This window comes from Talpa europaea (assembly GCF_964194135.1).
Source record: "Talpa europaea genome assembly, chromosome: 10".
Classification (NCBI taxonomy): domain Eukaryota; kingdom Metazoa; phylum Chordata; class Mammalia; order Eulipotyphla; family Talpidae; genus Talpa; species Talpa europaea.
In genome coordinates this window covers 65387294-65509189 of record NC_140077.1, presented here as the reverse complement: position 1 = coordinate 65509189, position 121896 = coordinate 65387294, and the positions used below count along the sequence as shown (strand labels likewise).

Here is a 121896-nt window from a genome sequence, read left to right as displayed (position 1 = left end):
TCAGAGCTGGGTGCTGTTGGAGTCACTAAATCTTAAGGTACACAATGGAAGTGGTCTTGCCAGGATCAGCTCCAAGCAAATTAAGCAAATAAATTGTACAAGTAAGTGACAGGTAGCCCTATGTGGCCTCATTCGGTGACACCTGAGGGGTGGGGCACTTAGGAAACAGTCACCTGGAGTACAGGGCTTCTTTGGAGCACTGGAGAACCATGTCATGCACGCGGTGATGAGTGAGAAGTGCAAAAGGAGACAAGGCTGCAGCAAAGTTAAACTGGTTGGTTCTGGGCATCAGGCAGAGCAAGAGTGGATATTTGAGACAAGGAATCCAGAGAGGTTTGTGTTACCACCCTCAGAACTTTAGGCTGTGGATCTCAGAAAGGAGAGGAAGGGCTTTCAGCAGGGACATAGTAAGAGTCCACAAAATATAAAGCATCACAGCTTCAGTCACTCTAGGTTCCTCAGGCCAGCAAGCAAAGGAGCTACCATGCGGGCCAGGATCTCATGTGATGTTCCACGGGGATCCTGTGTGATCTGTCACTGTACATGAGGCATGATACTCAGAGCTCAGACTGAGCAGGATCTGTATAAATCTTTTTTGCAAAAAATAACCCAGCTATTAACATTTTTTCAGGTAATTGTATACAGAAGAAAGAGGAAAATCCAAATAACTTTAGATTATTTGGATTCAGTCTCCATGTCAACATTGATCCCTGGGACCCAAAGTGTCATCAGAGATTCCCTATTGGGCAATAGATGGAGTGTTAACCCATTTCCACGTCACAGTGGCTCCACGGGTTCTGGATCATTTGGTCAAGCAGGCCACTCAGACCTGCAGAAGCACTAACTGCATCCAGGAGAGGGGGAGCTATAAAAGGTGAAGGAGGAGGGAGTGGATGCCACCTAGTTAGTTATATTTTTGCCTTTGAACTGCCCAAGGCCACATTCTCCCACTGGCCTTTCTCTCCAGGTACATCTGCCAACAGGAGCCTTGGGGGTCTGAACACAGTAAACCAAACGAGAGATGCAAGCAGGCTTGAGCCTCACCCAAAGGCTCTTGGCTGCCAGCCTTTGTGTGCTGGTATCTCCGAGTTTACCCCTCACTGGGGGAGGCTGTGTATCGAGACCTCACTCAAGATAGCCCCACACCCTTGGGCTAGAAGTAACCAGCTTCCCCCTTCGATCTTCCCAGGCTGCTCTCCTCCTCTCTCCTGTCTCCCTCAGGCACATGCTTGACCAAAAACGCCTTCCTCTTCCCGGCCACGGATCGGTTCTCCATCACCTGATGTTGCCTTTTGTTGGGTGTCCTGTAAGTAGACTATCACAGTATGTAGCCTCTTTAGACTGTCTTCTTTCACTAAGCAATAGGTCTCTGAGATTCGTGGTGACCCTGGTGTGGTGGGCCATGGCGTGGTCACTAGCTGATGGGCATATGAGTTGTAGCCAAGCTTTGACAATGAGGAAAAGAGATTCTCCAAACATTCCCAGAGAGCGTTTTGTAGGAACAGAAGTTTTCCTCTCTTCCTTTCTTCATTCTGTCCCAGGAGTGAATTGCTGGTTCATGTAGCGGATATAGATTTAACTTTGTAAGTAGATTTCTTTATACTTACAATGTCCCTGTTAATCTCAGTTCTTTCCTCTGTACTTTTAGACAGCCAGAAGAAGCCAGGCAGGAGCCTGGCTATCCTCTAGGCAACTCTCATTCATTTGCTGCATTTCTTAGTTCCCATTTCCTTTTCCATTGCCAGGTGACAATGTTGCTAAGTTTCTCACCATTCCATAACAAGGGTCTCCTTTCCTCTAGCTGTCAAAAACACTTTCCTCTACATCCTCATTATTAGTCTCAGCAGGGTCCTGCCAGCTCTCACTCACTGCCGAGTCCCAAAGCCCAGGCCACACGCTTTAGGACATGTATCAGCAGAAACTGTGTTCCAGTACCAAAACCCATCTATCTTGTGCAGCTCAAATCCCAGCAAATTCAGGGCTGTGAAAGCATCCACTGACATCTATTACTGTTACTGCCCACCGTTCTCTTTTGGATCATGCAGGTGCAACTGATGGTAGCTGGGGTGGAAATCACTGGAAGACTTCCTCACCCACTGGTGGTAGCTGGCTGGCTGTAACACTTCCACATGTCCTCTTCTGCAGCTGGAGACTCACAACATGGTGACTGCTTGTGAAGAGCAAGCATTCCAAGGTAAGAGAGGGAGAGGGGGTGAGGCAGTGTTACTGAACACTTGTGCTGCATTCTATCAGTCATTAAGCCAGTCCATGTTCAAGGAGAAGGGGATTACACTCCACCTCTTTAAGAGGAGAATGTCAAAGAATTTGCTGTCGTGTTTGTAAGCACCTCAGTGAGCCACTTATCAATGTGGACTGCTGAAGAGATGGGGTATATGCAGAGATGGATAGAGGCGAGATGATGTATTGTTATTTACCAAGATAGTTGGTTATGTGACCTATTTATCAAGGTGGGGAATCCAGGCAAGGAACAGATTTTGAGAGCTTGAGTTTGTTCTGGGCATGGTTGCAAGATGTTTATTGGTGATGGAAATGAAAACATAGAGCGGGCACTCAGGAGATGCTAGCCTGCAGCAGAGAGAGGTCAGGCCAGAATACCGACTTATCATAGAGATGGTGTCTGAAGCTTCAAAGCTGGAGGAGGTCACCAAGGGTGAGAATGGGGAAAGATGAAAGAGTGACCAGGGCTGGGAGGAGGTGGACACAGCCTTCCTGACCACTAACTCTATGCCACCCACCTCCTGCCCCAAGTGAAACTCTGGCTTTGATGGGTAGTCAAACTTCATGGTGAGCATGTGGTCTGTGAGGTGAGGGAAGTTGGCTGGGAGAGATTTTCAAGGCCATCCAAAGAGACACATGCGAAGAGATGGGAGGTCTGGGGCAATGGCAGCCATCCTGCCACCACAAGGCAGGCTGGGACTACAGATTAACAAATCCTGGTGCCCTATCTGGGGGACTCTTGTGACTAATGTTGAGTCAGCAAGCTCTGTGACTTGAAGTACAAGGCATCCAGTACCAGAGTGGAGTGAGCAAAGAAACCTGCAGAGCTGCTGAGGTGAGAAATGGGTACTGATATGTGTTGTCCTGTGAGAGCACATGCTGCCATGGAGCACCCCCTCCCTGTCCAAAGGGGCTCTAAGCAGCTCACACATAGTAACTAAGCCCTAAGAGCCTCTCTTGAGATAGGTGGCTATTGTTATGCCATTTATAGATTGGGCAATGAGGCACAGACTGGTGCAGGAGCCTATGGAAGGTCCCACAGACCAAAAGTAAGAGCAGGGGTATAAGCGAGTGTGGGTGTTCTGTGCTGTGAGTGACACTGTATCTTTTCAAAGAAGAGGATCCTGGCCAGCCATCCAATGCTGTGTAATTGAGGAAGAAATAACTTCCTGGAAAGGCGCAAAGTGCACGTCACCTGCAGAGCTGGGCAAAATAACCCTGAAGGACAGTGTGGACGGTTTGACTGGCCAGGACTGAATGAGGAAGCAGAGAGCTCACTGAGTTAGCTCTTAAAAGGCAAGGCTGTGAGATGTTTAAAGGCAGGAGGACTAGCTCTTGGTGAGCACTTAGTGATTTCTTGGATGGGAAAGTTCCTCCAGCGCAGGAGAGGAGTACAGCGCAGTGGAGTTGTGGGTTTGGGGATGAGCAGAGGTAGCTTCCCTGCTCGGCCCCCACTTCTTCCAGGGGCTGAGAGAGATCTTTGAACTGGTGGGAGGTTTGGAGCCAGAGTACTATGTGGGATCACGGATTTGCTAGTGGCATTGGGCTCCATGTGAAGTTTGACGCCAGGAGCTTGGGGCCAGGAGACTGCCGTTTGAGGATTGTTCCAGATTTGCTCATCCACTTTGCCCCCCACCTCAAAGGGGGCGACGAGTAGCCGCGGCGGCCGCGGGAAGAGGGCCGGGTGACCGGGCTAGGAGGGGCTGCCGCTCTGGGGGCTGCCCGGGTCGGGGCGTCCTCCTGGCCGCTGCCCCACGGAATGGGAAAGACCGCCAGGCCCCAAGGGCGGCAGGGGACAGCCCTCCGCCTCTCCCCCAAGGCGTCTCCCTGCCGCGTCTGCCAGTCCTGGGAGGACAGCAGGGCCGACGCGGGGCCGAGGGCTTCCTGGGCGCCCTCCCCGCGACCTGCCAGCCCCGCGCGCCCGTGCGGAGCAGGATTTGCCGCCGCCGCAGGCGGGGATTAGCGCGCTCCGGGTCGGCGCGGCAGGATTAGCCCGCGTGGATTCGACGCGTGGACTCGGAGCCCGGCCCGGGGATTACCGCGTGCTCCCCCCGACGTATATATTCCGCCGGCTGCGGCCGGGCCGGGCCAGCCATGGCTGCGGCAGGGGGCGCGGCGAGCCGCAGGGGCCCCGGGCGGCCCTGCCCCTTCTCCATCGAGCACATCCTCTCCAGCCCGCCCGAGCGGAGTCCCCCGGCCCGCCCCGCCCGCCCGCCGCAGCCCGCCGGCCGCCAGAACCCCGCGGCTCCCGGGGAGCCCGGGAAGCCCGAGGCCGCGTCCTGCGCCTGCTGCTGCTGCTGCGGCCCCCATGCTGCGCCCCGCGGGCCCCCGGAGCCGGCCGCAGGGCTGGGTGAGTGGGCGAGGGACGCGGGCCTGGGGGACCCCGGGTCAGGGTGCTGTCGGTTGCGAAGCCAGCGCCCACCCCGTGCCTCACAGCTCCTTCGCCCCGCAGGCGCGCGGCTGCCGTGGCCGCTGAGGCTGGGCCCCGCCGCGCCTTTGCCTTTGGCGACACAGACCCGAGACTCCGGGGCGCTGCCCAGCGCTGACAGCCCCGGTCCTCAGCGGCGCACGCGGCGCCACCGCACCATCTTCAGCGAGGAGCAGCTGCAGGCGCTGGAGGCGCTCTTCGTGCAGAACCAGTACCCCGACGTGGGCACGCGCGAGCGCCTGGCCGGCCGCATTCGCCTGCGCGAGGAGCGCGTAGAGGTGGGTGTCGTGCCCACCGGGCAGCAGACTGCCAGGGCGGGCGGGCGTCCCTTCATCCTCCCATTTAAAAAAAGGCCGTGGCACAAGAGGCCTCCGGACTGCTCTAGGGCGCAGGGCCAGTTCCGAGGCGCCGGGCCAGTTCCGGGGCTCAGCGCCGGGGGGGGGGGGGGGGGGGGATCTGCACGTGCAGCGGGAATTGGAGGAGCCGCAAGGCTTGCTTTTTCTGTCCTTTGTTTCGAACTCCCCACCCCGCCCCGCCCCCGCCCTGCCCCGCCCGCCGCTAAGTGAGTTGTGCATTCACACAACTGGATTTGGGAAGCCCAGAGGCACACAAAGTCCTAGAAGGAAGAGATGCCCGAGGTGCCGCTACGCGGAGGTGGGGGAGTGGGAAAGGGTGGCTGCACCGGACGGGCAAAGGGTTCCGGTTGCACCGCCCTAGCCAAGTCTCTATCTGCAGTGGGCAAGAGAGCGGTGCCGTGCAACCCGGGCCACCTATGGGAACCCGGTGAGACTTGGGCCCCAGAGCGGGGCCTGAGCAGTTCCTCCTCCTCAGGTCTGGTTCAAGAACCGTAGGGCCAAGTGGCGACACCAGAGGCGCGCGTCAGTGTCTGCCAGGCTCCTGCATGGAGCTAAGAAGCCCCCCAAGGAGAACTGCTGATGGTCCTGGGAGCTAGTCATGGGCTGGACGGAATCCTCCGGGGCTGTCTCAGGAGAGGACAGACCAACTCAAAGGAACTGGGAGAAGACACCAGCCTCTTCCCCTCCATACTCTGCCCACACCCTTGAGCCAGAGCCCAACACCTGACCTCCTCTGCTGGAAACTGTTGGGTGTGCCCCTCCACCAGCTGCTCTACTGAAGGGGGGAACACAGAACACCAGTGTGTGCTCTCTTCCCCAATGGCAAGCAGAAAGGAGGGCCTTGGAGAATCACTGGGGAGTGAGGGGAGCCCCAGCACAAAGTAGAGCTTCCTCAACTCCCCACCACACCCCAGGACTAGAACCTCCCCTTGCCAACAAGAGGACTGAGAATTCTCTCCCTCCCAGAGCACGCTAGCTTCACCCCACCCCTCCCAAGCCCACCCCTCTTCCCTCACATAGCCCCTTGACCTGGCATCCCAAGGCAGAGTAGGTGGTGTCTGCATCCTGCGGTTGCCTCCAGCTCTCAGGTTGCACATTGGGCTTTGGGTCCCAACCTATAGAATAAGAAATTAGAAGCCCTCTTCCCAATTCCTTTATCCTGTGACCCTTGTCTTGGGGAACACAGCCCACTGAGTCCAGTCCTTGTGCCGGGGAGACATTCAGGTAGACCAGATTGCCCATAGACTGCACCCTGGAAGCCCGCAACGACCTTTTGATGCTGCCAACCTGCTTCATGGGTGGGCATCCTTTTCTTCTTCCCTTCTTTCCAGGCTGTGTTGTCCTCCCTTCTAGCAGTCTATCTCTGCCATGCAGTGGGGCAAGAGGAGATTCCATTAGATGGCCTGGGATTGGATTCCGTCTGCTCTCCTCTCCATTATCCTGGCTGCAGGGTGAAGGATAGTGTGAAAACAAGCCTTTGATTCCCAAAGTAGGCCTGGATTCAAGGACCTAATAACCCCTAATAATCACCTTCTGCCCTCTCAAAGATCCTGGAGGGAATTGCAGGGGGTAGCTGGAAGAACACATAGTCCATCCATAAACATTACATAAGCCAGGAGTGCAGTTTTCCAGCTCATAGTACACCCAGCAGGCATGGTGTCCCAGTCAGGGCTACCTTAACACTGGTGGGGCCTCCACGATAGCAGCCTTATCTCCACCCCTTCTGCCTTTCACACAGCTCCCTATATCCTGGCCTGTCCTTGGAGACTGCACAGTCCATCTGTGGAGCTCCTCTGCAGGCTGGCCCACCCTCATCTCCCTGGATTCCAGGACCCTCACAATCCCTGGCTGAGTGGCTTCTCTTCACTGGGCAGGGCAATTGTGATCAGAGCTCCACCTTCAAGTGACTGGCAGTTATGCTGCCCTACTGATATTCTCTGTTCTGTCTAGCTGCTCCTTGGCAGGCCCATCTCCACTGCTGGCCATTAACATAGGTGTTCTTCAGGTTGCGTCCTTTGTACTCCCGTCTCATCACCATTCATTCCCTGGTTTATCTCTTTCATGCTCAGACTCCAGTTCCCATCTCTCTGCACATTTGCATCTCCAACCCAGGTCTCCCCTGAGTTAGATATTTATGTCCATCTGTCCCCCTGACTATTCCACCTGGGAGCCCATGATTCCTTTAAGCCACCTCATCCACAGTAAGTTCTTCCCCGGTGCATACCTGGTACTTAAGCCCGAGGGCTGGCTCCTCCTCCCCCTCAGTTGCTATTTGCAGACCAACAGCAAGTTGATTTTTTCCTCCAAAAACTAGCCCAGAATCTATATTTTCTCCATCTTCAACTGTATCAACCTGATGAAAACTACTGTCTCTCACCTTGACCATAAAGCCTTCTCACCTGCACCCACTCTGGCTCCTCTTTAATTCATTTTCCATAGATGCCAGGGTGCAAGTCTGAACCTATCTTTCCCCCTGCCTACAGCCCTCCAAGGGATTCCCATTGCTGCTAGAGCAAAAAACAGGAATTCTCACCAAGACCCTCCAGGCTCTTCTGGCGTCACCTCACACCTCACTTGCATTCTGTGTATCTCTTGCACATGCTCTTCCCTCTGCACCTGATCAATGTCTGTTACACTTTTGGATCTGAAACCACTTCTTACCTGGGAAAACTTCCCCTGACTGCCCCCTAAGCAAGATTACCAAGTACAAACTTCTCTTGCACCTGTCAGCTGCAATTTTATGCTTTTTTTTTGTTAGATGGCCTAACTAGCATCTCTCTTCCCCATTTGACTGTCAGCAACAGGAGGGCAGGAACGATCATCAGTGAATGAAGAATTGACTGCCTTTTGTACTAAATCATTCTTTACTTATTCAAACTTATTTGACTTCGTTCACAACATCTCCTTGGGAAAAATCATTTCTGAAAAATGTGTAGACAGTTTTCTGGTCCACTTCAATGAGAATTAGCCCCATTATGGTATTCGGAGACCTAAAATTTTTAGCCAGATATTTCTTCATTGAGCCATGGTATGTTTATTTCTCTTCTTTTTTCTTTTGTTAGACAACAAGGAAAATAGTTGTCTTCGGGTTCTTTTCTTACATAAAATTTGAATAAAAACTTTGAAACACTCATATAACCATATTTTCTGAAGAGTGTGTTTTTGTTAATAGTATGGAAGCATACGTAAGTGATTGTTTGTCAGAAATTGGAATTTCGAGGCCTTTCCATTCCGTGGTGCTGGAATTTTTCAGCATTAGCCTGATGAACACGCCCCATACACCCCCGAGCACAGCGCCCCCTGGTGCCCGCAGTTCAGATACGCCTGACCAGCGCGGGGCGAAGACTACAATTCCCATAAACGGCAAGGTCATGTGGTGACGTCATATGGTCCGCGGGCGGGCCTTCGAAGCACTCAGCTTCCCCATTGGGTGGCTGTTTGAGGCGCCTGCGCAGTTGGCGCAGTCTGCCCCTCCGCCCAGGAACGTACCTCCGCCCCTCGGGTGGTCTTGGGATAGCGATGGAGACACCCGGCGCGTCCACCCGGGCGCTCTTCCTCTCTGCGGCGCCCGGGGCCCGGAGAAAGCGCGCAGCCGGGGAGGCCGCGGCAGCGACAAGCAAGCAGCAGATACTGGACGAGGAAGAGTACATCGAGGTAAGACGTAAGTGCGGATGGCAGAGACTTCCGGATCCTCCCTCTTGGCGGGTCCCTCCTCGCGGGCTGTGTTACTACTGTCCTCTGGCGGAGCTAGCGCCTCCGAGTTTCTGCCCCTGTGGCGTGGTCGGTCGGAGAGCCACTTAAGCACAGTGCCCAGGGAGGTGTCCTCGCTGGGGAGGCCCTGACATTGTCAGGAGAGAGAAGGGCTACATTCTATGTGATGTTAGGGGAGGCAAGGTTTTCTATAAAAGCTTGAGTAGGCGTTTTGACATACTGGAAGCATGGTGGCTAGGAGGATTTTCTAGAGAATGGTAACAGCTGGTGGAAAGGCCAGTGTTTGTGGTGGCGTCATGGAGTGAGTTGATGCCAAAAAACAAAGTCAGCTTTATTGAACTTGATGAGTCCCTAGGGTGGTATTTGGGGACAGCAGGAATCACAGATGGTCAGCTCAGGAGCAAGGCCTGACTGGAGGTGCAGACTTGGGAATCTCAACCAGTGGTGGGGTGACCAGTCACCCAGGAAAAGGGTTCATATTGGGAATGGAAGGTGGAATAAAGATGGCAGCTGATGTGGACTTGGGGCCAACAAAAGAGAATGAAAATGACCAGTTAGTGAGGGAAGAGAGAAGAATTTCTTGGGAGTCAGATGAGCCGTTTGTAATGTTCAGTGTTGTGGAAAAGCTACTGAGATGATCATACTTATTAAAGAGTGCCAGTAGATATGGGAGCAGAGAGAATTTGACTGGGGGGGGGGTGTAGTCAGCAGAGATCTTAGCATGTGCGTTGGTGGAATGAGAGACAGGGGTGCCCAGATGGCAGTTTGACCTTTCATTCTTCTACAGGGCCTCCAGACTGTCATCCAGAGGGACTTCTTTCCTGATGTGGAGAAGCTGCAGGCACAGAAGGAGTACCTGGAGGCTGAGGAGAATGGAGACCTAGAACGGATGCGCCAGATTGCCATCAAGTTTGGCTCTGCCTTAGGAAAAATGTCCCGCGAGCCCCCTCCACCTTGTAAGAGGACTCAGAGGGAGAGAGTGGCAGATAGAAGAATGTCTGCTGCATTGTTGCCTCAGGCTTGCTTTAATCTCTATTCCTTACTTTCCTCCAGATGTGACTCCAGCCACATTTGAAACCCCTGATGTGCACACAGGTACTGCTGTGGTGGGCAACAAGTCCAGGCCAAGGGGTAGAGGCCTAGAGGATGGTGATGGTGAGTAAGAGCCCTCTTTATGTCACCCGCTCAGGACTGCTTGGGAATCTCACTTTGTAAGGCCTTGTAAGGCCTGAAGGAATGGTCCAGAGGCAGGTCACATGTTGTCCCTGAGGAGTCTTCTAGCTTAATTGGCAACCCCCAGGATCAAAGAGTACTTAGTCTGGGAGGCAGAAGATTAGGGTCTAGCTCCTAAACATGGGGCAGTCCTTTGAGCCTTTTGTTCTCCTCTGTCAAATGAGAATCTCACCACCTCTTTTACCAGCCTGTTTACTGCCAGTATGCTTTGGGACCTCAGAGGTCTCCTTAGGATGTCTCCTTACGATGCATCAGGGCCTCTGTTTCTCTTCTGAGTTGGTCACATCCTCAAGATAACTGTAGCTTACTCTCTTCCTTCAGGTTTCTGCTCAGAGGTTATTAGTTCTGTAAACCCCTTCCTGATTTGGTGGGAAGTCTCAACACCCCATCTTCTTGCTTGTTTTGTTTTCACTCTGTAGGACATGACACTTAAGGAGGCATTTCTGCAGAGTCTTTGTCTTGTTCCTGTCTGCACACTCTGTATCTAGAATAGTGCATGGCATGTCTTGCCATTGACTCCATAGATGAACATGTAGTACAAATGTATGGATCATCTGGGGTGAATATGATACATCCTGACTATAGGGGAATCTTTCTAGAAAGGAACATTCTGAGCTCTGTTGAATGTAATGCGTCACACGCTACGGGACTTTGTCATTGTCACTGTTTTCGTCAGTAGAATGGCAGTGCAGAGAAACAAATGAGATGCTCTTCTCTACTAGGTTCTAGTCTGTGATGTGCCATGCTGACACAGATGTTTCCTGTGTGTTCACACAAACGTGATGTTTTCTGTCTCAAAACCCAACTTTTTCTGCCATTTACATAGCATGTTGCATTGTGTTTTCGGTACTTGATTCTCCATTGCACTGTGGCATTTGAATCATGAGGCAGCTTGCAGGTTGTTTTTCTTTTAAATATGCCTTACATGTCAGTATTTATGTGGTTTCTTTAAATAACTATAGTAGGTACTGCTGTCATTCACATTCACAGGTGAGGAAACCTGCGCTTCAGAAAGCAGTAACTTCTGCTGGTCTCAGGGCTGGTTGGTGGTGGAATGGCATTTGGGCCCTCAGCTTTCTGATCCTAGGTCTTGAACTTGAACCACAGTGCTTTATGCACAGTGCAGCAAGTAAAATGTGACCAAGACTATACCTAGAGTGGGAGAAAAGGTTCTCCTTTGACAGCCCTGCTGAAGTCTTAATAAGCCCACACAGTGCTTTCCTACCTCACTGGGAATACTGCTCTCAATGGTGGAGGAGCAGGGTAGCTGAGGTTGTGGCCCAAGGCCTTTTTGCCCCATCTGGAACACTCAATCTTGCACGGTCCCTGCCATTAAGACCTGGTAGCAGCTTTGGGAGGCTTAGGTGACAACTATCCACAGATACAAGAAGGGAAAGGAAACCCCAGAGAGAGAGCCCAGGATTTGGAGTCAGGCCCTATAGGAGTAGTGCAGTTTGGGTGACATAGACCTGCCATGGGCACCTGCTCCTGCTTTAATGCCATATTCACTCTTTTTTTTTTTTTAATTAAAGATTTTATTTTTATATTTATTTATTTATACAAGCATTGGGTACAGTCAGAAGCACAGGAGGGTGAGAGAATTCACCAGAGCCAGAGCGAGGGGCAGATCAGGCAGAAGGACCAAAGTACACTGCTGAGGGGAGCAGCGGGTAGCAGAGAGGTCTGCGCGCCATGTGGGACCCTCCTCCAGTGGCCAGAGAGCAGCCGGGGATCGAACTGGCGCTGCAGAGGCTGCGGGCAGCTTTGCAACCCGGCGCTCAACCGCTGTGCCACCGGGGAGGCCCTCTTTTTTTTTTTTAAAGACTTATTTATGCATACAAGAGCTGGGGTACAGGCCAGAGGTGTGGGGGCGTGAGAGGATTAACCAGAGACAGAGTGGGGAAAAGAACAGGCATACTGACTGAAATACACTGCTGAGGGGAGCAGCGAGGCAAGGCAGGAGAGGTCTGCTGCGCCATGTGGGTTTCTCCCTGGCCGGCCTGGGATCGAACTCGTGCTTCAGAGGCTATGAATTGCTTCATAGTGCATTGCTTAACCCCATGCACCACGAGGGAGGCCCCTTACCCCTCTTTTGATCTGTATTGGATCACACACTTCCCTTGGCATCCATCAACTCAGATGAGTGCCCCTAAAACCCCCTGGGAAGTTGGGGTGCTTGATTCTGTCCCCAGTCCGAGTGTGGGTTCTCACAGATAGCCCCAGGAGACGAGGTAAGGGTTCCAGCCCTGCTTGTAGGGTGGTTTGGTTTCTGGGACCAACTGACTACCAAGGGGTGTTTATGCTGTTGATGATTTTGTGAAACCCTACCTGTACCCCTAAGCAGGAGAGGCAGCAGAGGAAGAGGAGAAGGAGCCCCTACCTAACCTGGATGTCTTCCTGAGCCGGTACACGAGTGAGGACAATGCCTCCTTCCAGGAGATCATGGAGGTGGCCAAGGAGAAGAGCCGGGCCCGACACTCGTGGCTCTACCAGGCTGAAGAGGAGTTTGAGAAGGTGTCTCTGGGTGCAGGGGCATGGTCGCTCTCTATCAGGATGGGTGGGGTTCCAGGGCCAACAGTGCCTGAGGGCCTCTCTGACTCTCAATTTCCCCTTGTGATGCAGAGGCAGAAAGATAATCTCACACTCCCGTCAGCAGAGCACCAAGCTATTGAGAGCAAGCAGTCTGGTGTGGAAACCTGGAAGTACAAGGCCAAGAACTCCCTCATGTACTACCCAGAGGGTGAGTAGGCAGGAAGCATAGGTTAGAGTTATGTTTGCATCTGACCTGGGGCGGGGGAGGGGGCGGGGTGCGTGTATGTGTGTGTTCCCTTCCATCCTGAGCCTTGGGTTCTGGTCTATCTTGGGGCAGGTGGTCTAGGTATGACGTCAGTAAGGGTTACGGTCCTCTCCAGTTTCCTTTAGCTCCTGCTTTGTGGAGACTGAACTCCGTGCTTCTAAGTTCTAAGCTCCAAGCTTCTGTTCAGCATAGAGAGAGTGACTTGGGGATCAGGTGGGGCCTGCTGCCAACTCTGTTCAATTCACCAGGTGTCCCTGATGAAGAACAGCTGTTTAAGAAGCCCCGGCAGGTGGTGCATAAGAATACTCGCTTCCTCAGGGACCCCTTCAGCCAGGCCCTGAGCAGGTCCCAGCTGCAGCAGGCTGCAGCCCTCAATGCCCAGGTGAGTGGTGGGAGCTGGTTGGAGCTGACTCTGGGCAGGTATTCAATCTCTGATCTTGACTCTCACTTCTTAAATTAGCACTGTTCTTGACTTTGGTGGAGCTCAATAGTGGGACACAATTTGGAGTTCTGTGTGGCAGGATCCTGAGTCTTTTCTTGATCTATGTGAGCTCCTAATGGGGCATTTTCTTGGTCAGACACATATCTGTGGGTCCAGATCTGTGACATTTCCCTTGGGGGGCAAAGATATGAGAAGAAAGGCTTCTGGAACCCAATCCAATCTGGTCATAGCACACACCATGCACCTGGGGGGGGGGGGGGCGGGGAGGTTGTTGTGACCAAGAACAGAGATCTCTGCGCCTAGTTGCAAGACAGTGGTCACTGCATGATAGTGATTTTGGAGGGCATGGGTTTGAAGGGGGAGAGGCAGGAGGTGAAGCAACTTTCGAAGGCTCTTACAGGTACTTTGTGGGAAAGAGACTCCCCTAGTTACTGTAACCCCTTACAAGGGCCTTAAGTCAGTAGAGCCTGAAAGAAACCTTTGTGGGATGTGGCCTGGCACTTCCCTGGATGGAAGGAGGGGAAGTTTCCCTCACTTGTATGCCCATTTTCACAGATCTTCAAGGTCTTTGCAGGAGCTGGCGTTCTCCTTCTTTCTCCGGGGGACTGTCAGCCCCAGAGCCCTGGCTCTGTTTTAAGGAGGTGAAGTGTGTTCCTGTGCATTTGCCCATCAGCCAGCTGGGGAAAGAGGCTCTGTCCCTCTGACACTGTCTCTCTGCTTGTTCCAGAACAAACAGGGGAAGGTGGGCCCCGATGGCAAGGAGCTGATACCCCAGGAGTCCCCCCGAGTGGGCGGATTTGGATTTGTTGCCACCCCTTCTCCTGCACCTGGTGAGAAATATGCCCATTGGCAAGCTGGCCCCCACCGATTAGACTGTGGGGGAGGTGGGTTGATCTGTTGGCCTCAGCCATTCCTAGTGCTCCTCCAGGTCTGCCTGACACCTTGTGTGACTCGGGGACCCTGTGCAATGATGAGGCCAAAGGGGACTGTTGGCAGGCTGGACTCTCAGGCAGACTTGACCTGAAATGTGTACATGAGACCTAATCTGTTTAGTGGGGTGGTCTCCCATCATCACCCTAGCTAAACTCAGCAGGACAGACTGGGTTTGCTGGGAGCCAGGGATTTCACAGCTCTGCTGGACAATGCTGGCTGTGGTGAGTGTGCTGAGAGGTTTAGGAGTAAGCCAGGCCTGTATTCTAATTTGTAGTGAGGGCAGTTTAATATAGTTGACTGCCTGGTGGGTGTCTTTTAGTCAGGCCTTAGGGGTGCTGTAGTCCACATATACCCTTCCCTCTACTTGTCCCATCTCCTGCTGCTGGCCTGGACTGGAGCTTTGAGTCCCCATCAGTCCTGGGGTAATGTTTCCTAGTTCTGGTTCTTGCTTCCTAAATCCAGAGAACACTGTAAGAAGGAGTTCCCAGGCTCCAGCCTGGCGTCTCCTCATATGGGAGATAAATGAGACTCAGGGATGGTCTCATGGTACACACTGTGTCCCTCTTCCTCCTGTGCTCTGGTGTCCGTGCTGGTTGCTGTGCCACAGACCAAAACATTTGGAGGTGCCACAGGAGGAGCATTTGGAGGTGTCTAGGGAGGTGTGGGAGCTCTGAATGCCCCCTGGGGGTGGCATACTACCAGTGACTCAGGAGGCTCTGGCCCTGTGCTAGAGTGAGGTTCTAGCTGACCCAGCCCAGCTTCTCTGGGAGCCTCCTGACCCCATCCTGAGCTGCAGTTCTGCAGCAGCATGCTTTGGCTCGTAGTGGCCTTAAGTGTTTCTCTCTAGGAGGGCAGAGGTCCCAGGGTTTTGGAGTCCCAGGAGAGAAGAGAGGGCCGCTGCCTGCCTTGTTTGTTAGCTGGGACACACTGGGAGAATTGGCTGTGGTGCAAGGGAGGCCTTGGGGAGTGCCTCTATCTGGATCCCTCTGCTCTTTCCATCAACAGGTGTGAATGAGTCCCCACTGATGACCTGGGGAGAGGTCGAGAACACACCCTTGAGAGTGGAAGGATCGGAAACCCCCTATGTGGACAGGACACCTGGGCCAGCTTTCAAGGTGGGTCATGCCCCTCTGGCAGTGTCCAGCCCAGTGCTGGCCTGGGCATAGGAAGAGAGTGTGGGTGGGATCCTAAGTGGATGCATGGCCTCCTAGGGCACAGAGGATGACCCAACCACCGGTCAAAGCAGAGACCACCACTGGGCTGGGCCGAGCCACATGCCAGGCTGTACACCTCCTCAGGCGCTGTGTTTCTATTTGGAACCAGGCCAGTGAGGATAGGTGTGGGCTGGTCTTTCAGGGAGGGAATGTGTTTGGTGGGCTGGGCACCAAGCTCGAGAGTAAGTCAGCTCCTCTGAGTCTGGAATGCTGGAGGACAGGGCTGCTCAAAGATGAGGGGTGGTCTGCCTGAGGGCTGGAAGGAGCCCAGGACCCCAGTATTCCCTAGGATGTGGTTTTTGTCCTCAGAAATCTGTCTGCTTGCAGAGAGAGGCTTCTCATGACTAGAGAACATAATTCATCTCTAGCCCTGTGTTGTAGGGTTCCTCAGATTTGGGGTTTGCAAGACCTGGAGCAGGCAAGGGAGGCTTTTTGTGGACTGGGCAGGGCAGGGAAACTGGGTAGCAGGTGGTATGCCAAATGGGGTTGGCACAGGATAGTGTAGGTGTCCAGGCAGGCAGATAGGGCCTTGGAGAGACATTGGAAAGCAAGGTTCTTCCCTCTGCTTGAATGTTGGGGAAGTTGAGTGATTGGTTTGATTTGGCAAGGAAAGGAAGAGAGGGTTCCCAAAGGTGGGAGCACGCAGCCCTATAGCTGGGGTGCTAGATCACTGTGCCAACTGCAGAGTCAGCCAGGAGAACCTGGGAGGTAGCTGTTGCTGTTGAAGAGAAAAAAGGGTACACGATTACATCGTCTGCTTTGAAATCCCAAAGTCAGGTATGGAGTCTGGAATTATTTCAGAAGGTCTGTGGAGGGGCTGGGCCAGTCTTCTTGAACCAGTCCTTCAAACACTGGCAGTGATCAGTTGGAAATGCACAGAAACAGAGGTAACACTCCCTATAGCACACAAATTTAGGACAACTATGAATAACTTAGTAAGGAAACTGCCGACTTTCCTAAAGAGGACATCGACTGACTGGCCGTGCCTCAGGGTTTGGGCTCTGCCCTGAGGCTTCCCCACCATAGCCCCACTTCTGTGGTATCAGTAGTTCAGAGAGGAAGCACATCCACACAGAACATGCACGGGGTTTTTGGTAGCTTGGTGTTAAAATGTGTCTGGGATACAAGGATAACCTAGAGGAATGATGGAGAAAGCCTGTGCTGTCAGGTCCTATGCTCCCCACAAGGCTTAGGATGTATCAGGATGGTGCCGCTGGTCCTAGAACCTACAGGTCAGTAGGAAAAGATTCTGGACCAAATTTCAGTCCTAGTTGGCATTTAGGATGTATTAGAAATGGCAATTCAAATATTCTGAGCGGTATTTGGGAAAAAGTAAACCAGATCATCTATAAATTCCAGACATTTGGAAAAGTTAAATATAAAAACAAAACCTGGAAACAATAGTTATTACTTAATCTGAATTTTTTTTAATTTATTTTTACGTAGAACTGGGGCTAAGGCCAGAGGTGCAGGGTGTGAGCAGGGTAGGGAGCAGAGACAGGGTAGGGAGCAGAACAGGCGAATTTACTGAAAAGCACTGCTGAGGGGAGCAGCAGGCAAGATAGAAGAGGTGTGTTGCCCCATATGTGTGTTAGCTCCCTGGCCAGGAATTGAACTCAGACCATATCAGTGATAGTGCTGAGACTTAACCCCTAGGGCACCAGGGAGGCCCTACTTACCCTGATTTTGAGACAGGAAGGACTTTCTAAACACAAAAATAGAGGAAGAAATTACAAAGGATGTAGTAGCTCAGTAACAATGTGTGAAAATGATAAGTGACAGCAGAAAATGTCATAAAACTAAAACCAATAACAAATAAAAGAAATGTGTGGCGTAACTTAGCATGTCTGACACAGGTAAAGGTCTTTTAAAATGGAGAATCCGAAAGCCAAAATAAGCACCTCAAAGGAAAAACTGGCCTAGGACTCATTTCCAGTTTTTGGAAGAAATAGAGAAAGGTAATAAAGAAAGCACTTCATTTCAGTAATCAGAAAGAAACAGATTTAACAAGACCTCTCTTCCAAAAGGTTGTGTCAGACACTCCTGTCTCAGCAGTGCTGGCTTTGGGAGGAGCATGAGGACAGGCAGGCAGCTTAGGTGGGCTAGTTGGTGGCTCTCAATGACTTTCAGGGAAGGCGGGGTAGAGAGAGGAGGTGTTGCAAGTTGTGGAAGCCACAGGCAAAGGCAGGCACCCCCAGCGATAAAGTACTGCCTGGCTGGGTGAAGGCTACTCACGTGCGTTCTGCCTTTTAGATCTTGGAACCAGGCCGCAGGGAGCGACTGGGACTGAAGATGGCCAATGAGGCGGCTGCCAAGAACCGGGCCAAGAAGCAGGAAGCCCTTCGGAGAGTGACAGAGAACCTAGCTAGGTGAGATCTGGCCTGACTTGTGTATGGGGTGGGGGGGGGTTCCCTCCTTTCTCCCACTGGCCTCAACCCCATAAGTGTGGACACACAGTCTGTAGAGCAGAGTCCAGGGCAGCCCTGAGTGGTTCTGTGATGGGTCCTATGGGGGCTCTTGGATCCAGAGCATGGCACCTTTTGAGCCAGGACCCCTCTCCAGCTCCTTCAACCTCCTCCCTGAGAGCACCTTTAGGATAATCTTCCCCTTGGAGAGAGTTGGTGTCCAACTCAGCCCCAGAGCCAAGGGTGGCACCATTACCTGACCTCAAGTTCGGCCTTGCTGCTGTATGCCAGACTGCCCATGGTCAACAGCCCAGAATGACTGTTTATCTCCCATGTGTCTTGCTTTGGTGTCTGATCCTGTCTAATCCTGTTTCTCTCTCCCACCTCTTCCACCCAGCCTCACTCCCAAAGGCCTCAGCCCAGCCATGTCCCCAGCCCTGCAGCGCCTTGTCAGTAGGACGGCCAGCAAGTACACAGACCGGGCCCTAAGGGCCAGCTATACACCATCTCCAGCACACTCCGCCCATCTGAAGACCCCAGCTGGTGGGCCCCAAACCCCCACGAGCACACCAGCTCCTGGCTCTGCCACACGCACCCCCCTCAACCAGGACCCAGCCTCCATCACAGACAACTTACTACAGCTCCCTGCCCGCCGCAAAGCCTCAGACTTCTTCTAGGGCTAGGCCTGGCCTGAGCTTGTGGAAGCTTCACAGAGCCTGTGGGGCAGCTGTCACCCAGCACAGGACTCTGGCCTTCTCGGGAATCAGGCCTGGACCAAAAGTGTTGATCGTTCTAGGAACCACAGAAGAAAGATATTGTGCCACCTAGGCTGGCACAGGACACACCCACTTGGTCCTTGGGGTGTATCCCAGGGCCTTGCCGATACTGTTTTCTATTGAACCCTCCCACCTATTTCTATTTAAGTGTCATTAAAAAGCACTTGGCACAGTCTGGCAGGGCCTCTTCTCCATCCTGCTGCCTGCACAGCCCTGAGACTGCCTTCGTATTTGCATCACCATCTCAGGAATGCAGCTTCCCAGGGAGGCAGCTGCTGGAGGGTGACCCTTGGAGAGCCAGGTGGGATGGCCTTTCCTGCCGCTACCTGTATTGCTCCCTGGGCCTTGGATTCTATCTTCTCAATTGAATGCACAGCACCTCGGTTTCCCCTTTCCCTTAAGTCCTTTCTAGTCTTCTGAGAGTAGGAACATAACCCCTGGAAGTTGTGCCCTTGAGGCTCATCTGGGACTCTGGGCCCAAGTCCACAGCCTCCCCAGACCAGCCTGGCCTATGTGGTTTCCTCGTGACGAACTGCATGAGTAATACATCAGAGGCTGCACCCTCTCATCAGGTGCCTTTCCTGTGGCCTCTCCTCAGCTCCAGCTCACCTGGCTTCCAGCTCAAGTGGGGCAGGTCAGGTAGCTGTCCCTGTCCTCCCGTGGTGCCTCAGGCCCTACCTGTCTTATGCTGCTAAGTCACCCGCCTTACTCTTTTGTTTCTCCTACCAGCAAGAACCCACAATAACCTGGGCTGCAGTGTCAAAAGCAGTGAGGCTGGGTCCCACCGGGACCCATGAGTGCTGTGTGCACCACAGGCTAGCACTTGTATATAGGCCTGATGGTATAGGTGCTGACTTCCAGGATGCCCAGGACCAGCTGCTGCACACACAGGTAGAGGGTCCTGCTCTCTGGGCATAGCTGGCTCCCAAACCAGTGCTCTCAGGCCCCTAGTGGGATTGGGTTGTGCCCTCTGGGGGCTGTGCTGCTCAGGGTGGCATCTTGGAATGTCCGTAGACCAGAGTCCTCCCTGCTTTGAGCATGCCCAGCCCTTTAGGCCAAGCCCTCAGTCCTCCTATGTTGTTCTCTGTGGGCACTCTCTGTAGGCTGGTGCAGGACCTGTCACCTAGCTGGGTCTGTGTTCCTGTGAGCTGACTTGGGGCAGTCCTGAGCTATGCAACTCACCAAAGGGGCCAGAGCTGGGTCAGCAGGTGAGCTTTGACCCAGCTGGGACTACCCAGGGTCAACAAAGTGTGTCTTTGGTGCTTTTATTCCCATAGAGAAGTGTAGACTACTTGGCTCCCAAGGGAGCCCCCAGGAACTGGGGAGTTGAGGTTTGAGCGGGTGTAAGATCCAGAAGGGGATGCTCTCCAGGCAAGGGCACCTAAGACCAGGTGCTGACTGCTTCAATCACTTGACTGGCAGGTGGGGATTGCCTTGGAGGTTGACAAGTGACAACAGTGGAGGCTGCTGGGAAGGGCAAACAGGAACTGGTGGGGAGGGTGTAACTGGAAGGTCGGCTGGCATGATTGGGTGAGGTGGTACTGCTCTGCCCCCAAGGGCAGTGTACCCCGGATGTGTACCTGGCCAGCCCTGGAGTGCTAGACATGGGCAGATCAGAGCAGGTGGGCTATGGCAGCACAGCGCTGTTCTCTCTGCCCATAAGGCCTTCTCGTGAGTACCTGGCCTTGGACCCCTACACTGGAGACCCAGGTGCGCCGCAGGGAGGAAGGTGGTTGGCTGAGTCCTAGAGAAAAAGACTTCTCAAGGGGCACTCTGGATGCTTGTATACACTTTGTGGTTTATTTGGTGGTCAGTAACGTCTTTGCTACTACGAGGAAGAAAGCTAATAGAACGTAATCAAAATAGTGGTTTAATTGACGGATTTTACTTGTGCCTTGCACCTGTGCCTTCTTCAGCTCCTACCTGCCTGCTTAGTTAACGTGGGCGCTTGCTATGCACCACACCCCTGGGGCCCTCAGCACACTAAGTGCTTGCTTTCCCCACCTCGGTTCCAGGGATGTGATGGTCTTTTGCCCTGGAGGTCTCGGCCAGCCTGTCCTCCATCCTGTCCTCATTTTCGGGCACTACCAGCAGCCGGTGCTGGGTTTTGGCTCCCAGCTTGTGATCCGGCCGGTGCTCGGGCCGAGAGCCTGGCCGAGTGTCCAGTTTGCACTCAGCTCGGTACTTGCCCTCACCCTCCCTCTTGAAGGAGGCAGAAGACATGGCTTTGGGCTTGGGGGGCTGCAGCCACGAGTGGCTGAGGATCTCATCAATGTGCAGCCGCCGGTTGACATCTGGCTGCAGGATGCGGTAGATGAGGTCCTTGCACTCGCCTGTCAGGTTCTTGGAGCGGGGGAAGTCCACACGGTGCTCCTTCTGGATGCGCAGCATCTTCTTGATGTCAGAGTCGTCATAGGGCATGGAGCCACAGACCATGATGTAGAGGATCACGCCCAGGCTCCAGATGTCATACACCTTGGGCTGGTAGGGGATGCCCTGCAGCACCTCAGGGGCCGCGTAGGCTGCCGACCCACAGAAGGTCTTGCTGAGGGTGATGCGCCCACTGCCATCCCGCAGGCAGCGCTTGGAGAAGCCGAAGTCGGACAACTTGATGTTGAAGTCCTTATCAAGGAGAAGGTTCTCACACTTGAGGTCTCGGTGGACGACATCTAGATCGTGGCAGTACTTGACGGCTGAGGAGAGCTGGCGAAACATCTTGCGCGCCACATCCTCGTGCAGGGCTCCCCGGCACTTGATGAACTCCAGGAGGTCGCCCTGGACCCCAAGTTCCATGACGATGTAGATGCGCCCATCAGATGTCTCAAAGATCTCGTAGGTCTTGATGATGGAGCGGTGGTTGACAGTTGCTAGGATATCCATCTCCCGAGGAAGGAATCTCTCCACAAAGTCGGTCGGTGTTTTCTTGCGGTCGATGATCTTGACTGCCACATTGAACTTGAGGCGCTCTGAGTAGGCAGATTTGACTTTTGCGTAGGAGCCCTTGCCAAGATTGATGCCCACGATGTAACCCTTCTTCCTTAGGACTGCGGCATCATCCATGGTGCCAGGAGCGGCCGGCGCCGCTGCCCTCTACATCCCCTCCCCACGTGGGCCAGTGGGCATCGTCCTCATTTACACTGTGGGGAGCCGTCTGGCTGGGCTGGGCTGGGCCTGGACTTGGAGGGGTGGAACGCTCAGCATTGTCTCCGCGTGACTTCAGCATGTGAAGTCATAAAGCCAGGCTTCAGGGAGTGGGGACTGGGCTGGGGGGAACGGGGCCCCTACAACCCTGGAAACCAGGCTGGCCTGGCAGGAGCGCCCATACCCTGCCTACTGGAAGGAAGCTACCAGCACCCAGGAACTGTGGTAACCCTCCCTGGTCCTCCTCTTGGTGGCTTCCCTGTCACAAGTCAGGCCTTAGGGGAGGCTGCCCAACTCCAGCCAGAGTGCCAGCCCTCTGGCTGGTTCCCTCTCCTGGCGTTAGAGATTGACCCTGCACTGGTCCTTGTCCCACTAGGGCCAATTTCCTGCAGCATCTTTGGGGCGTGAAGGCAGCTGCCACTAGGGCTTTGTCCTCGGAACCCATGCTACCTAGGAGGGAGCACCCTTGGCTCGCCAGGCCAGTGGTGGTTCCAAGGCTGGTGGCGCAGAGTAGATCCAGTTTGCGGTAGAGCGCTTCTGGATGAGTGCTGCCACCGTGGCTGGGGTAAACAGACAGCCATGGACTAGGTTTCCGTCAGGGCTCAGCAGAGGGCCCTGGGGCCCAGCAGGCAGATGTGTTCTGAAGTGTTGGGACCACTCTGACGGGTGAAGTGGTGAAGTGTGTTCCAGCCAAGGAGAGGAGGTGGTGAGACAGTAGAGGGCTTGTCATGATAATGGCTGAAACCCACAGTCTGGAGGGAAGTGGAGCATAAAAGGAAGCTTTTCCTTGAGTGATGGGCAGTCATGGCAGGACCCAGGGCAGTGGGAGCCATGACTCAGGCCATTTTCAGATGATCCCTGGCAGAGTGCACAGAAGGGCTTGGAGTGAGTTTGGGGTGCCGTTGACCAAGCAAAAGGAGGCTGCACCTGTAGGGATCAGGTGGGCAGAGTGAGACAGAGCAGGATTTCGTGTGCTGGTCATCAAGTTGGAGCCTTGGTGCTGGGGTCAGGTGGAGCCTTGGTACTAGGGTCCCAGCAACACCTAGAGCATTAACTCTTAAGAGCCAGACCTGGGTGAGGAGGGGCTCCTGAATTCTATAACTGCACCTTTGTGAAGAGCAGGTGTGTGGTGGCCTGTTGGAATCCAGGGGCTAGCATGTTGTTTGCATCTCTCAAATGGTCTTGCACCTGGAAACAGCATGAAAATCCTTTTCAGGGTGCATGTATGGGTTTCTGCCGTGGAAAACCTGGCAACCTGTATGCTTGCTTACACAGTCTCGAAGCCCTGCTGTTCACTTGTCCTGTCATAAGCATCCTGCACCCACATGCTGCGACTTTGCCAGGATAGGCGTGTTGTGCACTCAGTGTTCAGGAGGAGATGAGGAAGGCTGTTTCTGTGTGGGTGATGAGAGAGGTGACCAGAATGCAGTGAGCAGCAGGGCTTCCTCAGGTGAATGAGGGGTAGGACATGCCAGGAAGGCTGGAGGTCTTGGCCAGGGCCTGGCCTCAGGACATACCTGGAAGGCCTGGGGACCTCTGTGTTTGGGGGTCCATCTGGAATACTGCAGGGAGGACAGGACAGCCAGAGTCTAGATGCAGGCAGGAGTGACTGGTGGAGCAGGGCAGGCCCACAGAATCTTCCCTTCGGCAGTCAATGCCTCCCTGAGGTGACTGCCTAGAGGAACATGCAGCTGTGGGGACAGAACTGGGGACCTTGTTAATAGCTTTAGCTCAATGCCTGTCACTTCTTTTGGCCAAAATCACCAGAACTTCAGTCCTTTTGTCCCAGAAGGGGCTGGCTGTGAGGGTTTGCAGGCCAGGATCCAGAAACATGACACCACTCTTTCTTCTGTGCCTCTGAACACCCTGTTTAGGGTTCCCCCTTCTTGTCTGCTTTCTTGGCAGATTCTATCAACCCACCCCCTTCCTTTTTTTGTGGATTCTGTTCCCAGGGCAGTGCGACCTCTTTGGTTCTTGGGGGACATCGTGGAGGAGGTAGATTGTAGCATCACACAAGTGTAGCTACTGGGTGTGGAACATGTGACTTCAACCAGACGTGCATGCAGAGGCCCAGGTTCTGCTGGTGTGTTGGGAGGAGTGCAGGGAGCATTAGATTGGATGTGGGGGCCTCCAGGGATACTGCCAACACTGCCATTTTGTGGGTTGGAGTTGTGCAGACCAGGAAGGCTACTTCCCTCTGAGGTCTTTGATTTCCTCCATAAAGTGGGCACCTGTTTATCCATTCACCCTAGGGGCATTTGCGGGCCCACTCCAGGTGCTAGGAAACACTGAATAAACTACACAGGACCCAGGGCTTCCTGTAGCCCTGAAGCTACACCAATCATTTGAATATCTACTGGGGACTGTGCCTCAAGGAACATGCAGCTGTGTGGAGAGAACTAGGGACTGGCCCTGGGGAGACTGGGAAGGCTCAGATCTGAGGAGTCAGCCACATGAGAAGATGAGGACTGCTAGAGCATATGACAGCCTGAAATGACAGTGGTGAGCGTGTGTGGGGCGAGAGGGAGCCAGGAAACCAGGAAGGTCACTTTGAGGGTCTTGATCCTAACACCCTTGGGGGTCACTGAAGGGGTCTGAGCCAGGGCCAACCACAGTGAGTTGAATAGCTCATAGGAGTGAGCCGGAACATGAGGCCACATGGGGAGGAGTTGGCATCAGTCACCTGGGCTGCAGCACCTTGCTGAGTGATTTCAGGCAGTCACCTACCCTCTCTGAGCTACCTGTTAAGCACACGCAGGTGTTCTTTCCTGGGACCCCTCCCACCCACCCATGGCTGGCTGCAATTACTCACTCCCAGGCCCACTTACCGCCCACTGTCCCAAGCTCCACACACCATGCCACCGAGATAACCAAGGGCGGGGGATTTGTGGGCCTCTCCTTGGGGCCTCCCTACTTAGCTAGGTTCTGCTCTACCCCCAGAAGAGCAAGGTGACTGTCCCAAGACCTGTTTCTCCACTGGAAAGCTTGCATGACTCCTCTGGTGTTACTCAGGGCCTCTTCTTTGCCCAGACCCTGGACACTCATGCTCACAGTGGCAGGCTACCAAGTGCCTTTAGGTGCGCCCAGAAGTCTGTGAAGGCTGTGATTTCTCATCTGAAATGGGCGAGGCCTGCAGGGTACATCCATAAGCATGATTACGGCATGTATTTCTAGGGGGTAAGGCTGAGGGAGGGTGCTGGGAGAGCAGGAGGCCAGAGCTGGAGGACCTCAAAGGCTGGTCATGGGAATCTTTCCCACAGACAGTGGGGTCCAGATTGGCCACTGTGGGAGGTCGTAGGGCAGGGACTGAAGCCTGGTGGCACTGTGTAGTATGACAGGCAGGAAAGAAGAGATGGGAGAGCATAGGTTGTGTGAAGGTGGCTGTGGGGAGAGGGAGGAGCCAGACAAGAAAGGTGGACTGGAGGTGGAGAGGGGATGGCAGGATAGGGGCACATCGTCCACTCACTTCTCCAAGAGACTGAGGGTTGGGGTCTTCCCAAGACCAAGAGACATGGGCAGGGGGAGGGTGGAATCTGAAACTCTTGTCCTCTTGGTGTGTTAAACCTGCAGGTTTACACGAGGTTGTCCAGAGTGAGTTCAGAGGGAGAAGAGAAAGGGGGCCTCAAAGCCCAGGTGAGGATTGCCTGAGAAGTGGCAGGTATAGGACCATGAGGCAAACCAGCAGGAGAGCAGTGCGGGAGAGCAGTGACGGCTGAGACCAGGCATGCGTTGTGACCTCCTCCCCGCCAGAGTCAGCTTCTCTGTTCTGGCAGGGAGTGTCACCCTTGGGAACAGACTAGGACTTGAGGGGAATGGGATGTGGTCAAGGCCACAGTGGCTGTGAGCACATGCTCAGGCTGGACTGTGGAGGGGCCATCCAGCAGAGTTCCCTGCTTTTAGGCCAGGGGAATGACCATAGGGCAGAATAACCTGGGGCACTATTGAGAACCGAGTGTTGACTAACATAGTGGGAACCCCTGGTGGACAGAGCAGAGCAAATGAGCTGCCCTTTAAGTTGGGAGTTTAAGAAAGACTGTGCAACTGGCCCATCTGCCATCTGCAGGCTTTCTCATCAGCAGCCTTGTTGGGGCTGCGGGTGCTGGGATAATGAGGGTCCAGATCTCAGCCGCCATTCAGAGGAAGCCTGCTCTCCCAATGGGAGGTACCCCCACCTCCTGCCCCTCTGCAGGCAGCCTTGGATTCTTGGATCTATCCTCTCGTCTCCACCCCTCCCCCCAAATCCCCACACACCCCCTCACCCCCACCCCCTCCGAGCACAGCTCTCATGGGCCTCTGGAAGCAACATCTTCCTCGCTTGGCTCACTGCTCTAGTCCAGGACCTGTGGTCATAGTCAGGGATGGGCATAGTGGAACACACTTTCCCAAGCAGGAGTTGTGGTGTGGGGAACTGGGAGGAGTACAGGATCCTCACCCTGGGTGAATGAGGGCAGTCAGCTGGGGCAAAGACATTCACCTTGGGGTCTGCACCAATATAGTGATTTATTGCTTCTTTAGCCATGAGGGTTATCAAGTTCGAAGGGAGGGAGAAGAAACTGACGAAAATAGCGGCTCAACCGAGACTGTCTTCTTTCTCTGGCTTGCCCCTTGGCTTCTTCAGAGCTCAGGCTGGAAGCCATGAGCTCTGCGTAATTGCCTATGGCCCCCTGGGCCACCAGAGGCTCACTAGGTGTGCTGGGTATGTGGCTGTGGAGGCTCCGGGGAGTCCCCTTCTTCTGTCTCCTTGTTCGGTGGCTGCTCTTCGACGAGACCCTTGGTCTCGGATGGCTTCGGCACTTGCATTTGCAATGGTTCCTGCTCGGGTTTTGTCTCAGGCTGTGCCTCAGTCCGTGATTCTTCCAGGGGCTCCAGTTTGGTGGCAGACTTCTTATCAGGGCCAGGCTCAGCGGGCTCAGTGCCCCGGGAACTCTCCCCCTCCTTGTTGATAACTGCAGAGGACAGGCTCCGTGCCTTGGGTTGCACCCAGCAGTGACTGAGGATCTCGTCGATGTGTAGCCGCCGATTGACGTCCGGCTGGAGCATGCGGTAGATGAGGTCCTTGCACTCACCTGTCAGGTGCTTGGAGCGGGGGAAATTGACGCGGTGCTCCTTCTGGATGCGCAGCATTTTCTTGATGTTGGAGTCATCGTAGGGCATGGAGCCACAGACCATGATGTAGAGGATCACGCCCAGGCTCCAGATGTCATACACCTTGGGCTGGTAGGGGATGCCCTGCAGCACCTCAGGGGCTGCGTAGGCTGCCGACCCACAGAAGGTCTTGCTCAATGTCAGTCGGCCGCTCTCATCTCTCAGGCAGCGCTTGGAGAAGCCGAAGTCGGACAACTTGATGTTGAAGTCCTTATCAAGGAGAAGGTTCTCACACTTGAGGTCTCGGTGGACGACATCCAGATCGTGGCAGTACTTGATGGCCGAGGATAGCTGGTGGAACTTCTTGCGAGCATCGTCTTCTTGTAGGGCTCCCCGGGTTTTGATAAACTCAAGGAGGTCGCCCTGGACCCCAAGCTCCATGACGATGTAGACCTTGCCATCAGATGTCTCAAAGATCTCATAGGTCTTGACAATGGAGCGGTGGTTTAGCATGGCCAGAATCTCAATTTCCCGGGGAAGGAATTTCTCCAAGAAGTCCGTGGGGGCTTTCTTGCGGTCTATGATCTTGACTGCCACATTGAACTTCAGGCGCTCAGAGTAAGCGGATTTGACTTTTGCGTATGAGCCCTCTCCCAAATTTATCCCCATGATGTAGCCTCGTCGCTTAAGGACAGCAGCATCATCCATGGTGCCAGGAGTGCCCAGTGCCTCTGAGGCTGCCCTCTACATCCCTGCGGGACATGGGCCAGGGACGTCCTCATTTACACTATGGACAGAGAGTCCTCTGGGCTGGCCAGGCCTGCTGTCCCTGCCTCCCAGAGGCCAAGACTCTCGGGTGGAACATTCAGCATTGTCTCCCAGGTGACTTCAGTGGGTGAAGTCATAAAGGAGGAGTGCTCTGGGGAATGGGCTCTGGCCTGAGCCACTTGGACTCAGAACGCTAGAAGGCTGGCCAGTGGGCTGGAGGCAACCAAAGGACAGAAGAGAGTGGCCTCACATTCGGCTGGGACCTGAGGTAGGAGGGGCTGTGGGGAACAGCTCAGTCTGCCATACTTCCAAGCCTAGAGCCAGGGCAGTGTGTGGAGTGGTGGTGATTACTGCAACCTGGGGCATCCTAGGAAACCTAGATGGGTGGTCGTGTTAGCCTGGGTCCCAGCAGGAAACAGAAGTTTCTCAAGTTAGGGCATCTGAGGAAGTTTTGCTAGTAAAAGTATGATAAAGGTGGGAATAGAGTATAGGGGACTTCACGGGTAATAACAAGCCACTGGAGAAAGGGGGAGCTGGCCACTGGAACCTGGGAAGTATACTGTAAAGAGGGTCACTTTGAGAAGGGCAGTCACCCCACAGGAAGAGAGTTGGGGCAAAACATTCCTGACCTCTTTTCCCTTCCTTCAGTCCTGGAAGACCTTGATGGTATCCACACAGGCATCCTGAAGCCCACAGAGCAGAGCCAAGAAGGGTAGAGGTAGGTGGATCAGGAGTAGCAAAAACTCCTGGCCTGTACTTATGGTTGAAGCCAGAGCTCTGCCTCCTCCCTGCATGGTGAGCTAGACTGTCCACCTGCCTACCCTTCTTTTTTCATCATCTGAAACTTTGCTGGACTGCTCCCACAGTGCCTCTGTGAGGGGGACAACTGGCAGGGATTTCTGCTCTTGGATGTTCCTTCCTGGGGGCCTGCCCAGCCCATAGTCCTGGCTGGGCTCCCAGGGTAGATCGGGGGTTGGGTGTCAGAAGGCTGGGTCTGGATTCTGCTCTGAGTGCCAGCAGCTGCTCCCAGGAATGCTCCCTGAGAACAGTGCAAGTGGCTAGGGCAGCATTAAACCATTGTTTCGGCCATCCATCGGAAAAAGGGAGAGATGGTCAGATCCTTTGTTTAGCACATGCACTAGGATGTGCCCTTGAGGGGACAGGAGCAGGCAAGTTTGCCTAGCCTTGTTTGACCTTGGCCATTTCCACCCAGAAAGAGGGGCACCTTTTCCTCAGATGACCCCAGGTGTCACAAGCTAGAATCCTGGGACACTCAGGAGTACTGTACCATGCCTTGAAGAGGCTTGAGAGCATTACTCCTGGGGAGTGAGATGGTGGGATTGGGAGCAGGTCAGGCTGTGATGGGTCCCGCCAACTTTGGCCCCATTCTCCCTTCTCTCTGCTCCTATCTTTACCTCCTTCCCCAGCCTCAGCATCCCTGTGCCAGGCCTTGTAGCTGGTGGTCCTTCCTCTTTCCTGCTGAGGATACCCCAACTGCTGTCTTCCCTTCTGTAATCACCCTGTTCCCAAAATATATGAGGCCAGCCCTTGGAGCGCTGTCCCAGGGGCTTTTCTTCCACACAGACATGGCTTGCTGTGGCAGTGTTCCTACCCCTTCTTCCCCCCATCGCGTATGCAGGGCCCTTCCTCCAGAGGCCTGCTTTGCTCTAGTCGCTCAAGGAGCTGGACTTCCCAGTCGGCTCTCTTTGTATACCCTTCATGTTATTTCCTCATCGGTTGGAAACATTTTCAGTTGTGTGTGCCAGTGAAGCCACACTACCTATACCTCACAGTGTCGACGCTTTTTCCTCACCCCCAAACCAACTCAAAGACAATTCGGTGCCTCCTTCCAGTTTTCCTCCCTTTAAGAAGACTACTTTAGGGCACACTCCCAGGCGGCTGACAGGACTTGTGCCTGCAGATGTGCAAGGTGTTAAGACGCTTAGTGTCCCGGGGTTCTGCTTCAACCACCACCCGCCCGGTCCCCCTCATCTCTGTGTCCCGCCCCTTTTTTCATATTTGGCCCCCCTGGGCCGCCCGCGGCCCTTTGGCTCCCAGCCTCTCCAGCCCACTACCCGGCCCCTTTCTGTGTCCGTCATCTTGGCCCCCCGCCCCTTCCGCACGCCCTCTGCCCGGCGCCCAGGGGCCGCAGGCCCTCGGCAGGCCCTCTCCCCGCCCTGGTCCCCGAGCCCCACCTCTCCGCTCGGCCAATGGCAGGCCCTTGACTCCTCCTAGCCCCGCCCCCCAGCATGGCCCGCCCCCGAGCTCCGCCTGCTACCGGCCCAGCTTTGGGCCTCGCCGGGGTCAGGCCCCGTCTCCCAGGCTCCGCCTCCCGCTCAGCCGCGGTCCTCGCGCCGCTGGGAGCGAGCAGGCCCCGCCTCCCTGCTCGGAGCTCTTTGGCCGGAGCCGGCGACGCGGGCGGGGGGCGGGGCGCGGAGCGGAGCAGGACGGCCGCCATCTTGCGCGGAGCGGGAGCCGGAGTCGGATCCTCAGGCCGCTGCTGGGGGTGCGCGCGAGCCCGCGGCCCTGCCGTAGCCCTCCCCTGCAGCCTCCCCGCTCCCGACCCCGTGCCCGGCCCCTTGGCCCTCAGCCCGGCTTGGTCCGGCCTCCCCGCGGGGTCACGAGGCCGCCCCGGGGACGATGAACGGAGGATAAATGGTGCCCAAGGCAGACAGCGGTGCCTTCCTGCTGCTCTTCCTGCTCGTGCTCACCGTCACCGAGCCGCTGCGGCCAGGTGCGCGGTGCGGTGGGCGCGGCGCGGTGGGGGCGGCGTGTGGGGGCGGGGCGGGGCAGGCGGCGTGCGGGGCGGCGGGCGCCCGGGACCTCCCTCCCTCCCGCGGCCGGCGGGGTCGAGTCCCGGGAGGGCGCCTGCCGAGGCCTGCCTGCTGACCGCCGGCCCCCGCGGGGGACCGCGCCCTGAGTTCATCTGGCTCTGAGCGCCTAGTACACCGTGGAACTTTGTTCACGAGAAAGATTGCTCTGGGTCCACGTCCGTGGACCTTTGCGGGCTTGCTTTAAGGTTGATGGAAGCGAGTGATGTGCGGGGCTCGGCCAGACTTCTGGGGCCTGGGAGTTCTGTGGCTGAGGGGTTGCGCCCCTAGGCGCCCCCTCCTAGCTGGCCCAGGGGTTGGGGCGGCTGAGTGCTGGGGGTCGAGAGGGCCGCTCGTGGAGGTGCAAGGTTTCCCTTGCTTCCGCTTCGCAGTGCCTTTATGCCAGCGTCTCGGCCCTGGAAACTCCTGGGCTGGAAGACGGTAGCCTTGTCCCTTGTTGTCACTAGTGAGGTGTCACACCTGACAAGCACTGGGCTCGGAGACTCTCCCCGCGGAGGTGGCTGGAGTCCGCAGAGCGTTGCCTGTCGGAAGCGACGCGCTCGGGCTGAGGCTGACGCCCTGCCCGGTGGCGATGTTGCTGCCCCGGAGTTTGGAAAGTGCCAGGCACAGAGGAGCACTCCTGGTATGTGACGATTAAATACTTAACCAAACTCCCCTAAGTGGGCCTGTGGTGGGGAATCAAAATCATGGCAGCCATAAGGTGTCAATATTTTTCTCTTACTTGTTTTTGGTATACTGCCTCCCTTGACCTGTAATAAGAGATTGAGATCCCCAAATACAAGGCCAGGTGCTGGCGCCCACAATGCTTTTAGCGGCCTGTGGCTTTTAAAATCAGGGAGGAGAAATGCAATTTCAGATCAAAGAAACTGTCATATATATATTATATGTTTATATATATATATAAATACATTCATCCTTACAGCAATGCAATTGAAAAGTATGATTCTTAATTTTTTTTTTTTTTAAATGGAGGAAGTGGCCCTTGAAGGCAGAAATGCCCAGGACCAACTCTTGAGTGTTCTCAGACCTGGTTGTACAAAGGCAGGCTTGGAAGAATAGCAGTGTGCCACCCTCCACAGTGCCTTCGCCAAGCTCCCACCCCAAGCCTCACTGTACCTCTTGGCTCTGTTAACTTGATGTCTGCATGGAGATCTGCCCTGTATGCGTAATGGGGAAGGCCCTGGAACCATGTTCAACCTGAAGTCTCTCCAATTGATGTTTCTCTGAATTCCCAGAGTACACCTGCTTGATGACTGCATTTGCTGTTCTGTGAGCAGTGGGGTGGCCTGGGTGGGGACGAAAGCTGGGGAAAGGGTCACCTGTCAAGGGTTACTGTATGGATTCTTAAGGACCAGAGCCAATGAATTTGTGGGTTCTGTTGATTGTTTTTTTTAGAAGACAGGTCTGCACCTGTAGAGAGGTAAGATGTCATCCTATTTGGGCTACCAGTGCCCGTTTTTGTTCATCAGAGTCTCTGAACTCTGTGGGGTGAAACTACACATCATACCTTGTTTTCTTTGGGGTGCTTCTGGTTCCAGGCCTGTAATCTGCCTGGATGATGGAGGTGACTGATGTCTCCAACTTCTTTTCCTTTGCTTGTCTGTCCACATATTCTGCCAGAAGGCCAGCAGCAAGCAATTCAGCAAGTGCTCACTGTGTGCCCATCACTGGAGATGCTCAGATGAAGTGAACAAACCCCTCCCTCTAGGAGTGCCCTTTAGGTGTGGAAGAAGAGACTTGGTGTAAATCGGTTTACTGAATGTGGAGGCCCAGGGGCAAGTGTCAGAGGTGGCCAATTGTCTGTACCTGTGAAGCACACCTCAGCTTGGGTCTGATTTGGGTGATGGCTCTGGTAGAGGGAGCAAAGTTATTTAAATTCCATAACTCCAGATCAGAACTTTATGGTGACTCTGAGTCGTATCTTGATTTGTCCTGCAATATCTGTGGCACTCCAACTGGATCCTTGATTTTGATTGGGCAGTGAGGTTGGCTCTCAATCTGGGTCAGATGGGCTTGTGTTCTTATGTGCTCGTGTGTAATCTGTGACCTTTTGGAGAGTACCAGACAGGGGTGAGTTGGCTTGGATTTATGGGGTGAGGGGGTCAGTTCAGGGAGGGAAGCTTCTGTGGTCCTCACCTGCTTTCTGTTGGATCCTTGACTTAGAAGCAGACTTGCATGTAAGGAGAGCACCATCTAGAACCCACTTGGAGAGAGGGAGGGTGGGCATCCTTTCATTTCTGCCAGGTGGAGCCCTTGAAGACAGGCCAAACCACTTTGAGCTACAAACCACTTAACTTCACCAGTTTCTTTTATTTATTTATTTATTTATTTATTTACTTAGATTGATTTTTTCTAAAACTTTTTTTTTTTTTTTTAAGATTTATTTATTTAGGGGCCTCCCCGGTGATGCAGCGGTTGAGCGCTGGGTTGTGAAGCTGCCCGCAGCCTCTGCAGCGCCGGTTCAATCCCCGGCTGCCAGGTGAGGATCCCACATGGCCGCAGACCTCTCCTGCCGCCCGCTGCTCCCCTCAGCAGTGTACTTCAGTCCTTCTACCTGTTCTGCTCCCCGCTCTGGTGAATTCTCTCACCCTCCCGCGCTTCTGACTGTACCCAGTGCTTGTATAAATAAACAAACGCATGCATCTTTTTTAAAGATTTATTTATTTATACAAGCACTGGGTACAGTCAGAAGCACGGGAGGGTGAGAGAATACACTGAGCCAGAGCGGGGAGCAGAGCAGGCAGAAGGACCGAGGTACACTGCTGAGGGGAGCAGCGGGCGGCAGGAGAGGTCTGCACACATGTGGGACCCTCGCCCTGTGGCCGGGGAGCAGCCAGGGATCGAACCGGCGCTGCAGAGGCTGTGGGCAGCTTCACAACCCAGTGCTCAACCGCTGCACCACTGGGGAGGCCCTATTTATTTATTTTTAAAGATTTATTTATTCATACAAGAATTGGGGTACAGGCCAGAGGTGTGGGGGGTGAGAGGATGCACCGAGACAGAGTGAGGAACAGAACAGGCCTATTGACTGAAATACACTGCTGAAGGGAGCAGCGGGCGAGTCTGGAGAGGTCTGCTGCGCCATGTGGGTACCTCCCTGGCCAGGGATTGAACACGCGCTGCAGTGACCGCGGATAGCCTCATAGGTTGAGTCTTAACCCCTTGTGCCACCAGGGAGGCCCCCACCAATTTCTTTTAAATGCAGCTTTTTCTTGGTTGATTGAGGATGTGTTACTTGCCATTCACTGGTATTCGTAAATTTAACTCTCAGGTGGAACCTGTGAGGTAGATACTGTTATTGGCCCTGTTTCACAGATGGAGAAACTGAAATACTCATCAAGCTAAGTGCTGAGATGAAATTTCAATCTAGAAATCCATTCTGCCCCCCATTGTGCACCCTTGGCAGGGGCTTTGCCCATTCCACTGATAGTGTCTGCTTGCTCCTTTATCTGTGCAAGGAACAGATATCGTTTGCTGATTCTGAAACTTTTTGTAGCTCCAATTCTGAAAGAAAATCATGCTGTAGTTTCAGCCACAGCTCTCTCTAGGGAGATGGGAATGCCCATCTTATTTTTTTGTTGTTGTTAAAAATTTATTTTTATTTATGCATACAACAACTTGGGTACAGGCCAGAGGGGTATGTGTGTGTTGTGGGAGGGGGTTTGAGAGGATTGACCAGAGGCATTGGGGAACAGAACAGGCAGACTGACTGAAATACACTGCTGAGGGAAGCAGCAGACAAGTCAGGAGAGGTCTGCTGTGCCATGTGGGTCACCTCCCTGGCCAGGGATTGAACTCATGCCGCAGTGGCTACAGATAGCTTCACTGTGCTGTGTCTTAACCCCTTGTGCCACCAGGGAGGCCCTGGGAATGCCCATCTTAAATTGCTGAGAAATGTTTGCTTTTTCTGAGTGAGTGCTTCCTAGGCTATGGTCCCTGACCCTTTAGAAAGTTTGGATTTGGCCAGGCTGCCTGGTAAAGTATCAGGACTGGAAGCTATCTTCCTTGTACTCTTGGGAAAACTGGCTGGATGAGACAAATGACTTGCATAAGGTCACACAGTTGGTGCACAGCATAGCTGGGATTCAAACCGATAGGCTGGCTTCTACTTCAGGGTTTGTTCTTTGCCTTTAGCAACCCCGAGGGGCCTGCTGGCTGTGCTGAACTGATAAATTTTCAGCTGACAGGTGGCCATAGTACCTTCCCTCTGGATCAATATTTGAGTTATTGAATAGGAAGAATATGGATATTTTACAAGCAGACATGGCTGAAGCTCATAGAAATAGATGGAAAGCCCTGTACCTGGGCTTGCCAAGTGCCTCCTGAGTTTGGAATTCTAACCAACATAGCCCACTACCCTGTAACACTGTATATCTAACCTTGCTAGCAGATTGGGTTTTGGGCTTAACCATTTCATTCTTTTTAGTTGGAAACTAGTGAATTCTCTCTCTCTCTCTCTCTCTCTCTCTCTCTCTCTCTCTCACACACACACACACACACACACACACACGAGATAGTGCATATATATAACATTGCAGATATAAAGAAGCCTTTGGAGGTAATTTCAAACATACAGAAAAGTTGTAAGAATAAATTGTGTGCAGAGAACACCTGCTAATACTACTATTAGTATTTAGTATTGTTAGTATTTTACCTTATTTCCATTATCCCTCCTATGTGTGTGCAGTGGAACATTGAGATGTAGGTGTACACATTTTTTTTCCTGAGTCACTGGAAAGTTGTATACCTCATGGCCTTTTACCTTTGAATAGTTGGCTCCTGGGAGATGAACAAGTGATGCCTCCCCATTGCTTGCAGTTACCCCATAACAAGCACTAACACCTGCTGTGTGCAGGCACTGTGTCACCACAGCATGGTCTTGAGGCCACAGGAAGCACTGCAGTTAAAGCTCCAGATGGCAGTTGGCAGCTTGTCGGTGCTTGTGTTTCAGTCGGTTCTGGTCTTAGGAATGAAGAAAGTGCTGTTGGCAAACACATCCACATCTTGTTGCTACTGTTAGGGTGTGCCTTTCCCACTCCTCAGGCCCAGATAGCCCTGGCCTGGAACCTTCCCTGGTCTTACCTCCTAAGCCTCCTGGGCAGTCCTGCAGCACTGAATGCACTCGGCCTTTTAGTCATGGGAGGATATGTAGTTGTTGTCTCCCCCCACCCCCTGGTTCGGGTGGTATCTTAGCTCTGTTCCTTTGTCTTTTTTGATACTTGGCATAGGAAAACACCTGGTAGTTTCTTGGCTCTAAGTGGAATGCGTCGGTCACAACATTGAGCACCTAGTAGATCACAAGACTCTGATTCAGTGTTTTCCCTTGATGGGCTGCTAGGTTGCTACCTCATCACATGGTTTTGTCTTTGGGGTGCTGTGGGAACTGGCAACAGCCCCTTCCAGCCTGTAGAACAGATTGGTAATCCCAAGAACCCAGTTTTGGGCCAACATTTAGCCAAGCAGAGTGATGCATAGGCTCACTGTATGGTTATTAAGTGATATTTATGTTTCTAGCATGTCTTGGGATGTTTTAGTCAAAGCATCTCTCATCCTTCTGCTCCAAGCTGAACTGTGTGTGCTGTCAGTGTGGACATGGCTGGCCTTAACAGAGCAATCCAGGCTGGAGGGTGACCATCCCATGGATTGTGATTGGTATGCAGTGGCCCAAAGACCTAGAATATGCTGGGGAGGAAAATCGAGGTCTGGCTTTGCTTCTTTACAGAGCTGTCTATAGGAGGAATAATTGAGTTAGATCACAGTGAGGCTAGTAGGGTGGTGAAGAACATGCCCCTCAAGCCACACTGCCTGGGATCAAATCCTGCTCTGCTATCCTCCATGTGACTTCTCTGTGTCTCAGTTTCCCCATATGTAACACAACATAATAGAGCTGATTTTGTAGAGATGTTGTGAGAATTAAATAGGTAGGTATAGTTCTAAAAATCAGCTGATATAAAACAAATATTTTTAGGGCAACTGTTAACGTTATTCATGAATGGACTTTCAAGGAGTGTGGGGACACGCCTGAAACTCAGACTGTGTGTGTGCATTTGTGTGCAGACTCTTGGGCATAGGGCATGTTTCTTGGGAGAAATCCCCACTTGAGAGGCTGCGAGCACAGTGGCTTTGGGCAGTGTCTGATAGCCAGTGCATGCTAAAGAATCTGGCCCTTCTGATGGTCAGAGAAGAGGCAGCGTGTGGCTTGCTGAGAGCCCCCAAGATAGCCGCAGCACTTTGGACAGGGGTAGGATTGTTCATACTGACATGTTTTGCTCCTTATCACGTTCATGCTATGTCCCTTGGGCCTAGTCTGGCACAGAGTGGGTACTCTGAAATCAGTTATTGAACAAATACACAAATGGCTATTTATATTTTAACATAAAGGGCAACAGCTCCCTTAGCCAGCAGACCTTGCAGCTGCCCCTGGTGGGGGAGGCATGGATGATGGCCTGTGGCTGCCTGCAATAATGCTTTTGGAGCACCTGCAGAGCCAGCTGGCCTGGACTTCACACTGGGGCAAGCTTGCTCCTGTGACTTTGAGCTGGGCATCTCACAAATATGGATCCTCGCTGAAGTTCACTAACACATCAGCCTGGGTTTGGAGGGGCTGAGGAAACCTTTGAGGTATATGGACCAGGCTCCCTCTGCTGGACTTGCCTGGCACTGAGGTGTACAAATAGGATCATATCCTGCGCAGGGATATGATCCGACCTTCCCATGGCCGCCATACTAATGCCAGCCTTGCTTGGAACTTGTGGGTGCTGATTTGCATGCCGATTTGCATTCACCTGTGGTCTTCTCTCCTCTCCTGTCTGGTGTGGCCCTCATATCAGGTAGCCTGGCCTAAACTGGAGTGCCACTGCACTCTTCTGGTCCTTCTCTTTTGGCTGGCTTCCAGATCTCTGGCAGCCAGCCATGAGCTTGTCATCTGTCTGCCCTCAGCTGTTGACTGCTCTGTGTTGGATGGGACAGAGCTAAAAGCAGAGCCCTGGTGTATGTGCTGCCTGAGTGTGCCTTCAGGTTCACCCTTTGCTCCCACCTTGTCTTTGGAGCCTTGTTTGCCGGGGGATCTGTCCTTAGCTAAATTCATCACTGTGCAGATAATTGCTTGGGGGCAATTTTAGAATGGACAGCAGTGTCCCAGGGTCAGCTGGCAGTTGTGAGTTTTCAGGATCTGCCAGTGCACTTCAGTTGATAATAGGTCTCATGATACAGAAGCATTTTGAGTGCCTCTGGCTACCTCTGATGATCCTGGGCAGGTTAGTGTGCCTGCCAAGCTTGGTAGTCTTATACTTGAGAATGGGAGAACTTGGGAGTACCTGACAGGAAAGAGGCTTATTTGGAACCAAGGCAGTCTTTTTGCAGCGCTCTCTGGTTTGTTGGCCATTCCTAGGAGGGACTTCCTCCCCTGTGTCAGTGTGAAAGATGCATGCACAGATGGTGGTGAACCATGGTGGAAGCACCGAACAATCTGGAAAAATGTTGATTTTTTTTTCCCTCCCACTTTTACAAACATACATACTTAGAATATTTTACATAAGTGAAGTTATACTCTTTATACACTTTTTTGACTTGCTGACAGCGTTTTGGAGATCTTTGTAGGTTAGTACATACAGTTTTAACTCATTCTTCTTACTTTTTTCCCCCCAAGACTTTATGAAAACTTTCCTTTGTCTTGTCTGTGGGGTCTGGTTCTGGGGGAGACCTCATCAAAAGTTTACATCACATTTGTGCACATTTGTGAGACAGATGCATGGCCATTAGGCTGGGGGAACTAACTCATAAAATATACAATTAATACTTTCACCTGGCCGTCTCAGACACTCAAGGATTTGTAGATACAGTCTAAATCTGTATCTGTAACAACTCCAGATTGGACTTCTGGTTTTCACATGAATTTATGCTTTAACTCAAATTTGTTTGTTTATCTAGATGACATAATTTCACCAAGGATAATTTAGAATTAGAGAAGCCATTTTGGAAGAACTTTGACATGAACAAAATTATTTGGTTGAGCGGTATATTAAGGGCAAATAAATGTAACCAAATCCCAGAGATCCAATGGTCTGCATTTTTTATTGGTAGGAGGAAGCCCTAACTCCAAAAAAAATTGTGATCTCAAAATGCCTTCTTTTAGTGGAAGGTAGAGGGATACCTTGATCTTGGAAAAAACATACTACTTTGGAAATATTTTCATACCTACAGAAAAGTTGCTAAAATAGAACTTTGAATTTCATCTTATAGTTGACCTGAATTCACCAATTAACATTTGACTCACCACACATCTTTCTACTTTTTTCTCTCTGTGTGTACACATATGCATGCTATTTTTTTTTTAATTTTTTTTTTAATAGAGGCATGTTTTTATTTATTTGTTTGTTTGTTTGCTTGTTTATACATGCACTGGGTACAGTCAGAAGCGCGGGAGGGTGAGAGAATTCACCAGAGCCAGAGCGGGGAGCAGAACAGGCAGAAGGACCGAAGTACACTGCTGAGGGGAGCAGCGGGCGGCAGGAGAGGTCTGCGCGCCATGTGGGACCCTCCTCCTGTGGCCAGGGAGCAGCAGGGATAGAACCGGCGCAGCAGAGGCCGCGGGCAGCTTCGCAACCCAGCGCTCAACCGCTGCACCACCGGGGAGGCCCTATTTTTTTTTTTTTTTTTTTTTTTTTTTTTTGCAGAGCTACTCAAAATTGAGTTGCTAGTCATCATGACCCTGTATTTTTAAATTCCTCAGATTATATTTCCTAAGAATAAAGCCATTCTCTTACAAACACCTTATAGTTATAAACTTTTAACAGTTTAACAGGATTATCCATATTCCCATTTTGCCAGTTGTCCCATTTACAACACATTTTTTTCCCAAGCCAGGCTCCACCCTGGGATCATATGTTACATTTAATTGTCTTGTGGGTTTGATCTCTTCAGATCTGATGTAATTTCCTCTCTTTATCTTTCATGGCATAGGCTTTTTAAGATTACAGGCTGGTCATTTTATAGAGTAATCCTCACATTGCTTCCTTGGGATCACATTCAGTTGAGTGATCCCTCAGGATGTTGGGTCTTCCTCGGTGCTCCATAAGGAGGTTTCACCCATCAGTTTATCCCAGGAATGGTGATGTTAAACTTGGCCATGTGATCACTTTTGTGGGCTGCATTTCTCTGCTGTAAAGCTGCCTTTTCACCTTAGTGGTTGGGAGGTACTTAGTAGGAGAGAGACAGCTTTGTTCAGTGGTTTTAAGCATCTTGCCTGAATTAGTGATTTTGTCTTATTCTTTTTTTTTAGTATTAGTCTACTATACAAAAGAGCTTTGTCTCCCCCTTAATATTCTGGACTCATGTATTCATTTTATTCAGTCTTTTAGAGACTGTTATTGTCATTCATGCTGATGCTTATATTGTACTTAATTTGGGCAGTGAAACCCCTTTAGGCTGGCTTCTGCATGACTATCCATTTTGAACATTCCTTAATACCAGACTCATCTTGTTTCTTTCCTCTTCCAGCCCTGGTTCCTTTTAGTGGGAGATGGTTTTAGAAACCTTGTTATTCCGGGTGTTCATTGCTGCTGGGATGCCGCTGCTGCTAGACTCTTTCGGTCTAACTGGGGCATGCATATGAGAGAGAGAGAGAGATCATACCGTTTCTTTGTTTCAGCCCAGCATCACTCCTTTCCCATTTCATGTTATTGTCTTCTTCTACAGTGAGAGCTCTGACTTCCAACATTCAGAAGTTTTACTCATTTGCCTATCCTGTCTTGCCCACAAAATAGTCTTAGAAGTGCTATGAGTGGAGTTTGATCTCTTTTCCCAGCTTTTTTGTCTTTAGACTGACTAATGGTATAACTCAGAGTACAGGGTCCAAAAGCTGCTTGGATTAATCCTCTTCATGTGTTTGCTGTATACTTAGGCTCAAAAACTGTTGATTTGAAACCAATTAATTACTCAGTAATTAATAGGAAGCTATTTATTGTGATCTCATTTTTATAACAAGTTTCTATTTTAGTGCACTGGTTGAGAAGGAAGCATTTCTTTTGCATATAGGATGTATTATTTTCTTGGGTAAATTAAAAATTCAGTTTTAGGAAGAGTATTTATAGTTTCAACATGTCAATTCTCATTACTGTATATTGCAATTTGCTTAAAATTTTTTTCCAGCTTCTGTTGTATGAAGAGAAATATATGAGTAAATTGACCACTGACCGTCAGTAAAAAGAAAGGCCAATTAGAATTTATATCCTTTTGATTTTAACATCATTAAATGCTATTAAGTTTTATTTTGTTAATAACCTTAAAATCTCTTGATGGAGTGCATTAGAAATAACTTTGTAGGGGCCTCCCTTGTGGCACAGGGGTAAAAGTTTGTCAAGCTATCGCCAGCCAGCCATGAGAAGTCCGCTGTGCCATGTGGGTTAGCTCCCTGGCAGGCCGGGGATCAAACTTATGCTGTAGTGGCTGGCGACTCCTTGATAGCGCTGTGTCTTCAACCCCTGTGTCACCAAGGAGGCCCCTAAAAAATTATTTTGTGATACTTGAATATTTTACAATGAACATCTTTTAATTCTAAGAGTCCTAAGAGATCAGGTTTCTAGTTTTGTCATTGATTGTGATTTTGGCAAATCATTCTTTTTGATTTCAGTTTCTTAAGGAAGTAAATGGAGAGCTTAGATGTCCAGGGAATTTGGGCTCAAGTTTGCTCAATAAGCTCCCAGTTCCAGCATCCGTCATCACCTTGTGCATTTCCTATGCCTGTGACCTGTTCCCTTGCTCTGATAGTCTGGGGGTGGGGAGGGAAGGAGAGTTGCAGTTGGAGGGGGATGCTTCACCTGGAGTTTGGGCACATCCTTTACTGACAGCCCTGTTTGGATGGGGATCGTGGGAGGATGAGGTAGGTGGAGGTCTTAGGATGAGACCCAGCGAGGATGATTAGCTTGCCTGGTGGCACCACTTGGCTTTTAAGTAAAAGAAACAGAAGCCAAAAAGTCAGGACTTCTGCCTTGAGCCATGTGCTCTGCCTCTTGCACGTTGCATCATGTATCCAAAATAAGAAGGAAAAGTGCATGGCTGTACAGAGGTGAATAAAGATGCACTGTCTGGTGCCCACCTGAGGAGAAGGGGACACCTTCTCACTGATCACAGTTCCTCTCTCTACCACTGTCTTGTGTGGATGTTGGTGTGTCACAGCTCTTTTTACCTGGCTGACCTGTTTAGTGTCATTCCCTGTTGACCTCATCAACCTGTAATTGCAGTCAAATGAAGAGGTATATTTTGAGAAGCTTGGGTGTTAATAATCTTACCCATCACCTCCTTGTGAGTTTTGAATCATGTGATGGATGAGTATATTAACCCTTAAGAACCATTAATAAAAGTAAGTTGTCCAAAAAAGGTATTTTAAAGGAATTTTATATAACTGAATGTAAAATAGATAATACTTGCAAGAAAAAGATAACCTTAAAAATGATTCTACTTACAATAAAACAATGTTAAAAAATTCTGTCTAGATGTTGTGTATTTCTCTTTTATGATTGTGAGATGTGATACCCTTTTTATAGAAAGCCAATATTCATATCAACCTTATTTTGCAGATGAAGAAGCGGAGCTTGGAAAACTGAGTGACTTGCCAAGGTTACATAGCTCATAGGTGGTGGAGTGTATTTGGGCAAACTAGAGCTCTCATTCTGATAGCTCTCATAACTTCAGTAGGTACTTGGTCACCCTTGGCTTCCTTACTATCTGCTCCCTCGGCCTTTTCTGTCTTCCATAGCCTGGACAGGTGCCACAGTGCTAACATCACATCACACTAAACCCCTTAACGCTGCTGTGTCCTCTGAATGCCCTTCAGGTAGCCTCACCTGGGCCACTCATTACCTGCTGCCCTGGTCCTGCCATCTGGACCTCAGTTCTTAACTGCTGCCATAGTTGTAGTCAGCACCACCCGCATGCTACATCACCCCCCATTTCTGAGCATCGTGCACTCTGCAATAGCTTAGTTAACCTTAACTATTACCTTTTTTAAAAAATTTTTTTAAATAAATTTTATTTTTATATTCCCCATACAATTGCAATCCCCTTATTTTGACCCCAATCCCTCCCCTCTCCGCCCCCTACCCCCCATAGAATGTCTCTGGTTCGTAGTTGTTTGTTGATTTTGATTTTCACTTTCTTACAGTTATTCATTTTCCTGGTCCCTTATTTAAGTTTTCTAGATTCCTGCTATGAGTGAGACCATCCGGTATTTTTCTTTTTCTTTCTGGCTTATTTCGCTGAGCATGATCCCTTCCAGCGCCATCCATGTTGCTCCAAATTGCATGTGTTTATCTTTTTTGAATGCTGAGTAATGTTCCATGGTGTATATGTACCACATCTTCTTGATCCAGTCATCTATTTTTGGGCATTTGGGTTGTTTCCAAAGCTTAGCTATTGTAAACAGTGCTGCTATAAACATAGGCGTGCAGGTGCTCTTTGGAATTGATGTTTCTGTGTCCTTTGGGTAAATACCTAGGAGTGGAATTGCTGGATCATATGGAAGCTCCATCTTTAGCAGGTTGAGGAATCTCCACACAGCTCTCCATAGTGGTTGGACCAGTTTGCACTCCCACCAACAGTGCAGGAGAGTTCCTTTTTCTCCACATCCTCGCCAACATTTGTTGTTGCTAGTTTTTTTAATATGTGCCATTCTCACTGGTGTAATATGGTATCTCATGGTAGTTTTGATTTGCATTTCCCTGATGACAAGTGATGTTGAACATTTTTTCATATGCCTGTTGGCCATTTGCATTTCCTCTTCAGAGAAGTTTCTTTTTAGCTCTTCTGCCCATTTTTTGACAGGATTATTTTCTTTGTTGTTGAGTCTCATCAGCTCTTTGCAGATTTTTTTTTTAAAGAGGCATGTATTTTTATTTATTTGTTTGTTTGTTTTTTGTTTATTTGTTTATTACATGCACTGGGTACAGTCAGAAGTGCGGGAGGGTGAGAGAATTCACCAGAGCCAGAGCGGGGAGCAGAGCAGGCAGAAGGACCGAAGTACACTGCTGAGAGGAGCAGCGGGCGGCAGGAGAGGTCTGCGCGCCATGTGGGACCCTCCTCCGGTGGCCGGGGAGCATTTGGGGATCGAACTGGCGCCGCCGCAGAGGCCGTGAGCAGCTTCGCAACCCAGCGCTCAACCGCTGCGCCACCGCTGCGCCACCGGGGAGGCCCTCTTTGCAGATTTTTTGTGATCAGTCCTTTATCATTAGTGTTGTGTGCAAAAATGTTCTCCCAGTTGATGGGGTTTCTCTTTGTTTTTGTTATTGTCTCTTTTGCTGTGCAGAAGCTCTTTAATTTGATGTAGTCCCAGCTGTTTATCTTTGCCTTCACTATCACTGCTTTGGGCGATGTGTCTGTAAAGATGTCTTTGATGTGCATGTCATGTAGTGTTTTGCCTATATTTCCTTCTATATATTTTATGGTTTCAGGTCTTATGTCTAGTTCTTTAATCCATATTGAGGTAGTGGTCAAGCTTCATTCTTTTGTATGTAGCGACCCAGTTTTCCCAGCACCATTTATTGAACAAACTTTCTTTGCTCCAATGCATAGTCTTTGCTCCTTTGTCAAAGATTAGTTGACCGTAAATCTGTGGGTTTATTTCTGGATTTTCTGTTCAATTCCATTGGTCTGTGTGTCTGTTCTTGTTCCAATACCATGCAGTTTTGATGATTATGGCTTTGTAGTATAGTTTGAAGTCTGGGCATGTGATGCCTCCATTCCCTTCTTTTTTTTTTTTTTCAGGAGAGCTTTGGCTATTCGGGGTTTTTGGTGATTCCATATGAATTTCATCAGTAATTGTTCTATTTCTTTGAAGAATGACATTGAAATTTTGATTGGAATAGCATTGAATCTGTATATTGCTTTTGGTAGGATGGCCATTTTAATAATGTTTATTCTTCCAATCCATGAGCAGGGGATGTCTTTCCATTTCTTTGTGTCTTTTTCTATTTCTTTTAACAGTGTTTTACAGTTTTCTTTGTATAGGTCCTTTACCTCTTTTTTTAGATTTATTCCCAAGTATTTGATTACTATTACCCTTTTTTTACATAGTTTTTGGTGTTTTGAATCAAAATCTTGATTTTCATTTTAAACTATGTGAAATGAAATCTTCAGACTGTAAATGTTGCCTTTCAGCATTCTTTAAAGAGGTGCATTAATGATAATGTGTGCCTTCGTGACGGAGCTTCCTGTAGGGCCTGCAAGTGGGCACTAGAGTTTGAACAGACAGATTTCTTCTGTGGGAGGAGTCAGGGGCAGATCTCCCTGCCATTGGCTTCACCTTCCCCTCAGTCTCCATTCAGGATGTCTCAGATTTACAGTCTGCTTTCCTGCAGGAGTTCTTCATTCAGTTTTAATATTATCCTATGACTTTAAAAATCCCTCCAGGTCTTGCAGGCATATGCTTGTGAGGGTAGAGACCTCATCATTTTTCCTCTAATGGGGCCAGTACTGACTCAGGATTGTTGACTGGGTCCAAAGAACAAGGTTTAGTGTTGCTGTTGTTTTGAATTTTTAGAATTGTAAAAAAAATACAAAATTCCATCTTGGCCATTTATAAGTGAATAATAGTGTTCACTCTGTGTACCTTGTTATGCAAGAGGCTGGAAATTTTTCATCTTGCAAAACTGAAACTCATTATCCAATGAGTAGAATTCCTACTTTCCTCCAGCCCCTGGCAACCACAATTCAATTTTCTGTTTCTAAGACTGACCACTTGAGATGTCTCGTATACATGGAATCATGTAGTATTTGGTGTTTTTTTTTTTTTTTTTTGTGACTGGTTTATTTCACTGAGCGTAATTTTTTTTTAAAAGATTTATTTTTTTTTATGCAAGAGCTGGGGTACAGGCCTGAGGTGCGGGAGGGTGAGAGGATTCACCAGAGACAGAGCAGGGAACAGAATAAGCAGACAACTAAAATACACTGCTGAGGAGAGCAGCGGGCGCAACAGGAGAGGTCTGCTGTGCCATGTGGGATTCTCGCACGCTGGCTGGGATCGAACCGCACTGTAGAGGCTGCTGACAGCTTCACAGCACTGCGCTCAACCCGCTGCGCCACCAGGGAGGCCCACTTAGTGTAATGTTTTATTTTTTTTTATTTTTAAAAAGATTTATTTATTTAAACAAGCACTGGTTACAGTCAGAAGCGCGGGAGGGTGAGAGAATTCACCAGAGCCAGAGCGGGGAGCAGAGCAGGCAGAAGGACTGAAGTACATTGCTGAGGGGAGCAGCGGGCAGGAGGAGAGGTCTGCGGAGGCTCCATGTGGGACCCTCGCCCGTCGGCCAGGGATCGAACCGGCGCTGCAGGTGTTGTGGACAGCTTCACAGCACGGCGTTCAACTGCCTGCACCACCCGGGGAGGCCCAACAAAATGTTTTAACGGCTCGTCATGTTGTAGCATATGACAGAACTTCCCTTTTTTTTTAGATTGAATAAATAGTCCATTGTGTGGGGCCTCCCCGGTGGCGCAGCGGTTGAGCGCTGGGTTGCGAAGCTGCCCGCAGCCTCTGCGGCGCCGGTTCGATCCCCGGCTTCTCCCCGGCCACCGGAGGAGGGTCCCACATGGCGCGCAGACCTCTCATGCCGCCCGCTGCTCCCCTCAGCAGTGTACTTCGGTCCTTCTGCCTGCTCTGCTCCCTGCTCTGGCTCTGGTGAATTCTCTCACCCTCCTGAGCTTCCGACTGTACCCAGTGCATGTATAAACAAAAAACAAACAAACAAATAAATAAATAAAAACATGCCTCTATAAAAAAAAAATAGTCCATTGTGTGACTATACCATATTTTCCTTATCCATTTATCTGTGATGGTCATTTAAGTTGCTTCCACCTCTTAGCTATTGTGAACTATGCTGCAGTGAGTATGGGTGTACATGTAACTCTTTGAGGTCCTGTTTTCATTTCTTTTGCCTATATACCCAGAAGTGGGATTGCTGGATCACTATGGTAATTCTCGTTTTTTGAGGAATCTCCAAGCTGTTTTCCATGGTGACTTTACCACTTTACAATCCCACCAATTGTGCATAAAGGTTTCATTTTTCTCCCTGTTCTTACCAACACTGGTTATTTTCTTTTTCTTTTTCCTTTTTTTTTTTTTTTTTTTTGACAGTGAACATCCTAATGGGTATGAGGTGGTATCTTGTGATTTTAATTTACATTTCCCTGATGACCGTGATGATGATCATCTTTTCATGTTCTTGTTGGTCATTCGTACATTTTCTTTGGGAAGATGTTTGTCTTCTTTATTCACTTTAAAATTGGATTATTTGGAATTTTATGGTTGATGGATTGTATTTTTGTATTTAGTTATTTGTGTATTCTAAATGCTAACCCCTTCTCAGATATTTGAAAATATTTTCCCTTTTTATAAATTGCCTTTTCACTCTTTTTTTTTTTTTAAGTTTGATATAGTCCCCTCTGTCTGTCCTTGCTTTTGTTGCCCATGCTTTTAATGTCATATCCAAGGGGTCATTGCTAAATCCTGTGGCGGGCTTCCCCAGTGGCGCAGCGGTTGAGCACTGGGCTGTGAAGCTGCCCACAGCCTCTGCAGCGCCAGTTCAATCCCCGGCCGCAGGCAAGGGTCCCACATGGCCCGCAGACCTTACCTGCTGCGCCCACTGCTCCCCTCAGCAGTGTACTTCGGTCCTTCTGCCTGTTCTGTTCCCCGCTCTGGCTCTGGTGAATTCTCTCACCCTCCCCTGCTTCTGACTGTACCCAGTGCTTGTATAAATAAATAAATAAATCTTTAAAAACAATGGTTAAAAAAAAATCCTGTGGCATGAACCTTTTTTACTTTGTTTTCTCCTAGGATTTTTTTTTTTTAAAGATTTATTTATTTATTTATGCATACAAGAGCTGGGGCACAGGCCAGAGATGCAGGGGGGGGGTGTGTGTGTGTGAGAGGATTCACCAGAGACAGAGTGGGGAACAGACAGGCAGACTGACCGAAATACACTGCTGAGGGGAGCAGGGGGCGAGTCAGGAGAGGTCTGCTGCGCCATGTGGGTTGCTCCCTGGCCGGCCGAACTCATGCTGCAGAGGCTTTGGATTGCTTCATAGTGCTGAGACTTAACCCCTTGAACCACCAGGGAGGTCCCCTTTATAGCATTTTTTCTTGCATGCCTTGTATTTTGTTGCATGTAAGCACTCTGGCATGTTTTCTGCTACAATAGTCTTTCCGTTTAAGTCTTTGATGTGTTTTGAGTTAATTTTTATAACTGATAGGAATGGTTTGAGATTCACTATTTATTGAGAGATTATAATTTCTCCATTGAATTCTTTGCACTTTGTCAGAAATCAATTGATTACACTTGTGTGTATTCTATCCCAATGATCTGTGTGTATTTACTGAGCTTTTGATCAAAGGAGTTTACAAGTTTGAAGGAGTCTAGTTTGTCAGCCTTTTCCTTTATGTTACATTTTCTGTGTTTGTACAAAATCTTGCCTACCCCCGGGTTGTGAAGATCTGTGTCCTTGCTAGACTTTGAGATCTTGTATATGATTGTGGACTTCACACAACTAGCACAGAACCTGGCCCCTATGAGACTTGAGTCTGTGTTAATTAGAAGAAGCTAATGTTTGTTTTTAGTATTTAAATATAACAATGTATTTAAGGCACTTGATACACTACCTGGCACTTGTAAAATGAACATTCAAGTCCTTGATTTTCTACAGCTATTGTTTCTCCAGATGAATTGAGTATCCCATACTGTGTAGTCATGAAAATGTGGTGTGAGGGGTGAAACTGCTGTTACATGTTGTATCCAGTTTGAGATGGCTGTTACTGTAATTCTACCCCTTCCTCTTGCCCTGGTCTTATTCCCAAATACATACGTCTCTTCCCTTCACTAATCAAAACACCCATAAAGTAGGAACTGATTGCAAGCTGCTCTGCTTTTGAAGTGTTGTTCCTTTAATTGAAATGCTTTGCAAACCTGCCTTTCCTTTCTTTCATTTTCTTCAGTCACATCTTCCCTACGGCTCCCTCCTTTTCTTCTAGGATAACTTATTTTAAGCAGGGCCTTGCCCCCCTAAGGAGAAGCAGGAGGGCTGGGCTTGGCAGCTGAGCTAGTGTCTGGTTGTAGTTTTTGAGGATAGAAGTTAGCAGGTGATGGTTTCTACATCTCCTGGATGTAGAAAATGCTTGTTATTCATGAGAAATAAACACTAAAATTTTGGGGCCTTGTCACTTTGTTCTGCTGTGGCATTCTTTAGCAACAACCTTGTGACTCCTTACCTGATTGGAAACAGTGACTGACACTGTTCCTGAGATCGGCAGCCTTACCCTGTCTGCTGGCACAGCAGAGCAGTCACCTGCTTGTCATTGCCTGGCAGGTGGGTATGGGGGTGGGATGCAAGCAGGGAGAGATGATCTCCTTTCCCATGTGGAGAGCTGACTGAGGGTGGAGATGTAGCTTACTGGTCCTTCTCCTGTTCCAGGGATGATTTGGAAATGAGGCTTGTGGTCATAGCGACTGGGGAGCTACTGGCATCTGACTGGGGTTGGGGGGCAGGACATATTTCAAAACCACAGCAGGAGTGTTTTCATTTTAACAGCATTTTGGTTCATGCCTGGCTCTATAGGTCCCTGTCAGGCAGTCCTGGTCCCTTGAGGTCTCTGCGTGGCCAGCTTCCATGAGTACACTGCTTTTTTTGGTTGTAATGGAAAATGAAAATTTTGGACCCAGACCTCTGAGAGTGGATGAGTTAGTTATATCCCAAATAAGAACGCATGAGGGACATGCTGACGGTGAATATGGGTAAAAGAGCCCAGAGCCTGGCTTCTGGTTTCCATTCTGCTGCTGCCAACTTGACGTGGGACTTGGAGCAGGTGGGTCAGCCCTTCTGTGAAGTGTGCTGACATGACTAGGTGGGTATTTCAATAAATACAAGTCTCTGGCCTGCCTTTAAATTTTATTAATATAACTTCTAGTCCTTTTTTTTTTAAAAAGATTTATTTATTTATACAAGCGCTGGGTATAGTCAGAAGCGCGGGAGGGTGAAAGAATTCACCAGAGCCAGAGCGGGGAACAGGCAGACTGACGAAATAGACTGCTGAGGGGAGCAGCGGGCACGGCAGGAGAGGTCTGTTGCACCATGTGGGACCCTCGCCAGCGGCTGGGGATCTAACCGGCACTGCAGAGGCTGTGGGCAGCTTCACAGCCCAGTGCTCAGCCGCTGCGCCACCAGGGGAGGCCTAAGTCCTTTAGTTTTCTATGAGCTGCACATGTCTCACTCTCTCTTGAACGCTTAGCCCTTGTGTATGAGAATCTTGGGACCAGCTTCTCTCCCAGCTCCTTGTAGCTTGATATCCAGATGCTAGTGTCTTTTTTGCTGCTGCCTTGATACCCGCTAGAGCACAGAGACACCCAGGCCTCCAGTTAACAGCAGCCTTATCTGGGCTTCACTGCTGAGACCTAGCGGGAGACTATGCTGTGAAAGTTCCTGGTCCCATCTCCCATTTACCCTTCCCCGTGTGGGTCCCTCTGAGGGTATCTGCCTCTTCAGAGGGCTTTAAGAATCTTCCCAGAGGATGGAATAGTGAATCTATTCAGCACCCAAGTGCTGTGTTAGTCGATTTTTCTTTTGGACCTTGTTACCACCCTGAATGTCAGGAGGGCATGGCAGGATAGGGGCGATTGTCTCCATATTCCACAGATGAAGGAATGAAGCTCTGTGAGGTTGAGTAGGTGTTAGTGTCACAGCTTCACTGCAGTCCAGGAACTAAGACCTGTTGGTTCATTTTGGGAAAGGTCTGTAGGACCTCTTTCAAAGCTGATCACCCCACCCATGGTGCAAGGTAGATTCAGGGGCAGGGAGCTTACAGGCCTGCTGGTATTGTAAAGTGACAGCCACTGGGGAAGGGCCAGAGGATCTACAGCAACATCTGAGGCAGGGGTCCTAAGAACCTGAGTTGAAGTGGGGCAAGGCTGGTGATCCTTTGCCTAATTCAAGGGCAAATGGCGCTGCGAACACTCTAGAGGAGGCAGGGCGTTTGTAATATAGTTTGGTGTGGAATACTCTCCCATGGGCTGCAGCAAATGCCTAGTGGTGTGTTTCCTTACCTCCTCGTTCTACCCTTTATGACTATTCTCTGTCTTGCTGTAGCTGGTGTTTTGAGGAAGCTCTCCTTCACTGCCAGCAGCAGCCATTCCTGGAGCTGAGTGCATCTCTTGAAGCCATGTGGTCCTGAAGTACCTTTTATTTTCTTTTCGCATTGTGTTTTGACTACGCCGAGGCCTTCTTTCCAGGGTCCAGCCCTATTCTACTTATCCAAACTGGGCCTTTTGCCTTGGTCCTTCATCTTGGTCTCTTGTGCCCATACTGAGGCCTAGTCCATGCCCCTATTTTTACCTTTTTACCTCAGGCACGGAAGCCCACTTAGCAGGGATGTCTGCCCTTTATTTCGTAGTTTAGCTGTCTATGATGTTGCTGGTGGTCACTCCCTTCTTGAAATGTCCAGAGAAGAGATGACTGACTCAACTTGATGTGATCAAGTTTTTTTGCTGGAGGTTTTTTTTAGTAGGAGTAAGGAAAAGCACTACTAGGCATTTACTATTGAAACAACTAGTTCCATGATGGCTGGAGAGGACCCAGGAGCTCACGGGATCCATTTTCTTAGAGCTGTCACAGTTACTTGGATAGCAGGGTCCAGCCAGCCCTTATTTTCAGATCCTCTGCAGCTGGATTTGAATGTGGTGCTGGATAAATGTCCATGTCCAACATTGTCTTTGTAGAGGCAGAATGAGAATCCATGGGAAAGCTGCTGGGAAGTAGCTGTCAGTGTGCTCTGAGGGGAACATTTGAGCACAGTGGTGGAGGCTGCACTGTCCGCTCGGGAAGCAGGCCCCTCCTGGTCTCTGGGTGGGCACTACAGCAGGGGGTGGAGTGCTGTGCCTGAGCATCTCAGTCCATTGATAGAGACTACCAGGGTGTGTTGTGAGCAGTGGGAGATGATGGAGTAGAATTCACTATTGCTTTTCTTTGCTGGTAAATTTTTGATTTTTCTGGGCCGTGTAACTGTGGCCACCTGTGTTTCCATGCGATCTTCCTCTATTTCTTTGTGGAGAAATCAATTCCAAACAATTTTGGCAGTATACTAAATTTCAGCAATTGAGACAGCTCAGTTTACATACTTTAAAATGAGTTCAAGGCTTGCCAACAAAGAAGAGATTAAATCTAGAAAAGAATCTGTATTGTAGGGACTTTTAAATTTATGGGGTGTGTATCCTCTTGTTACCACACATTGCCTAGTTTAAAGCAGTAGTCTGCTAGTGTGGCTGGGGTTTGGGGGTTTTCTCTTTCTCTTTCTCAGAGAACATAGTGACACTTCCAGAGGTTACTTGACTTGTGGTTGATGGCTAATGGGCTGTGTGCCTGAGATTTTTTCTCTTTTCAAAGGATTTTTTTAAATTGGTGAAATACATGTAACATAATTGGTGGTGAAAAACATGTAACATAACATTGACTACTTTAAACATGTTTAAGTGTACACTTCAGTAATGGTAAGTACATTGACAGTGTTATATAAGTACCACCACTATCCATTTCTTTCTTTTTTTTTTTTTTTAAAGTGATTATTTTTTTTATTTATACAAGCACTGGGTACAGTCAGAAGCGCGGGATGGTGAGAGAATTCACCAGAGCCAGAGCGGGGAGCAGAGCAGGCAGACTGACGAAATACACTGCTGAGGGGAGCAGCGGGCATGGCAGGAAAGGTCTGTCACACCATGTGGGATCCTTGCCGGCGGCCAGGGATCAAACCGGCGCTGCAGAGGCTGCGGGCAGCTTCACAGCCCAGTGCTCAACCACTGCACCACCAGGGGAGGCCCCCCCCCTTTTTTTAAAAAAAAAATGTGACTACATGTATCAGTGGCTCATTCCTTTATGTTGCTGAGTGGTAGCCAGTTGTTGGCTATACTGCAATTCTGGCCATTCATTGTGTTGATAGACTTTTAGGTTGTTTCCAACTTTAACTGTTACAAATAAAATTACTCTAAATAAGTCTTGGTGTGGACATGTACTTTTATTTTACTTGGGTGAAACCTCAGTGCAATGACTGGGGTGTGGTGGGTATAGAGTCAGTTTTTTTAGAAACTGTCAAATTGGTATTTTGTGGGTTTTTTTTTTAAATACTTTTTAAGTTTATTAGGTTTATTAGGAAAGGGAGAAAGAAGAAGAGATACACCTACATAGTCACTGGTGGGCAGGAGAGCTGCAGCTCCTGTTTTGCTGAAACTGTCAAGTTATTTTCTCAAGTAGTTATACCATTTTGCTTTCTCACTGGAAATGCATGAGTTTCAATTACTTCACATGCTTGTCAACAGTTGGTTTCATCATCTTTTTAATTTTAGCCATTCTAATGAGTATGTAATGCTATTTCATTATGGCTTTAATTTGCGTTTCCTTATTGACTAATGATGTTGAGCATCTTCTTACTTAATTTGCCATCTGTATACCTTCGTTGGTCAAGTGTCCATTAAAATCATTTATCCATTTGAAAAATTATGTGTTGCTTTCTAATTATTGAAATCCTAACTGTTGAAGTCCAGTTTATCAACTTTTTCTCTTATGGATTTTGTTTGTGGGGGGGGTGCTGTATGCATATACGCTTACATGTATATATGTATACACACACATATACATATGTGTGTGTAGTTATATGTATGAAATCTTTGCCCTACTCAAGGTCACAAAGATTTTCTTCTACAAGTTATATAATTTTAGGTTTTACATTTAGGTCTCTGATGTACTTTATTTTATTTTATTTTTTTTTTATAGAGGCATGCTTTATTTATTTGTTTGCTGGTCTGTTTGTTTGTTTTGTTTATACATGCACTGGGTACAGTCAGAAGCGCGGGAGGGTGAGAGAATTCACCAGAGCCAGAGCGGGGAGCAGAGCAGGCAGAAGGACCGAAGTACACTGCTGAGGGGAGCAGCGGGCGGCAGGAGAGGTCTGCGCGCCATGTGGGACCCTCCTCCGGTGGCCGGGGAGCAGCCGGGGATCGAACCGGCGCCGCAGAGGCCGCGGGCAGCTTCGCAACCCAGCGCTCAACCGCTGCGCCACCGGGGAGGCCCTCTGATGTACTTTAATTTTTAGTACAAGGAATGTATCAAAGTTCTTTTCTTATAAATGGCTGTCTAGTTGGTGCGTTTCCATCTGTGGAAGTACTGTTCTAGCGAATTGACTTTACCTTTGTCATAAATTAGTTGCCCACATGTGTAGACCTATTTTTGGACTCTAATTTGGTGCCATGGATCTAAAGAATGTCTTGACATCATGCCACACTGCCTTAAAGATTACTGTAAGTCTTGAAGTCAGGTATGTTAATCCTCCAACTTTGTTCATCCTTTTCAGAATTGCCTTGGGTATTATAAGTACTTGCATTTCCATATGAATTCTAGAGTTAGTTTGTTAACTTCCGTAAAAAGGTCTGCTGAAATATCGACTGGGATTACATTGAATCTATACTTGATCTTATCCAAAAGGCTGAGGAGCGATAACTGAATCTGTACATGAATTTGGGTAGAATTGGTATCTTAATACTGAGCTTACTGATCCATGAATATTTTGTATTTTCCAGTAGGTTTAGGTCTTTAAATTTTTTTCTCAGCAATATTCTGTAATTTTCAGGGCATAGGACTTGCACATTTGCCCTCAGATTTTTCCCAATGCACTTGCTATTTTATGGTGCTTTTATGATGGTAATTTTTAAATATTTGAACTAGAGTTTGTATATTATTTGTATTTTTTTCCTTCCTTAAATATTTGGTAAGCTTTCAGTGAAGTCATTTAGGCCTGGAATTTTCTTTGTGTAAAGATTTTTTAACTTTATAAGCTATAGGACTCTTCAAGTTACTGGATTCTTTTTGAGAGAATTTTGTGCCTTTCAAGGAATGTGTCCATTTCACTTGTCAAACTTATTGATATAAACTTGTTTATATTACTTGCTTATTATTCTCTCTTTGTCATCTATAGTAATTCTTTTTGTCATCTATAGTGATGACACCCCTCTTCTGATAGTGATATTTTGTATTCTTTAATATTATTTTTTCCCGATTAGTCTGGCTAAAGGTTTACTGTTACTGCTTTAAAAAAAAAAACAAACCAAAAAACAGAAACACCACCTTTCATTTTTATTATTTTCCTGTTTTACCAGTTTCTACTCTGGTATTTATTACTTCTTTTCTATTGCTTACTTTGGTTTAATTTGCCCTTCTTTTCTAAGCCGAGGTTATTGAGACCTTATCTGATATAGGAACTTAGTGCTATATATTTGCCTTAATTAAATTCCGTAAGTTTTTATTAATTTTAAATGCTTTCAATAATTTGCCTTTTCATTTCTTTTTTTTTTTTTGACCCATGAGTTATTTAGGTAGACGTGTGTCAGTTCCCATGCAATTGGGGGATTTTCCTCGTATCTTTCTGTTGGTTTTTAATTCATACTTTGTATGATTTGAATTAATGTAAACTTTTTGAGAATTCATTGTAAATTTACGGAGAATTACTTTGTGGCTCATATTATTATTTATTATAGTAAATGTTATGTGTGTATTTGAAAAGTATGTATTTTGCTGTTTGGGGATAGAAAAGTCTATAAATGTTGATTAAATTCAGTTAGTTGTTAGTGTTACTCAAGTTGTCTATGTCTTTGCTGATTTTTTCTGTCTGCTTGTTCTATCATTTGAGAGGGGATCGAAATTTGGCTATGATGTCAAGTTGTGTATTAGTGGTAGCAGTTTTTCCTTCATATTTTGAAGATGTGCTATAGATGCAAAACAGTATTACTATATATAAAATATATATTTTGTATATAATAATATGTAGTTTTATATATATATAGCTTATAAAAATAAACTTCACAAAGTGGTGTACATGTCTGCAGCCTGGAGATGTTCCTGAGACAATGAGGCTCACCTCTCATGTTTCATAACTAACTCTTGGGTTCGCTGTCCTTCATGTCTGATGTTCATTGTCTGGAAAACCATGGTTTTCTTACATATATACCTTTTCTGGTTGTTTTAGGTGGACAGTTAAATTTGTCCCTATAACTCTATTTTGGTCAAAAACCTTTATAAAATATACAATACAGTGAATATTTCATGAATGTTGGGTACTTTATAAAGACTTCCTTTAATCTTAGATTGTATTGCTTTACCACAGTGTGAGGTAGTAGGTGGAGACACGGTAGTGCTGAATTCAGAATTGCTTCTTTTCCCGTGGAGGATATATATCTGATCCTGGGGAAGGGTATGTGGAATTGAGGCTGTGCTTGCGTCTGACCCTACTGCACACACAGCACTCTGAAAAGGCTCTCCTGAATGTGCTGATGCTGTGACATACTTCCACTCATGGGGCTCATGGTGGTATGGGGTAGTGACTGGAGGACAGCTCAGGCGCAGCTTCCACCTCTGCCTGATTTGGTAGATTCATCTTCCTTGATAAATTAGAGTGATGATGGGCTCTAATTACTTGGGGACACAAATGGACAGGATTCAAGTATAGGAATTGTTCCTGTTTCTTTCTGAATTTAAGTATAATGATTCCAGGAGAAGGAATTCAACTGAGGGAGCAGATACAGCGGCACCACGTCTGTTTTCCTTCCTGTGTCATCAGCTCGGTGTACAAGACTCCATCCCTCACACTTCAGTGTTTTCTTTAGCTCCAAGGTGTAGGTATTTATCAGCTGTCATCTCAGTTCAGGAGTCTGCAGACTTTTTCCTGGAGACCCAGAGAGTAAATATTTTCAATTTTTAGCAGACTTTGTACTCTTTCTCGCAACCTTCTCTGGGTTGTAGTATCTTGAAAACATCCACAGACAATGCATATTTGTGGCTGTATTCCAATAAAACTTTACTGGGAAAAAACCAATGGGAAGGGCAGGATTTGGTTTGTGGGCTGTAATTTGCTGACCCCTGCCTCATTTTAAGTCCTTATTTTGCTTAGTTATATGATATTTTTGTGTGATCCTTCTATTCTAATTGTTCTCAGAAAGCATCACTAATTATACCTTGCTTAAAACAAATTTTGATACTTACTGGCTCTCTGTTATTAAGAACCACCTTACTCTCGATCCAGGGCAGCAAAGGAGCACAAAAACTGGCCAGGGATAGTGCCCAAATGTACACAATTGCAAGACTACTCAGGTTCAAAGAACAATAATAATGGGATTTATTTAACAAACCAGGCAAACACAAAGAGTCACCGAGGCCAAAAATGGCCATTTCCTTCACCCAAAGCCATGTCCAGTGTTTTAGTCCTAGTTTAAAGTCCTGAACGCAAACACTCCCAAGATGGTGTCTTCCCACCACTGAGTGCCTGGAGTACGTGGCAGCCAGACCGTAGGCTGGGATCCAACTTAGAAAGACGGCAGGAGACACAACAGGAGACTCTCATAGAGTTGCCGAGATGCCCCAGCACTGCAGCAGGCAAAGGACCCAGCAAACAGCTACACTGTTCACGTAGCCCAGCGAGGTGCCCACTTTCGGGTCTTCTCCTTCCCTGCTGGGCTGTAACAGCAACAAAACCAGAAACAGTTTCGGTTACTCAGCTCCTTGCAAAGCCTCCAAACTTTTTCTCTCTGAGTTTGGCTGCTGGAAACCTCTCCACATTCTTCAGAGGCCCACAACAGCTTTCTGGAAGATCGGCATGGTGGGGGCAGAAATCGCTGACCCCGGAATCCCTGAAGATACATGAACGCTGAAATCTTGAATGCTGAATCCCGAACACTGAATCCTGGGTGCTGTTTCTGCAGTCCCTTATATGTATTCTCAGAGTGTTCACCCCAACAGATACTTTGTTCACCTTTTCCCAGGGGCTATCTATCCTCACCTGCACTCCTCTCCAGGGGCACCACCTGTAATAGTGTGGCTTCAGCCACTGGTTACACTCTCAAAGCCTCCATCCACAATCTGACCCTTCTTGTGTTTCTGATCCAGTGATCCAGTGTCAAGGGAATTCCACACAGACTACTTGGTGTGTTCTCCTGTGTTATTTCCTTAGGCTCTGCTTTTCTAGAATGCTCGTCCCTTTACCTTATATATAACTTCTAAAACCATTGACCTGCGTGTTTTAGCATTTTGGTTGAGTGCACCTGTTGTGGCCACCTCTTTTTGCTTTTTGTCAGAAACTAAGCGTGTATGTTTGTGTGTGTGTGTGTTCCTTCTGTTTCATCTGCAGTCCAGTTCGGAGTCCTGCCCAGGGCAGAAATGTTTGGGGTGTGTGCGTGCACAAAAATCAGCGCCTTGTGTAACAGACCTCTCCTGACTCGCACACTGCTCTCCTCAGCAGTGTATTTCAGTCAGTCTGCCTGTTCTGTTCCCCACTCTGTCTCTGGTGAATCCTCTCACCAACCATACCTCTGGCCTGTACCCCAGTTCTTGTATGCATAGATAAATAAATCTTAAAAAAAAAAAAAAAAAGAAAACCTTAAAAAAAAAAAATCAGTGCCTTGGGGGTGTGTAGCATTTATAACAGCTCTTGGCAAGTCCTTCTTGGGGCATGTGTACAGGCCTGTGAGGAGGCGGGCTGCGGGCAGGCTGCCTGGCTTTCAGCCCACGCTCATGGGGCTGGGAGATGTCAATCCTGGCCACCCAAGGTCTCTGCTGCTGCTTTTGCTGCTTCCTCAACAGCCTCTTGCCCTTTGGTTCCACAGAGCTGCGGTGCAACCCTGGGCAGTTTGCCTGTCGCAGTGGCGCCATCCAGTGCATCCCCCTCCCCTGGCAGTGTGACGGCTGGGTGACTTGTGAGGATGAGAGCGACGAAGCCGACTGTCCAGGTGAGTGTGTCGGGCAGGTGGACACACATGGTCCCGGCATTTTTTTTTTCAGAGCTGCGTGACTTTCCCATGAGAAGGAGATGGTATCCACTGGTAATCTGCATCTATGTGCTGGAAGCTGATTTGTAACTGACTTTCTTCCCTCTTTCCATCTTTTTAAAAACAGATGCCCAGTACAGGTAGGTCCCAGAACTTGCATCAGGGCTATGGTAAAGCAGGAGAGGCACCTAAGATGCAACATCTGGGGACCTGCTGGCCCCCACAGTGAGCCCCCCTGAAGCGTGGTGCCATCATGCCTCTCGCCTCTGCTCTTCCCCTGGACCGGCTCTGGAGGTAGCCCTTTTGAGATCATGGGATCCTTGGCTGGGATCCTGACAAGGGACATTGAAATTGACCTTTGCTCTGCCTGCCCTCCCTGCATACCCAGTCACTAGTAATCTTCTACTCAGGGTTTTCTCTTTAAGATATGTGCTAGAGACAATGCAGATGCCACAGAAAATGTAATAAATCACTGGTTCTCCACCTGGTTTCTGACCCAGTACCCACAGGAGTTTGCATACTCTGTGGGTAATATTGACTATATTCTCAACTTGGTTTGGGGTTGTAGGTGTGTCTTGCATTTATATGCAGGCGCGCGCGTGTGTGTGTGTGTGTGTGTGTGTGTGTAAAGCCCCTAAGATAAAGGTGTGTCTTACTGCAGCATGAGGATCAGAGACCTAAACTCCTTAGGCTGATATTCAAATTTCCTTAGAGTGTGGCTTGGTTCTACTTTGCCAGCCTTACCTGTCACTGTTTCCCTTTCAGTGGTTTGACTCATGTGGACTGGTTCCTGTGCCCACCCCAGTAAAAATTTCCTAGGTGCATGCTTCCTTTATGCCTTTCTCTTTCCCTGGCAACCCCTTGATCTATTTCAGTATGGACCATCCTTCAAGGCTTGGTTTAGAAGATACCACAGAGGGTGTCTCTGGGCTCTTAAGACGGGGTTGGCTTCTGCCTGCACCTGCTCTGCCCTGTCTGCCAGTATCTAGAACTGCTGGTAATTCTTGCATTACTTGTTCCCATGTGTGTGATCTCTCCTTGCAGACTGAACTCTCAGCTACCCAAGGGCAGAAAACCTGTCCTCTTCCTCTGTGGGACCTGGCCTAGGACAGGGGTCCTTCTCAACATTCAGTAAAGTGGAGGGGGAGTGTGGTAATTCCTGTAAGCCTGGTGCTACAAAAAAGAAACCAACAAAAAACAAAACCAAAAAACAGTTCTAACCAGGAGACTTGGGTAGGGCATGAAATAAGTGACATTTGACTGTGGAACATATCTTTGAGTGAGCTCTAAATAAGAAGTAGGGGTGGTCTGGTCAGACTGTATTTGGCTGTCAGAGTGGGTATTTAGAGGGGACCTCTCTTAATTGTGCCTTGAGCCTGCCCTTTCATTGCATCATATGTGTCTCTGCCTTTGCAAATGAGAGTTTGAATGATGGAAGCTGGGTCTCCTGGAGCTCTGGGACAACTTTAAATGTGGGGGCCAACCTGGTCCTTCCTTGGGTTACAGCCCAAAAACTGAACTTCTCAGTGCTTGGAATGCAGGTGCTCTGTGTAGGTCAACCTGGGGCCACTCCCCTGGTCTGACTTGGCGCCAACCTCCTAGAGCATATTTTGGACAGTTCTGGGCTTGTTGTGAAATGGAAGCCTGCTTCCTTGCTATTCTCAGAGTGCCTTTTGGCTTAGCTTTTAAGGTTCTATGTAATAATTATCCTGTTGTAAATACTGAAAACAATGCTAGTCGCTTGCATGGTTCATCCTGCTCATCTATCTGAAGGCAGGGACTAGGCTAGATTTGGATTTCTGATCATATGGCTCAGCATAGAGGGGGTACCTCTCAGGGCTTGCATGTTGGCTTGAAGTTATTTAGGTTGCTGTATTTTTCTTCCCAGACCAAAAAAATAAAATCTATTCTTTAGGAGCCCAGAGTTCTGAATGGATGGTGTGCCCTACGCTTTGAGAAGGAGGGCATAATGGTGACAGCAGTGCAAACTCATCAAGGCCTGCCAGGCCCTATTGAACCTCTGACTCCTTATGGCTTCCCCTTGGCTCCTGGCATCATGCCTGTCTTGTGGTAGAGTGCCCTGCCTTGTTGCCATGGGATATGCAGGTTGATGGATGATTGTTCTTAAAGCTGGAATGCTGAGAAATTTAAGTATCAAAATATATAAATATATTTTTTTTCAATTCCCTGAATTAATAACTGTTGAGACTTTTTCATATTTATTTCTAGTTCATTTTAAAAGTAATTTTTAAAATTATGGATATAGTTCAAATTCTCATTAACTTTCCTCCCATCACAAAAAAAGAAGAAGAAAAATCTTTGTGTGCAGGGAGGGGCTGCAGATGTTGTTAGCTGTTAAAACACACTTTACATGTGGGAAAGACACATGTCTAGATGTGAGGAGAAATGGGAGACCCTAGCCATGCTTGGTCTGGGTTGCTTTTGAACATGGACTTCAGAACTTCTGTGGTGACTGCAGGAGATTATTTCATTGCAGTAAATGAGCATGAAAGATATGAAATCACAGAGATAAAGAAAATGGGGCAAGATTAACAGGAGACCAGTGATTTTGACATTTTTGGAAGTAGAAAATGGATGGTGTCCAAGGTATAGTCTGGGGATTCAGAACCATTCCCTGTATTTCAGAGGCTGGAGCTATAAACTCACACACATCCTGCCCCAGGCTTCTGGATATCGTTCAGTGCATAAGATCATTCCTAGAAATTTGGAAGATCTTGTCTGCTACTCCCTTCAGCAGCGTGTTTCCGTCTGTCTGCCTGTTCTGCTCCCTGCTCTGTCTCTGGTGAATCCTCTTACCCTCCCACGCCTCTGACCTGTATCCCAGTTCTTGTATAAAAATAAATAAATCTTAAAAAGAAAAAAAAAGAAATTTGGAAGGTGGGAGGAAGACAGTGGTGTAGGAGACACTGGTGTGGGTAAGTGGGCTTAGACCAAACTGAGTATTAGTCTTGGCCTCCACACCCCCCCACTGTCTAGCTATCTCAGGGTTGCAGAGCAACTGTGGTACCGGCAGCTTTTTCTGCAGTTTTTTCACTTATGGATGGTAAGAGTGGTTTTTGGACTCTTTCCTTTCCCTACAACTGCAGAAGTGAAATTGACTGGCCAGAGGTGGCTCACTTAAATTTTTTGTTCCTACTCTAAACTTCTCAGTTATTTTGAAAGTTCCTAATTCCCTGTGTAAAGCCTCTTTTTGTTTGAAATACCAAGCAATATCAAAGAATGGAATCATCTTTTATACAAATGAGAATTAACAAAAAGTAAAATCTTTAGTGGAGAAACATCTACAACTCTTGATTTATTAAAGATGAATGAATAAAGACAGGTTATTCTTGCCTAGGAAAACTCAATATGGTATAGCCTGTTCTTCCATGTTAATCTGTGGATTCGGTGTATCTTCAATCTAATCCCCCAAAGGGTTTTTTTGTTTTTGTTTTTTTCCAAAATATGACAAATCAGTTCTAAAATGTTTGAAAGGATAAAGTTTTGATATTGTTAGGGCATTTTTAAAGATAATAGGAAGTGAGCACATGCCCTGCCAGTATCAGGGCATTACGATTGGCTCAGAGAAACGCAAATTGGCCAGTGGGACAGAAGCGCTGCCAGAAACATACCTGCGGGATTTGCTGTATGGCAGAGGTGGAATTCCATATCCTTGGGCAAAGGATTGTTCAGTACATAGCGCTGTTAAATGCTGGGAGAAGAATGCAGTTGGATCCTTAGTACAAGATACAGAAAAATCAGTTTCAGGGCCTCCCCGGTGGCGCAGCGGTTGAGCACTGGGTTGCGAAGCCTCTGCGGCCTCTGCAGCGCCAGTTCGATCCCCGGCTGCTCCCCGGCCACCGGAGGAGGGTCCCGCATGGCGCGCAGACCTCTCCTGCCGCCCGCTGCTCCCCTCAGCAGTGTACTTCGGTCCTTCTTCCTGCTCTGCTCCCCGCTCTGGCTCTGGTGAATTCTCTCACCCTCCCGTGCTTCTGACTGTACCCAGTGCATGTATAAACAAACAAACAAATAAATAAATAAATAAAAATTCATGCCTCTTTAAAAAAAATAAACTATAAAAAAAAAAAAAGAAAATCAGTTTCAGATTACGTAAAGAAAGTTCCTAGGAGGCAGTATAGGGAGATTATCTTTATAACCTTGATGGAAAGGTGCTTTTATTTAAATTCACACAAAAAATGTTAACTCTAAAATAAAAATAACCAGTTTTACCAGATTAAAACTAAGACCTTTCCTTTATCAAAAGGCACCAATAAAAACCGTGAACAGACAAACTACAGAGCGGGAAAATATTTGCCACATATTTGGCCTATAAAAGATTATAATCTCCAGCATATATAAAGAGCTCCTACAAATGGACAAAAGACATAGGCATTTCACAGAAATATTAACAGGAATGGTTATTAAACTTAAAAAGATATTCAGCTTCCTTAGTATTCTAAGACTACATTGAGATGCCATTTTATAGATAATTAGGTTCTACAAAATTAAGATGCCTGACAAAGCTAGGTGTTGAAAGGATGTGGATAGTGTGGACATCCTGTCTGATGCTAGTGAGAAGGATAAATTGATACATCTAATATCTTGCATTGGTATTCTCTTGCAAAACTGAACATTCTATATTCTGTAATCCAGGATTTCCTTTTGGGAACACTTAGGGACAGCTATATAGCTCTTTTACTAATACACTTTTGCTAAATATCTTTGATGAGTGTTATTGATCAGCAACAGCACATGAATTATAGATTCATGCATCCATATGAGTGAACATTAAAAATGGAGTGTAGATGATAAAGGCAAGTTGCTAAATGTACATACACAATAAAGACAAACCAAACTAACCGATATCTTATTTACAGGTACATACATGTATGTAAATTAAAAGAAAAAATGGCAAAACAATGATACACAAAATTTGCATAGCTGATTCCTTCCAGGTGTTGAGATAGTCGCTTAACACTGGGAGAAACAAACATGTAGATTCAGCCCTACAGCTGTGATTTTGAGCTTCGAGGTAGGATACTGGTGGGTGTTCACAACTATATTTTATAATTAGGCCTTGTAGCTCACATAAGTGTTGCATATATAACCATGGGCTTCTACACATGGGCCTGCTGGAGAGAGAACAACAGGAAGTGAGCTAGTTTACCAAGCACAACCCCTAAAAAGCTTGAAGCTGCTAAATACCAAGGGTGGTTGGCACTGGCATGGAATAGGGATTTGTGGGATCTTCTTTCGCTGCCCTACTCCCGTCTTCACTGTACATAGTTGGTGACTCCTTCTAGCAGAAAAGGTTTATTTTCTAGACCTACAATATCCAGTGTAGTAACCACTAGTGTCTAATGGGTATACTGAGGACTTTAAATGTGGCTGTTTTGAACTAAGATGTGCTGCAATGTGAAGTACACTTTATTTATTTTAAAGATTTATTTATTTATTTATACAAGCACTGGGTACAGTCAGAAGCACAGGAGGGTGAGAGAATTCACCAGAGCCAGAGCGGGGAGCAGAGCAGGCAGAAGGACCGAAGTACACTGCTGAGGGGAGCAGCGGGCGGCAGGAGAGGTCTGTGCGCCATGTGGGACCCTCACCCGGCACTTGGGGATCAAACCGGCGCTGCAGAGGCTGCAGGCAGCTTCGCAACCCAGCGCTCAACCGCTGTGCCACCAGGGAGGCCCACACTTTATTTATTTTTAAAGTACACATTGACGTCAAAGGCTTATTAATGCCCCCAAATGATAAAACATCTTCATTAATGCTTCTTTGTATTAATTACATATTGAGATAGTATTTTGAATGCATCGTTTTAAATAAAATTAAAATTAATTTTATCTCACTGAAATGTGGTTTGAATTGCATTTCTGTAAGATAGCACTTGGACTTAATATCTGCAAAATGAGAGATCCTAGTCGTAACAGGAGCCCTGCAGAGACATGGGTGTGACTGGCTTTATTGAGGTCCGCTTTAGCATCCAGGCTTGATGGCCAGCCATGGTGTGAGATGTAGGCAAAGATACGTGATACACAGGGATCTAGAGCTCAGTGCACAGCCTGTGGGCCAACCCCTGGGGCTCCATTGGTGGTGGCAGCACCCAGGAAATGTCAGCCCATTCTCCCGCTGCTTTGGCAAGCATCAGGCCCCTGAAACCCACCTTAGCAGCTGAGTGCGCTGCACTCCCTCCACTGCAGGGCCGGTCACTGGCTTGAGACCGCCCAGCCTCAGCACAGGTCAGGTTTCATCACACTGGAATTGAAAATGGACCATTCAGGTTCAAGCTTGACCAGGACCAGTCAAGTTTTAGAAATTGCGCTGGAATTGTAAATGCACCGGTCAGGCTTGAAAGGCTGCTACCCTGTAGGGGATTTATTTTTTTTGTTTTTTTTTTTAATAATAAATTTTATTTTTATATTCCCCATACAATTGCAGCCCCCCCATTCTGACCCCAATCCCTCCCCTCCCGCCCCCGCCCCCCTAAAAGTGTCTCTGGTTCATAGTTTTTTGTTGATTTTGATTTTCACTTTCTTATAGTTATTCATTTTCCTGGTCCCTTATTTAAGTTTTCTAGATTCCTGCTATGAGTGAGACCATCCGGTATTTTTCTTTTTCTTTCTGGCTTATTTCGCTGAGCATGATCCCTTCCAGCGCCATCCATGTTGCTGCAAATTGCATGTGTTCATCTTTTTTTGAATGCTGAGTAATATTCCATGGTATATATGTACCACATCTTCTTGATCCAGTCATCTATTTTTGGGCATTTGGGTTGTTTCCAAAGCTTAGCTATTGTAAACAGTGCTGCTATAAACATAGGGGTGCAGGTGTTCTTTGGAATTGATGTTTCTGTGTCCTTTGGGTAAATACCTAGGAGTAGAATTGCTGGATCATATGGAAGCTCTATGTTTAGTAGGTCCAGAAATCTCCACACAGCTCTCCACAGTGGTTGGACCAGTTTGCACTCCCGCCACCTGTAGGGGATTTGACTCAGAGTTTTCAGAGGGCTTCTGACAGACTCATCTGGACCCTTTCCTGGAAAGACCTCTGTAGACCTCCCAGACTTTTGTGTCAGACCTCCAACCCTGCCTCCCACATTGCCTCCTGACTGGCACCATTGAACAATGCTTGCCATCCCTAACAGTTGTAACACTCTGGTGCCTGGTCCTCTGGGACTGATTCCTGCTGACCTGTGTCAAGCCATCTCTAAGAGCTATCCACTGCTTCTGAGCATTTGGTACCATCTCCTAGTATTGTTGCCTCCAACACTGTCCAGTCCAGCATTTGGTGCTGCCCAGCCTGGCCTCTGGATAGGTGTTGCTGGCTGCTGTGTGCCATCTTAGCAGCACCATCTGTGATTAACTCCAGCTTCCAGCATGAGTTGGATGCTAGTCCACTGCTTACTGGTGTGCCAACCTGCTCCAAGCTTTTGTCAGAGGGATGACACCATCTTTTGACCCTTCTTCACTTTTGATTTGGAATACTGTGGTCACTATCTGGGGTAGAGAGCCAGACATTTGTGGCCTTAAAAACTCCTTTTCCCCAATTTCCATCTGTTACAAAACCTGTTGTTACACCTTGAGCCTGAGTCATATCTTGCAGTTAAAAGGCCCAGTTGAGGACCCATGACCATGGCATTCCCCAGGCTTTGGACCGGCACAGCAGAGAGGACCACGGAAGTGGAAAGTAGATGAATTGAGAGAAATTTTCTATTGGGACATGCGAGGCTCTCAACCATATTTTCTACCCTATTCCCAAACACCAGCCGTGAGGTCTGTTTCTCCAGCGGGAAATTAGTTTTTCCTGATGAAATTGTTGCTTCATGGGAGAAGTAGAAGAGATATCAACATAATGAAGGGTCCCCAATTAAAAGACTAGTTCTCCCACTGATGGTCCCCCATCATGTTGCTCACCTGGAAACAGTGGCCTTGTCACTTAAGCGGTGGGGCATGCTGGCTTTGTTGGCAGAACCCCACCCAGGCTACTCCAGGCGGTGGCTACTCCAGGTGCCACCACCTGTGGGCAGCCCCTCCCCTGGCTCCCAGTGCGTGTAGCAAACAGGCCACTGCATTGCTGCTCTGAAAGGCCACAGCAGTGGCAGTAGGCATTTTCCTGCCCCTCTAGCACAAGTAGCCCCACTGGGGCTCAGCAGCTGGGCCTGCTTGGCAGCCAGCTCCAGTGTGCACTGCCTGCGGGCAGCACCGAGGTCACTCTTCCATGGGCAGTGGCAATTTCCCTGCCTCAGAGCAAACCAGTCCCTGGGCTCCAACAAAGGAGGTAATCCCCAAGTCTCTGAACCAGGAGAGTCTCTGAACTGTGGCTCCTGGTTCAGGGCTACTGGGAGGGGTGTTGGGCCCTGCTGGGGCAGGGGCAACTCCAGTGCTGCAGACTCCTTGAACCTCAGGAAGAGAGGCCCACAGTAGGCTGGGACAACATGACAGGCTCTGAACAGCAGCTTGCCCTGTAGCCACTGGAACCCATGTCCCAGCACTGCTGCAGGGCCCCCAGCACTGATGGGTACCAGCTACAGTGTGCCTCTTGATTCCACTGAGGCTGGCTCCAACTGTGGTTCCCAAGAACCCACTGACCATGAGCCTGCACTGACCTCAGTTCAGGTTGGGTCTAGGCAAGCTCTGGGGCCGGGTGAGGGGGTGGGGGGGGGTTCTCTTTTAAATCTGACACCAGGATCCTGAATGGACCAATCAGGTTCAAGTCTTTGAGTCCATTATGCAAATTGAAAATGGAGTGAGCTGATTGGTGCTTGACCAGCACTAATCAACAGGATTAAAAAGTGGTCCAGTCAGGATTGTAAGTCAGGGATCCTGAAGAGGCTAAAAATAAGGCAGTATGGAGCTTGAATTCATTCAGCAGATGTCTTCAGAAGAGGATTCAGCAGATAACCTCCACAGACTTCCAGACCGTCGCAGAACTTTGCAGAACTCCCCAGACTTCAGTAGACCTTCGTAGAGACCCAACCGCTGCACCTGCCTTCGGCCCTACCACTGACATCACTTTCAACCATTGGCCTGGACCCAGTGTCTCTTAAAAGAGCTCTTCACTGTTGGTGTGTGCCAACATTTCACGAAGAACTATAACACTGGTGTCTCTGACACTGCCTCCTGGTAACCCATACGATTGGCATCATTGACCATTGCTGATCGGCACTGTTGACCAGTGACTGGTACTGCAGACCTGTGTTGGGCTACCTCTGAAAGCTATCCACCACTTCTGATTATCCAGCTGCCTCCTGGTGCTGTTGAGTCTGGCACTATCCAGTCCATCTGGTGCTGTCCAGCTTGACCTTCAAATTGTTGCTGTGGGCTGCTGCAGTGTTACCTTGGCAGCCCCACCTGTGAGCACCTCCAGCTGCTCCCATGAGTTGGATCCTGGTCCACTGCTTACTGGTCTGCCACCAGTTCCAGGCTCTCATTGAAGGGACAGTGCCATCTTGCATGAGCAGACTTTGTTTTGGCTACTGGACACAGTGGACACTTTCTGGGGTGAGACAGCTGGCCACTTGTGGCTTTCCTTTTCCCCAATCTCCTGTTTGTTAATAAACCCCATTTTTGTACTCTGAGCCTGTGTAGTGTCTTGCAATTGTGTGCACTTGGGTGAGAACCCACAGACAGTGACCTTGGCACTTTTTAGCCTGAACACTACTATCACCCAGTCCACTGGCAAGATGGACTGACTTCCTTTAAACCTGAAAGTCAGCCAGTATTCTCCGGACTTTGGATGAAAGCATCCACTATGAATACTCACCAGACTCCGGACAAAGCATTTTAACTGAAAAGACCGGAATAAAAAGACTTGAGGTCACCACCTTTTCCATGTATGAAAGTGATTAAATGAGAGGCCTTGGAACCAAGTGACTGGGATTTGGTTCCTTTCCTATACCTTAGTGACCATGGCCCGGTGGGCAAGGCACTTATTGAACTTCCATTGTTGTTATCTCTCAGATGTGGAAAATAGTAGTGCCTAGTTTGCGGGTTGTAGCACATGAGTACTTAGAACATGGTGCATAATTATTCCTCAGTATAGGTTAATTAAGGAGGTGAAAGAACACTTTGAAAATATAGTCTGACATAATCAAAATGACCGTCTAGGGAACTAGACCCTTATGTATTTCCCCAGGTATACATTAAAAAAGTACTAGAGGGGCCTCCCCTGGCGGTACAGCAGTTGAGCGCTGGGCTGCGAGGCTGCCCGCAGCCTCTGCAGTGCTGGTTCGTTCCCCGGCCGCTGGCGAGGGTCCCACCAAAAAAAAAAAAAAAAAAAAAAGCACTAGCGTCTGACTAAAATAACTTTATGGGGGCTCTGGAAAGCAGTCTACAGCACCAATATAAACACCAGTCAAGTAAAAGCCACATTCAAAAGGATAGGATATTTCTTGGCATTTTTAGTTCCCTGTGCACCGTACCCTCTTTGGCACAGCAAGGTCTGAGGGAAGCTACAGCCCAATTCCAAATTCCCTGCCTCCAACAGGAGGGAGGTAGGATCTTATTTGCAACATTTTAACATGTAAGAGCTGTTTGAGGGGACTGATTTTGTTCTAGTAATGTGACTTGGAGTTCAGAGAGGTAAAAACAGCAGATTGTAGACTGCAGATGTTTGGGGGAAGGGGGTAGGTATATTGTGTGGAAGTATGCAGTAGAATTTCTAAGGTCCTGAGAAGCAAGGTGTAATCTGGGAAATTAAAACATTTAAAAGCAGCCATATATACATATATATATATATATATATATTTTTTTTTTTTTTTTGTGGTACCCTTGCCAGCGGCCGGGGCACGAACCGGCGCTGCAGAGGCTGCGGGCAGCCTCGCAGCCCAGCGCTCAACTGCTGTGCCACCAGGGGAGGCCCAGAATTTTTTTTTTTAAGTTGACACACAGGCCAGGGAAGATGCATGTGCGGTAAAGACCTGAGAACACCTTAAGCCTTCACTTTGTGCTCATCCCAAGGCTCAGAACAAATCCTGCTTATTACTGAAGTTCTTCCCCAGTGCAGAGCCTGTCTTCAAATATTGGAAGAAGTGACTTTTTTCAGACTCCTAGCTTTATCATTGTTTTTTTGGCAGGCGAGAATTCTACCACTGAACCACCAATGCACCTTATCATTGTTTTTTTTAATGAAGTACCATTGTTTTTACACCCTTGTTGATTTTTTGACAGTATAGGATTTTTTTCTCTCAAAACATCTAATTTTGAACAAAATCATGAGGAACCCAAACATGAGAATGGCCCATTTAAAGGAAGAAAATTAATGGCAGAAATCATTCCTGAAGAAACAACAGGTATCAGACATACTCAATACCTAAGGTATACATATGTAGCTAAAGAAAAGCAGGAAAATAATATGTGAGCAAAACGGTATATCAACAAAGAAAAGTAAGTTATGAAAAGAAACCAAACAAATACAATGACTGAATTGAAAAATTCACTTGAGGACTTGAACAAGCAGAGAAGATTGAACTTGAAAAAGAACTTTTAAAATTACTGAGCCAGGGCCTTCCTTGTGGCCTAGGGGTTAAGTCTCAGCACTGTCTCCACAATGGCCTGAGTTCCATCCCCAGTCAGGATGCTAAACCACATGGTGCTGCAGACCTCTCTTATCTTGGCCACTGCTCACTTTCAAGTACTTTCATTTCTGCTCCCCACTCTGTCTATGGTGAATCCTCTCAATCCCCGCACCTCTGGCCTACACCCCAGTTTTTCTATGCATAAATAAATCTTTTAAAAAATAATAAAATTGAGTCTTCACAACAAAAACAATGAAGAAAGATGAATAGAGCCTTAAGGAATTAAAAAGCTCACTCAACAACAGCAGAACCTTTTTTTCAAGTGTACATGAAACATTTTCCAGTATAGACTATATGTTAGGCCATTAAAAAAATCGTAATAAATTTAAAAGACTGATTATCAGACAAAGTATGTTTTCAAATCACAATGGACTGAAAGTAGAAATTGACAATAAGGAGGAAAACTGGACAATTTATAAATTAATATGGGAAGATCAGCAATACACTTAAATAATCATAGGTCAAGAATAAATCATAAAGAAAATTAGATAACTTGACAGATTAAAATGAAAAGACAACATAGCAAAACTTACAGGATGTAACAAAAACAGTGCTAAGAGGGAAGTGTATAGCTATAAATGTTTACATTTTTAAAAAAATCAGATCCCAGTACAATTTCTGCACTGGCAAGAGGCGGCTCTCCTGCCTGCCTGTGACTACACGGGTTCCTCTTTTTCTCCTTTTCCTAATAAACCTGTTATTTTAAGGGCCCCTCTGGTGGTGCAGGGGGTTAGGCGCAGCACTGTGGGGCTCTCCACAGCCTCTGCAGCACAATCCCTGGCTGGGGAGCTGCCCCCATGACGCAGTAGACCTCTCCTGCCTTGCCCGCTGCTCCCCTCAGCAGTGTATTTCAGTAGATGTGCCTGTTCTGCTCCCCACTCAGTCTCTGGTGAATCCTCTCACCCCCCACACACACACCGCCGGCCTGTACCCAAATTCCTATGTGCATGAATGGATGGATCTTTTAAAAACAACAACAACAAAAAAACCCTGTCCTTTTAAAATGTAAAACAAACAAACAAAACCTAACAAACCTAGTTTTATACCTGAAATTAGAAAAAAGAATAAGTTGAACTTGAAGCTAGCAAAAGAAAGAAAATTTAAAGATTAAAACAGATGAACACAGGGCCTCCCTAGTGGCGCAAGGGGTTAAGACACAGCCACTGCAGCACGAGTTTGAATCCCAGCCAGGGAGCTATCCACATGGCACAACAGACCTCTCCTGACTCACCCACTGCTCCCCTCAGCAGTGTATTTCAGTCATTCTGCCTGTTCTGTTCCCTACTATGTCTCTGGTAAATCTTCCATGCCCCGCACATCTGGCCTGTACCCCGGTTCTTGTATGCATAAATAAATGAATCTTTAAAAAAAAACAAATGAACACAAAACTGAAAAGCAAGGGAAAATCAATAAAACCAATCTTTGACAAATCTTTAGCTAGACTGACTAACGCTAAAAGGCTCACTTAAGTAGAGTAAGAAATGAAACTTGAGACATCACTACCAATTTTACAGAAACCACAAGAATTTTAAGAATTGTATGCTAACAAATTATATAACCTAGATGAAATGGACAGATTATTCTTAGAAATTCACAATCTGATAAAAGAATATTGCAAACTAATATCCCATGAACACTAATGAGAACTTCCTGAACAAAATACTAGCAAACAGTTAATAGCACATTGAAAAATTTATACACTGTAATCAAATAAATTTAATATTGGAATGCAAGGATGGTGTAACAAACAAAAATTAATACAGTACATGAACAGAATGTCAGGGCGGGGAAAGGGTTAGATCTTATAAATGCAGACAAAGCATTTAACAAAATTAAACATTTTTTCATGATAAGCTAGGAGAAAACTAGAAATAGAAGGAAACTACCTCAATATAATAAAGGCCGTATATGAAAACCCCTCAGCTTAACATCATACAGTAAAAGACTGAAAACGTTCTAGGTGTCAAAATTGGAAAGGGAATAAAATTATCTGTTCACAAGTGACATGTTTGTATATATAGAAAACACTAAAGATTACACACACACACCTGTTAGAATTTATAAAAGAATTCATCAAAGTTGCAGTGCACAAATCCAGCACATCATTATCAGTTATGTTTCTATACACTAATGATTAGCAACCCCAAAAAGGTATTAAGGAAACAGTTAAAATGAATACATTTTGGAGTAAACTTAACCAAGGAAGCAAAAGACTTGTACACTGAAAACTACAAAATATTACTGAAAGAGATTAAAGGAGACACAAATAAGTGAAAAGATGTCTGTGTTCATGAATTGGGAGATTTAGAAAGATGTCAGTGCTATCAAATCTACAGATTTGGTGCATTCCCTATCAATTTGACAACTTTTTTTGCTGCAATAAAAAACTCCATCCTTAAAATTGTTATGAAATACCCAAGGACTTCAAATAAGCAAAACATTCTTGAAGAATAAAGTTTTGGGAAACCTCAAAACTTACTAAAATCTACAGTAATCAATATAGTGTGGTTTCAAAACTTACTAAAATCTACAGTAATCAATATGGTGTGGTACTAGCATAAAGACAGATATAGACCAATGAAATAAAATAGAAAACCCCAAAATAAGTCTTAACGTATATAGTCAAATTAGTTTATTAAAGGGTACTGAAACAGGATCCTGTGGTGCCTAGAGACCAAGGGGCAACAAGCTTTATGCAACCCTGTGTCTAAAGTGGCAGACACAGCAGTGGTGGTGTTCCTCACACTCATCATGCTGCCCCCAGCATGGTGGTAGTATGGTGGTTGCCCCCTCCCAGCGCAGACCAGCCCCAGACTGGTCTCCAGCAGCAGAGGCAACCCTGGAGTCCCACGGCTTCTGGTTGGAGCTGCTGGGAGGAGCATCAGGTCTCATAGAGGCAGCTCCGGCTCTATAAATCCCTGAAGCTGCAGATAGAAAAACCTATGGTGCATGGGGCAGACTCCCACATGGGTCCCACTGCAGCTGCATGGCCCAGCCCCCAGCATTGTTAAACCTGGACCTGCCAGGTGCAGTGTGCCTTTGTTCCCACTGAGGCTGGCTCTGGCTGTGGCTCCCTGGAGCCAAGCAGCACACAAGTCTGCCCCAATCTCAGTGCAGGTCAGGGCAGCACAGGCTCCCAGGGTTTTCCTTTATGAATTTGGCAACAGGATCATGCATGGACCAATCAGGTTCAAGCCCAATGGACAAACTAGGTTGTAGCTCTCCAGTGCCATTTAAGACTTTGAGTCCATTATGCAAATTGACAATAGAATGAACTGATTGATTCTTAACTGGCACCAATTAAACAGGATTGAAAAGTGGTCCAATCAGGATTGTAAGGCAGGGACCAAGAGGATAGAAGCAGGGCAGGAGCCAGCTTGAATTGATTCAGCAGATAGCCTCAAAAGAGGATTTATCAGATGGCTTCAGAAGAGGATTCAGCAGATGACCTCCACAACTTTGTAGATCATCACAGATTCCATGACCTTCACAGACTTCCAGATCTCCATAGACCTTCACAGAGACCCAGCTGCTGTACCTGCCTCCAGCCCTACCTCTAACATCACCTACAAGGAGCACTTTTGGCTTGGACCTGGTGTCTCAATGAGCATTTGCTATTAGGTGTAACCCAACAGCTCACAAAGAGCCATTTGAATAGTACCTCCTCCCCCTAGTTTTCATCCTAATTCTGATTACTCCTTCAGTTGCCCCAAAGCCTGCTGGAGAGCCTTCCCTTCTCTGACACAGTGTCTCTGACACTGCCTCCTGGTAACCAGTGCTGACTGTCATTTCCGACTACTTAAACCAGCATTGCTGACTAGTGGCCGGCCCTCTACATCCAGCCAACTTTGAGAGCTGTTCACTGTTTCTGATCATCCAGCACCACCTCCTAATACTGTTGAGCCTGGCACTTCTGGTCCAGCATCTGATGCTGGTCCAGCCTGGCCTTTAGACTATTGCTGTTGGGTGCTGCAGTGTTACTTCAGCAACTCCCTGTCCCCTGCCCCCACTGATCATCTCCAGTTATCCCTGTGAGTTGGATCCTGTTCCACTGCTTGCCAGTGTGCCACCAGCTTCAGGCCCTTGTCTAAGGGGTGGCACCATTCTTGGGCGAGCAGCCTTTGTTTTGCACTACTAGATACTTGGGACACGATCTGGGGTGAGACAGTTGGCCACATTGTGGCCTTTAGAAATTTTTTTGCCCAATCTCCTGTTTTTCAGTAAACCCCATTGTTGCACCTTGAGCTTGTGTGGTGTCTTGAAATTGTCAGTGCATAAGTGAGAGAACCCATAGACAGTGTTCTATATAGAACCCCACCATGGCACTGTTTTTAGTATCAAGACCATTCAGTGGTGGTGGTCTTCTCAACCACATGCAAAAGAATAAAGGTAAAAATAATTCAAAATGGATCAAGGACCTACATGTAAGAGCTAGAACTATAAAACTCTTAGAAGAAAACATGGAAGAAAAACCTTAAGACGTTGAATTTGGCAGTGATTTCTTATATGTGACACCCAAAATACAGGCAACAAAAATAGATAAATAGGGCTACATCAAAATTTAAAAAACTTCTGTGCATTGATAGAAACATTCTGTGATAAAGCCACAACCTGTTGAGTGGGAAAAATATTTGCAAATCATATGTAGTAAATGGGCTAATACTTAGAACATATATGGAATGTCTACAGCAAAAAATAATTCAATAAAATAAATGGACAAAGGACTTGAATTTCTCCAAAGAAGATATATGGATGGCCAAAAAGCACACGAAAAGATGCTCAGTATCACTAATCATTAGAGAAGTGCAAGTTAAAATCATAATGAAGTATCACCTCCAACACATCAGTATGACTGCTATTAAAACAAAACCAATTAGAAAATAGCAAGTGTTGATGAGGTGTGGAGAATTTGAAAATGTAAAATGATTCCACTGCTATGGAAAGTACTATGGTAGTCCCTCAAAAAATTAAAAGTAGAACTACTATATGATCCAGCACCCCACTTCTGGATATGTACTCAGAAAAGTTAAGAGCAAGGTTTCTGAATTGTGTACTTGAAAGCGACCAAAATTTTGTGTTGTATATATTTTGCCACTGAACAGGCATTCTCTCTTTCTTCTAAACAAACAGAAGGCTGTGTAAGGGAACAGCTGAGCCATAAAGGGCTCTTAAAGATGAAAAAAAAAAAATACCCAAAGCAAAATTAATCCAGAACATCTAATATCTAATTAATCAAAGACTTCTTTTAACAAAGATAAAAGAAAAAAAAAAGGGAGGGGAGGAAGTTATTCAAGAAGTGGTATACTGGGCCTCCCTGGTGGCGCAGGGTGTTGAGTGCCGCCACACTGTGAAGTGGTCCGCGGCAAGAGTTTGATCCCCGGCTGGCCAGGGGGCGGCCCACATGGCACAACGGGCCTCTCCTGACTCTCCCACTGGTCCTCTCAGCAGTGTGTTTTGGTCAGTCTGCCTGTTCTGCTCCCTGCTCTGTCTCTGGTGAATCCTCTCACCCCCCGCATCTCTGGCCTGTGCCCTCTCTTTTATGCATAAATAAATAAATCTTTTTTTTTAAAAGAAAGAAGGGCCTTCCCGGTGGCACAGCGGTTGAGCCCTGGGTTACGAGGCTCCCTGCAGTCTGGGCAGCGCCAGTTGGATCCCCAGCGGCCGCTGGGCGAGGGTCCCACATGGCGCACAGACCTCTCCTGCAGTGCCCGCTGCTCTCCTCTCTGACTCTGGTGGGTTCTCTCGCCTTCCCACGCTTCTGACTGTACCTGGTGCTTACATAAATAAATAAATAAATCTTAAAAAAAAAAAAAAGTCATATACTTTTTACTTAGAAGGGCACAATATTTTTTAAAAGAGCTAGGTAAGATATCTCCCTGTGAAATTGCAGAATGTCAGGAATACAGAGAACATCAAAACCTCCAAAGAGGAAAAACACAAGTTAAAATGGTAGGGCCAGGAATCAGAATGACATTAGAGTCTCAGCAGCACTGGTGTGAGGGAATTTGGGGGGCAGCGTCACTTGGCTCTGTAGAGGATGTGATTTAAAATTTTAGTTTTAGCTTTAATTTTTACACACAATTTGAATTTGCAAATAATTCTGTGAGACTTCTTTTTTTTTTTTTTTAATAAAAACTCCACTAGGGCCTCTCAGAAGAAAATACTTAAAATTATTTTAGCTATTTCATTTGGTATTTATTTTTGTGTATCTAAATTTCATGGTTTTGGGCATTCTCTATTGATTCTCTCCAAAAAGGGTGGCCGACTCTTGCCCCTCCCTCTCTTTATTTCCAGAGTTTTTCTCTCAGTAACTGACCATGGAAATGATTCTATTTCTGTTTTGCTGGCACAACATTTTGTTTTTACCTCAAAGTTCGCCGTTGTCATCATCTTTTTTGTTTTGTTACCAACTGTAGAGATGTAATTTGCATTCCATGCAATTCACCCATTAAAAATGGTTTTCAGACTATTCAGAATTGTGCGACTTTCACCAGAATCAATTTAGAACATTTTTGCCACCCCCAAATCAAACCAGTACCCATTAGCTGGCACTCTGTTTTTCTCACGCCTGAGCCCTAAGCAACCACTGAATTTGCCTCTTCTGCACATTTCACAGAAATGGAATCATAAAATATGCAGTCTTTCGGCTCTGGCTTCTTTTCGTTCTCATGTTTTCAAGGATCATCCACAGTAGCTTTTTTTTCTTTTAATTAATTTTTTTAAAGCCATTGTGTCTTATATTAGGTTTTTAAAATTTTTTAAATTTACTGGTTTGAAACAGTAAACTTTAACAGTGCCAAGACAAGGGACAGGTCACTGTGGATTCTCACCCATGTGCTCTCAATTGCAAGCCCACTCAGGCTCAGGGTGCAACAACAACATGGTTTATTAACAAAGAAGAGGTTGGGAAAAGGAAAGCGTTTTTAAGGCCACAAATGGCTATCTGTCTCACCCCAGATAGTGTCTTCTGTGTTGAGTAGTCCCAAACAAGGGCCACTCATTCAAGATGGTGCCATCCCTTTGAGAGTCTGGAGTCAATGGCATGCCAGGAAGTGGTGAACCAAGATTCAGCTTACGGTGGCAGCCAGAGGTGTGGCATTGCAGCAGCCAGCAACACCTATTCGAAGGCCCGGTTGGCAAGTGCTTGACACTGAACCAGGCAGTACCAGTGTTGTCACCAGGAGATGATGTGGAGGATCAGAAATAGTAGCCAGCTTTCAGAGGTGGTCAAGCACAGGTTAATAGCCACAGGTGAGATACAGGTATGCCAGGCCCGGGCCAGCAGGCACAGGTTAACAGTGCCAATCAGCAGGTGACATCAGAGGCAGGCAGGAGCAGTGGTTAGGCTGCAGTTAGAAACAGAGATCAGATGTAGAGGTCTATGAAGTTCTCAGAAAGTCTGGATGAATCTGAATGAATCTTAGTCTTCTGGAGCCTCAGCTTCTATCCCTGCCTGTCAAGCCTGATTGACCTATTTACCATTCCAGCTGTCTGATTGGTACCAGTCAGGCTGCACTCAGACTGGTCCATTTTTAAATTCTAGTGCCACGTCAAAAGCAAGACCCTGGCCTGGGCAGCCAGACCCGATCTACAGTGAAGTCAGGACTTGGCAACTTGTTCTTGGTGCACTCAGGGAATCTGCGGCTGGGTGGGACACTCATCCTAGTGGCCCTGTGCCAGGCCGCTGCTACCAGCACCAGGGTTGGCGCCAGCAAACTGAATGTACCACCAAGCCAGCCCTAAACCCATTTATGCCCCACAGTAGCAGCAAGCAGCCTGTTTCAGTTTTAAAAGTGAATCACTGATTTTTGGTAAGTTTACTGAGTTCTGCAACCATTACCACAGTCAAATTTAGAATATGTCCATCAACCCCAAAATATCCCTCTGTCCATTTTCAGTTACTACTGTCAGACATTCCCTCCCTTCCCCAGTTCCAGGCAAACACTACTTTATTCTCTGGGTCTCATAGATTTGCTTTTTCTGGATACATTACAGAAAATGAAGCATGCAGTTTCCCATCTTTTTGTTCCCTTAGCATAATGTTTTTGAGGTTCATCCATGTTGTGGTATGTATGAGTCATTTGTTCCTTTCTTGACCAAATATTCTATTGTATGGGTGAATCACATTTTGCATGTCCACTCGTTATTTGATGGACATTTGAATTGCTTTCACTTTGGAACTAGTGTGGCTAAAGTTGCTGTGAACATTAAGCATACAAGTGACTGTGTGGACATATGCTTTCATTTCTCTTGGGATGGCGTTTCTGGGCCACATTGTTAAGTTCATGTTTTCATCTGAAAGGAATCACCAAGTTTTTCCAAAGTGACTGAAGATTTTACAGTAAGAAAGAAAAATGTCCTTAGCAGGACCTCTTTCCTAATTTTTCCTCAGTTTTAGATCTCTCATGTATTCCTCTGGAGTTACTTTGGGATCTCCTCCCCAGCCGTCTCCTGACCACCCCAGTGAGACTTACTGCTTGCTGACTGGCCAGCTGCCCACCTCCCCGGCTTTCCTCTCCCAGGCTCCCTTCACATCAGCGTGGGAGAATCAGTAGATTCCTCCTTCCTCTCTGCTGTGTTAGATCCTTTGTTTTCTGGCTTAGTGGTTTATTTATCTGTTTGGGTTATTCTCTCATTAAATAGAATACTGCCTCCAATAACTTTTGTAGAAAGGGGACATGGAATGTTTTTGATTACTTGTTTGCATGTCTGATAATATCTTTATTTTTACCCTCATAGTGGATTGATCTGGTGAGAGTAAAATTAAAAGCTAGAACAAATTTTCTTGCGTAGTTTTGAAGATTGTGCTCTATTGTATAAACTTCCAATCTGCAGATGCTCTTGGAAGGTAACTTGTTTCTTCCTGAAAGTTTTGAGGCTTTTGGTACATTGTGGTCACTCAGCAGATTTTTTCATTTTAGAAACTCAGGATTTCGAGTTTAGAAAGGAATTACTAGATTTTTTTCCTCTTCCCTTTTGTCTGTTACCTATTTCTAAAACTTCTGTTATTGGAAATTGAAGTGGTTGGACTGATCCTGAGTTTTTTCAATCTCTGGGTTTTATTCTTTGTCTTTTTATTTATTTTTTTTTTTAGGAAGTTTCTGTTTGTACCACATCTTTTAAAGAGTTTTCATTTTTCTATCTTTTTTTGCATTAAAAAAAATTTTTTTAAGATTTATTTATTTATACAAGAACCGGGATACAGGCCAGATGTGCGGGAGGGTGAGAGGATTCGCCAGAGACAGAGCGGGAAACAGAACAGGCAGACTGAAGAAATACACTGCTGAGGGGAGCAGCGGGCAAGACAGGAGAGGTCTGCCGCACCATGTGGGACCCTTGCCGGCCAGCTGGGAATGAACTGGTGCTGCTTTTTTTGCATTTTTTGGAGAGCTTTTTCTTGGTGTATGGGGATTAGTGTTGTCTGTCCCTTATTATTTTTTAATGTCTACAACATAATCCTTCACTTTGAGAAAGTTAGTGGCATGTTTTTGGTTTTTAATTTGTCATCTCTCTGTGCTTTCCTTGGTGGGGCTTCCTCTGGTGGGGGTCTTTGCCTGTCTCCTGAGTTGAAGCTCTGTGCATATGGGCTTCCTGAGGGTGAACTGGTTGGACTGTTTCATTGAGTATCTCCTCTTTTGGACCTTTTTCTTGAGCTGAGCAGATATTTCCATAGAAGAATGTTCCAATCTGCCTGGGGTTATGGGAATTTACTTGAGGAAGAGAAACTGGGGGTCTGCCCTCCACTTCCTAAGTACAGAGTCCTCCCTTTTTACTGAACTTGTGTGCCCCAACTCAGAGACCTCCTTATGTTCTTGCTTGGGTGGGGGAAGAACAGGGCTGCTTATGCACACAAAGTGCAGGGAACAGGATCAGATCTTTAGAAAAGGCTCAAGAGAACCTATCGACAATTTATGTGAGAATTTGCTATTCAGTGAACTCTTGGTAACTTTTATCTGTATTCACCAACTGATAACATCTTGCCACAGTATTTTTTTTTCTATGTATGTTTTCTTTTGAATCCTTTTGAGAGTGTGTTATAAATATCATGGCATTTTATACCTAAATACATAAGCATCTATCTTCTAAGAACAAAAACAATTTGCTGCACAATCACAAAACAATTTTGACTTGCAAGAAACTTACTCCAATACTATTAAATGCAGTCCATTTGGAAATTTTTTAAATTCTCCCCAAAAAGGTCTTTAAGGTTTTTTCCCTTTAAATCCAGGATTCCAAGTTATGTTATGTTTTCTTGCTACCTTGCTTTGTTCCTTAATCAAAAAGAACCCCCATCCTTTTAAAACAATTATTGATCTTATGTAACACTGACAGATTTGAAAAGTCTAAGCCAATTATTTTGTAGAATATCCTTCAGTTTTGTCTGTTTACTCATCATTAGATTCTAGCTTGGTAAAACTCTTTAGCAGGTCATGAAGTATCACATCAGGAAGCACAAGGTTAGTTTGTCCTATTATTGGTGACAAATTTGATCACTTAAAGTAGTATCTGCCAGATGCCATTAATAAAAATCCCCACCCCTTTTAAATTTTTTTCCCACTTTTTTTTTTTTTTAATGAAAAGTAATCTGGGGGTAAGTAATCAGTAATGTGTAGTGTGGTATTCTGGGTGTTCTCCAACATTATTACAACCAGCTGTTTTATGAAAAACAAACCTATGAGGTAAATTTCAGGATTTCTTTGTAGTTTTTTATGTTAGACGGTCACTGAGGGTGCGAGGATTCCTGCTCAGACCAGCCTGCTTCCGCCATATCTGCTGAGACCCAAGGCCACAACTTCAGTGTGTCATGGGATTGTCTGGTGGCTTCAGTTCCTGTCATGGATGGTATTGGAGGGCAAAACATTTGTGGACCCAGGAGCAACAGGAGGGAGGCAGGTTTTGAACTTGGAACTTACAGGACTTTATTTTGCAGTTAATCTCTGTGATGTATTGTATGCTATCTGCATGGTATAAAATGGAAAAAAGTGGTAATGTTGGTATTTTAGATGCATAGTTCTTGAAAACTTGATAGAATTGTGACAAAGATGGCAGTCTGGGGCTCACCCAACTAGCAAACCTTTCATCTCAGTGAGATTTTCATTAAATGCAGCAACCCTGGTGCTAAATGGGAGAGAAAAGAGTCAATTAAAGAACATGAATCTAAATAAATAAATAACAAATATATGACAAATATATGTCTTGCTGACAAAGGCCTGTATCTATAGGAATTTTATATTTTCTGGTTCTCTGAAGTGAGAAATCTGTTTGGTAAGCAAGTATTGCTTGACTTACTAACATTTGATTTTTTAAAAGATTTATTTATTTTTTATTTATTTATACATACAAGAACTAGGATGTAGGCCAGAGGTGCAGGGGATGAGAGGATTCACCAGAGACAGAGTGGGGAGCGGAACAAGCAGATCAACTGAAATATACTGCTGAGGGGAGCAGTGGGTGGGACAGGAGATGTCTGTCACACCATGTGGGTTAACTCTCTGGCTGGGGATTTAACTCATGCCAGTGGCTGGTGATAGCGTTGAGGAGGTCCTTTCCACCACGGAGGTCCAACATTTGATTTTTTGACCATGGTTCTAAACCTGTTTGGGTATAAAGTAGGAAAGTGTTGTGTGTTCTGACAACTTAAGGGTACTAAAGAGACTTGCGTCTTGCTGGCTTCTTCATTTGGAGAGGTTACAATCTCACCTGGACCCTAATGCCACATTTGGGCAAGTTTCAAATTTTTAGAGATGCAAGTTAGAATTACTTTTGCCCTTTATTTGCAAGTAATCCTCATTTCTAGACAGATGCTTTGGGGAAGCAAACAGGCTATTGTCTTCCCTGACTCTGATGCTGGACTCCAGGCTCTTGCTCTCCAGCCAGTCCCTCAGCTCCCATTGTGAGGCCTGTGCTGGGGAGGCAGTGGACCTAGAGGTGACCAGGGCAGGAGGCAGCCACTTTAAGACAAGAACATACACACGTGTGTGCCCATGCATGCTCATGCGTGTGTCACACACACACACACACAGAGCCCTTGCTGCCTGCAGAGATCTGCAGTGATGGGTTTCATGTGTCGGTGAGGTGGGCAAGATGAGCTTCTATGGGTTTTGAGGAGGAGGGCCTACCTCCTTTCTCCTCTAAAGCAAGTCTCTAACACTTCTGAACCTACATTTCCACCTGTAAGATGTTTTCCTTTTTCTTGTTTTTTTCAGTAGCAAGTCAACCATGTTGGGTCCCCCCTGCTTCATGTCTTCTCCTGTGAGCTTCCATTCTGACTTTGACTGCTGGGACTGTTCTGAAGTCTTGGTGAGAAAGTGTGAAGCGAGAAAAGCACCAAGAACAATCTGTGTGCAGGGAGCATTCTCCCAGATGTCAGGGATCGGTTTTGGGCTTGGATTACACGTTTGGACTCATCTCAGTCACAGCCAGTGGAATGGAAAAGGAAGGTCGAAGAGGGCGTGACCTCTCACTCAGTGGGGCCAGGGCCATCCTCTGTTTTGTTCACTGAGTCTTCCGACCATGCTTAGGATAGTGCCCAGGGCACCGAGATTGAGAGGAAAGGGGAGAGATAAGGTTGCTTGGGGGTGTCTGCATCTTGAAATTGGTGCTCTACATTAGGTAGGCTCAGCTGTGAGAGCTGCACCTCTGCTGACTATTCCTAAGTGGGAAACACTGTGGGTTTCAGAAGGACATTCTTTATTGTCAGAGGTGGTCCTTAAGAGGTCTGTAAGTTTCTCATCTTAGCTCTGCCCCCTCCCCATGGCACTCAGGATCAGACCCATCCTCTCAGTCAAGCCCTACCCCTTCTTGCTGACAAAGGCCTGTATCTATGCTGGTACATTTCCTTGGTGGAATGTAGTGGACTCTCAATGAATAATGAGTGATAGCTCTGGGCATTTGGATTGGAAGAGAAATGCAAAGAAATGATGGAAATGGGAATTATCCCCTGAACCACAGAGACGCCTGCTCAGCACAAAGAAGCTTCCTCTATCACCATCTGACTTATGATGACTTAACTATTATTTCACCTATTACCCCCTTGTTTCTCCCCAGGCTGCAAGTGGCCTGACTTCCACAAATCATCAGCATCCAGGGTTGCTGGCATGAGCAGTGTTTACAGCCCCTTTACCTTTTTTGCTTTCAGAAGTAACTGGAGAGACTCGTCCTTACCATGGGAAGGATGCTACGGATCCAAGGCAGAGACGGGCCCAGGGCGGTGACCCCATGCATTTCCACTCGGTGAATATGGCGCAGCCTGTCCGCTTTAGCAGTAAGTTGGAGACCTGCCCTGTTTATTAGTTAAGCTTCCCTAAGTCTCCTCCTGCTTCTGAGGGAGAGGTGTGTCTTCTAAAATAACCCTTCAGGGTGTCAAGCGGTATCATCCTCTTTTGATGAGTGAAGCTGCATGATGACTCCACTTCTGAGTGGTGACACCATAACTTGAATTCAGGTTCAGGAACCAAGCTGCTTGTTTTCATAAATGATCACTTATGATCCCCTTAGGGGGATGATGGAGAAACAGGCTCCGAGATAGAGCTGTTAAGAGGGAGGTCTCTACTTACGCTTTTTTTTTTTATTTTGGTGGGAACCTCACCAGTGGCCGGGGATCAAACTGGAGCTGCAGAGGCTGCGGGCAGCCTCGCAACCCAGGGCTCAACCACTGCGCCACCAGGGGAGGCCCTTATGCTTTTTTTTTTAAGATTTATTTATTTATGCATACAAGAGCTGGGGTGCAGGCCAGAGGTGTGGGGGTAGTGGTGAGAGGATTCACCAGAGACAGAGTGGGGAACAGAACAGGCAGATTGACTGAAATACACTGCTGAGGGGAGCAGCGGGCAAAATAGGAGAGGTCTGTTGCACCATGTGGGTAGCTCCCTGGCTGGGGCTCAAACTCGTGCTGCAGAGGTTGAGGACAGCTTCTTAGGTTGTGTCTTAACCCCTTGCACCACCAGGAAGGCCCTCTACCTCTGTTTTTAAACTCTTTTTAAAATTATTAAAGGAATAATTTTAAAGAATTATTCCTTTATTGTAAGATTTTTTAAAAATTTATTTTGTGTGGAAGAACTGGGGTGTAGGCCAGAGGTATGGGGGGGTGAGAGGATTCACCAGAGACAAAATGGGGAGCAGAACAGACAGATCTACTCTACAGAAATACACTGCTAAGGGGAACAGCAGGCAAAATAAGAGAGGTCTGCTGCGCCATGTGGGTTAGCTCCCTGGCTGGGGATAGAACTCAGGTCATCATGGTGATAGGACTGAGACTTAATCCCTAGGCCACCAGGGAGGTCCCTGTTTTTGTTGTTGTTGTTGTTTGTTTGTTTTTAAAGATTTATTTATTTATGCATACAAGAGCTAGGGTGTAAGCCAGAGGTACTGGGGGCGGAGAGGATTCACCAGAGAGAGTGGGGAACAGAACAGGCAGACAGACTGAAAGACACTGCTGACAGGGAGCAGTGGGTGAGTCCGGAGAGGTCTGCTATGCTATGCCGTGTGGGTTGCTCCCTGGCCGGGGATTGAACTTGTGCTGCAGTGGCTGCTGATAGCTTCATAGGTTGCATCTTAACGCCTTGCACCACCAGGGAGGCCTGGAGGTCTCTGTTTTTAAACTTTTTCTAAAGTGACTAAAGAATTCCCCGTGACGCTAAGATATTAAAGGAAAATAACTTTAAGAATTTAAAGGAGCATAACAAGATTAAGAAAATTTGAAAGGCAGAAAAAACACAGCTGAAATCCCCTCCTGACAGACATGCTGTGCATATTGATGGTCATTGGTCCGATGAGGAGGAACTGACAGGCAAGGCTTCTGCACCCAGGTTGCATTAACACTCACCCTATAGGTGCCCAGTACTGGGAAGCTCAACAAGGTCCCTCATGCCCTATAGGGCCCCCACTGCTCCTCATAGCTTGACCCAGCATGGGGTCCAGGTTCCAGTGATGGGAACTGAGCCAGCAGAGTTCCTTGAAGCTGTGCTTAACTTTGAGATGGTTTGAGGAAATGATGAGCTTCTCGGGGATTCCCACAGTGGAGAGTGCCTAGTACAAGCCTGGCGAATGAGGAGCTAAAGCCCTGCAAAGTCACCCTTGGTCACACAGCAAACAGGGGACACTCTGGGACTTAGTACCCCAGGGTCGCCACTCTTCATCCCATTCATTCTCTTTTCATCACTTATCTACTTTTCTTTTGAACAGCACTCTGCTTAGGTAATAATTCTGCGGAGTTCAAAAGATTAAAAAAATGAGCCTATCAAAAGTAATGTTCCTTCCGCCATTGCCCGCAGTCACTGGCTTCCATCCCCAAAGGGTTTCCTCATAAGGACGGAAGCCCAGTCCTGCCACTTGCCAGGCAAGATGCTCAGCCTTTCCACTCATGGCTGTGGGCTCCCAGCCCAGTTCTCAAACATGGAGTCAAATCAACCCACCAAGTTGAATGCATCATGTAGGGGCTTAGGAAAAGCACAGTACAGGCTCCTGGTGATTCCCCCCACCCCACACCACGGCTGCACATGTAATGATAGTGTGCCACTGCACCTTCTCCCCCCTTCTTGGTGGTCTATGAGGACTGGTGCCTGGTCTTCAGTAAAGAGCCTTCTGACAGGCTTCCTCAAATTTCACCAGGCCCTTCCTTCCTGATGGACAGCTGGCACTGCCCCCTGGCTTCATTACAACAGTGCCACGGCAGGCTCATTGGCTCAAGGGCCAGAGCTGCTATTTTCTCTTCTGTAATCTCTGTACCTTTGGTAATAAGTTATACACACATAATAAAATTAATTTTTATTAAGTAATAAAAGCACAAGCATCTGTCTTTAAGAAATATCCAGTTCCTGCATGGTATTGGAACAAGAACAGACATACAGACCAATGGAATCGAATAGAAAATCCAGAAATAAACCCACAGATTTATCATCAACTAATCTTTGACAAAGGAGCAAAGAAAGTTTGTTCAATAAATGGTGCTGGGAAAACTGGGTCTCTACATGCAAAAGAATGAAACTTGACCACTACCTCACACCATACACAAAAATCAACTCAAAATGGATTAAAGAACTAGACATAAGACCTGAAACCATAAAATATATAGAAGGAAATATAGGCGAAACACTACATGACATGTACATCAAAGACATCTTTACAGACACATCACCCAAAGCAGTGATAGTGAAGGCAAAGATAAACAGCTGGGACTACATCAAATTAAAGAGCTTCTGCACAGCAAAAGAGACAATAACAAAAACAAAGAGAAACCCCATCAACTGGGAGAACATTTTTGCACACAACACTAATGATAAAGGACTGATCACAAAAATCTGCAAAGAGCTGATGAGACTCAACAACAACAAAAACAAAAATCCAGTCAAAAAGTGGGCAGAAGAGCTAAAAAGAAACTTCTCTGAAGAGGAAATGCAAATGGCCAACAGGCATATGAAAAAATGTTCAACATCACTTGTAATCATGGAAATGCAAATTAAAACTGCCATGAGATACCATCTTACACCAGTGAGAATGGCACATATTAAAAAAACTAGCAACAACAAATGTTGCCGAGGGTGTGGAGAAAAAGGAACTCTCCTGCAGTGTTGGTGGGAGTGCAAACTGGTCCAACCACTATGGAGAGCTGTGTGGAGATTTCTGGACCTACTAAACATAGAGCTTCCATATGATCCAGCAATTGCACTCCTAGGTATTTACCCAAAGGACACAGAAACATCAATTCCAAAGAGCTCCTGCACCCCTATGTTTATAGCAGCACTGTTCAGAATAGCTAAGCTTTGGAAACAGCCCAAATGCCCAAAAATAGATGACTGGATCAAGAAGATATGGTACATATACACCATGGAATATTACTCAGCATTCAAAAAAGATAAACACATGCAATTTGCAGCAACATGGATGGCGCTGGAAGGGATCATGCTCAGCGAAATAAGCCAGAAAGAAAAAGAAAAATACCGGATGGTCTCACTCATAGCAGGAATCTAGAAAACTTAAATAAGGGACCAGAAAAATGAATAACTATAAGAAAGTGAAAATCAAAATCAACAAAAAACTATGAACCAGAGACACTTTTGGGGGGGGCGGGAAGGGAGGGATTGGGGTCAGAATGGGGGGGTTGCAATTGTATGGGGAATATAAAAATAAAATTTATTATTTAAAAAAAAAAAGGAAAACTGAAAAAAAAAAAAGAAATATCCAGTTCCACTGGATATAGATGCATGTAACAATAGCATTTTTAAAAATAACTGGCTTTATTAAGAAATTATCACTCTTCATCAGTGTACCCTTAGGAAGTAGGGACCCCAGCACTTGCAGGTCATAGACCCTGTAGAACAGGTCATTGCTTTTACCCAAGGCTTTCGTATAGTGTGGGGTCCTTGGTGACCTGAGGGGCCCGTCAGCCTTGAGAGGGTACTTTTGACCCATTCTGGCTAAGGGAGACACTTACTCCAACTGGCTATTTGGCTTTTGCTTTCTGGGGAACCAGTTGGGCCTCATTTTCTCATCTGTGGAAGCCAGGGGTTAGTCCTGCAATGTCCTTCCAATTCTGACCTGGGCTTTTGTTGCAGGGGAGCACTAGCCAAACTGAGGTGAACAAAAATGAAGGGACAAGGAGTAGACTGGGGAAGCTGAAAACTTACTAGTGGAATGACCTGAGAGCCGGGTCTCGCTCATTGAAGACAGTACAGGTCGGGGAAACCTCCCTGCTTATGCCCACTGGGTGTGCAGTGAGCCTGCTTGGGGGCCGTGCCCTCTTGTCAACCAGACTTATGTGGAAAATGAAATTTACTTTACAGAAGTGAATGTGGTAGCCAGTCTTTACTGCCAAATCAATTAAGACTTTGTAGAAATAAGCGGAATTCCTGCTATCTGTGTACCTTAGGTTGTATTTATGTGGTAGGGACACTTGAGCGTTTCACAAAGTTGTCTTAGAAGCAAGATTTTCCCCGTGAATCTCACTTTCTGCATTTCTCTAGGGTGATTTCTCAGCTCTGCTGTCTGATGCAGCAGACATCATTTCGTTTTGGAGTGAGGATCCTAATTTGGGGGACAACTCCCCTTCTGTCCTTCATGTTTCCTAGGGAAGTGCCCGACAGGGTGGCACCACTATGAGGGCACCGCCAGCTGCTACCGGGTCTACCTGAGCGGAGAGAATTTCTGGGACGCCGCGCAGACTTGCCAGCGTGTGAATGGCTCCCTCGCCACCTTTTCCACTGACCAGGAGCTGCGTTTTGTCCTGGCGCAGGAATGGGACCAGCCAGAGCTGAGCTTCACTTGGCAGGACCAACACAAGTGAGTCCTGGGGTGGGGCTCCAGTGCTTGGTTTTGGGGCCCATGGCCTCTGCCAAATGCAGCCAGCACTTGGGGAGAGAGCAGCTCTACCCCTGTGGCAAATATAGTCATGAGTCACTTAACAGTATTTCGGTCCATAGCGGACTCTACACAACAGTGGTCCCAGTAGCTGCACCTCATAAAGCCTGGGTCTGTAGTAGGCTGTGCCGTCTGGGTTTGTGTACTTCACTCCATGATGGTCACGTGACAAGAAAATCACCCCATGATACATTTCTCAGAACATATCCCCAACTTGAAGTGAAGCATGAGATTTGGGGTTTAGAGTGGGCATTGAGATGGAATTGGGGGCTCTTAGAGGGTCAGAGACAGGCCTGGGGATTGGTTTTCCTCTCTGGGCTCAGGTACAATTATAGGGTACTGGATCTGTGTCAGGAAGTCTTCTTGGTAGCAGATTTCATGGGCTGATGACAGGGACTCACCAGTGGGCAGAGGTTCCTACTGAGAGAGTGGACTTTGCCAGGCTTTCCATGAGCAAGAATGTAACTTTGGGCTCACACTAGCCGGGCCCTGGTTCCATTCCAGGCCTTTACCCCAAGCTCAATAGCATTGAGAAGAAATTGTGGAAACTACAACACTTCCCAGGCCCATCATTTTGGGGGTATGTGTGTGCTAAGACCTGTGGTGTGCTGCCCCATACACACTGCCAGGAGTGAGGGGTGTGGATCATAGAGTTCACCAGCCACCCAGTGCTCCCTCCCAGCAATTGTGCAGCCTGCCTCACTGCCATGGGAGTGTAGTGACCTGTAGCAGGTAAAGACAGAGCAGAGTCCTCATTTCAAGACCTGAGCTGCGGTTTGTGCCACAGATATAGCTCATGACATCAGCTAATTGTGAGACTGTACTATTTCTCCTTCTGAAGCTACAAAGTGAGAAAAAGGACTCCTAGCTGACAAGGTTGTTGTGAATCCATGGAGAAGGGAGAGGGCACAGACCAGCAGTTGGGGAAGCGCCCCTCTCCTCCAGGTAGGAGAAGGCATGGCAGTAGGCTGAAGGGGCAGAATGGCACTGCACCAGGGCACCTGTAGTGACTATGGCCCTGCTGCCTGACAGCTCCGAGGCTGGGCTGGTAAGCTGGGGTGAAGGACACACTCAGCCTTTGGTTGTGGCAGTCAGCCAGATCTGTGTGTCTGGCCCCCCAGTGCTACAGTGTGTGCAGTCAGGCGTACACTGTGGGCCTGGGGCAGCTGGCTCTGAGCCAGACACCCTGCAGGAGGCTGTGCAGTGTTAGCCAGCACTGCTGTTAAACACACGCAGAGTCCATGGCTGCTGCCATGCTAAGGCCTTTTCTGTTTCTGCCCTTTTTCAGGTTGTGGGTTGGCTATCAATATGTTGTCACTGGCCGAAACCACTCCTTAGAAGGTCACTGGGAGGTAGCATTCAAAGGTAAGCCTTTCTGATCTCTCAGAGGAGTCACTGAATATGAAATTGGGAGGACATCATAGGGGGGCTCCCCTCCTCCCTCCTGCCCTCTCACTACTGGTGCCTGACTTGTAGGGGTGCCTGGTAGAGGAGGCATGGAAAGGACGGCCCCAGATGGAGGGGAAGCTCTAATGATGGGCAGGCAGCTTGGGGCCAGCCCCCTGCTCAGGCCCCACCTGCAGACCTAGTGTGGAGTTGGGGTCCCCTCTGAAACCCAAGGTCATTTTTCACATGGCCATATTTCTAGACTGTCCATATTACCTTTAGAGTTAAAACTTTAACTGGGCCTTAAAAATGAACATATAAAGTGTGCAGCTGACATGGCCAGAGAGGGAAGGACAAGCTTTCTAAGACAGAGAAGTTCAGAATTAGAATTCAGAACTTGAACAAAAGCAGTCAGGTAGAGGAATTAAAATAGATTTTGTGAGTATTTGTATGTGTATTTGTGTTGTTCAAGGAAACGTAAAGGAAAGGTGACTGTTGTGAGTAGCTGAGCCCCTGCCCCTAGTCCCTCCCCTCATTTCCTGTTGCCTTGACCCCAGCGGTATCACTGGGCCCTGCTCCACCCTCTTGCTTTCCACCTGAGCCACACTCTCCAGGGGAGTTAAGTTGAACATGGATTTGTAATAGGTGCTGACTCATTGATTTTCTTAGGTGTAAAAATACTACTGTTCCTGTGTGATTTCAGGACACCCAAACCACCTGTGTGTAGGGTCAGCTGCATCAGTCTGGAATTTGGGGGAAGGGTAGGAACCAAACAGCAGGATGGAGGACAGTGGGAAATGTGGGATTCATGATTTTCTTCTAGACTTTTCAATATATATATATGAAATTTTCCATACCAAAAACATTTAAAAATTTTTGCTAAGAAACAGCAGAGTGGAGCCTCCCTGGTGGCACACGGGGTTAAGACACAACCTATGAAGCCGTCTGCAGCCACTGCAGCCCGAGTTCGATCCCCGGCCAAGAAGGTGACCCACATGGTGCAGCAGACCTCTCCTGTCTGGCCTGGTGCTCCCCTCAACAGTGTATTTCAGTCAGTCTGCCTGTTCTGCTCCCTACTCTGTCTCTGGTGAATCCTCTCACCCTCCGCACTTCTGGCCTGTACCCCAGTTCTTGTCTGTATAAATAAATAAATCTTTAAAAAAAAAGAAACTGCAGAGTGAAAAGAATACTAAAAACACAACGCTGGCAAATAAGAGAATGGCAGGGCCCTCCCTTCCCTGCTCCCAGGAACAGCTACTGACCAGGTCCCACATGCTGCAAAACTTGGGCCTGAGAGGCTGGCCTAGATGACACATCACAAAGATGATCTGAAGTGGATTTGAAATATTTGTCATTGTTGGCAAACCCTTTCCATGTATTGTGTGTGGGCATGATTGTATGTTACATGTATGTATAGACTTACTGTACATGTATACAGGTACTCCCCATGTGCATTTTAAGTTCGGGACTCTACTCAGGGATGGGCTTCTGAGGGTTTCTGGTCATGCACCCTGGCCTGTCCCCCAAGAGAGGAGTTCTGCCTCTGGGATCCTGTCTACACAGCTTGTCAGCCGCCCCAGGGTACTGAGACCCTGAGCCTTGGTAACACCTACTCCTAGCGTGCCCCAGATGGGGGAAGCTGCCGTCCCAGAGAGCCTTTTATAACATTTGTGCCCAAAGTTTGAAAATCACCGTGTTTCCCCACATGCTATACACCATCTCCCCCCATCACAATCTTTACTGCAAACAGTGTCACTTCAGTCTCTGGTTATTCACACTTGATATTTATTTTAAAATACGAACGTGAGCGCATACCATGCGTTTAACATGTCCACGTGTTGTATAGTTTGCTTACTAAAGATTTGTTCGTTACTGTGCCCCCAGTTGTTCCCCCTGTGTCTCAGTGTCTACACCGCTAGGGGCTCACTCCTGACAGTGGGTCAAGACCAGGTGTGCCACTTTGGAGGCCCTTCATGGTCTCTGTCTTCTTGACCGTGGTGTCCTCACCATGTTGTGTCTCATGCCTGTGGGACCTGCTGGTGGGACCTTGGATCTAGAAGCATCTGTCAGCAGTAGGGAGAGTTGATAGAGAGAGGGCTAGGACCCAGGCTGGCCTAGACTGTGCAGTGCAGAGACTGCCCTCTGAGTGAGGGCACTATTAGGTGGGGTGGGGTTAGCCGAGGTCAGGATGCAGCTTCGCCAAAGGACACAATGCTGAGAGAATGGTAGCTGCCTTTAGTAATGGCATATGTGGGAGCATCCACACAGCTCCTGATGGGCCCAGCACAGACTTCTTTTATGGGTGCTGTGATAACTAGATGACAAAGTGAGGCCCTGCCTTGAGAGGTTCACAGCCTGCGAGTGCAGGCAGACGGCACACTGGTCGGAAGAGTGAGGGTCACCCTGCCATGGGGATGAGGGAGCAGGCACAACACAGAGGTGGGAGTAGCTGCCCAAGAGGTATGCAGGAGGAGACAGGATGGCAGGAGAGATGAGGTGGCACTGCTGAGCTAAGAGCAGCTTGTGTGTAGAAGGAATGGGCAGGGCATCTCGAAACTTTTGCCGCCCATCTCTAGCTGAAGGTCTGCTGCACTGGGTGGGCAGGGAAAGGGCTGCAAGTAGGGGTCTGCGGTACCATGGCACAACGCCTGTGTGGCTGCTGGTTTCCGGTTAGAATACCTATTTGTGTGCCGTTCTGTGAACACCGGTCCTTCTGGCAGAGCAAGTGTCAAGGGTGAAGGTTTTTCAAGAAGCCGTGGTGGCTTGGAGAGGAACTTTTGGATCCCAGCCCTAAAGGTCTTTCCTGACTCCTCACACACCCTTTCAAACATATTTCCAGGTCATAGCCATGGGACCTGACATTCCTCACCTAACTTCTGGTCACCCTTACCTGGTTTCATTGCACAATTCCACTCCCCCCACCCCTGAAGTCTCCTCTCACAGCAGCCTGAGGGGCCTGCGATCTTACGCTCTCCACCATTTGTGGCTCTCAGTTCTTGCACAGAGCCACAGTCTTCGCTGAGGCCAGCAGCACCTTGTGCCTCTCCTCACCTCCCACCACCCCTCTGCCTTCACCTTCTTGCTCCACACAGGCTCCTAGCTCTCCTGCATGCCACCTCTGCTTCTACTGTCGCCCTCCCTGGCACGCTTCTTCCACAGATTGAGGGCAAGGTAGGACAAGATAGCATAGCCAGCCTGGACCATAATGACAGCGGGATTTACAGTGAATGCCAGTTTCCCTTGGTAAGTCTGGAAATGGACAGGCATGAGTCATTATCTAGACTGCCCTGGGCAGAAATGCCCGACTTGTGATGTAGCTCACTGCTGGCAAAAGGCCTGCTTCATGGGCCCCTTCTGCAGGGAGGGAGAGTGCTTGGGAAGCCTGAATTTCTCCCTTCCTCTTGCTGCTGGTGTATTGTACTGCTGCATCATAGTAATAAATCTGAGCTATGATTTACAGCTCCCATGGCACCACCCTGAGACCTGCTGCCTCACCTCCAAGCCCAAGCTTTGCTTTTTTTCTGTAGCAATGATGGCCTTCCAGCATCACATATACTTCACTTACTAGGTCTGGTATTTGTCATCTGTCTCCATTCTTTCCACCCCTCACTCAGATGTAAGCTCCACAGATAAGGGTCTTTCCTTATTGATGTGCCCCGTGTACCCCAAATGCCTGCTTATGTGAGTGAGGCCTGCTAATATTTGTTAAATCAGCAAGGGAGAGTGATTAGGAGACTGTGTTAGAGCACTGGGGCTGCCCTCATGGAGTGCCCAACAGAGTACCACAAACTCAGTGGCTTAAAACAACACAAATTTACTGTCAGTTCAGTCAAGGTGTCAGGGTGGAGGGTGGGGGGGGAGGGGCACATTCCCTCCAATTCATGTTGTTGCTCTGCTTTTTAACATCGCCAACTAAGCACTGCCCTCTCCTGGCTCTGCCTGATCAGCAGACTCACCACCCCCCTAAAGCCTTAGAAGAGATAAGCACATTTTCAGTTTTCACCCATCCTTTCTTTTTGATCTCCTAGCCTATATAATCAATACTGTATGATTATTCTGTCAATAAAAAGCCAGGATCTTGCTCTTTCGGCAGCATCCCACACTGCTCAGTTGCCCCATGACTCCTGTTTGTCAGTGAGTATTGTCAACACAACAGCACAGAGCAGAAAGTAAGCAGAGGTGGCTCCTTTGACCTGCTCAAGGGAACACCTGGGCCTCCTCACTTGGCGCTGCTGGTCAAAAGCCCTGTTTACTCCAAGGTTGGAAGGGCTGAAGTTTCCTGAAACCAATGACTGTGAAGGCCATTTTCTCTTTGCCAAACTAGACCTTTTCAGTCCTCAATTTATTTGGCCTCCCTTATGACATTCATATTCCATTTTCTTAAAGATTTCCTCATCCTTCTCTGCCAGCATCTGACAAAGGTGGTTAATTCCCAATTAAAAATTCCCACAAAAAAGGTGGTTTTCTTCAACTAGCAACTTCAGGGGGTTGAGCAGCATTCCCCCAAGTTCATGTCCACTTGGAACCTCAAAGTATGAACTCACTTGTGTCTTATGATAAAGTCATCCCGAGTATCCCTCTAAGAGGGGAAGAGGACACGTCAAGACACACGCAGAGATGGGAGTGATGCTGCCACAAGCCAAGGAAGTGTAGGACCATTAAAAGCTGGGGCAAGAAGGATTCTCTCCTAGAGAGAATTGGAGGGAATGTGCCCCCCCCCCCAACCCGACACCTTGACTGAACTGACAGTAAATTTGTGTTGTTTTAAGCCACTGAGTTTGTGGTACTCTGTTAGGCACTCCATGAGGGTAGCCCCAGGGTTCTAACACAGTCTCCTAACCACTCTCCCTTGCTGATTTAACAAATATTAGCAGGCCTCACTCACACAAGCAGGCATTTGGGGTACACAGGGCACATCAATAAGACCCTTATCTGGAGCTCTCTGGCTCTTTAGAAACTAGGTCCTGTCAGGCTGTGCTGTGTTCAGTGGGGCCAGATGGGGTTACAAGCGAATGGATGCTGTCGCCTCAGTAACTGTGTAACCCAGTGCTGTGCTCAGAGGGGCCAGATGGGGTTACAAGCGAATGGATGCTGTCGCCTCAGTAACTGCTGACACTCATTGGACCACATGCTCTTTGATGGGTCGTCTAGGTTAGAGTGAGTTGGTCTTGGTCCCTGTGAGGACTGCACTTGATTGCTGTGTGGACACTGTGTTATAATGGCCATCTCCCTTCTCTCCCGCCACCACAGGTTCTTCAGAGGTGTTCCTGCCCCCAGACCCCATCTTTGCCTCGGCCATGTCTGAAAGCGACAGCATGTTCTGTGCCCAGCTGCAGTGCTTTCACTTCCCCACTCTCCGCCACCATGACCTGCACAGCTGGCATGCCGAGAACTGCTACAAGAAGTCTTCATTTCTGTGTAAAAGAAGTAAGACACCTTTAGTGCACTGCCTCTAGTAAGCTGTGAGGAGGGGGCCACTCAAGAGAAGGTGGCTTTCTCAATTCTGGACCTTCCTGGAGACCTGGAGTGGACCTTGACCTCACGATGCTCAGCAGCGGGGCCCGCTTGATGATGGTGTGGCAGTGCCCTGGTGGGCTAACACCTGCTCTGGGAGTGCAGGTGCCTTGGGGGTGAGGGCAGAGCCTGGGCCAGGACCCGTGGTGAGGATGAGTCTGCTGAGCTGCCCTTCAGCTCTGTGACCTGGCAGCAATGGACATTTCTCTTTCCCAGGGTAGAGGCAGTACATCTAGCTCTCCCCTCAGTGTGGGTAGTAACTTGAGAGTCGTGACTGAGGATTTCTAAACCGTGAGATGTATTTGGAATTTCTGACTCCTTTGGTCACCTCCCCTGCTCTCTGCTGCTCCCCCTCCCACTCCTGGTTTGACTTCTTTGCCCCATCAAAACTGTTCCCCCTCCTCAGTGTATGGTGTCACAGCCTTTCCCTATCCCTCTGCCAGCTCCCTCCCATGACCCAGTCCTCTCTGCAGTGGGATGGAGAGTGTTAACTCCCCAGGAGCCACACTGTGTGGTACAAGGCAGGGAAGGTGGCCACAGATCTCAGCATCCTCTGTTTGGAGCAGCTTTCCCTTCCCTGTGGGTTTTTCATGGGTCAATGCTTTTCATAGATACCTGGGCTGATGCTGGTAGATTAATGTGCATTTAAAAAGAGAAATAAGACAAATTCTTTATGCATTTTGCCTAGTTTCCCAAAACAAACATTTTCAACACTATAGCATAATACCACATCAGGGTTTTGACTTGGACCAGGTCCACTGATCTCATTCTGGTGTGTGCAGTTTTACTTGCACTCATTTGTGCATGTGTGAATTCTATAATATTGTATCACCCACTCAGGTTCTAGTATCCACCAGTAGTCAAGAAAAGAGAATTCCAGCATCAGAGAGATACTGCCTACTGCTATACGCACACCTGCCTCCTACCCTTGTCCCATCAGAAACCTCTTGCAACCTCTAACATTTCTAAAATATTTTCATTTCAATAGTGTTACGTAAATTGAACCGTGGCCTATGTAACCATTCAGGATTGGCTTTTTTTACTCAGTATAATTCCCTGGAGAGTCATCCTAATTCTTAGTATGTCAATAGTTATTCCTTTTTATTGCTGAGTAGAATTTCACAGTATTGTTTCAGTTCATTTAACCATTCACCTGTTGAAGGACATCTGGGCAGATGTCCAGTTTTTTGGCTATTCCAGTTAAAGTTGCTGAGAACACTGTGTAGAGATCTTTGTGTGAACATAAGTTTTCTTTTGTCTAGTATAAATGCCCAGGAGTGGCATTGCTAGGTCATGTGATAGTTACTTATTTGGGTTTTTTTTAGAAATTAGGAAGCTTTTTCTGAGTATGTACCACTTTACATTCCCACCAGCAGTATTTGAGCAATCCATTTTCTCTGCATCCTTGTCAGTGCGTACTGTCCTCATTATTTGTGCTTTTTAGCCACTCTGACAGGTAGCTAGCACTGTCTCTTTATTTTAACTTGCATTTTCCTGACAACAATGATATGAAACAACCTGTTATGTGCTTGTCCTTTTTTGTCATCTTTGGTGAAATGTGTTTGAGGCATTTGTCCATTTTCTCACTGGGTTATTGATTTTTTTAACTGTTGACTTTTAAGAGTTCTTTATGTACCCTATATCTTAGTCATTTTTCAGATGTGTTGTTGGCAAATATTTTTCTAATCTATAACTTATGTTCTTCACATGGACTATGATGAGTTGACATTATAAATTCTTATGAAGTCCAATTTATCAGTTTTTTCTTTTAAGGATCGTTCTTTTGATATCAAGTCTCTAAAGAGACTTACATTTTAAAGAGTTTCTAGAAGTTACAGTTGCATATTAAAGTCCATTTCCATTTTGAGTTAAATTTTTTTTATAAGGTGTGAGATTTAGGTTAAGTTGCGTTGTTCTTGCCTATGGATGTCCAATTGGTCTAGCACCATTTGTTGATAAGTTGTCTTCTCTACATTGAATTACTTCTGTTTCTTTGTCACAGTTTAGTTGAGCTCTGTGAGTTATGTATGGATATAATTCTTGGTTCTCTTTATCTGTTCCAATGATTTATATGTCTAATCCTCTGCCAATACCAAAACTGTCTTGATTACGGTAGCTAATCAGGTCATGACTCCCAGTTTATTCATGTCAGCATTGTTTTATCTGTTTTAGGATCTATCCTTTTCCTATATAGATTTTAGAATAAACTTATCTGTCTACAAAAACCTTAATGGGATTTAGCTAAGAATTGTATTAAGCTACTAAATCAATATGGGGAGATTTACATCTTAAATCTTCCAATCCATGAGTTTGGTATGCCTATCCATTTACTTATTCTTTTTTTATTCACCAGCATTTTGTAATATTTTAGCAAGAAAATCTTATACTTGCTTAAGTGTATAACTTATTTTCTTTGGTGCAATAATAAATTATATTTAAAATTTTGACTTACATGTTTATTGTTAGTGATTTTTGTTTTGTATGTTAATTTGTCAATATGAAGAAATGTGATTTGTTCTTTGTGTGTTACATGTATCCTGTGACCTTACCGAATTCACTAGTTTAGGAGGTTTTCTAGTAGAATTCTTTGGATTTTCTAATAGACCATCATGTCATCTACAAATAGAGACTATCTTATTTCTCGCTTTAAAATCTGTATCTTTTATTTATCTTGCCTTACTATAATGGCAAGAATTTGCAGCACTGTAATAAATGAGAATGGTAAGAGCAGAAATCCTATCCTTGCTTTGTCCTCATTCTTATGGACAGGATAGTCATTTCTTTTTTTCATTAAGTATAATGTTAGCTGTAGATTTGGGGGTAGATGTTCTTTATCAAGGTGAAGTAATTCCCCTTTTAACTTGCCAAGACTTTTATCATAAATGAGTATTGATTTTGTCAAAAAAACACTTTTCCCCATCATTTGATATGAAAAAGTGAGGAGAGTCAGGGCTCCTTGTTGGTAACACATACCTGTGTGCATGTGTCCATGTTGCAGGTCAAACATGTGTGGACATCAAGGACAATGTGGTGGATGAAGGGTTCTACTTCACCCCTAAAGGAGATGACCCGTGCCTGAGCTGTACCTGCCATGGAGGGGAGCCTGAGATGTGTGTGGCTGCCCTCTGCGAGCGACCCCAAGGATGTCAGCAATACCGCAAGGACCCCAAGGAATGCTGCAAGTTCATGTGCCTGGACCCAGGTGAGACTGACAGTGGGTCACAAGTCATCCTTCCCCATTCAGGATGGAACCTTGACCTCTCTTGGCTTCCCCAGTGGCCCATCCCACCTAGGTGAGAGCATGTGGAAATATATGACATGTAATAGTACAAGTTCTCTTCCTTCATACTGGGTCATATGAGAATTATGTGTCCCACCCTCAGCAGCTCTCTAGCAAGCTCCTAATCAAGCCCTGGTGTGTGCCAGAGAAGGCCTAGGACCACATGGGCACTTTTGACTTCTGGGGCCAGACACTGATGAGCACAACAGGAGGTTGTGTGGCATTTCTGGCCTCTGCCTACTAGCTATCAGTTGCACTTCCATCCCCTAAGGGGGGCGGGGGGACACAACCAAAAGTGTCTCTAGACTTGCTAAATGTTCTGGGAAATATGGGACATGAGCAACGATACAGAGTCGCCCAGAGTGAGAACCCTTGGGCTACTTTTCTAGGAATTAGGTGACAGTGCCTGATTCTATACTGTAACAGTGTGGTTGGGGGTACAGGTGCACATTTAGGGTACCCTCTAATGAGACCCCTACTGAACTTAGGTGGAAGGGATGCAGGAATACAGAATTTGGAGGTTGAAGCCCACGCCCACCACCGTGTTTCCACCTGGGCCAGGGCCCTACTTCCTCTGCACTGATCTGTCTAGGTGCAGCCTTTGCGGAAGCTGCCTCACCACAGCAGGGCCTCCACCTCAGAGCTGACCGACTGCAGGGAAATAGCCTGCCCATCCTCACTCTGACAGGGACCATGATCCAGGGTGGAGAGGAGCAGGGCAAATGAGTCAGCAGCTCCTCAGGCCCTGTGTGAGGACTTTCTCCACATGTGTCCTCCCCCCATGCTGAGAGATTGTGGGTACCACAATAATGCACATGCAGTACTTTCCAGGGCTCCCCACCAATGGTAGGAGGTCAAGAATTAGAACAGCCACTGATTAAAAGCCTGAGAGAAGAATAGGAGGGCTCTGAGGGGGCCAGCAGAGGGCTCATCCTTACCGTCCTCTGATTACCTGCTGAACTACAGGTAACCCTGACTGACCTCCATATGCGAGCAATGCTGGATGTTGGGCACCACCCCAATGGTACTGGAGCTTAGGTCTGAATTCAGGCCAGTTACACAGCCTCCTGAGCTTTAATTCTTCTCCTGGTAGGGGGTCGGTGATAAATCAGAGAGTTACCAGTTGCTGGGGCTGGATGCCTGATCCTGTTCGGTGCCTCCTGTCAGGTCCCTGTTCTGGCTTTTTACAACTCATACCCCGGCAATAGGGACAGTGGAAAGATGCAGCCCCTTAAGGGAAGGACTGAAGGAGACATATGCCCCATGCACCAGCAAAGAGGACATTTCCATCACTCCTCCCACACTCACCAGCAGAGGTCAGGCTGTGGCATCTTGGGGTGCCTGTGGGGCCCAACACTGGGTGCTGTGTAGCAAAGGTCAGCACTCATGTCTGGAGAACTCCTTTCACATGGGTGCTAGGGGTTGGTGTCAGGTGGTGGGGGGGGGGTGTACTTCCTTGGCTGTGGCTTAAGGAGTCTCAGGACTCCTTCATAGCCTCAGTGAAGTCTCATTTGCAAAAAAAGGTCTGAGTGACTATCCTTTCTCAGCCACTCCCTAGCCCTTTATTCAACAGCCCAGCAAGTCTTAACTCCCTTACGCAGTCCATCAGCGAAGCATGTAAATCCAAATCCAAATGGCTCCCCAGCTTTCACCTCCCTCATCTGTCATCATCCCCAGTTCAGGCCACTGTCATTTACTCCCCTAGGTGGTGCAGATGCCTCTTTACTGGCTTCCCTGACCCTTTCATGATTCCCGCCACACATACTGCCTGAGCCAGGGCCCCTCAGGTGGCATCACACTCCACTCCAAACCCTCTCTGCCCTTCCCCTGCCCCTACCCTACCTGTGCCCACCATCGAACTGGACACTCAACCCCCACCTTTGATCCTGTGCCCTTCTCCCTGTGTTTAGGAGCCCTTCATGGGACTTAGAATTACTTACAGTGTTGTTTCTCACTCACATATGTGGAGGCTTTTTGTCCTCAACTCATCTCCAACATGCTCAGATTCACCCTGTAGAATAGGGAAGGTGCGTGTTTGTGGGGAGAAGGGTGTGTGGTCTCTACAGTTCCCGCACCCCCGCCTCCCCGAGCCTGCAAAGCATTGCTCTCACTGTCTTAGCGACATCAGTCCTGGACAGAGGATGGCTTTCTCGCCCGCTGATAGTCACAGGCATTTGCACGTGGCATTCCGCCTAGGCCTGGAGCTTGTCAAAGGAAGTGCTGAGTTACCCAGTCCAGAGAGCTGGGGGGAGGGCCCCTGTGCACCCTGGAGCAGGGGGCCGTCACAGGGGATCATTTCTTCTGACCCTTGTTAGGCTTTTCTCCTTTTCTCCATAGCATTCTTGATTTTGAGCTCTTTTATTTCTGCCACTATTCTAAGACATTGTTCGGTGTAAGAACTCAGGAAACAAATGTGCCTTGTCCATGTGTCTGGCCTAGTGGTGGAGGGTCATGGTGGTCTTGCAGTGCTAAGCACCTGGGGATCAGGATCTTTTCCAAGAATGGCAGGTCTCCTTCCTCTCCTTGTGACAGATGGCAACAGCCTGTTTGACTCCATGGCCAGTGGGATGCGTCTGATCGTTAGCTGCATCTCCTCTTTCCTCATCCTGTCACTGCTCCTTTTCATGGTCCACCGGCTGCGCCAGAGGCGCCGGGAACGCATCGAGTCCCTGATCGGGGCAAACTGTGAGTGCCTACCCTCAAACTGGAGGCCCCACCCCAGGCTGTCACCCTTCAGGTGGGAGCAGGAGCAGGGTAGGGAAGAAATAAGACATTGACAAAACATGCCTTGGCATTCCACCCCACTCAGTCATCTGCTTCTGGGCTGAGCACGCACCTGGATCACTGGAGCAGCCAGGAATGAGACACTACGGGCATGTGGAGCAAGGGGTGTAGCCACTGTGCCAGCTCCCTGGGCGCTTCACCCTTGCCCCAAGCAGGAATTGCAACCACATGCGTTCAGTCAGTGATGTTATCCTTTCCTATGGCTTGGACCTGAGTGTAGGCCTCCAGCCAGGAGATAACTTGCCAGAGAAGTGTGGACACCTGTAGTTGGGTTAGACCACTTAGAGCGTGTGTCTCACCCACCCCAGCTGAGTTCTTTCACAGTGGGCCAGGTCCTCCAGAAGCCTCTCTGCAGTGGCCCATGTCCCTGATGGAGCTTCTGAAGTTGCTCCTGTCTTCGTGAGCAGGCCAGGGATCCCCTGCTCAGTCCCATGTGGTTAGGGCTGGGCCAGTGCACACCAGTGGAGAGGATTCAGAATCAAGGTGGCAAAAATGCTGGGGGACTGCATCTGCTGCTATGGGGACCGTAGGTGCTTCCCAGGGTGCCTGGTCAGGTGAAAGCCCCACATTATTGCAGTCCTGCTCTCATCTGGGCCAGCAAGATTCCCCCTGAGACCCTCAGTTCTCCTCAATCTGTCAGCTAGGCAAGCCCCAATGCTGTTATGGGTTAAAGAAACGCATAGTTGGAGACTTGAGCAGAAGTAGCAGGATTTCATGACAGGTTACATGTGGGTGAGGGCTAGCAATGCCCTGAAAGTGGGGACCTGGGTAGGAGACAGAACTCTTGAGTAGATAGGTGGGCACAGAACTGACACACGGAATGACTAGCACCCTTGGCCTGGGGTGGTTGGTCCAGCTTTGGAAGAGGGGAGGGTTCTGGCTCAAGAGCTATGCTGCCTTCTTAGAGTGACATGGCTCTGTTGCTTCTCTCTTTCAATTGCCCAGTGCACCACTTCAACCTGGGCCGGAGGATTCCTGGCTTTGATTACGGTCCAGATGGGTTTGGCACAGGCCTCACACCGCTACATCTTTCTGATGATGGAGAAGGTGGAACCTTTCACTTCCATGACCCTCCGCCTCCATACACTGCTTACAAGTACCCAGATCTCGACCAGCCTGATGACCCGCCACCACCCTATGAGGCCTCCATCAACCCGGACAGCGTGTTCTATGACCCTGCAGGTGCTTCCCCTGGGGAGAGGGGGCAGCATATCATCATCCACCTAGCATGTGGGACCGCAGGACTGTAAACCTCCACTTTTTTCCAGCTTTCTGCTTTCTCTTTGGTTTTCCTCTGCACCATCAGTAGGCAGTCCTTCCCAGGGTTGCATATGTGAATGACTACCAGCAGTCACCCTGCCTCTTGTCTCTCTCCCATGAACACTTGTTAGTGAGCAGCCCTCGGGGCAGCCTCAGCAGGACTCTCTGCAGATCTGGAAAACAGGCACTGGTGGTCATGGAGACCAGGCTGGCCCAGAGCTATAGGTGCCGGGTCCACCCAGAGCCAGCCCCAGGCCTGTAAGACATGTGTGCACATCTGGTGAGCTGAAGAAACACTATAATATTTTTTTTTAAAGATTTATTTATTTGTGCATACAAGAACTGGGGTACAGGTCAGAGGTACATAGGGAGTGAGAGGATTCACCAGAGACAGAGTGGGGATCAGAACAGGCAGACTGACTGAAAACACTGCTGAGGGGAGCAGCAGGCGAGACAGCAGAGGTCTGCTGTGCCATGTGGGTTAGCTCCCTGGCTGGCTAGGGATCGACCTTGTGCTGCAGTAGCTGCAGATAGCTTCATGGTGCTGAGACATAACCCCTTGCGCCACCAGGGAGGCCCCTGAAGAGACACTATTGTGACAGTGCCTCATGTTGGGAGGCATTTCTGAAGTGGGAAGAAAGTGCTGGTTCTGTGTCGTGAGGATATGAGTCTGTTGCCTGCGATATTGTGGGAAATCATTTCTCCCCAAGCATGCAGCAAACAAGGGGTGCCAGCGCCTCCCCCATTGCTCCTGGTGTGCATTGTGGATGTCCCCACGTGCTCCACCACACACAAGCACACAGCTGGTCTCCATCGTGGGCAGTTCCACACAGGCCCACAGTGCCTTACTTGCTCACACACCGGAGTAGAGTGGGCATCCAGAGACTGTTTCTGTTTGTTTATTTGATCAGCTAATCCCTCTTGTGTCACCTGCAAGGCTGAAAAGACTTCGGTTTAACCCCTGTCCTTGGAACACTGCTGTCAAAGGAGCCAGGATAGAAAGAGCTTCCTGCAAAGGATGCCATTAGGGGGCGGGGGGTTGCAGGTCCAACTCAATGGACTAGGCTGCAGGGGAGCAAATGTTTCCTAGGGCAGGCCAGCAGGATGCTGAGGCTAGGGTCCTGGGGCCTGGGGTCCCGTGCCCTGAGCTTTCAGAGAAAAGCTCCTCTGTGGTAATGAGGAGCGGGCATGCTGATATCAGTGAACTTCCAGAAAGCCTTCCTCACACCCAAGCTCTCTGCAGACACCTACATGCTTTGGGGAGATGCCTATGCTAGTTCTATCTCCTGCTTCATCCCCATATTCCAGCTGGGGCCCTTGGCCAGGCTCCTGCTCCAGGGGCCATGCACACTCTTGTCACCTGCCTACCCCAGCCTGGAATCTCCCTAATACCACATCAGGCCTGCTTTGACCCCCACTGAGTCTAAGAGGGTTTCTCCCCATCTTCTTGATTCTGGCGACCCTGTCAAAGCATGTCCTACCACACACTGTGCTTTGCTCACAACTGCCCCCCACATACATACAGCAGCAGTGGGACCATTCAGGTAGGAGTGTTTCCCACTTACATCCAGCCCACCCTCTTCCCCCAAACAGGACCCCCTACCCTGCTGACACCCCTCTGTCTCCTCCTGCAGATGATGATGCCTTTGAGCCAGCAGAGGCCAGCCCACCAGCTACAGGGGATGGTGGTGGTGAAGATACATTGCCCCAGCACCTGGAGCAGTCTCTGCCCCCAGGGACATCTCTGGCAGACCTGGAAGACTCGACTGACAGCAGCAGCGCCCTGCTTGTACCCCCTGACCCAACCCAGAGTGGGAACACGCCAGCCACAGAGGTGCTGCCAGGGGGCAGCCGCCATAGCCGCAGTCCCCTCAACACCATGGTATAAAGATGGCCTGGCCTGCAGCCCCCTGGGTGGGGAGCACCTGTCTGCTGTTTACGAGACACTGATTCCACACGAGAGACTTGAGGGCCCCTGAAAGAGCCTGGACCCAGCTGCATTGCTGCCCTCCCACCCACAGTGGTAACAGTAGACCTGCTTGTCTCCCAAGCGAGTGAACACCTGCACGAAGTCTCCTTGAGGGCTTCAAAAACATACAGAGCTTGGGTCACACTGTCTTTTACTTTTTAAATGGCAGAGTGACTAAGTTTATTCAGACCACACGTTTCAAAAGTAGGGAACAAAGGAGGCACTGTGGGCACAGGCAGGGGCTTTGGTGGGCTGCTCACTGAAGTACACCCTCCGGAAGGGCCTGCTGACCAGTCACTGAGCCCAGGGCTGCTGGAGTGCGGGCTGCCGTGGGGTGCTTCACTGGCCCCTGCACAGGAGGGCTGCTGCCAGTGCTGGATTGTGTGTGCACTGTCAGTATTTTCTGGGCCATGGGTCTCTTCCCGTGGCTGCTCTGGGGATGGCCCCCACAGGTCCAGCTGTGAACATTCAGGGTGACCCTTCCTGGACTGGGGGCTGTGGCTCTGGTACCAGACATCCAGCTCTGATGCAGGTCGGAAGGAGGTTGAACTCTATACTCCATCTTTCCAGCTGGACTCTGCAAAGCCCAGTTCTGTGCTAGGAGACCTGGCCCCACCCCATCCACTTTCTCCCCAGCATTGCTGTGCATGGTTCCCCCAGAGACAACTGGAGTTGGGCTGGGGCCCTTGGCCAGGCATGCGTGTCCTGGCCCTGGACTGTCTGCTGGGGCTCTGGGGACTGTGTTGTCTCCTGTATGCTACACTCTACAGCCCACCTCCTGTTGAGCTTGCCCTGGGCCTGGCCTGCCCCCTCCCCACTTTGTGCCATAAGGATTGTTTCCTGGGGGGGGGAGGGGTAGCTGAAATTATCCTCCTGGGCTGTGTCCATCCCCTGAAAGTCCACTTCTTGCACACCACCGCCACCGTTGGAGCCACTTGCTGGAGGCCGCATGCTCCTTCCTGTCCTCCCCAGCAGCTTGGGGGTGCTGGATACCCTGCCCCGGGGCCTTTTGATTGAGGGACCCTGTTGCCTGCTCCTGGGCAGAGGTCTTATCTCCTGACACAGGGCTTTTAGCATTTCTGAGGTTTGGAGATTACGCAGGTTCTGTGCGATTTTTAGCACATTCATATCTTTTCTACGTTGAATGTCTGCATCTTTTGTGTGTCTGTGTTTGTATGTATGTGTCCAGTGTTTGCAGGTGATGGTGGTGCACGGGAACTTGAATGCAGGAACTCGGCTATGGGGCTCCACTGTCCTGGGTCAGCTATGGCACTGAGGCGAGGCCAGGTCTGTGCTTCTGCAGAGCCCAGTGGCTTTTCCAGACCAGACGCAGTGAGGGGAGAGCTGACTTGACGTGGGTGTTCTGTGCTGCTCTGTGGTAACAGAGCTCATTCAGTTCTAAGTGAGTTCTCACATTCTGGTTGGAAACCCATTTTGTTCTTCCGGTATGGAGTAAGATTCTTGAATTGCCCCAGCAGACGTGACTTTCATCCCCAAAACTGGCCGGAGGTGAGTTTTGTCATTTAACTGCCTCTGGGCTTAATAATCATGGGAGCCAGAGTGCTATGGGGCTGCCCATGCCTAGCAGGCCACACACTCTTTGCTGAAGTGACACTCCTTTAAAAATGGCATCCTGGGAATGTGTGCCCCATGTTGGCTACTGAAAACAAAGTGGGAGGCATGTTGAGCCTCCAGGGTGCTGGGTGCAGGGCAGCTAAGTTCTGAAGCAGCCACTAGAGGCTTTGTTGGTGCCAGGGCAGGGTCCCAAGTGTGCCTGCTTTGGAGTATCCACCCTGGGGGAGCTTCAGCGGGGTCTGTCCCTGATAGTCCAGGGTCCGTCCTAGCTCCCTTTTCTCTGCCCCAGGCTTCAGAACTGTGAGTACAGGACAGGGCAGCTGGCACCAAATGTGTGGGATGGGGGTTGACTTCCTTGGGGACTGAAGGACTGCAGGGACAGTGAGGTGTGTGGAAGGCACTGAAGGAGGCATGACCTGCAGCAGACAGAGGATGGGGCTGCTTCTGGAGACTGGGTGTCTGTCCAGGGCCTTTCAGCTGACTCCCTTGGGCTGCGCAGAAGTGCTGTGTACAGCACCGCTCCACACCCTCACTTGCTGCTTGGGACCTGAGCTCTGCTGGAAGGTGATTGTGACAGGAAAACTGGAGAGACTCTAGCTGTCCTCGGCCTCCGGTCCAGACACCCTCTTTGTAAGATCTGATTGTGCTCCATGGTCTGATGAGAATCCAGAGGCCAGCCCTGGCTGAGCCTTGTGCCCTTGTGAGAGACTGGGCCCTGCGCACTCCATGCACACTAGGCCCCGGACCTGCCTGGGGGGCGGGGGGAGTAAATACTGTACATTGTCTCAATGCCTGTTTGTTATGTTTTCACTAAGGGTTTTTAGTTTGGGTTTATTTTTGGTTGGGTTGGCACTAATCTTTTTCTTAAGATGCTGTGAGAACCATTTCATCCAAATGCCAAATAAACTTGTGTTCTGGAAGAGGTGTGCAGATTCCTTGGTGTGACCAAAGCAGGAGTGGGAGGCTCCAGCCAAGTTGGGGCCAGGTCACAAATGGGTGGACTGAGTAGTGGTACCATCCATCTGTGGAAGCCAGAGGCAGCTGAGGGGCTCTGAGAAAAGTCCCCTATTCTCCAGCAGTTGTCCTTCCCAGTCTCCCACTTTGTGATGCTGAAGGATTCAGCCTTGGGTGGGCTTCAGCTTTGCCTTCTTAACCCATCCTCCTGGCCAGTGTGCTCCACCGCCAGATCACCAAGGACTGTGGCTAGGAAAGGAACTAGTGAGTCCCTTGGCAGGACTAGGAACTTTAAGGAGGTGGCCCCTCATCTCTAAACACATCTGCTGAACAGTGGTGCTGGTTGCCTTGAGTGAGTTCAGCACCAGGGACAGTGCTCCACAGGTTAGAGGCTGTCTCCCCCAAGGTTGAAAGAGCCTTGGCACTCACTTGCGATTTAAGGGAAGCTGATACAGATGTACCCGTATTGCAGTTTCCAAAACCTGCCTGCCTAGTTGTGCTTACTTAAAGTGTGTGGATACAGAGTCCTTTCCAGACAGAGTACTTTTTCTCCTGGCCACTCTTAAGGGGTGGAGAAGCGGAGCACATGGACTCAGACCACAGCCTAAAGTCTGCTGCTGTGAAGAGGGGTGGCCCAGGGCAGGGCTCATGTCACACTGGCTGGGTGGTGGGAGGCACAAATAGGAGGGAGGCTATGATCTTGAAGGCCCAAGACCCACCTTCACTGAGCCTTCCCCACTGCAGTCTACAAATCAAGGACACTAGAATCCAGGGTGCCTTCCCTCTTGAACGTCCATCCTTGCAGGTGGCTTCACAGCCCTTCCTGGGCCCCAGCCTTTGTTTCATAGTCTCAAGTCATAAAACCGGCCCCTAGGCTTATTTGAGGGTATCTGTAAAGCGTCACACTTAGGTAAAAATGCTGGTGGTTGTTGCAGCCACAGCCACCTTGCGGCCCTGGGTTTGTGATCTAGAGTTGGCAACTCCACCTTCCCTGTTCCAGACCTTTACTGGCACTGCCCCTTAGTGGTGGCCAGCCCTAGAGCCCACAGGTCCTGGGTTCTTAGCCCTGCCCAGCCCTCACTCTAAGAGGTAAACAGCAGCCTTGCTGGCCACCTTGCCCACCACCCTTTCCACTCCTCCCCAGCTGCAGCCACTGCTGCACCATGTTTCCGAGGCAGGCACTCGCCTTCGCTGTGCCTCTCGTGACGTGTGGCCCCAAAGAGTAAGCACCAAGACTGCCCATTTGAGCTCAAACCCACCCTCTCTGGCCATTCCCCCTTAAGTCCTGCCACTGAGGGTTTCTGTGGGGGAGGAGATACTGGGGTTATAGCTATAGGGGAGAGGGATCTGTGCTGGACTCAGCCCACTGCCCACTATCCTCAGGCACTTGCTGCTGCTACTTGGCCAGACTCAAAGTGAGGTGAGGACAATGTCAGGGTGCATGGACTCAGTGTGTTTCCCATGGTCACCAGACAGTGCTGCAAGTGTGCCCAGAAGGAGGTCTACACACCATGCTTCTCTGCAGAGGAGGCACAGAATGGGCTGCAGTGATGGGTACTAGGCAGCACACATGTGACTGCCCTCTAAGGCATGTCAGGATCCATGGCTACTGTGACCTCCAGTCCTGCTATGTGTACCAACCTGCTTGAATCAGGCTGGGCCTGTAAGCCTGTCAGTGTAGCTGGCCCATGTGTGAGCAGGTCCTAGAGGTCCCCAGCTGGGTGGGTAACTGCCAGGGAACAGATCCTTCCACCCTACTTCCCTCTTGGGCGGTCTGCAGGTGACTATGTCAGAGTGTGACCTGTGTGGTACCTGCCTCTGTGATGGTGTTGCAAGCATTGTGACCAGGCCAGGTTGGAGAGGGAGAGCATTGCCAGTGGTGATCTGTCCAGGTGTTGGGGCGGGGGGTAGGGGGTAGGATTTTCTGAGTCTGGGCTCTTCTCTGACTATGTGTGAGAGGGAGGGGCCCCCTTCCTCTCTGTATCCTCAAGTCCACCCTACAGATCCCAGACCCACCTACTGGAAGGAGATGGCCCTTGCCTGTGGGGTTTCAGCCCAGACCCATATCAACACCCACCTTTCCCTGGTCCAGTGGCACCCTGCTGTGGACACCTCCTCCCAGGCTATGACTCAGCACCTCCAGGTCCATGGGCCCTGGAGAATGATGGCTCTAAGGGTCAGTAATCTGGAGTCAGGACTCCCCACAGATAGGGACAGTTACCCCCTGAAGGAGGTAGGAACACACACACACACACACACACACACACACACACACACAGGGTTTAGAGCCTCCCACTGGAGATGAGATGACATACAGGGGTCAACATACAGGACTCACTCAGGGGGTCAGGAACCTCCACAATGTCACTGACCCTCACGGTGGGTTAAGAACTTCTACATAAGGATCAGACCCATGTATGAACCAAAATCTCCCCAAGTGACTCAACACAGTGATCAAGATACCCGCAACAGGGGCCAGGAATCCTATTAATGGCCTCCATCACCCCAGAGTTGGCCAGAAATCAACTATCTCACATCAGCAGGACCCGCAGAGTAGTCATAACCCCCACAGTCACACAGGGGTGGCAGTCAGAACTCAGCAGCACGCCCTGTGGCCTAACAGCAAGAGGTGGGTGGATGGGGGAGATCAAGGGTGTCATGCTCTCACCTTAAGTGCTGCCCCTACAAGGACACTGGCCCACAGAGCTACTTAGAGACATGGGACACAGGGCTGCCCCTGCCTACTGGGCACTGCAGCTATACTTGCATCGGGGAGGACCCGGGGAAGAGGCTTAGGGCACAACACAGCTGGCACAACCACCCCACGGAGGTGGGCTCTGGTGTGGGGTAGAGGGGAATGCCCCATGAAGGCTAGGGGCAAGGGAGCTGGACACCTCCCTAAGTCTATGCCTCCCCACAGACATGTGGTCCACATGACATGTCCCAGGGCCTGGGGGGGGTGCACAAGGTCACCCTGGTGGACTGACAGTGCTGGCCACGCTGTTGACAGGAGCGCCACATGCCACAGCCTCTGCAGCACAAGTTCGATCCCCTGGCCGGCCAGGGAGCAACCCACATGGTGTAGCAGACCTCTCCTGCCTCGCCCGCTGCTCCTCTCAGCAGTGTACTTTGGTCAATCTGCCTGTTCTTTTCCCTACTCTGTCTCTGGTGAATCCTTTCACCCCCCACACCTCTGGCCTGTACCCCAGCTCTTGTATGCATAAATAAATCTTTTTAAAAAAAAAAAAAGTGCCACATGACTCCTGTCAGTGAGAGGAAGGAGTTATGTGACTCCTGCCTCCCAGAAACAGCTCCGAGGAGGTCTGCACAATGATCAGGGTAGTCTGGGGAGTCCCAGGGGGTGGGTGGGGGAAGGAACTGGGGATTTACAAGGTTTATAGAATTTAAATAGTTCTGTGAGAAGATTGGGCCAGTAGGACGTCATTGATCTGCAGGTAACTGTGGGTGACCCTACCCCAACAGGTCTCCCAGATTCCCCCACTGGGAGCCTACTCTCCCCAGGACCCTTCTTAGAGTCCTCCCCTTTGAAGACTCCCCTGCTCAGAGCCCTTCTCACTTGGATCCCCTCCCAGAAGTGAACTCAGACTTCTCCACCCTTATGTTGGAACTGAAGAACCCAGTGAGGAGCCCCTATGTGGCCCCCCAGCTGGGGTGTATTGGGCCACAAAGAAGTCGGAACCAATTCTGTCTCCCTGCCACTGCCCAGCAGTTTCTTTGAATCTGGCTTACAACTTCCTTCTGGCCTCACTGCTGCCTGGCATGCTGGGCCTTGCCTACTACTACTACTGCTCATCCGGGTCCCTGGTTATGCCCACTGAGAACCTATGGTGCTCTGGACAGTCTTCATGGATGTGCTAACAATTGGGCAGGCATGTGAGGCTGCCAGCCCTTCCCTGAGTGCTGCTGCCCTCCTCCCTCCTTCCCCACCATCCTCTTATCTTCAGGTTGCCCCCACCTGGTTTGCCCCTGCCCCCCCACCACTCACAGAGAACTGCCCAAAGCAGCCCATCTCTGGGCACATCTTGGCCTCTCCTGGTGCTTCCATCCATATGGCAGGCCTGTCCCCCACCCCCATCTTGCCCTGTTAGCCCGATGGGCTCTGGCAGGGTGCCCAGGACTCAGATGAGACATTATTTCACAAAATAAATGATGCAGAGTGACGCTGGTCTTTTATGGTTGGGGGTTGGGCATGGGGGGAGTGGGTGTGACTGGGCGCACTGCCTCTCCCACAGAAGCAAGTATGAGGACTCAGTGGGTCTGGCCACACAACCCAGAGGTCCTAAGTCCCTTCCCCCACCTCACCACAGCCAGCCTCAGACCCCCATCCAGAGTCCCTGGACTTCCAGCAGATCACTCTCAGAGGGCAGGGTGCCCTCCCAGGCTACATTTCTGTCTGAAGTCCCCTGATTGGATGGAAGGAAAAAGCTAGCAAGCCTTAGAAATACCACCTACTAAAGTCTAAGTTTGTACATTTTATTTAAAAATAAGCTGACCCAAGGAAAGGTGTGTGATTAAATGATGATACAGGTACTTTCCCCAAGGCCAGGAAGAGAGAAGCTGCTGGTTCCAGGCTTTGCTACATGCTGCACTGGTTGGGTGTGTCTTGGTGAGAGGGACAGCTGGTGAAGGGGCTGTCCGACGCGAAACCATGCTAGGTAACACTCCGGGAAGTGAGACTATGGCATCTGAGGGTAGGGAGACACTTTCTGGAGACACTCATGTCCAGGTGACTGCCTGTGGTGAGGCTAAGTTAAGGTGTAAGTGTCCTTTGGTGTCACTATTCAAAGCAAAACTAAAGAGCCCAAGGAACACTGAAGAGATGTGCTGTCACACAGTCCTCTCCAGTGAGCGGGTCACTGTGGGGTGAAGCTGGCCGGGGTCTGGCTGCCGTCCTGAGTGATGCTGTGTCCAGATGACAATGTCCCAGCCGCTCGGTTTCCTGGTGTCTGTTGCTTCATGCGTAGGGCTCACCCTCTACTCCAGTGCATGTAGGCCCTGCCTTCTCCCCAAGACTCTTAAAGAAAAAGAACCAACCAACCCTGCATCCCCTCCCGCGAGGCTGTGGATTCCTGCGGTGGCAGGCCCTTGGGCTCTCCCTGCTGCCCTGCCGAGCTGACTTGCCTGTGGCTCAGAGTCGTACCCAGCTCTAAGGCCAGAAGGGACGCCCCCTCTCCTGCAGCCCAGATCCAGTGTCCAGCGGTGATCGCCGAGCCTCTCGGTCAGCCACGCTCCCTCAGCCTCTGCCCATCCCGCGCCTCACACCGCAATCCCGGAGCACTCACTGGCGGTGTCGAGATTCGCTCCAAGCCGCTCCACGAGAGGGGAGGGTCTGTCCACTCGCCCAGCCGCGGCGCCTCCAGAATCTGGCCTCTGAGCAGCCCGGCTCCGTCTCCTTCAATCCCCGCCGCCCTGCAGGGCCCCGGACGGCACCGGCGTCTTCTTGAAGTTCTTCCGGCCCGGGGCCCGGTTCGCGCTTCCGTCTGCTGGGCCGTTCGGGGCGTCATCGGGAGGCCCGGACACCGCGGTCAGGGCGTTCACGGTGCCGAGCGCCCGCAGCAGGGCCTGGCCGCGGGGCGCCGCGCGGAGAGGAGCGCGGGGCTCGCGGCGGGCGGGCAGCGGCGGGGGCGGGGCCGGCAGCAGAGCGCGCAGGGCTTCCAGCTCAGCCCGGAGCTCCGCGCGCAGCGCCTCGAGCCCCGCGCCCAGCTCGGCGCGCACAGCCGCCAGGCCCTCCTGCAGCCGCCGCTCGCTCACCTCCAAGACGCCCGCGGGGTAGGTGGCCCCGCCGCGCGGCTCCCCGCACACCGAGCACACGGACCCGCTGCTGCGCGCGGCGGCCCGCTCTCCCGGCCCCGCCTCGCCGGCCCCGGCCCCGGCCGCCGCGCGCTCCACCAGCCGCAGCAGCCGGGGCCCGTCCGCGCGCGCCGCCGCCTCGGCCCGGAGCTGCCCCCGCAGGCGAGCCAGGCGGCCCGGGGCACGGACCTCTTCAGAGACCGGCCCGTTGGGCTGCGGCCCGTGGTCCCGCCCCCGCGCTCCCGCGCGCCGCAGAGCCTCGCTCGCACCGTACGCGCTGCGCGCCTGGACCCACGAGCGCCCGGGAGCCGCCGCCATTTGCACCGGGACCGGCACTGCCGCAGCCACCCGCGCGCCACCTGGCCCGGAGCCCCAGGCCGCAGCCTAGCGACCGATGGGACCCGGGGGACCAGCCGTGGAGAGGGCACCCGGGACGGCTGTGGGAACGAGGGAGGCCTGGGGGATCGAGCCTGGGGCCCGAGGAACCCTGGCAAGGCTGCTCGGGGAGATGCAGCCCCCAGGGCACTCCAAGTGGTGAGGCCAGCAGGCCTGAATGTTTAAGACTTGCCCGCTGGGACCACTCTGTCTGGGGGTTGCAACATGGAGTTGAACTGGCTTCTAAGCAGAGGTGACAGGGTGTGTGGAGCGAAACCCAGGCCCCGGCCGGGTCAGGAACTGAATTCCCATCCTGTATTCCCTACCACTACCCGTAAAAGTCAGATGGCAGGTGACATGGAGCCTGCAGCATCCTCACTGGCTCAGACTCTCCTTCAGAGGCGCAGTCCAGGACATGCCTCACAGCTGCAGGAATCCTGGTCATGGGCACTTGCACTCCCGCTGCCTCCCTGGTCTTGGTTGCTCTCCACTGTGCACCTAACCTCAGGAGGCCGTGGGGGGCTCGCAGCGCTCACAGTGTGTCCCCACGTTTTCTTTAGCTTCCTCTAGCTAACGACCTTCTTCACCCCGCTGGGCTGTGGCATAGGCTATTTCTCCTTCTAGGATGACCCCATCACCCCCCCAATTGCCTGATACCTCCCTCTTATCCTGCTTAGTACAGCAGCCTTCCTTGACCACCCACTCCCAGCAGGTAACTCAGACCTCCCGCAATACACGGCCATCCTCACAGTGATATTGAGTGGTTCTATGTTCTCTGTCCACCAGAATCCGTGGTAGGGTCCCCGAGACTGGGTCCCCAACATGCCTAATGTTGGGTGGAGGTGATGGGCGAATGAATCTAGGCCCAGAGTCTGGGTGGAGCTGCCTTCCCCCTACCCCCAACGAATTCACCCAGTCCACCTCCTCAGCCCTCATCACCATCCCTGCTGGATTTTTTTGTCCCAGGCACCTTCTCACCATCTGTGGGAGCCTCTTGCCACTGTATCCCCTTCTTTCTCACCCAGGTGCCCTCATGCTGCCCATGCTGGTCACAGGAACCTGGGCAGTATACTGTGGGCCCCTCTGGAGGGCTGTGTCCCCCCATCCAGCATGTTGTTCTCATTGTACCCCAGGGGCTAGTTAGGACTCTGGGTGCCCTGGGGCCTCCCCAATAAATTGTGGGAAGGGAGGGCCTGACATGGATCCAGGCTGGTAAGACAACCGCTGGGACCTGTGTCCCCTGGGCTTGCGGGGGCCTAGTGGTCCATGTAGCTCTGTGTGAGAGAGCAAGCTGTGTCTCTGGCAGCCCTGGCCTCAGGCCACTGTAAAGAAACCTGAGTCCCACATTTATCCATTCACTCATTTGTTTGCTGTTGCCTGGTGCTCTGGAAGTTGGGGGGCAGTAAGAATTTGGCATGCTGTCAACCCCTCAGACTCCCCCATGCCTGCTGAGTCACCCGCCCCACTGGAACTTCTAGCATCTGGCTCTGCTGATCCCTAGAGCCTCGTTAACCAACCCCCCTCCCCAATAATTAAAATACTGCTGACAAAAGAGCCCTGGCTCCCTCCCCAGGACTGCTGGAGCAAGGCGTTGCAACCCAGGACTCAGCTCTCTCTCAACCTCCCCAGTGAGATAAGGGAAGCCCGTAAGATGCAAGAGGGGAGTTAAGAGGGGCCGGAGAGGGTGCAGACCATGGGTATGGATGTGAGCTCCAGGACGGCGATACAGAGGTGGATGGAGAGAGGCTGCACTGCATGTTACACTGTCTCTCACCAGGTTGGTGGAGGAGCTGCCATACAACAAAGCCTTTGCAGTGATGAGACAGGGCAAGCTAGGGTTATTAGGCAGTTTTAGGACAGTGCAAGAGGGGACCTTTGAAGAATTCAGGAAGGCTTCAGAGATAAGGACGAGCAAGGAAATGAAACCAGTTCCACTGGGAAAAACAAACATCCCAGCACCACAGATAATCTTGTTAAGGATGGTCCTGGTTTTCTTCAGATGAGAAGATAAAGTGTAAAGATGCTCACCGGGAGGGCTAGACCATAAAGATAAAAATAAAACAAATGGGGAGAGACAGACCTGTTAGATAAGGAATGTGAAGATCCCCCACTCAGTAGCAAATTAAGTGAGACAGCCAAAAACTGACCAATCACAGAGAGACTGGTGGAGCTTTAGAATAATGAGGGAAAAAAAGGTCTATATTCCCTGAGACACAATTCCACTTTGGCTTCCTTGCCCCTCCCAGGCCTGGTTCCCTGGCCTGGGAGTCCCACTTTATTTCTGTTCTTTTTCTTCTCAATAAACTTTTTCTAAACAAACCTGCCTCTTCTCGTTTGCTTGCCTGAGCGTCTGCGAAGTTCCTGCTGCAGCTTCGTGAGACACCAACCCGTGGGGGGTCTAGCGGCTGGGGCTCAGCGCTGCCCTGCTGCCCTGCAGCCTGAAATCCGATCCTGGCTGGGAGACTAGGCCTGACAATTCCGGCATCAGTGAGGGGTTCAGGGTCCTGCAGGGGCTGCAGATGTGGGGTCACAGCTCACTAGAGGAGCCCAAAGCCATGGCCATAAAGCTGGATTGCACTGGAGCAAGCGTAGAGTAGGAAGGGAGCCCTGGGTGCCCTGAAAGGCCTGGAGAAGGGCAGCAGCTATGCTGGGGAAGGGCAGCAGGCAGGTGTGATCAGCAAAACCCTGAGCCCTTGAGGCTAAGTGTGGTGGGGGCTGAGAAGTAGGTCCTGGTGACCTGGCTGAGCTTCATAGAGGGCAAGGCAGAAGCTGGAGAATCGGAGAGAGCAGAGGTGGGTGTAGTCCCTTCTGAAGGGACAGGGCAAGAAGCAGGGGCAGAGCTGCTGGAGGCAGGGGTGGGCTGCACACAGGCCTGAGCTCCTCATAGCCCAGGCTGCCCTGCAGTTCCCCGCACATAGGAGCTGAAAGGAGGCAGAGAAGGGGTTCTATGCCAGTGCTGGGGGGCGGCCAGCTGTGTCTGTAGGAAATCAAACTCTTGGGGCTGTCCTCGCCTAGCTCTGTGCATTCAGGCCAGCCCTCTCTCTGGGAGCAGGTTCAAGCAGGCCCGATGGGCCATTAGGCCTTGCTACTCCTTAGCTCATTGACAAGCACGCTCTTCTTCACTGTTGCTGTTAAGCCCTGGCAACCACCTAAAGAGGTTTTGTCTCCCAGAGCCTGGGGGCAGTGGAAGCAGTGGGAGAGTTCTTTAGGCAGGGCCAAGCTGGTTTTACCTGTCCTGGTAGCCTCAGAAGGGGGAGGGGGGAGGGAGGGGAACAGGGGATGAAACTCACTTCTCATCACCAGGGAGCATCCAGAGACAGATCCTCTGGATCCTGAGAGATTAGAGTGAGGGTCTTTTTCTTCTCCAGCACACCAAGTCCTGGTTTGCCTGGCTCCCCGTGAAGGTGTGTGTGGAGATGCGGTTGGAGGTCCCTGAAGCTGGCCTGGCAGTAGGTGGATTCTGTGGTGATGGAGCAGGACAGGCCTGAGCAGTACAAGCCTGAGCAGGGAGCTGGAGATGCCCTCTCTGCAGGCTACAGGGGCAGAGCTTCCTCCAGTGGGGAGTGGGGAGGAAGGTGTGCCCTAAAAGACTTGCTTCCCCAGCCCCCTTAGTGGGTGGGCTGTTAGTCTTAGAGCTGGTCCTGGAGCAGAAGTGGGCTAATGGTCTAGGGTGGGGCAGCTTCTCTCCACTCTGGCCAAGGACCTCAGGCCTGCTGCAGTAGCTGACAGGTTGGTCCTCGGGAAGGCAAGGAAGTGGGCTTGGTTGGGGCCTGGAACCCACAGCCTGGGCTTTTGGGAAGGGAAAGGCTATGGTGTCTTGTGGGTCTCCAGTGGACATAAGCTGGCAGGTTTGATTTGGGTTATTGCTCAGGAAATGGTTCTGTTGGTTTGTCCTGCCTCCTGGCCCTCTGGCAACCTGTGATGCCCTGCCTGTTTCCTCACCTGTCAGAGCCCAGAATGTCTTTACTGGCCAGGAGATGTAAGTGTGGCATAGGCTAAGGGTGTGCCATGGCCAAGGGAGGCCTGACACCTGAAAGGCAGTCTGTCTACACTGGGAGACCCTGCCGCCTAGACCCCTCAACTGCTGGTAGCTCCTCATTGACAGGGACTAGAAAGGGAAGAGACTCACTCCAGTTCTTACTGCAAAGGCCTGGTCTCCCTGGGGGAGCTGGACTTAGGGCACAGCTTCCCCTGAACACTTCTTGCCTGCCAGGCCCTGCAAGAAAGCCCTGGCCTCCGGTGGTTCTGGCTACCCAGATAGCCCCTGGAGACCTTCCTGAGGCAGGTAACTCTGCAGGGGGCAGCTCATTATCCAGTAATGACCTTGCATGACCTCAGGAATGAGCTCATTACTTGGTGATGACCTTGTTTGTCTGGTCCTGGCATCAGCAGCCCTAGAATGCCTGGCCTGTGTGGTTCTGACCAGTCCAGGACTTAGTCCTCAGTTTCCCAACCTGAGAGAGACAGGGCATTAGGCCTGCCAGCATCTGTGTGTGTGCCCTGAGGACCCTGCCTTGGCTCCCAGTGACACAATCCTGGGGTTTTTGACTGTCTAGATTCACAACCTCAGGCCAGTAAGTCCTTTAACTGTTCTTGCCTCACTCTCTTACCCACAGATGGAACAAATGATGGTCCGTGAGAGGCAGAGTGGGGAAGCTGCCTTGAAGGTGCATGCCCTGCCCACGAAGCTGCCCCTTCTCCTACCAGCTGGACTTGGCGTCTCCATGTCAAGGCCATCCTCACGACCACTGGGGAGGGACCTCCTCCTGTTACTCTTGGTGAAGTTGGCTAGGAGGGGGGTCTTGGGCTGGACCAACTTTTGCCTCAAGATCCTCTCCACCTCCCTGTGGCCTAAGGTCACTTGTCTGTCCTCCTCTTCTCTGCTCTCAACAGCAGCAAAATAACTGGCCACGCCCTCCTGGTGACCCCAGACTTGCACTTCTAGCCCAAAGCCTGCCCCCTGGACTCAGCTGCTGCACTCCCACCTGCCTCACTTCTCTGGGCCTGGGGTTTCATCCTCACCTTCCCAGAGCAAACCTGTTAGTTTGATTAGGACCCCCTGCCCAATATCCTGCACAGGATCTTCATCTCTCTCCTGCAGCCTGGAGCCCTGTGCCCACCCTGGGGTGTGGACCTGCCCTCTCGTGGCACTCTTCCTCTGGCTCCACATGCCATTAGCTCCCCACCTCCGTATCTGTGTACTGCCTGCTCCCTCAGCCTCAGGCTAGTACATACCCCTCCTAGGAGAACCTTACCTGAGCCCTGGAGCACATCTCCCTGCTGCCCCTGCATCTTTCTACCTGCACTCACGACGTGGAGTGGTGGGGGGCCCTGGTCTCTGCCCCCCTTTACACTTGACTTTCACGAGGGCAGCATGGTCCAGAAAAGTGCCTGGCCTTTGTAGGCACATTCTAAGTACTTAGCCACTGTCAGTGAGTGGTGTCTGCTTTGGCATGAGTTCACACCTGACTGGAGGGGGCTCACGATAGGCCCAGCTGGAGGTGCAGCTATGTCTCAGTGTCCCTGCTGAGGATGGCCTAAGGAGGGATGGGGTCCTCAACAGCCTGATCCCAGGGGTTCCATGCCATGCCAGCCCTCAACAGTTCCCTCCCCTCCCCTTCTACAGCAGAGGTTGTGCCCACTTCTGTGGCACTGTACACTCGCCCTGTCACTGACGAGTGGCAGGGGAGGGAATGGGTTGGTGTCGGGGCAATGAGGGGGTAGAAGACCACACATGAGTAATAAGGGGCGGAGGGGGCATTTATGGAGTGAGCAATGTCATTCCAGGCATGTCATGTCACGCCCATGACACTGAGTCCCGTCTGAGCCCTTTTAACTTGTGGTAGGGGAGGGATATGTGGGAGCACTGGTGTAGACCTCACTTCATGATTTGAATCATGTCATTATCAGACATTCATGTACACACTTTTAACTGACATCCACATGAAAGGCTTTCCTCTACATTTATACAGTCATGCTCTGCTTAACAACATGTCTGTCAACAAGGGACTGCATATCCATGGGTGAGCCCTCTACATAGAGCCTAGGTGTGTTGTGGCTATGCCATCTATGTTTATTAATTACACTCTGACATTCACACAGTGATGAAATTGCCTAACAACACGTCTCAGAATGTCTCCCTTTCATTAAGTAATGTATAACTGTATTTTTCAGTTGTATGTTTAACGTAATATATAATAACACAAAAAATACTATGCAATATATATGCAGGATAAAGGCATAAAACATAGCAACTACCTGTGAACCAACTACCCAGCCCAGGAACTACCCCAGGAAGTAACACTGACTTGTTCCCTTCTAAGATTTATCCACATTGTTGCTGTGTATCTTGTTGTTCATTTTCACCACTGTATAATATTCCAGGTGATTTATTCATGGATGTTTATTCATGGGTCCAGGGGGCAGTTTTATACATGGATGTTTTTAGTCATTAGTATTTTTGTTTTGTTTTTATTATGCTATAACTAGCTGTGCTCTTGTGGACAGTTTTGTACCATCTCCTGAGACCCATATACAATAATTCCTCACTGGAAAAAAAAAAGTTAATAAAAAAAGAATTTCTCAACAGAGCATATTGAAAAGTAGAACTGAGGGGTTTAGTCACTCCATGTAAATTTTTGAGAAAATACCAAATTGTTCATGAATACTCACCCTCACTGGCAGTTTATGGGGCTCTCCAGATACAGGTCCTACCATTGGCACTGACTGAATTCTTGCATTTTGCTAACCAAGTGGGTGTCAAATGACATTTCTCTGTGTTCAGATTTCGTGTTTCCTTAATTGCAGGTGAAGTTCCACATCTTTTCAAGTGCTCATTCACCATTTTATTTAAAAGCATTCAGTCTAACACAGAGTTAATTTTTGTGCTAGGTGTGAGATTGGTATCCATATTGTGTTTTCCATTGGATAATGGGTAATTGCAGAAGAAGTTCAGATTTCTCACTTTGTCTCTTAATCTCTAGTGTCCTTATATGTAAAATAAGGAGATTAGACTAGGACAGTGGTTCTCAAACCACTGAGAAGATCCTTGAGAATATCTGAAGGCTATTAAAGGTCAAATCTGTTTTTATAATACTAAAACATCACTTGCCTTTATCAATTTCATTCATGTATGAGTGTACAGGGAGTTTTCTAGAGGCAACATGCTATTGATATTGTAACAGGTTGAATACAAAAGCAGATGCAAGAATCCAGCTCCCTTCTATTAAACTAGACAGTAAAGAACTTTGCAAAAATGTAAAACAATGTCACTCTTCTAACATTTTTGTTTTTGAAAATAGTTTATTTTTCATAATAGTTATTTTGTTAACATGTAATGGGTTTGGTTATTGCAAATGACTTAATTTTTTTTTAAATAATAAAGATAACCCAAAAGATCAATGAAACCAAAAGATGGCACACTGAAAAACTAAGAGACAAATCTCTAGGTAGGCTCACAATGAAAAAGAGGGAGAAAACTCTAATAAGTTTAATCAGAAATGAAAGAGGAAAAGTAATGACAGACACTTCAGAAGTGCAGAGGATCATAAGTGACTATTTAGGATCACTTTAATCAATAAATTGAATAACCTTGAAGACATGGTCAATTTCTTAGAGGTATAATTTCTTAGAGACTGATCAGGAAGAAATAGAAAATCTGAACAATCCAATTACTATCAAGGACATCAAAACGTGTAAAAAAAAAAAACAAAAAACTAAAGACACAGAACCAGACAGTTCTACTAGTGAATTCCACCAAACCTTCACAAATGAGTACCTATTCTTCTCAAATTCTCCCAAATATTGAGAGGGAATACTTCTAAACACATTTTATAAGACTAACATTATCCTGATACTAAAAGCAGACAAGGACATCACCAAAAAAAAAAAAAAATTACAGAACAATATCCCTGATGAATGAAAATGCAAAAATCCTCAACAAAATCTTAGCAAACTGAATTCTACAATGTTTTAAAAGGATCATACATCAATGGCTCAACATCCAAAAACTGATTAATGTAATACACCACATCAGCAAAAGGAAAGATACAAATCATATGATTATATCGATACAGAGAAAAGATAAGATTCAATATACATTTATGATTTTAAAAACCTTTTAAATGGGGGTAAAAGGAACATACTGAAAGATAACAAAAACCATGTATGACAAACCCACAGCAAACATCATACTCAATGGCGAAAACTGGAAACTTTTCCTCGAAGATCAAGTACAAGATAAGGATGTCCACTTTCACCACTGTTATTCAACACAATAATGGGAGTCCTTGCTAGACCATTAGGCAAGAGAAAGATACAAAGGGAATCCAAACTGGAAGTAAAACTATCCCTATTTGCCAGTGACATGATAATATACATTGAAAAGCCACTAAAAAACTTAGAAATAATAAATTATTTCTAACTGTAAAATGTCAGGTTACAAAATCAATGTACAAACGATAGCTGTGTTCGTGCCAACAATGAATAAAAAGAAAAAGTCAATAAAACAATTCACTTCACTATTGCATAAAAAGTATTAAATACCTAGCAGTAAACAACAAACAGGTGAAGGGCCTGTACAATGAAAACTATAAGACATCGTTAAAGGAATTGCAGCCACTTGCAAAAAGAATAAGTCTAGACCACTATCTCATATCATATACAAAAATTAGCTTAAAATGAATTGAAGACCTCAAATTGTAAAATATATAGACAAAAACATGGGCAGACACTCCACAACATTGGCCTCAGTGATGTATTTGGGCCTTTACTCTTACAGCAAGGGAAACAAAAGCAGACAAATAGGACTCCATCAAATTAAAAACCTTCTGCAATGCAAAGGAAATTGTCATTAAGAAAAAAGAC

General features: G+C 48.7%; 6 protein-coding genes across 10 annotated transcripts; 3 read left to right on the top strand and 3 right to left on the bottom strand.

Annotated features, from left to right (window-relative positions):
* Positions 1 to 4332: 4332 nt before the first annotated feature.
* Positions 4333 to 5602, top strand: GSC2 (goosecoid homeobox 2; the record flags this gene model as incomplete). Its single annotated transcript, XM_084245978.1, has 3 exons — positions 4333 to 4588; positions 4691 to 4944; positions 5498 to 5602. The coding sequence occupies 3 exons, from the start codon at positions 4333 to 4335 to the stop codon at positions 5600 to 5602; spliced, it is 615 nt and encodes a 204-aa protein (XP_084102104.1).
* Positions 5603 to 8541: 2939 nt separating this feature from the next.
* Positions 8542 to 18434, top strand: ESS2 (ess-2 splicing factor homolog; the record flags this gene model as incomplete). 2 transcript variants are annotated; one of them, XM_084245939.1, is made up of 10 exons in its annotated part: positions 8542 to 8676; positions 9521 to 9689; positions 9787 to 9882; positions 12311 to 12480; positions 12589 to 12706; positions 13012 to 13145; positions 13933 to 14035; positions 15144 to 15253; positions 17606 to 17721; positions 18155 to 18434. In XM_084245939.1, the coding sequence occupies 10 exons, from the start codon at positions 8542 to 8544 to the stop codon at positions 18432 to 18434; spliced, it is 1431 nt and encodes a 476-aa protein (XP_084102065.1). The 2 variants fall into 2 exon arrangements, with proteins under 2 accessions (XP_084102065.1, XP_084102064.1); XM_084245938.1 differs by having other exon boundaries at positions 12308 to 12480.
* Positions 18435 to 20516: 2082 nt separating this feature from the next.
* Positions 20517 to 21593, bottom strand: TSSK2 (testis specific serine kinase 2; the record flags this gene model as incomplete). The annotated part of the gene is made up of 1 exon (XM_084245692.1): positions 20517 to 21593. The coding sequence occupies one exon, from the start codon at positions 21591 to 21593 to the stop codon at positions 20517 to 20519; it is 1077 nt and encodes a 358-aa protein (XP_084101818.1).
* A 4764-nt stretch (positions 21594 to 26357) lies between these two features.
* TSSK1B (testis specific serine kinase 1B) lies at positions 26358 to 27467 on the bottom strand (the record flags this gene model as incomplete). Its single annotated transcript, XM_084245480.1, has 1 exon — positions 26358 to 27467. The coding sequence occupies one exon, from the start codon at positions 27465 to 27467 to the stop codon at positions 26358 to 26360; it is 1110 nt and encodes a 369-aa protein (XP_084101606.1).
* Positions 27468 to 30182: 2715 nt separating this feature from the next.
* DGCR2 (DiGeorge syndrome critical region gene 2) lies at positions 30183 to 104235 on the top strand (the record flags this gene model as incomplete). 4 transcript variants are annotated; one of them, XM_084244916.1, is made up of 10 exons in its annotated part: positions 30183 to 30261; positions 58027 to 58149; positions 82908 to 83033; positions 87835 to 88045; positions 89412 to 89488; positions 94760 to 94936; positions 98022 to 98225; positions 100836 to 100988; positions 102033 to 102269; positions 103982 to 104235. In XM_084244916.1, 10 exons carry the CDS (start codon positions 30183 to 30185, stop codon positions 104233 to 104235), a joined length of 1641 nt encoding a protein of 546 aa, XP_084101042.1. The 4 variants fall into 4 exon arrangements, with proteins under 4 accessions (XP_084101042.1, XP_084101043.1, XP_084101044.1 ...); XM_084244917.1 differs by having other exon boundaries at positions 87826 to 88045; XM_084244918.1 differs by lacking the exon at positions 58027 to 58149.
* A 7949-nt stretch (positions 104236 to 112184) lies between these two features.
* Positions 112185 to 112974, bottom strand: FAM246C (family with sequence similarity 246 member C; the record flags this gene model as incomplete). Its single annotated transcript, XM_084244728.1, has 1 exon — positions 112185 to 112974. The coding sequence occupies one exon, from the start codon at positions 112972 to 112974 to the stop codon at positions 112261 to 112263; it is 714 nt and encodes a 237-aa protein (XP_084100854.1). The 3' UTR covers positions 112185 to 112260.
* Positions 112975 to 121896: the final 8922 nt, after the last annotated feature.